General features: G+C 49.0%; 1 protein-coding gene across 2 annotated transcripts; it reads left to right on the forward strand.

Moving 5' to 3' along the window:
• The first annotated feature begins 25303 nt into the window (after nucleotides 1-25303).
• FAM78B (family with sequence similarity 78 member B) lies at nucleotides 25304-114133 on the forward strand. Of its 2 annotated transcripts, none has more exons than XM_072759570.1 (3): nucleotides 25304-25797; nucleotides 101163-102093; nucleotides 111008-114133. In XM_072759570.1, the coding sequence occupies exons 1-2, from the start codon at nucleotides 25535-25537 to the stop codon at nucleotides 101683-101685; spliced, it is 786 nt and encodes a 261-aa protein (XP_072615671.1). In that variant the 5' UTR covers nucleotides 25304-25534; the 3' UTR covers nucleotides 101686-102093; nucleotides 111008-114133. The 2 variants fall into 2 exon arrangements, with proteins under 2 accessions (XP_072615671.1, XP_025847064.1); XM_025991279.2 differs by having other exon boundaries at nucleotides 25416-25797; nucleotides 101163-102097.
• The last annotated feature ends 30046 nt before the right edge of the window (nucleotides 114134-144179 follow it).

Genomic DNA, 144179 nt, shown 5'->3' on the forward strand with positions numbered 1-144179 from the left:
TATCCAATACTAGATATTCCTGCATTAAAGCCATAAAGTAAAAATAAACAATGCTTATGAAGATGACAGAACAGAACTGGAGTTACTTCCATTCTGTGACCACTTGGAGCTTTTTATTCATATTGAAAAGTTTTTAAACAGTAAAATACAGGGGCTTAGAGTGATAATTTGAAAATCTGCTTATGGGCCCTCAACTCTATAGTCAACTAATATTCGAAAAGGAGGAAAGACTATCCACTGGAAAAAAAGACAGTCTCTTCAATAAATGGTGCTGGGAAAATTGGACAGCCACATGCAGAAGAATGAAACTAGACAATTCTCTTACACCATACTAAAGATAAACTCAAAATGGATGAAAGATCTAAATGTGAGACAAGAATCCATCAAAATCCTACAGGAGAACACAGGCAATACCCTCTTTGAACTTGGTCACAGCAACTTCTTGCAAGATACATCTATGAAGGCAAGGGAAACAAAAGCAAAAATGAATTATTGGGACTTCATCAGGATAAAAAGCTTCTGCACAGCAAAAGAAACAGTCAACAAAACTAAAAGACAACCTACAGAATGGGAGAAGATATTTGCAAATGACATATCAGATAAAGGGCTAGTATCCAAGATCTGTAAAGAACTTACTAAACTCAACAGCAAAGAAACAAACAATCCAATCATAAAATGGGCAAAAGACATGAACAGAAATTTCACCAGAGAAGACATACACATGGCCAACAAGCACATGAGAAAATGCTCCGCATCATTTGCCATCAGGAAATACAAATCAAAACAGCAATGAGATCCCACCTCACACCAGTGAGAATGGGGAAAATTAACAAGACAGGAAACCACAAATGTTGGAGAGGATGTGGAGAAAGGGGAACCCTCCTGCACTGTTGGTGGGAATGTGAACTGGTGCAGCCACTCTGGAAAACTGTGTGGAGGTTCCTCGAAGAGTTAAAAACAGATCTGCCCTAGGACCCAGCAATTGCACTGCTGGGGATTTACCCCAAAGATACAGATGCAGTGAAAAGCTGGGACACCTGCACCTCAATGTTTATAGCAGCAATGTCCACAATAGCCAAACTGTGGAAGGAGCCTCAGCGTCCATCAAAAGATGAATGGATAAAGAAGCTGTGGTCTATGTATACAATGGAATATTACTCAGCCATTAGAAACAACAAATACCCACCATTTGCTTCAACGTGGATGGACCTGGAGGGTATTATGCTGAGTGTAGTAAGTTAATCGGAGAAGGACAAACATGATATGGTCCCATTCATTTGGGGAATATAAAAAATAGTGAAAGGGAATAAAGGGGAAAGGAGAGAAAATGAGTGGGAAATATCAGAGAAGGTGACAGAACATGAGAGACTCCTAACTCTGGGAAACGTACAAGGGGTGGTGGAAGGGGAGGTGGGCGGGGGGTTGGGGTGACTGGGTGACGGGCACTGAGGGGGGCACTTGATGGGATGAGCACTGGGTGATATGCTATATGTTGGCAAATTGAACTCCAAAAAATTTTTTTAGAAAAAGAAAATCTGCTTATGAAATCTAGATGCCTCTAAAAATACATTCTTAAAACCAAAGTGTAAGGCAAGAGCTTGTGTGTTAGGACTCAATTGTGGCTATGCATACCATTAATATTGTTACTCAGTAGTAACAATATTTGTTCTTCCAATCCATGAGCATAGAATGTTTTCCCATTTCTTTGTGTCTTCCTCAATTTCTTTTGCAGTGTTCTATAGTTTTCAGAATACAGATCCTTTACTTCTTTGGTTAGGTTTATTCCTAGGTATCTTGTGGGTTTTGGTGTCATTGTAAATGGGATCGATTGAACTAGAGGGTATAACGCTACGTGAAATAAGTCATTCAGAGAAGGATAGATACTATATGATTTCACTCATATGTGGAACTTAAAAAACCAAAACAGATGAACACAGGGGAAGGGAAGGAAAGGAAAAACAAAATAAGATGAAAACAGAGGCAAGTCATAAGAGATGCTGTATTCTGGGAAACAAACTGAAGGTTGCTGAAGGGGAGGTGGGAAGGGATGGGGTAACTGGGTAACGGGCACTAAGGAGGGAACGTGATGTGACAAGCCCTTAGTGTTATAAGCAACTGATGAGTCACTAAATTCTACTCTTGAAACTAATAATACAGTATATGTTAGCTAAACAGAATTTAAATAAAGAATTTTTAAAAAAATCTCCATAGTAATGCCATCATTTTTTAAATAAATTAATTTTTATTGGTGTTCAATTTGCCAACATACAGAAAAACACCCAGTGCTCATCCCGTCAAGTGTCCCCCTCAGTGCCCGTCACCCATTCCCCCCCACCCCCCACCCTCCTCCCCTTCCACCACCCCTAGTTCGTTTCCCAGAGTTAGGAGTCTTTATGTTCTGTCTCCCTTCCTGATATTTCCCACACATTTCTTCTCCCTTCCCTTATATTCCCTTTCACTATTATTTATATTCCCCAAATGAATGAGAACATACACTGTTTGTCCTTCTCTGATTGACTTACTGCACTCAGCATAATACCCTCCAGTTCCATCCACGTCGAAGCAATGGTGGGTATTTGTTGTTTCTAATAGCTGAGTAATATTCCATTGTATACATAAACCACATCTTCTTTATCAGTAATGCCATCATTGTTTAGCACTTAGATAACAATTTTTATTTAGGAAGGGGTATTTTATTATTATTATTATTAGTGGCACATGATAATAATTTTCAAAAGATCAACTTCCAGTTCATTTTATCATTTTAAAAAAAGTCTCCACAGAAAATGCACTGAGCGCCTGGGTGGCTCAGTTGGTTGAGCATCAGACTCTTGGTTTGGGGTCAGGTCGTGACCCTGAAGTCCTGGGGTAGAGCCCCGCATTGCTCTCCATGCTCAGCATGGAGTCTGCTCAAGATTCAATCTCTCCCTCTCCCTCTGCCCTACCCCTCCTCTCTCTCTTTCTCTCTCTCTCTCTCTCTCTCTCTCTCTCTCTCTCTCTCTCAAGATGGGTAAATACAATCTTGAAAACAAAAGGAAAAAAAGAAAATGCACTGATTTATTACCTACACTGAGAGTGGATCATTCCCACTGCCTTGTCACTGGTATTCCAAAGAGAGCTTGATTCTGGAAAACAACAGCATAGGATGTAGCACTAACCTACCTCAGTTCCCCCAGTATGAATGACCATGGACCAGAATGAAGAGACAGAGATTAGAGCAAGCACCTGCTGCATAGATTGCACAACCTACGTGGGACTGTTTGTCCGAGAAATCAAAGAACTTGCTCAAGTACCTAGTAAATGAGTGGCTACATGAGACAGGCTTCTGGAACTCACCAATATCTGTCTTCTGTCTTTCCATGGCACACTGCAGGGTTATGTTCCCAGTCCCCTTGCATTCAGGTGGGGTCATGTGACTAGCACTAAATGGAATAAGGGCAGAAGTGTTTTACACCACTTCCAACCCTGGCCCTTAAAAAAGTCCTACCAGATGCTCCATGCTCTTTCTCTTTTCTTGTCTCCTGGCTGGATGTCAAGGATCCAGTGGAAAGCTCAGAGAAGGCCCTAGATGGAAGGAATCTGGGTCCCTGAGTCTACATGGTTATATTCCGGTATGATGAAACACAAGCTGGCGTGTCAGGGGATGAGATACCACACAGAGCAGAGACGAGCCATCCCCCCTGAGCCATCTTCAACTAGCTAGACCCAGCCAACTCTGCAGATTCCCATAGATGTATGAGACACCCGATATATAATTATATAAATGGGCTGTGACATGGGGGAGAAATGCATCTTTATCATGGGAAGCCACTGAGATTTTCATGTTATTACAGCTGTTACACAGCAAAGACACAGTGCCATAATTTGAATCAAGGCCAGTTGGACTCCAAGCCTGTGGTCCCAAAGGGCACAGAGCATGATTGATAACAGATCTTACCTCCTAGCCCAGACTGCCCAAATTACCCCTGGTTGCATGGAAAACTGTCCCTAAAATCCCACCGCACACGATTTCGTCACTAGTATTAGACTCCAGGAGAACCCTAAGGAAAATATCTGTGGAGCTTTTGCTACATAACAAAGCACTTCAAAACCAAGTGGCTTACCACAACAATGAAAAGAGGAAAGCAAAGAAAAACATTATTTTAGCTCACAGTTTGGAGAGTGTGCAATTTGGGCCTCCCACAGCTGAATGGTTCTTCCAGCCTGGGCCAGACTTTGTTAATATCGGCTGGGCACTCATGTATCTGTGCTCAGCTGCAGAGCTGCCTGGCAGCCAGCTAGCCCATCATGGCTTGGCTGAAATGGCTTGCCTCTGCTCCAGGTAATGTCTCTTCCTCCAGCAGGCTAACTTGAGCTCAATGGGTTGGTGGCAGCAGCAGAGGTCACAAGAGCAGCAAGAAGAAAAATCTCAGTGCACGGGTACTTTCAAGCTTAGTCAAATCAAATGGCTATGCCAATGGTGGTATGGGAGGAGCATTATCAATGCTTGGATACAGGACATGGGAGCGAACGTGGTCATCATCACAAACAATCTACCCCAATAGCCAAGGATCACTGTTTGAAGACCAGAGCACAAACCAGTTGTGTCACTGACTTTTGAGCTCTGACCTCCGAACCCCCAGCAATCCAATAGTAATAGAGTCTGTGGGGCAATGGCATCAGTTTATTTTTTTTATTTTTATTTTTTTTTGGAGTTTACTGAAAACCAAACTTGGGAGGAAATGACCGATTCATTGTTCCTGTGGCTTGTTTGGCAGAACTCTGAAGGCAGAGTCGTCTCCATCTGACAGAAGGATGGTTCCACTGGGTGTGAGAAATCTTCTTCCTGTAAAAAGTGAGTCATGATAAGAATAGAGTGCCAGACCTCCCTCGTACTCGTCAGTGTGGCAAGGAGAATGTGACCAAATCCCTGATGAGTGCACTCCCCTTCCTGAGAAGGAGGGATAAAGGAACCTGGCAGGAGAAAGAAAAAGTGCTGCTGGGGCAGCTGCCCCAATCTGCTCTCTGTTAACATTTCCCTTTGTCTTGATTTCTATGTTCAAAATCTTCTCCTTGTGGCTTACTGTTGTTTCTATAAAAATGCCTTTTACTTGGCAACATCCTAGCCAAGAAAAGGAAAATATCTAACAAGGAGAAACACAGCTTGTCTGTCATCTCAGGGACTTAGGGCCAGAACAATCCTTTGTTATTGAGTTATTATGGGTTGAATTGTGTCCCCTCAAAATTCATGTGATAAAGTTCTAACTCCCAGGATCTCAGCACGTGACCGATTTGCAAATAGGGTCATTGCAGATGCAATTAGTCAAGATGGGGTCATGCACACAAAAAGAGCAGACTTGTGATGATAAAGCAGAGATCATGGCGATGCAGCAGAAGCTAAGGAACCTCAAAGACTGCCAGCCAGCCACCAGAAGCTAGGAGAGAGGCATGGAACAGCCTTCCAAAGGAGCGAATGCTGCCAACACTTCAATCTCAGATTCTGGCCTCTAGAACTAAGACTACAGTTCTGTTGTTTAAGCCACTCAGTCTTTGCTATTTTTTGTTACAGTAGCCCTAGCAAAATAACACGAGTGAACAACTAACTACCCATGTCATGGGCCATTTCCACTCGTTTTCTTTTCCATTCTCTGCCCCCAGGACTGTTCCAGATGGGAACACTGAGGCTGAGCCAACATGGTCAAAAGCCAGGCTCAAGCCCAGGTGTCCTGACGGTGTCTATGCATTTTCATTTACACAATGTTACTGCGTGTTGGTTACTGGCAAATGTTGATGGCAAGGCAAAGGCTGGAGCAGCAATTCTAAAGGTAGCTGCGCCCCCACTGTGCCATAGAACAGTTGCTGAAAGAATTAGTTCTTAATTGATTCTTTATAGAATCAATGATATTTTAAGTGTTTCCAGGAGTTCCCTGTTTAAAGGAGCCCTGTGGGAGACCCTTTTTTATAGCAAAGGGTCCTTCTGGGCTGTGAATGGTAACCTTGCCTCCCTCTAAATTCCTTTGCTTTGCAAGCCTAATTGGTTCTCATCTGAGAGGTGTTTGAGTAAGCAGGCCTGCCTTCAGTTCTGCACCTCTGCCTTGGCTGGCAGGGGCTCAGTAAATGCTTGCACTTGCCATTGTGGTTGATAGCAATGAAGGACGCCCACCAGTAGCACTGCCTTTTAAATACACGTGGTGTCTGGAATGATTTCCTCCCATTTCAATCCGTTTTCAGCATCCTCAACTTAAAAATCATTGCTTGGGTAGAAAAGGGGAAAAACATCATTTTGCTAAATGCCAACATTTAGCTATTAATTACTCCCTAACTATTAGTGAGCTTTGTGTTAATTACTATTCCAAATTCCTAGGTGCTTGTAAATTAGCAGATGCTTCATTCCCTTTCCTCAGTCTGTCTTTAGGCCGCTAGGGCAGAAAGACTCCCCTCGGGAGATGCATATGCCCCACCGGAGAGGGGATGGCTGTGGCCAGGGGGGTTAGAATCTTTCTGATTTCCTGACAAGCTCTATTGGGAATGCAGGGTGCCAATGTTTTAGATAACTTTCAAGCTTCTTTCCTGCAATAGCTCTTATTAGTTTGTTAATTCGCAAGCATCAACTGAGTATCTGCTAAGGGCCAGGCACTGTCCTTGGCCCTGAAGATGCAGAGATGAACAGAGGAACTCAGCCCTATCGCTCACTCCTCACCATCAAATGGGAAGCTACATGTGTAAGCCAGTAACCACAGCAATGTGGTAAGTGCTCTCTCAGAAGGCTGGAGAAGGCACTTTAGGAGCACAGAAAAGAAGCACCACAGTGCTGGAAATGGCAAAAACCATTTCCCAAGGTTGGTGGCATTCTCGCTAAATCTTGAAGGATGAGTAGGAGTGTGCCAAACGCATAATGTGACAAAGGACATTTCAAGAAGAGAAGAGTAGTACATGTCAGAGGCAGCTACGAGCACCTGGTGTTTGGAGACGGGTGGGTGGCTAGACACAGGAGGTGATGAGGGGGGAACAGGGAGTGAGTTTAAACCAGTTTTCGGGGGGTAAGATCACAAGGGAGCTGGGACGTTAGTCTGCAAGTAATAAGGAGCCGCTGAAGGTTTTATCCTAGAAGGAAGGGTGACACCTTAAATTTGGTGGCACGGAAAGTGGTCTGAAGAGTGAAGGGGCTGGAGGCAAGGAACTGGACAGACAAATATAGTGGATGAAGATCCAAGCTGAGGGAGCAGCAGTACAGATGGAGAGAAGTGCAATGATTTAAGCAATAGTAACAAGGTCAAATTCTAAAAGTTTGTCACTGGGAGATAGAGACAGGAAGAGTCTGGGATGACGACATGTCTCTGGCTTGTGATTCCAGCTACTCTAACCCAAGGTGGGTGATGTAGGCAGAAGAGCATTCGTTCCCAGTACTGAGAAAGAGAGGAAGAAATTTAGAGAGAAAGAAAGAAAGAACAAAAGAAAGAATGAAGACATGTAAAAAGAAAGAAAAAGAAATAAGCCCAGAATGGAGTCCTTTGTCCCAATAATAGCAAACCAAGACTTAATTACAGTTTTAACCTACCCCAGGGATGTGACCTTTTAAAAGTTAGTCAGAAATTTCCTGGTCAGCACTAGTGAGGTAACCTGCATGAAAAAATAATGTAAAAAACGCTGCTGTTGTGTATCAACTATACTTCAATAAAAATATGCATTTTTTGAAAATTGTGTTTTTAGCCATAGCAAAAAAAGGGGGGGGAAGAAAGAAAAGAAAAGAAAGAAAAGAAAGAAAACAAAAAAAAAAAGAAAAGAAAAGAAAAGAAAATACTGCTGTTTCCTTCCCTGAAAAGAGATGTCATGGCCTGAAACAATCCTTTCTCTCTCCCTCTCTCTCATTTTTTTTCCAAATAATTTCCTCACCCCACCCTCCTTCCTGTAAACACCTTCCATTTCAGGCAACTCCTCAGAGTATCTCTCTACTTGCTGGGTGGGATGCTGCCCAGTTCATAAATTGCTTAATAAAGCCGATTAGATCTTCAAATGTACTCAGCTGAATTTTGTTTTTAACAGTATGTTTGGAGTGCACATGTTGCAAGGAAGCTTCCAGAAGCGAGATTTGTGCTCACTCCTTCCAGGGTGGTTTAGGACCTGCTCGCTCATTCTGAACCAGCTCCTGTGGGGAAATCACACCTGAGGACAGAACAAGAGAGTCCCGCTTTCATTCACATAAGCCAGAAGTGTTAGCCCTAGGTTTTTCAATCAGGTTTTCAGGTACACACAACAGAACCCCCTTCAGCTGCCATAAGCAGGAAAAGAATAGATTAAAGAATACTGGGTAACTCAGAAAATGTCTGGGAGGGTGAGAGGGCTAGGTCTAGGGGCCACGTGACCTGCCTAGGTCAGACTAGAGCCACACTGGGCTCTAGTCCAGTGAGGAGACACTGCTGGGGGACCTGACAGCACACAGTTCACACTCCCGACCCTGGAAGCCCCAAACTCTGCTGCCCCCAGCAGCCAAGTGCCCCTAGGTTTCCCTCAACAGAAAGCAGTTTCCAGCACCTGCTGCCAGAACTTGGATCTGTGAATAAATCCCAGCTACAAGGAAGGCTGGAAAGACTTTCCCTCTGGGGAGGGAAGGCTTGTGTTGCAGAAAATACCCCAAGCATAAAAGGGGTTTAGGGCATGTGATTAGGAAACAGACAAATATTAGCACTAGAGGGCTACCATGTGAAGAAGAAGCTGGAATTAAGTGATCTCTTCCTCCTGGGCTTTGTGAGTCAAGGATTTTGCAGACATTACCACTTTTTACTTTGTGCTATAGTTCTTTTCCTCAGATTGGAAACCCCCCTGTGGCAAGTGAGATGTCATTGTCAGTTTGGGGTGCCACATTGTTGATGCCACACACCCAGGAGGAGCTCATCAATGTGTCTGTCTCCAATGACAACTCTAGAACTCTCTGTGCTTACTTGTTCAGAGAGTACTTGTTCAGAAAGTACTCACCGTGTGTCCTGATCCATGTTAGTCACTGCAGCTGAGTCAGCAGATGTTCTAGGCACATGGGTACCCACACCTTGTAGTCCCTGGGCCTTCTATGCAAAGTGTGCAGGGATGACACCTGACGTTTGTCATCACTGTGGTCACCTATCATTCTTATAGGAACAATCACAGTTTGCCCTGGGAAAGAGGCCTTCCTTCATCATTCAGGGAGGAGAGAGCCTCCTTTGGCAGGGCCACCCTGGCTTCACCTTCTTGGCATTGGCTTCTACAGACACTGCCTCAAAAGAAAGAAACCAGAAGGAAGAAGTACTGGGTTCCAAGGACATGTAAGAAAAGCACCTTGTAGGTCACCTCGTCTTTGAAGTGAGGATTCTAGGCCTGGGGGAGAAGCTTAGCCGTCTGATAACTCTGTTTCAATCTGTCTTTCTGAGAGGAATGCTGAAGGATGCTCAACCATCCACGCCACCGGTTCTCCTGCGGCCCAGGGAGCTGCCCGGCTCTTATTCCTCACCCCAGCAGAGCTGCTCCACCCAGGAGATCTGAATTACTATAGGGAAAGAAAGTCATTTATCACAACTCTGCCACAGAGTTCATCATAATCCCAAAGGGCAAAAGTGAGGCCCTGGGCAGATGGCTTCACTTCTCAGTCTTGAGTTTTTGTGTTGAGGGGTTAGGAGGCCCCCTGGGGTTATGGCCTGTTTCCCTGGAAACACAGGCAGAAATAGTCTTCAAGGAAGCCAAGCAAATCCACTGTGACCAGGGGCCCAGGCCCGACACTCCTCGCAGACTTCAATAACTTCCAGTAGATTTGAGCAAGTGCGTTCACTGGAATCAAGGGTAAGATCAATGCCCCAGCTCCCAGTGATAGTGGGGACTTCTATATCTTGCTTGAGTTAAGCTTTCAGAAGGGTAGAGTGTGGATTTCTGATTCGAGGCAGTGTAGAACCAGTTATACAGATTTTAGGCATTTTGAGATTAGTCTCTTGCTCCTTACCATACGCCAGGTGTTCATGCTCTAGGTTTTCATGACCATGGCACTATTTCTTTGGATCTGAGCTTCTTAAAAGTCAAGTCTTTAAACAATCTCATTTTAAGTTATTTCTTGTCTACTTCAGCTTCCAAATAAGACAGAGTCAAAATGACTGAAGTTACTCTCCCTCCTTAAAACAGCTAAAAAACTGGACAAAGTGTATGGAACAAGAGGTTTCAGACATTGGACAACAGGCTGTAAGGGACAGGGTTCCCTGAGACAGGAGGAACAAATGAAGAAGCCCGGTGGTGTCCCAGATTGATGTCTGGAAAGAGTTTCCGGGATATAGAACAAAGAGAAAAGACCCAGGCAAAGAGTCTCCCTGAATTGCAAGATGCAGTTGGGAGATTAAGGAACCCAAGACAGCTAGAGTTCACAGAATCAAGTGTCAGTGGAAACAGACCTGCACAGAGAGAAAAATGCAGATATCTTCAGAGTGTTCCCTTAGAATCTTTGGCTGAATACCAATTAGTGCTTACACGTGAGGAATCTAGCTAAAGCAGGAGAAAGATCCACCAGAAGAGAGAAGGAGAAATCATTCTCAAAACTCACACAGAGCAGGGAATAGTTTGCAACAATTAAAGTGGAGAAACTTGAAATATGTGGGATATCGGAAAGCAAATTTGAAAGACGATTGCCAGACTATCTCTACACAAAAAACTATCTGGTATCACTCAACAAAGTTCAAAAGCAAGCCTCAAAAGGACCATGCTGTTTTTTCTTAACTGCATTCCCAGGACAGAGCACAAAGGCATGTAATGGAGTATCAATAATTCAGCACCCAAAAACATAAAATGTAAATTTATCAGGCATACAGATGAGAAAATATGTATAATCCCTCATGAGGAGAAAAATCAATCAATAGAAACAGACCCAGAAATGGTGTAGATGAAAGAATCATTAAGTAAAGGCAGTTAAACTATTATAAATATACTCTATAAACTCAAGAAGATAGCACAAATCATGAGCCTGATAAAGAGAGACATGAAAGACATTTTTAAAAGATCCAAATTGAACTTTTATGGGTGAAAAGAAGCACTTAAGATGGAAAAAATACAACTTAGATGAAATGGTACAAATTCCTTAAAAGGTATAACCTACCAAAGCTCTACTGCAAAGAAGTAGATAACATGAACTGTCTGAAAGCTATTAAAGGCATTGATTTTGTTACAAAAGATCTTTCAATGAAGAAAATTCCAGGCCCAGAACACTGCTCTGGCAAATTCCACCAAACATTTAAGGAAGAAGTAATACCAATTTGACACAAACTCTCCCCCCCAATTGAAGAAGAGCACGGTAGGCAGAATAATGGTTTCCACAGATGCCCGTGTCCTAATCCCTGGAACCAATGAATGTGCTACCTCACATGGCAAAAGGGATTTTGCAGATGTGACCAGACTATGGGTCTTGAGATGGGGAGATTACCCTGCATTATCCTGGTGGGCCTAGTATAATCACAAGAGTGCTTGCAAGTAAAAGAGAGAGGCAGGAGGATTAAAATAAGAGATTGGAAGATACTACACTGTTGGCTTTGAAGAAGGAAGACGACGCTGTGAGCCAAGGAATGTGGCAGCCTCTGGAAGCCAGAAAAGGCAGGGAAACCAACTCTCCCAGAGCCCCCAGCAGGAAGTCAGCCCTGCCAATACCCTGATGTTAGCCCAGTAAGATCCACTGTGGACTTCTGACCTCTAGAACTGTGAGATAATAAATTTTCATTGTTTCAAACCATTAAATCCATGTTCATTAGTTCAGCAGCAAGAGAAAAATAATACGGGGAACACTTCCAACGCATCCTGTGAAGCCTATATTATCTTGATCCCGAAACCAGATGATGACATTACAATAAGTCACAGAATATTGACACTTTAGGTCATTAGCAAATTTAAGCAAATCTACTCTAACCATATATAAAGAAGATAATTCCTCCTGACCCAATAGTTTTACCCAGGAAAGCTATTATGGCTCAATATTCCATTGCTTTTCCAACCTGCTCCAAATCCTTTTAATAGATCTGGCCTCTAGCAACCCATCCTATCTCATCCTCCACCTTTCCCCATTCCACTCTTCACTCTGGATTTATCTGCATCAGCCTTCTTGGCAATTCCTAAATATATAAAGTATCTCTGTATGCTCAGGCCTTTGCTCATGCTATTGCCCTGAAAACACTGTCCTCTCTAGTCTTCTCGCAGGGGACACTTATTCACCCTTCACATCCTAGAGCAGATCTCTTCTTGTGCTCCAAGGAACCTTCCTCTTTGAACCCCAGGCTCTTCCACCCCATCTTCACCATCTCCCCACAGCACTCCAGGGGGCCTGTCTTATAGAACCTCACCCTCTGTTGTAATTCTTTCTTTCCTCCCAGACTGTGAGTTCCATCAGGGCAAGAATGGTGTCCAATTCATCTTTGAATCCTCAATACTTAGCACAGTGCCTGCCACGTGTGAGGCCCTTCATAAATTACTGATCAATAGACACTTTAATAGAGAATAGTTGACAGTCACTTGAGACACAGCCTAGTGTTCTGTGGCACAGAGGGAACTAGTGCACAGGAAGAAATGAGCCTCAGAGATTGGAAGGGTTCCAAAAAGAAACACATTGTCTTTCCACTCAACATTACATCATCTAATGGACATGTGTTCAGAGCCCTACCACGTTGAAGCGTTTATACATATGATATTCTTCTTGAGGGCCATAAGGAAGATGTGATTAAGCCCATTTTTCCAGGAGGAAACTGAATCTGAGGAAGGATAAATTATTCACCCAAGATTATGGAGTGAGATAGCAGCAGGGCAGTGAGATCCAGTCCCAGGTGGCTCGCAGTACCCCATGCTGTCTGATCCTCTGAACATATGCCACACTTGCCCACTCTGACCTGAAGGAAGAGAAAATTAGTAGGGTCCTGGTGCTGGAGTGTAGGCATTCTACCTGCAGGTCTGAGCTGCTGTGCTCTGGATGATTTCCACTGTAGGTTAAGATGCTGGAGGTCTCCCCAGCCTGTCAGCAGCCCTGGTTACCCCATGACCTTTAGACCTTCTAGGTATTGCTCTTATCTCTAGCAAAGCACTTAGAACACTAACAAAAATGGAAAAGAGAGTACGTTTGAATTGAACATAAGTAGGACCAGCCAATAGCCCAGTGAGTTTCCCCATTTTACATCTTAGAAACCAGGGAATCACCCAGATACAGTCAGCCTGCTCCACAGCCATGGCATCTTCCACCTTGGGGTGTTGGGGGTCACCCACCATTCTAATATACCTGAGAGTGGTCCCTTTATTCTCACTTGACAAGTATTTTCTCACACTAACTTCCTTAGTTGGCCTTTTGGTTTTTACCATGTCTGCTTATATATCTTCAACTTTACATATTCTGCTCAGCTACGTCCTCATCCCCGTGAAACTCAGGTAATGTAGGTAAAACTTCTTTTGCTTTTGTCTCTACTCCTCACCTTGGGAATCTCCTTTCCATCCCCTCTTTTCAGGTCCCATCACTCTCTATGTAGAAAAGGAGCTGAATTCCTTCCCACTGTTCATTCGTTTTTTCGTATGTCTAATGTAGTATTCTAATCTCTTCCTCTTTGAGGAGAAAATGTCTTAGTATCCTTACACCTCTGCAGAATTATTCTGTTGTGCATTCATTTTATTTTTTAATTGTTTATTTATTTGAAAGAGAGAAAGAGCACAAGCACAAGCATGAGCAAGATGGAGAAGGAGAAGCAGAAGCAGACTCCTCCTGGAGCAGGAAGCCTGAGGCAGGGTTCAACCCCAGGACCCCAGGATTATGACCTGAGCCCAAAGGCAGATTCTCAACCAATTGAGTCATCTAGACACCCCTATTTTGCATTCATTTTAGTTACTACCATAGCATGCTCAGAAAGATGCTCTCCCTAGGGAATGGCTCTCGATCTTCAACAACCAAAGAATAAACAGCCCTTGTGTGATGCTTTCCAGATTGGAAATTGAGTCACAACATTTAGAGGCACAAGCAGAGAGGGCTTTAAGTCCCTACAGTAGTAGTAGTGGTGGTGGTAAGAGTATCTGATGAGGATAAAGCTTTTCATACTCTGACTGCTGGCACTCCTCAACTCTTAACAACAATGTAAGTAAGCAGGGCAGTCTCCAACAATATTAAAACAAGTGCTTACTCCAATGGTAAATGCTCACAAATATTTCTGCCCTGGTGTTGTGTTTATTTTTACCCTTTTGCATGTGACCTGGCATTCTCAGGTCTTCCTTCTTCTTGAGAAAGACTGGATTAGCTCAAATGTTTAACCCATGCCCTCAGAAAGTTCATTCACTCTTGCAAGATTTCAAAGCCTCCTCCGACTCTGACTTCATGTCACTCCTCAACTGCTGCTCTCCACAATAACTCATACAGTTGTCTGCCTTGTAATCCACCCATATATGGAGCTCAGCATTATTTTTTTAATTCACACACACACACACACACACACACACACACACAGTCTTCATAAATAAGGGAGGCTCCGTTAAAGGTTTGGGGACACAGAAAAATGGGTCTTTTACATGAAAAAAATTAATATCAATGAACCTTTTAAAATTGGATATTAGATTTCCCTGTTCTAATGGGTGGATCTCCCTAGCCATCTTGGTAGGCCCTCCACTCTTTCCTTCTCTGTCTTCTCTTCCTATCCCCCAAATTTACATTCATTTTTGTGCAGAAACCAACCAACATCTTTTTACCAGGTCTCAAGCTCCTTGTCGAATTCTCATCTTCTGCCCCAAGCAGTTTATGAAGGTATTTCCCAGAACAAAAACAGGAGGAAATCTGGAGTCAGTCCTGAAGATTGGCTTTTTGGAATTACCAATACAAGCAAGGAAACTGAAGTTCAAAGGCTTTATGTAACCTGCCCAAGGTCAGTGAGTTGATATCACTTCCAATCTTCCATTAACTGAAACACACAAAGCCTCAGAGACATAACTTTCCAATAAAGCTCCCTGTGCCAGGCTGTGAGCTTATTTTAAGATACAATCAATTGTACTTCGAACATTTTAGGGAAACAGTATGGTCCTCTTCACCCAGCTCCATGGAGGGGGTGCTGTGAAATGAAATTATGATGTGTGGCCTGCTCGATGCTTGTCTCATGTTGCTACAGGATTGTGGGTGTTGCCAACTGCCTCAGGAAGTGTAAACACTAATGTTATTTTGCTTCCACTGTGTGTGGTTCTTACTGAGCGATAGATAGAATTAGTTTCTATTCCAGTAAACACAATACCCAATTTAAAGAGATTCTCAGGCTTTCTCCTTCCTTTTTGTACTGTTTTCTTCCTATACTGCTCATTCCCTTTATTATAATGTGATTTGGACTTGCTTTCCATTCATAAATCAATAGTTTCCAGCAGTAATAAATACAAGTACTCATTCCACTGGTAAATGCTCACAGAAATGTGTGCCCTCGTGTGTATTTATTTAGCCTGGACTGAGGCCCAGGTTGAATTTTCTGAGTAAACACAACCACACACTAGAGTTCCTTACACAATCACTCCCTGGGGATCCTCACGGCAGCTCCTCACCACCTCCTGCTGTATCTCTAGACACATGTCTGCACCTCACATTGGATAGGGCAATCCAGGAGGGGTGGGACTTGGAGCTTAACATGAAAATCCCAAAGGAGGAGTGCCTATATGGCTCAGTAGTTGAGCATCTGCCTTTGGCTCAGGGCATGATCCTGGGGTCCTGGGATTGAGTCCCACATCAGGTTCTCTACAGGGAGCCTGCTTCTCCCTCTGCCTATGTCTCTGCCTCTCTCTGTGTGTCTCTCATGAATGAATGAATAAAGTCTTGAAGAAAAAAAAAAAGAAAGAAAAATCCCACATTGCTGAGAGAAACATGTCTGGTCCTCCAGGTACAGCACAGTGTCAGGAAGGCCTGACCTCAGGACGAGAGCAGCTCCTGAAGTGACACATGCATCCTGGGAGGAGGCAAAGCTGTAACAAAGCAGAGAGCAGGATGAAAGTCTGTGAGCAAGTACCAGGTTCAGTCACCAAGGCAGAGTTCAGGGATCTCTCTCCTACCCCTGGGGCTGAGGGACTACTGGTGACATAGGGCAGCAACTCTAGAAGGACTGAGACACTGGGCAGGTTACCAAAACGAGGCTCCCAACTCATCCCACGAAGATTTGTGAATAGCCACATACGTGTCTGACACCTGGGAAAACTGCGATAAAAAAATTAAACATGGTTCCCACATTCATGGAGTTTATAATCTTGCAAGGAGGAGAGATCATAATAAAATAATCACAGAAGTGGTTAAGTAACTCCTATTGTGAGAAGGGCTGTGAGGAAGCGGTAGAGGGGCTGTCCAAATGCACAACAGTGAGTCCTCGCTGGACCTGGGTGGTCACAAGTACTGCTGTGGGGGTTGGACATTTAGGTTGAGTCCCAAGGACTCATGCATTTGCTACGTGAATGGCACCCAAGTGAGAGAAAAGGTAAATGCTGAGCCTTCATGCATTCGATATTTATTAGGTGCCTACTGTATTCTGGGAACCACAATAAGCATTTGGGATACATTAATGAACAAAAAGGTAAAGATCCTTGTCCTCATGGAGCTGGCACTTTTATGGGATGTGGGGTAGAAACTATGTGGGCCTCAATGTGGCTCCATGTGATGGGGAGAACTGCAGATCATGCTACAGGGTAGGAAGGGGCCAAATTACAAAGCCTTCTTGATCCCCAGGGAGGAGCCTCACATCCCGGTATTTTGTGTCTCCCGCGTACAATACCTGACTGATGGCTGTTGCTCAGCCCACGAATGAATGAATGAAACAATAAACAAATGGACGAATGGCTTCGGACAGGCCAGGGAACAAGGACAAGGGTGTTTTGGAAAGAGAATTCTTAGTATAATGTCAAAGAAGGAAAAAAAAAATGTCAAAGAAGGGATTGAGTGAGACAGGAAACCAGCTAGAAGTTGCAATTGTCTAGTTCAATGATGGCCATGCAGGTTTGCTTATTTACTTATTTATACACTTGTATATGTGAGCACCATGGCACTGATTGAAAGGTCTATTAATACACCACACACAAAAATAGAAATTTTGGGGCACCTGGGTGGCTCAGTCGGTAGAGTGTCTGACTTTTGATTTTTGACTTTTGATTTCTTTTGATTTCAGATGAGGTCATGAGATCAAGCCCCACATCCGCCTCTGTGCTCAAAGCAGAGTCTGCTTGTTCCTTTCCCTTGCTCCTCCTCCTGTGCTCTCTCTCTCTCGCTCTCTCTCTCTCTCAAATACATAAATAAATAAATAAACACATACATACATAAACTCTTCTTAAAAATAGAAATTTTAGGGATCCCTGGGTGGCGCAGTGGTTTGGCGCTTGCCTTTGGCCCAGGGCACGATCCTGGAGACCCGGGATCGAATCCCACATCAGGCTCCCGGTGCATGGAGCCTGTTTCTCCCTCTGCCTATGTCTCTGCCTCTCTCTCTGTCTCTCTGCGACTATCATAAATAAATAAAAATTTTTAAAAAATAGAAATTTTAACAGGAAAAGCAGAAAACAGAAATTCCATTATTTTCTTCCTCTGCTCCAGTGGAGATCATTTTGGAGACCTGTGCACTAGACACTGTGGGTGGACGGTGGAGGTGGTGGAGATGAAGAACATTAGCGCCCAGGAGGAACCAGCGGTGGTTCTGCCCTCCACACGGTAGTGCGAGAGCGGGGCAGCCAGCCCTGGGGAAGAGTACCTGCCCATACACACTGACCTTGAGGTGCTGCCCCAGCACCCTACATCAAAACCCCACACTCGGACCCATGTGGAGGAATGAAACACGCCTCATCCAACATTAGTCTGTGCCTGGCAGATAACCCAATGGTGAGGTAAGAAGGGAGGAAAGGGGAAGGTGTCTAGAAGAAATGTGACTGAAGCCAGAACAAATCCAGAGAAGGTGACGCCTTTTGCTAAGGGTGTTCACTGGCCTGGGTCTACCTGCCCGTGGGTATCCTCATGCGTGCAACCAATGTACGGCCTATCCCCTCCAGTCTTGAAACCAAAACAGAAAATGGAGAGGCTAAAAAGCCAGGAGCCCAACCACACTGATGATCTGTCCCCTCCTGAAGTTCTTACAGGCAGGGATTATGTTTAATCCATCTGCGCAGGTTGACCCTGGCATCCTCTAGAATGGTGCCAATGCTCACTGCCATTTACTGAACACCTACCATGCACTGAGCATTGCATGAGATTTACATTTAATTAATGTTCACAGCAGCCCCACGAAGTAGACATTGTGTTCTCTCTAATCCCATTTGATAGACACAGAAAATGAAGCTAAGGGACACTGAAATTTTGCAGCTAGTTCTGGTCTAAACAGAGATTAGAACCCAGGCAAGTCTGACTCCAGCTGCGTTAGTGCTTCGCTGTACCTCCCTCAGCCTCATATAGGCCATGGGAGCTGCAGGCCCTGGTCCCAGCTTCCCTCTCTGGCTTCCTCAAACCCTATGCCCATATCCCGAAGTACTATGTCCCACTGCCTCCTAAACACCATCCTTTCCATCATGCTTCATGAACTTGGATGCCAATGCTGAGGGTCCTCAGATCCCATTTTGAGTAACAAGGACTTAGAAACTCACTACAGATGCAGAGTCTCAAGCCCACCCAGACCTACTGAATCAAATCTGCATTTGATCAAGATCCTCAGGGGGTGCCTATGTATAATTTGAGAAGCACTGGTCTCAACCTGAAATGCCCTTTCTCTTACTCCTCACCAGGCTACCTTTTACTCAACATCACTTGAGCATTTACCACATACCAGGCACTGTGCTTACAACCAAGGAGACAAAGTCGAATTAAATAGGAGACACAAACTCAAGATGATGATAATGTAGTCATGGGAGAGGCATGTAAGTAAATAGTATTTTTAAAAGTGTGAGTGCTATGAACAAAGTAGGAACAGGATGGAGGATCTCATATGCCTCACTGTCTCCAAGCAGCATCATAATACCAGGCACCAAGAAAAGGCTTAAAGATATTTCTGGAAGAAAGTAAAGGAGGGAAGGTAATGCAGAGAAAGGGAGGGAGGGAGAAATGAGAGAAGGAAGGAATCGCACTAAGCTATAGTTTCTAAAACAACAACTCAAACAAGACGCTTCCATCGGTGACTTCCCCACTGGAACACTTGGATACCCTGATGTCAAGGTTGCCATAGCCCCCAACCCACCAGACTATCCCCTTTTCCTCTTCTCATGTTACCCACTTGGAAAACGGTGTTTTCATTCTAAGTAGTCTAATAATCTTAGATTTCTCCTTGACTCTTCCTTCTCCTTTGCTCTTTTGATAAAGCCATTCTAAAATCCTGTTATTCTGTTCACTCATGTGTGAGTTACTCAGTATCCAGTGTGTGCTCTGCGTAGGAGTTCAGGGGTGAAAAAGATCATTTCTGGCTGAAGTGCTCACAGTTTCTATGAGTCAGAGGGTCACAGTGTGTGGGCAGGCAGAGATCTGAATCTCGGCCCAGCCACTTACTAGTTTGACCCGGGGGCAGTCCCTTACTCTCTTTGCACCACCATCCATAGAGGAGGATCGCACCAACTCAGACTCATGTAAGGACTCAGTGAGACATACATGGTTGCCGCCATCATTATCATCGTCGTGGAGCAGGGTGGGCTTTGAACACGCAGTCAAGGACTGAGCTTAAAGAAAGATAGGGATTTGGAAAGGATGAAGCCCTGATGAGAGAATGGCAAGTCATCTGCTCAGGCTGAGGCCTAGGGTATTTTGGAAGCAGAGACTAAGAAGTCTCAAAATGCTGCTTGGGGTGACATCATGGAGCCCTTCAACACCAACCCATGAGACCCCTGGTGAATCTGCAACAAGAAGACACTGGAAGTTTCTACAATAGGGAGAATCATGATTAAAATTTGCTTTCCCCTTGATGTGTTGGATGCTAGTAGCAAAGCTGGAGAGGGAAGAGCCTTCAGCCAGAAGTGGGGTAGTCAGAAGGAGACACTGGCTTGCAGGGAGAGAGGTGCCAATTCACTGAGATAAAGAAGATGGCAGTACTTCTGAATGGAAACTACTAGATGGATGAATGCGCTCTCCTTGAATTGAGGAAATGTTTGGGCTGGAGGGACCAATGTGGAAGACGTCCACGGAAAATAATAGTTAAAACCAAACCAAATGCCCTGAGTGAGTTCATGTAGGGAGGAGAAACCTTTGGGGAGACAGGGATGCAAGAGGTGTCTGAGAGGCTAGGAGGAGAGTTGTGGTATCAAAAAAAAAAAGAGAAGGGAAGTAAACCCTAAGATAAGGACCGAGAAAAAGACTTTGAATATGGCAGACACAGGCTTCAGTGACCTCCAACATGATGGCTGAGGAACTAGGGCATCCTTCTTCACAGTCTTTGTAGCCTAAGGTAATGTGAGACTGTTGGGAAAGGCTTGATAGATATTGGCTACGTGAAGCAGCTGTCGCATCTCGGGCTGAGTGCCTTCTGCAAAGAGTCCATGGCTACGGTCCACCTCGTGTCAAGCTTAGCCTGCTCTGGAAGAGAAATTGGTTACTCTGACTTGAAATGGTGGAAACTGGAGCTCACACCCAAAAAGCAGAGTTGTTTCTTTAACTCTGAACTCTTGGACCTGGAGGATTCATTTACCCTCTTGCCTGTCTTCAGGACATCTAAGCTAGGTGGAAATTAATCCCCATTTTTTACAGCTCCAGAGGCGACAACTTGTGGTTGTCTGTTCTACAGTTTCTGAAAAACTCTGGCCAAGGTCAACTCGAAAATAGGCCCTGGTAACCCAGAGTTTCTAAAAAGCACGCTTGACAAATTGAGTAATGAGTCAACCAGTAGGAAAAATAAAGTCAGAGATCGCCCCACTTCTGGAAATTCTGAGCATGGGGTCATCGGAGGCTGAGGGAGTGGACTGTAGAGGAGGTGCAGAGGCCAGCGTCCTGGAGAGTGTGCTCTGGGGCTCTAACTTGGGGGAACTGAGGGTCTCTGTCATGTACAAGACCATCAAAAGCATGACATACAAAGAAGCATTTGTGCTGTGCCCCGAGAGTAAACTCGAATGAGCTTATTCACAAGGAATGATTGTCATCAACGTCTTGTCAGTGAAGTCTTTCTTGGTGCCTAGAATGGATAACCCATGAACTGGTGTATAGTGCTCAGAGACAAAGGGTATCGCTTTCCACCGAGAAGGTGGATGGTGAGGAAAGTGGAAAGACAAAGAAGTACCACGCAGGAAGAATTAGGACAGAAATATATGCTCACTGGGAGGGAAGGTGACAGAGCTCAGAGTTAAGTTATGGGAGATAATATTTTATCGTATTAAAAAATAATTTTAATCATTCTAACATTTGTTGAGCAGCTCCTAGGTGGCAGGCCCTAGGCTGGGCAAGGACATGATGGCACAATCTCTGGAGGTGTGACCAGCTTCACTGAAGGAGATCCGCCTGAGCATTCGACTGTGAAATGGCGCAAAAGGGGCTAAGAGAGGCAGGTAGATGATGCTCATGGGGCAGGGACTCTCACTATACCAGGAAAGAAAGAGGAACTTGGGAGAAAGAAAGAGGAATTCTTCCTTGGGAGAGGAATTTGGGAAAGAAAGAGGAACAGCGCAGAGACCTCGCAGCACTTCGAGGACTTGCATTCATGCTCCGTGGAGTAGTCCATTGGCCTTTGCAGACTGAATACTCGTGGATGAACACAGTCTCCACTGAGTGGTCTGAAAGGTCCCCATCATGAGGTAATTGTTGAGACACAATTTGAATGGCCTGCCAGGGTGGTGGAGTGCACTTGCAGCCACTTAGCTAGTGAATGGACCACACCCAACGCTTCGCATTCATGTCCCCGAACGGCTTAGCTCTTCTCTTCTCCTTGACATCTGTGTAGTCATTCTCCTACTGTGGCTAACATTTCTTTTTTCTTTGCAGAGCCAGGGAAATGTGGAGTTAATAAGGTCCAGATGTAATGAAGTAAGAGTTTATTTTAATGGCAAAATTTATTTAAGTCGCTTTAGAAATCACCTTGGTCCCATATTTATAGAACCATTAAGAGTCTAAGAGGATCCCTTACATTTTTCACACTTTACTGCTTTTTATAGTGGAAATGATATGTCATGGTGACATTCATGATTTTGGAGACTCATGAAGGTCATGGATGAACCCTTTGAGAATGTCAAGGGTCCAGGTCTATGAAAAATGAGTTATATTTTATTAGCACTTGACTGGCTATAACAAGGCCTTGTTTTAAGTTTGGAAAGAAGGTATATTCTCCTCTATATGCTTTCCTATAACTTGGAGAAGGCTGCTGTTGCTCTGCCCTGTTTATGGAGGCTCAGCATGTGCTACCAGAAGATGAAGGATGCTACCTGTCCACAACACTACAGCCTGACGAGTCATTCAAGCCAACAAATATTAACTTAATTCCCCCAATTGAGTGCTTTTCTCTTAGTCTATTTCCTGGGGCCTCAAACCACTGAAACTCAAACTCTGGCCCCCTCCCCAAAATATCCTCCATGCACCTCAAACTTAGCATACCAACACACCACCTCAATCTGCTTCCAATTCAGTCTCGTTTTGACTATTAGAATCAAATGTATTTATTGCTGAAGCCAGGAAATTCAGAGTTGGCCAGACTCTTTCCCCAACATCTAATCAGTTACCAAGTAAATAGATTTTTACCTCTTAAATGACTCTCAAATGCAGCCAGGCCTCTCCAGCCCCATGGTGCCACCCCAGCTTGAGGCGCATTGTGATCTGTCATCACAATATCCTGACCCCCTGCCTCTAAACTGTCCTTGCTCTATCCTCCAAAACGATACCAGGTAATTTTTCTCAAAATGCAAATCTCACACTCTCCGGCTTCCCCTGAAGATCAAGACAGGTTCTGTCAATAACTGGTTCCTGGCCAGTGATTCAGATGCCCATGGTCTGTACAGAACACTGAGAAACACCTTGACCGTGAGCTGTTTATCAACCTGAACACGCCACGGTCTTTCATACCTCTACGCATTTTGCATTTGCCAGACTCTTGTCTTACACTGCCCGAACACTCTCCTCTCCCTGGAGAGCCTCTTTCAGTACCTTCAGCATCCAATTCAAACGTCAGTACTCCGAGAGAGCCACGTACATGTGCGTCTCTCAGTGGCTGCCTATCTGGCCTCCCCCAGTCCTGGATACACACCGCTATCGAAGTATGTGTCACAGTTTACACTAACAACTTGTGAACAGGTTTGTCTTCAGTGATCCGTGACTCCTGCTCATCTCTGAATCCTAGTACGTCGTAGCACAATGCTTGGCTCCTGCCAGGAAGTCCGTGAGTGAGTGTTTCCTGAATGAAAGGACCAGTGATGGAGATCTGTAGCTCTGTGGTAAAATGACAGAAGCATATCATCAAAGGGCAAAAACTGCCTTTTGGTTAACTATAAAGTGAATCAAGGTGCCAGAGAAGTTAAAACAAGGATGAAGAATGCTTTTATCTCAACCGATTTTTAAATTGCTCATCACATCTGTCCTAGCTGAAGACTAGCTGTAGTCAGCCTCCTGCAGCCTGTTAGTTGGAGTGTTTCACACTTGGGCACCGGATCCTGCAAATGTTCAACGATCACAGAAGAAATACTTAAAGAAAACCTATCGACTTTTAAATGTAAAAAGATGCCCCGTAAAGGGCCTTTGTTAAAAAGCCTTCCTGTTTGGTACATTAGACGGCAATATCAGACACATGACTTGGGTCATACTGTACACAACATCCAGTATCTATGGTGGCAGTTTCTGCAGGAGTGACAGTGAGGCTGTTCTTTCTTTACTCCTTCATTCATTCACAGACAACAGGCTGGTCAGCCCGGACACCCTGTGCTCTGGAGAAGCAAAGACCAGACTGGGCCCCGGAGATCCCAGGCTTCCTACGAGGAAGGTGGCTTACTACAAACCGGTGTCCCGGGCTTGTATCATTAAGCGGTTACTGTTTTGTTGTTTTGTTTTGTTTTTGTTTTTGTTGTATTTTGCAGTATTGTCATTCTAGTAATCTAGTCTTTTTTTTTTTTTTAATTTGTTATTGGAGTTCGGTTAAGCGGTTACTTTTTTATCTTTTTATAAATTTATTTTTTATTGGTGTTCAATTTGCCAACATATAGAATAACACCCAGTGCTCGTCCCGTCAAGTGCCCACCTCAGTCCAGCCTAGTTCCACTGAATATTCTCCAGTTCCCCTGATACCTAGCAGGTCACAGGTTACCTTGGGTAACATCAGGGGGGCCCTAGCATTCTGATGCCGCTAGCCGGTCATGCACAATCAGCCCTCAGGACGCAGCCCCCTGTTCCTGCACAACCCGCCTGCAGGACGCAGCTCCCTGTTGGGGGGGGGGTGGGGGGTAAGCCCACCTTGGCTCTGACTCCCCGGTGTGTGGGGTTCTGCTGAAAGAGCATTTCCTAAGAAGGAGAGCATCTGGATGAAGGTAGGCGAGGAGTAAAAGCTGAGCTGGGGGGCTACGACCAAAACTCCTGGCATTTTGGTGACGTGGGGTGCGGTGGGGTGGGGGTGTTCTCTGGGCACCCTCCCTACGTAGGGGGTAGGCTGCTTGCAGGAGAAGCTCCCAGAGCAAAGCCGGCGCATTCCGAGCCACCGCTGGAGGCTTCCTCACGAGAGGGTAGCAGGGGAGCCTAACTCTACCCCACGAGCCACGTGACTACTCCCCGACCTGCCCGAGCCGCGGCCGCCCTCGCCGACCCCGCGCAGCCCCGCCCCGCGCCGCGCCTCCCCACGTGCAGGGCCGCGCCCCGGCGCCCGCGGCCCTTTAAACACCCCCACCCTTGCACAGCCCCCCCCGCCACCCGGACGGCAGCCGGAGAGGGACAAAACTCCTGGCGTTCGGCCAGCGCCCTCCGCGGACCGCGTCCCGGGCCGCCCGGCCCGCGGGGCCCTCCTCCCGCGGCCGCGGCCCCCTGGCGCCCCCACCGGCCCGCGGCGGCCGGGCCCGGGAGTGCGGGGCGGGGCCGGCGGCCGCGCGGGTCTCCGCCGCCGCCTCCGCCTGCCGCTCGGGCCGCCCGCTCGCCCGCCGCTGGGTGCGCTGCACGCGGGGGGCAGCCGCGGTGCAGAGGTTCATGCAGCGGCGGCGGCGGCGGCGGCTGCTGCTGCTGCTGCTGCTGCCGCCGCGGAGGCAGACCGACCGGGCGCTGCCGCCGCCGCCGCCGCCGCCGCCCTCCCCCGGCTCCATGCCGCCGCCGCCTCCTCCCCGGCGAGGGGCGGGGGGCTCCGGCCCCGGGTGGGCACCGCTCCGCGCAGCGCCGCTGCCCGCTCTGCCCTCGGCGGGGGCGCCCGCCGCCTCCTAGGAGCGCACGCTCGGCGCGCCCTGCCCGAGAGAGGGGGCGGGCGTGGGCGGGCGGCGGGCGGCGGGGACCCCGCGCGGCGGCCGGAGGAGGGGGCTTCCCCGGAGGATGCCCGGCGGCGGCGGCGGCGGCGGCGGCGGCGGCGGCGGCGCCCGGCTCCCAGGCGCGAGCTGAGCCGGCCCGGGAGCCGCGTGACGGGCGCCCCCGGCCGCCCGCGCGGGCCCCCGCGCTGCCCCACGCCGCGCCGCGCCGGCGCCGGGCGGCAGGATGGGCTGTATCCAAAGCATCACCTGCAAGGCGCGGATCCGGCGCGAGAACATCGTGGTGTACGATGTGTGCGCCACCATCGACCAGTGCCCCACGCGCATCGAGGAGACCTCGCCCATCGTCCTGCGCTACAAGACCCCCTACTTCAAAGCCTCGGCCCGCGTGGTCATGCCCCCCATCCCCCGCCACGAGACCTGGGTGGTGGGCTGGATCCAGGCGTGCAACCAGATGGAGTTCTTCAACACCTACAGCGACCTGGGCATGTAAGCGACCGGCGGCGCGGAGCCGGAGCGGGGTCCCGGCCCTGGCCCCGCGTCTCCTCCCCACCGCGACCCTCCTCCTCCCCGGCTCCTTCTTAGCGCTCGCCCCATCCTCTTTCTAAACCTTCCTCCCGCCTCCTCTTCCACTTCCCTCCTCCCTGCGCTTTTGTTTCAGTGACAGGGCGGGTGTAGGGAGGCTCCTCGCGAAGGCATCTTCTCGTGGTTTGCTCCCGACTCCCCGTGAACGCGAGGAGGACGGTGCGCGGCGGCGAGAGCGCGGCGGGGAGGGCTCGAGGCTCGAGACACGGGCGTGGGGGCGGCTGGCGAGCGCCCTGCGAGGTTTCGGGGCGCCGTCTGGGCTTGATGGGGCTCCCGGGGGCGAGTGCGGGGTGACTGCGGGGAGAGGAGCGCAGCGGAGTGCCGGGGGCGCACGGGCTGGTGCCGTGCGTCCTTTGGAAAAGCCCGGGAGGGCTCGCGGGAGACGGTCCCGGGCATCCGGGCGGGACTTGCTGGTTCTGTCCCGGTCCCCAGGCCGGGAAGCCTGCAGGCGCTTCCTTTCGGAGCCGCGCACCGGGCGGAGCCGCCTCCCTGGCCCGGCGCCCTCTGGCCGAGCTGCGCGGCGGTGGGGAGCGCGAAGGCACCTTGTGCGCGCGCGGCCTGGGGGCTGGCGCCGCGCGGGGTTTTCCTTGTGCTCCGGCAAAGTACGGGTCTCCTGGCTGTCCGGGGTCCTCTCTCGCTCCAGAACTTTACCAGTTGCGGCGCTGGGAGGGATTCCCCGGCGCGCGCCCCCGGCGAATCCAGGCGGCGAGCTGGGAGCTCTCCAACTTCTTTCAGCAGCGCCGCTCGGTGCGCGCGGGGCTGGGCGGCTGCGGGCAGACCCGGCATCTCATCTCGGCGACCCGGAGCCCGCAGCCTGTCCCTTCCAGGACTTTTTAGTTACTCACTTTTTTTTTTTTTTTAACTCCCTGCCACCCTCCTTGCAGAAGTCGACTCTGAGCAGTCGGCGACTACAGTGGCTAAAAGGTTTGGGGTGGGGGGCTGCGTTCTCCCTGGGTTAGTGTTGATCTAGAGCACCCTAATTAGCCCACAGCCTATAGAGGAAACCCATTTCTGGAAATCCGGCCTCATTTCATTTATTAACGGAAGACTCTAGAGCTCCCAAGGTTCATCCGTTGATTATATGGGGCAAGGGAGTTTCTCTTTCGAAAGGCCAAAGTATCTTTTTAATGGCAGTTTTGCACGCTTTTTATTGCACTCTGTGAGCATGTAAGTTAACACTAGTCATAGGTGCTAAAAGAAATCTTGACAGGTTGTTTTGTCCGTGTCCCCCTCCCCACCCCCACTTCCTCCTCAAGGAGTTCGAACTTTCCTCTTCAAGCGTAAAAAAAGCTCAGTGCAGGAGAAAGCTCTTTCCCAGTGAAGATGTGTGAGAGCCTAGTTTCTTCCTATGTGACTGTTTGCTGTGTTATCTTTCTGGAAGACAGCTGATTGTAAGAAATGGGGGACATGTTATTTTGGGTGAATCATGCCGTTTAAAAAACAGACACACCCTCCAAAGGATGATTACATCTGCACACATGGGTCTCTCAAAGCTGTCTTTTACAAACCCCATTATTTCCCATGAAGTCGGAGAAAGCCCCAGACCAGGCAAAAGCCTTCCCTTTTGTCTCCCTGCCCTGGCCCTGGTGGCCGCGTGCGCCTCGCCTGGGTGGGCCAGGGTGGGGACCCTGCAGAGGATGCTGGGAGGGACCTAGCAGAAACAGCCAGGCCTCAATGTTGCTTCGTGTCCCTTGTGAATCAGTAAGTCAAAAACAAATACGTAGATCATTTCTTTCCGTAAAAGAAAATTTATTCTACCTCAGTTAAAAGCCAAGCTGAGAATCAAACAGACACAGTAGTTGAACTTCCTTAAATCTGTGGGTGAGTGTGTCCACAGCGGAACCAACTTTAATGGGCATGAACTGGTGTTGGATCTGAGGGGCACTTGCTCTCTGACTGAATTCTTGCCTTTGGGGCTTGGAAAAGAGGTTTGCTTTTAAACTGCCACTATCCGTATTTTAAGATTCTTGGTGTTCATACTGATTCAGGGAAACAAAATAGTGCCCAAGAAATCATGAAGCTTTTATTGTAGATTTGTGTCCAGAGTCTACCTGTCTTCATGGTTGCAACAATTTCTGTGTTTAAGGATACCTTGGAACCCAAATTTGATTGAACCAGTTTCCACAAAAATGTTTATGCCCCGAAAACTTAGCCAGAGCAGACTTTTTAATGGGATGTGATAGTGCATAAAAGTCATCACAGTCTGTTAGTTATCCACTTTAGCCAGTATCGTGAGTTGGGGGGGGGGGGGCCACTACAAGTTGAATTTTCATCCTGCTGCAATGCTCTTGTTACATGAAGCATGATATGATCACAGAGTATAGGTTAGTAAGCTGCCTTTTTAACATTTTAAAAGGGACTGCCAGGGGAAACCCACAATTTAAAATGGCAATAAACTTCTAGTGACAAGCTTAAAAGAAAACATGAGCTTTTGTGGTTTAAAGTTTCAACATTTCCAAGAAGGAGTAGGTTTCTGAAGGAACATTTGAAATAGTTGGTGACCATGATGGCCAGAGCTTAATTTGAACTTGAACTCAAGTGACCTGGAACATCTTCATATGATTGCATAGAACCCAGGCTGGCGAATACTTACGTCATCTACTTATTTCTCCTTTGGCCCTGGTGAACCCTGCTGATGCAGCCGTGATGCAAGTCTTCATCTTTCAGGAATGAAGGGCCTCTGGTTTCTTTCAGTCATCCCATCAATAAACAAATATTTATCAAGCGCCTCTCTCTGATACGGGCGCCAGCAAAGAAAGCAAAGGACCCAGCATGCAGCTTCAGTGTTCCTCAGTGTAGGGAGGAAGGACACGTGCAGAACAAGCCATTGCTCCCAAGTGGTGTAGGAGAGATCGCTGGAGAGACTGAAGGGGGGGAGAGGGGCGAGGAGGAGGAACAGGGGCAGGAAGGCGGGGTTTTCTAGAGGCAGAAGGCCTGGAGCTGGATGTGAGGATTGGATAAGGTTCAGCAAGACAGCGAGGGGGACTAGTTCTAGAGGGGAAAGAACAGCAAATATAAGGAGGCAGGAAAATATAAGGTGTTATAAGAGAGCGTACGTAGGTAGGCCTCGTGGAGCTTTCAAGTAGGAGAGCAGTGGGAGATGAGGTCCGAAAGCGGGCCAGGGTCTGTTGGGAAAGGACTAGGACAAAGAGAAGGGAAGGCTGAGGTCAGGTCTCCTGAACCAGACAGTGTTGAGAGGCTCTTGATACTTTATTCATACCTCTGGGGCATGCGGGGGCGTTTCAACAGAGACACCTCTGTGATGGGACACTTCAGAGTGCTACAGCATGCCACCCGAGAGGTTTCCTGTGTGAGGTTTGAACAAAGAATGGGGTTCATGTGTCAAGATGAATGAGGTGAAGCTGGGGTCAGGGGTAGAATGGCAATGGCTAAAGCTCCTCTCCACGCCAGCCCACGTACATCATCTTCTGGAACTATAAGGAGATTGTGGTCAACCCAGGGCTGGGACAACCTTGGCCTGAGTGAAACTTGAGGAGGTCAGAGCTCACTCCTGCCTGTCTCTACTCCTCCTTCAGAGCGAATGGTAATGAGCATTTGACTCTACTTACCCACTTTTGTTGTCTGTTCAGTCCAGTCCATGCTGGTTTCTATCCATTCCAGAATTGTTCTGGCTCAGGTTGTGATTTCCATGTTACCAATCCAGCAGATGCTTTTGAGAGACACTCACTCTTTCAGCAGTCTTCCACAGAACCGACAGCTTCTTCCATCTTGAATCACTCCCATCTTTTAGCCTCGTGCTATTCTTCTAGCTGTTTCTCTGCCTTACCTCGGAGTACAGTTCATCAGGACATTACTCATCTGATCCTCTCCCTGGGTAATTTTATCCATCCCAGTGGCAGTAGAGGCTCTGTGTGATGTGCGGTCACCTGCGGTAGAGGGATGTGTGCATCTGTGCATGGTTTCCACTTGGCTGTGGCAAAGACATCTCAAGCTTACCCTATCCAAACCGGAACTCTTGATTGCCATGACAGCTCCCTCCCCAAATCTGCATCTCCGCTGCCGCCATTCTTCCCCCATCTTGGTAAAAAGAACACCTCCAGCCCCCCGCCGCCCCCCAGCAGCTCAGGCTGAAACATCTGTGTGTCATGCTAGGTGTTTTCCCATGAGTCCAGTTTATCCTCAGACCCTGCTGGTCCCATCTCCGAAACAGCTCTGTAAGCCGTCCACCAGTCTGCATCCACTCGTACCCTCCCAGGACAGGTCACCATCAACTGCCACCTGCTCCAACAGAGGATCTCCAGCCAAACCTCCCACCTTCATTTTTGCCCTCCCTCAGGCTCTTCCCCACACGGCGGCCAAGTGATATTTTTATTTTTATTTTATTTTATTTTTTTTTTAATTTTTATTTATTTATGATAGTCACACAGAGAGAGAGAGAGGCAGAGACACAGGCAGAGGGAGAAGCAGGCTCCATGCACCGGGAGCCCGACGTGGGATTCGATCCCGGGTCTCCAGGATCGCGCCCTGGGCCAAAGGCAGGCGCCAAACCGCTGCGCCACCCAGGGATCCCTAAGTGATATTTTTAAAACATAAATGTCATCACTTTCTTGGTTGAATTCTTTTACTGAGTCTTCATTGTGATCAAGAGGCAATGGAAAAGTCCTCTTCCCAATCTCTGAATTTCTATCCTTAATCCATGTTAGTGGGTTTCTATTTCATAAAAACAAACAAACAGCTTCATCCCAATTCAGAACTTTTCCTTGTGCCCCTTAATCTGAAATGCTCTTCTTGCCCAGCCTTTTCTAGCACATTCCTGCTTCTTATTCAGGTCTAAACCATTAGCTTCTCAGAGGCCACCTGAATTTCACAGTTTAAATTAGGGTCCTTTTGTTCTCTTGAGCGAGACACTATTCTTTTACTTGTTACAGTTCATAAGAACATAATGGCACGTTTATTTAACACCTGACCCTTCTACTAGACTATAAGTCCCATGAAAGCAGATATTATATCTATTTTATTCTCTATGAATAATGCTTAGCTCCCAACAGATATTATCCTAGCAGATACTCCATAAACATTCCGAAAGAAATTAATGAGCCATTTTTTCAGACCTCAAATCAGAGGTCATCTGCAACAAATCATGTCTCACTTCAAAATCAGCTTTTTTTCTTTTTTTAAGATTTAGTTTTTTTATTAGAGAGAGAGAGTACACAGGGAGGGAAGGAAAGAGAGATTCCGGAGCAGACTTGGCGCTGAGCATGGAGCCCAGTTTGGGGCTCAATTTCGACCTCATGACCCTGAGATCATGACCCAAAACCAAGAGTCAGACAGATACTTAACCAACTGCATCACCCAGGTGCCCCTCAAAGTCAACTTTTCATTATTACACCCTGGGCTAACCAGACCAAGCCCTTGAACTCTAGACAAACCTGCTGTTGCTCAGCATATATGCAGTTTAACGCTGCTGTGCTTTTGTGTTGTTCCGTTCTGTGTTGTCCCAGCAGCTCCACTCCTCCTCAGCACCGGGCTTCCGTCTTGTCACTTGCTCTGCCCCCATGCGGTGACTGCATCAGGAGCAGTGTCCAAGCAAACACCGAAGCCTCACTTTCCCGTCACCTGTGACCAGGTGGCACTCAGGGCCTGCCCGAGGAGAGGTAACATAGAGACCGTGTCATAGCGTTGTTCACCTGCATCAGTGACTGCTGGCCTGAATCTCAGGACCGTGGGTGCTTTAGTACCTCACCCCTTAGGGTCATTTCCCCCAAGGCTAGCACTTCCCTTCGTGTTCATCACTGCATGCTGCCTGCATGCTCACTAGAGCTTTGAGTGTGGCCCTCATCAGTCATAGAGATGCCTCCTTTGGGCATCTGATGAACCCCCAAGCCACTTGCATCAATGCCCACCCCCCATTCCCATTACATCCCTGACATGGGGGGCTCATGATCTGGAAAGAGCTAGAGCTGCTCTTCACCAGAAGTGTCCGGGACTCCCAATCTAAAGCATCAGATGGGAAACGGGATCCACTTCCCTCATGAGAGTCCTGAGTGCCCTTGAAGGGGAGCTGGCCTAACCTTTTGCCTCTAATCTTCTCCATCTCAGAGAAGTGGAGCAGGGAGGATTAGCAGGTCTTATCAGTAAGCATTAAGCTCACTGGAGATAAAGCACAACTCTGGTGCTGGAGGGGGTGGGAACCAGAGGGGCATCAGGGAAAGGGTTAGGAGGGGGGTTAAAAATGAAATATGGCTGGTGTAACCTGGATGCACAGGGTGGACAGGGACAGCAGGGTGTCAGTTACCTTCCACTGTGCAGCTGAGGCGAATGTCTTTGGGGCCAGGTCTGCAGATGCTTCATGTTCCAGGCTAAGGGAGAAGGACTGGCTATTGGGTAGGGACCTGAAGACTCTGGTGTGGGGCACAAGATCCCAAATATCCCTTACCCTCTGATTTCTATAGCACTTGGATATTGGCTGACCCTCCTCTGGCCCTGTTGGTGTGCCCATCTTCCTGAGGAGGAGACTGAGGCTCGGGGAGGTCAGAGGACTGGAGGGCACTTGCATAGCAAGTGGCGGCATAGGGACTGTCTTCTGACCCTGTACCTCGCCTGTCTATAGGTTTCCGCAGCTTGGGCCAGCTGCAGAGGGGATCGGCTAGCACCCTATTCATATCAGCACTAGGAAACCTAGTGGTTACAGCTGCCAGGGCCTGGGGCCTCACTGCTTCTTCAGTGAGGAGAGGCTTGGGGTTGGGATCACCTGGGTAGGTGATTCCATAGCTCCCTTCTGGTCCAGCCACTTGAGCCACAGATAACAGAGACGCTGCCGTTTCTGATGTGTTAACACTAAATAGGCCCCAGGAAGTGCCCACTATTTATAAATGACTCTCATGAGAAGAGAAATACCATGAAGTCAGTAGCAAGAGAGCATCCTGGTGAACACTCGCAGCTGGGCAAGGCCCACGTGGTGCTGGGGTCCCTGGGAGGGGTTGGGGTGCACACACCAGCCGCAGAGAAACCCCCACAGAGTATTGGGCAAGCTGCCTGCTATGCTCACCGGTCCTCTCCCATCAGTGACATACCGTGGGGTTGTTGCGATGGGTTTTAGAACAAGGGGGGTGGTGTGTCGAAGTGGCAGGAGAATTGCTGGCATCCAGGAAGGATGATAAGGAGATAAAGTCTGGGAGATGTACTACTGAAGGGCCGCGAGGGGAGGGGGAATGGTGACATGAAGGGTCTGTGTGCTGTGAGCTTTCCCATGGTGGCCCCCCAGGAAATCTCAGCAGCGAGAGGGGGACTCCCATGGCAGCGGGTTCAGTAGCTGGTCCGGGGCCTCAGGTGGCAAGCAGCCCGACCAGGAGTCCAGGCCTCCGGGTACCATGGACGCACTGCTCCTTCTAACCCACTGCCCCAACTCCTAGGAAGGAGGTGCTTCAAACTGACTCCGCAAAATATTGTTGTCCCTCTGTGGTTTGCTAGTCTTTTCCAAAATGGCCCAAGCTATAGTGATTTCTCTGATTTGCAAATTTCCTCATTCCTTTGGAAATGGAGACAGTCATTCTGAGGTTAGGGATGTGGATCTTTCAGAGCTCCGGCTGACGGTGGCGGAGGATGTGAGCAGTGAGAGCCGAGTTTTTGGAGGGGGGAGCAGAGAAGGCTGGCCCCCAGCTCTCGGGGACCCCAAGCCGGCCAGTCTGGGCTGCAAGTTTAGCCTTTTGCTGCCTCCTCCAGGAGCTGCCTTGAGAATCCCATGTCAGCCCTGATGGGCAGCAGGACAGTCACCAGCAGACAGTCACCCAGGCCCCTCAGTTCCTGCACTTCAGAGTCTGTTTGTCCTTCAGACTCTCCAGACAATCGCTGTTTGGACAGATGACCAAGAAGAGAAGGAAGACCCAGTTCTGGTGGCAGGAGGACTTTTGGCTCACTGGACGGACATCCCTCTGGCTCCTGGGAATTCTAGGACTATTATTCCTTTCCCAAGGCCCCCTCGGGCCACTGTGTTAGCCCTGCGGACCCTTCTCCTTCACTGGGTTCTGGGATGCTAGCCAGATGGAACCAGCTGCTCACTGTGCCAGCTGAGGATACCACCGCTGGCTCCCCAGCGCAGGGGCTCAGTTCGGAAGAACCCAGGTCTTCCTGGGTTCGAGCACCAGTCACATGACCTTTGGCAGGTATCTTAACAGTTCAGTGTCTGCTTTGCACACATGTCATTGGGCGATGAGATCTATTCTATCCTGTCTCCATCACTGGGGGGTAGAGACTGTGATGGAGTTCTCCAAATTGAAATGTGCTGTCCACACGTTACTGTTATCACTATGGGGCGTGACTCTTGTCACTAGAGGATGACTCTCGATGAGCCTCAAGAAACAGAGAGGTCTTGGCTGTGGCCCTGTGGCTTCTGGGCAGAAAAGCATTCCGACTCTAAAGATGGACAGGTCCCAGAGGGATCTGCTGCTGCTCTCCGGCCCCACTCGGACCCGGAGGGGAGGTGAAGAAAGTCTGGCTTTTGCACATAGGGATCCAGGGCTACTTTGCACACATACTCGAGGGGGTGAGGGGAGTGGCTACCCCTCGTCCCACCCAGAAGCTGCCCTCCCAGGCCTCCTCTGAGCTGTGGGCTCTGTGGGCGGCATCCAGGACCTCAAGTGCTTCCAGTTCCGGGACAGGACACCTGCGACTCGGCCACGTACTTATGGAGACCCCACCCTGTCCCAGAGCCCTTCTGAGGTGACAGGGTCAATCGGGTGAGTTGCCTAGGACTTGGGGGCGATGCTAGAGCGTGTAAGCCATGCTGTCCTGGCTTAGAAAGGAGCTGTAGCCGTAGACTCTGCAGCCCGGGGAAGACAGACCAACACCTGAAATGATTTGCATCCAAATTATTATTAATATGTCTGCTGTCATGAATATGCTTTATTCTCTCCGTGGAAAGTGATTTTGTCTCTTTATAAGGAGACCTCACATAATTAGCCTGACGACAGTCATGAAACATCATTAGGGCAACGGTTATTCTCATTTTAGGTAGCTAAGCGGAGGCCCGAAGAGGCTAAGGAGTGTGGTCCAGGTGACCAGGTGACCCCGGCAGGCGTGGGGTGGGTCAGGCCCGGTGCCCGGGCCCCGCGGCTCCTGCTCTCCGGCCTCCCCGTGCCAAATGCACTGTCAGCCAACCCTAGACAGGAGCTGCGGACGAGAGCCGTGCCCGTTGAGCACCTCTGGGGCAGCCAGCATTTGCAGCCTCTAAAGAGAGAGCAGATAGGAACCTCTCAATGTATTCAATAGAAGCAATGAGAAATGTGCAGGCTGTCAGATTAAAGTGGAATAAATAAGTCCGTGGTGTCTGATGCCACCTCAGTGGGGGGTTCTGTGACAGGCCCGCCTCAGACAGCCTCTGGCCGGTGCCCTCTCCTGGGGCCTGACCTTTCCAAGCTGGCTCTGAGCCTGTGTCAGGCTGCGGCGCTCAGAGGCTGTCAGAGGTCTGGCTAATGGGAAGCAATAAACCCGCATCCTCGGTCAGCGGGCCCTGCAGCATCTTGGGGGGCAGGCGGGCTGGGGAGGTCGGGGCTTCTGGGCAACAGGCCTCAGCAAGGTGGGAATGGCCAAACCAGGCCCATGAGATGTTGCTTTGCTCTAGACGTGGGGGAAGGGGACCAGGGTCAGGCGTTTGGGGTTTGTGGGGACCGAGAGGCTGGAAGGGGACGCAGACAGGCTGGCTCTGGGAAAGCAGGATGCTGCCCTCCTTTCCTCCCTAAGAGCCACCGGCCGAGCCTCCAATCCCAATGGCATCCTCCACACCTGAGGCTGGGGGACTCCATTCAAGACCAGATTTTTTTTTTTAAGGCCCGCAAATAATTGAGACTCTGTTTCCAACTTTCATGAATCACCTTCACATTTTTAAAGAAATTTGTGTCAGAAAACTGTTTATGTGGCCTTTGGAGCCTGGGAGCCTGTCTGGTGCTGGGCCCCACGTGCGCTTTAGGGAAGGAACAGGTATTTGCCTGCCGTCTGTCTCCCCATGAGGCCGCCGTCTGTCAGGCACGCATCTCGTGCTAACTGCACCATGTGCACATCTGTGAAGTAGGACCATTACTTTCCCCACGTTTGAGAAGAAGAAACTGAGGCCCCGGAGAGGTGGAGTAACTTCCCTGTCATTACCTAGCTAATCAGTGATAGTCAGGATTAGAAACCAGATTTCCAGAGACTCTGACATGATGCTACCTCATGAAGGGGTGAGCGAATGAATGCACCAATGAATGGATAGGGGGGTGTTCGGGATATTGCCTGAGTGCTTGTTTTTGTCCTCACTGAGCAAACCTGGAGAACAAAGGGTTTAATCAGATTGGAAATAGCCAGCCTCCTCGCCTCCCAGCTGGTTTGCTCAGCTGGTCAGGACATGACGTTAATGAGACCAGGGTCTTGGGGTCAGACCCAAGGGACCCTCCTAGCACCTGAGTTAGCATTTATTACCCTTGGAGCTACCTGGCAAGTGACCACTACCAGCTACCAGTCACAGCAGAGTCTAAAGAGAAACACCTAGAAAAGTGCAGCTGAATCATCCATTAGTCTCAGGGTGTTAGTACAACATGGGCCCCCCTCCTTGCTGCTCATCTTACAGATGGCAACACCGAAGCCCCGAGAAGGGCCGAGACACAGCCAGTGAGTGGTACAACCAGGCCACAGACCCAAGTCCTTCTGACTCTGGGCACCTCTAGCCTGGGAAGGAGGCATTGGATCACCACCTCCCATCTTTTCATCCCTGCCTCCACCGCCCTATTCCCCCTTCGCAGAGGGTCCCCATTTCTGGGCAGGGATGGCCACCTGCCCAAGAGAGGAAGCAGCAGAGAGTACAAGTAGAGCCCGGCCCTCGGCGGCCTGGGGAGGAGCTCACATCAGCCCAGGGGACGTCTACACAGTTGCCAGGAGCAGAGAGACCAGCCTCCTCCCGGTGTCCATAGACAGTGATGAGCAAGCAAGAAAGGAGAGGGTCTCCCCAGAGATGCCCATCACAGATGGCAGGAAACAGGAGGGCTTGGCAGCCTGAGGGAGGAGGGATGTGCAGGGAACCTGAGACTCTGCCTGGATGCCAGCAACTCAGAATCCCTTCCCCCCACCTCCCAGCCCCCTCGCACCCAGGGACTGATGCCGTACACGGGCTCCCTGGCCCGCTGCCCACACACAGGCAAGGTAGCTACATGGCCCCTGGTGGCTCCAGAAGAAACAAGATCCAAGTGGTGTCAAAGGTGACAGATTGTGAGGGGCCGGGGGCCCTCCCCTGACAGCAGGGCTCAGCTGGGAGGCCCCTATGGAGCAGAACAGATGGGGGAAGTCTGAGAGGGAGATCCTAGCAGCCTGGAGACTGTTTCTGTTGTGGCTTTTGGTTGGGTTTCTCTCCATTTTTTTTCCCCTTTATTATTTTATTGTCGTTGTTGTTAACTTGAGGCATCATGACCTACATGTGCTGTCTGCTTACTCTGAAGAAGGGAAGGATGGGGGAACAGAAGCAAGCCGGGCAAGGCCAATACAGTTTGCCCTTGGTGGGATTTGAGGGGGTCCGCAGGAAGGACTGCAGAGGGGGCCGCGTGTGCCTCCGAGCAGCCTGTCACCTGGGCCGGTCTGGTGGCTCCAAAGCTCTTTCTCCGCACCACTGCAGGCTGCCCGTCGTGAGGACTCTGGAAGTTCAGAGCAATGTCAAGTGGTCTGCCCCCCCTTATATGGTCCTGTTCCAGCCTGGTCCTCCCTCTCAGCACTTGCACTGGGGCCCAGCTCTGGCCCAACCTGAGGGAGAGACGCCTTCAGATCTCCTGACCTAGTTGGGCCCCTCACCATCATCCTGTTGGCCTGTGTGGCCTTGTCAAGTCTACCACGTGTTGTGCCATCTCTGTGTCCATGTCCGCATTTTCCTGCCTGGTTTCTGGTCCTCTGCTTATCTCGGGCCACCCACCCTGTCAAGCTGCTGGAATTTACCCAGATGCCTGCCCCTACCCCCACTGTTTTCCTGGGCCCTCCATGTCAGTCTCCCTCTCTCTCTCTGAGGTAGGGCAGGAAAATGCAGAGGGAGTCCTGGCCAAAAGAGCCATGCTGTCTTTTGCCCTGGGAGCCCTGAGCCACCCTCCTCTTCCTCGTACCCTTGGAGCCTGCACTGGGCTGCCTTCCTCTCATGGAGGGTGGGGTGGGGATTTCAAAAGCCACGGAAAGATCTTTATAAAGAAAATTGTTTGTGACTTACAGAGGCAACTAAAGTAGAATTTTGGAAGTCTGACAAGGCAGCTGAAACTCAGGCAAGATCGGAGGACTGGGGACATCGCATGGTGGGTGGGACAGGGAGGGGACAGATTGATTGTCAAGCCTCCAGGGCCAGGCCACTCACAGAAGTCTGTAGCAGAAGGATGGGGAATGAGAAAAGTTTAAGAAGATGGTTCACTGCCCTGTCCTCTTGGCAGCCATCAGGAAGGCCTGGGTGTCAAGAGCAGACCCTAAGATGTGGGAAGGAGGACAACTGATGGGCATGGACAGGGCACAGGGAAGCCACAGCCAATCAGGTTCCTGCCCAGTGAGGCCAGACAACCTCTCAGAGGTCATCTTTCCAGAGCCTGGGGCCCACAGAGAATCTCACCATCTGGTGCACCCATGGGGCTTCCCAAGACTTTCAGAGATGGAACTGTTGCATAATGAGATAAAGGGTCAGACCTGAGGGTTGTCTAGAAGGGGCCATTGTGCAGATTTGGAGCTAAGGGCCCCTTTCTCCTGCAGATGCCACCGGGTCCTCGGCCTAGAATGGAAGGGGTAATGCAGCATCGGTCCACCTGGTCAGGTTTTCATGGAAACCGTATCTGTCAACCTTGAATCTGCGGATCTGTGCAGATTTTTCCATTAAGCAGCCAGTTCTCTGTAGCCAGATGGTTGAGGGATGGCGGGCCCAGGACTTGAAGCTGAGACACTTGGGCACAGCACCCTCTGGGGATGGGTTGTGAACACCTGGATCTTCAGCTGGTTTCCTCTCTACTGACATAGCGCCACAGTTTCTGTGGTTTGTGGCAGTGACTCAGGATGGAGAAGTCATAGGTCAGGTACCCCCACAACCAGACAAGCAACCACCATGGGGCCCAGAAGAGGAAGTATGCTTCTGGATCAGGAGACAGGTGTGTTTAGGTCTTCACTCCGAGAGAGAAACCCATCCTTACTTGGAGGCTGAGAGGGGTTTTTCTAAGAGGTGCTCTCAGCATCTGGTGCTTCTTGAAACGTCTGGGCATCAGAGTTAGAGTCTAGAATTTCACCTTAGTATTTACAACTTGCCACAGAAAAGTAAAAGCATTTTGGAATGCTTTCATGCTATTCCAAAAGAGCAAAGACATTGAAAAAAATATTCTGTTAGAAACATCTCCGCTTAAATGGAAGCAGAGCGACCAGAGAGAAGGAAGTGGGTAGGTGGCGAGGCGGTCTTCACTGGGACAGGTCAAGGGCTAAGTATATCCAGAGTTCAAGAGCACAGACCTGTTTACAGGGTAGAATCAAACTCTTGAGCTGTTACAACTCTACCTGCAATCATTTCCATTGTGGAGGATTCAGCTTCTGTCATGCCCTCCCTGTTTGTCAACATTTTGATACACGCATGACTCGGGATGGAACTGAGATGGATCACCCTGACACTTGGCTCCTTGGCAAAAACCAACTTCCATACAAGCTCAGAATCTTAGTTCTGGGGTCACTCCATCCAGCTTCTGAATAGTCACTATTTATTTCCCTAAGATCAAACTTGTTAGTTGTGTTGTGCAAATGTTCCGTGTTCTTGCCAAGTTGTATCTGCTCGATCTATTAGTTACTGAGAAGATGTGTTGAAATTTCTCTCCGTGCTGGTGCGTTCACGACTCTCTTCCTGCAGGGCGCTCAAGTTTGCTTTAGATATTTCAAGGCTGAGCCAGCTCACTTCTTTGGTTTTGCTTCATCTTCATTTTGGACCTCTGGGGAATCTGTTTTGCAAGCTCAACCATGGATGCCATGAGAGATTTGTAATGGAGGGTTTTTCAAGATATTTATTTAATTACATTATGACTTCCGTCCTAGGTTCTTTTGTTCCATAACTACAGGCAAAAGTAAGGAAAGAAAAAAAATAAGCTTTCAGAGGCTACTATTTCTGGTCTGAAGGAATATCTTTCAAAGCAAGATATTTTACCCTTTGGTAAAAAGAGCTGAGGCTTCTTAGCACCTCACCATTGGGGAGTGGAGAGAGGAACCAAGGCACAGCAAGGATCTTGGGTTGAGGGAATCTGGCAAGACCCCTGCCATGCACTGGACACAGGCTTACTGCTGTCTCAGTGACTTGGTGTCTCTGTGGCATCATAGAGATTCTGTGATTCTGTTCCATGACTACGGCCTTAGTCCATCGATACACACTTCAGGGCCCCAAGGTCTGCTTTGACAAGCCAGAATGTTCTGCTGGAGAGGAAGCTGCATTCTTAAGAAGCCTCGAGGCCCTGCCTGAGCACAGCCATCCTCAGCATCCCTCGGTAGCATCAGGAACTCAGAAGGAGTTACAGCAGGTTTCTCCGCTCTTCTCTTTCCCTGGGTCTGACCCCTGAGGCTCATTTTGTACTGGCATTTGGCTTCTGGCAGGTGGTGAGCTTGTTTGCCTCCTTCTCTTCCAGATGGCTCTGAGAAGGACCAACAGGAGGAGGGAGGGGGCGGGGAAGCAAAGCTATCTGCTGTTTGGAAGGTGGAACCAGGGACCCTTGAGAGGGCACACAACGCCTGGCATTGCCTGCATGCCCCATGGGCTGTCTCTCTCAGATGTGGGGATGGGGGTGAGGATCCCCTGCATCGAGCTACTCTGGGGTGTAGGGATCTCAAGGCAGTTGGGGTCACATAAAACTACAATCCAGTAACAAAAGGTGAGGCTGGAACTGTAGCATTTACCAAACTGCTTTCCACAGTTACTTCTGCTGAGGCTCAGGCTTAGTCTTTGAGCTCGTGCTATCATTGTCTGTGGAACAAGGGAGAAAACCAAGGCTCCGGAAACAAATGATTTGGCAAGTTTACACTGTTAGGAAGTGGCCACACTTGCCACCTAATTCCAAAACGATTGCTCCCTTAAGCAATTGCTAAAAAAGAAATGGCTATTGAACTTTAGAAGCCAGAAAGACCTTGGAGCTCCCCAATCTGACTACCCTATTTCTCAGGTTAAAACAACTGCACAGATGTGCAACGAGGTAAAGGGAATTGTCTAACAGTCACACAAATAGCTAAGAGGCAGACCAGCTGAGATCCTTCAAGGATTGAGTTTATTGTAACACATGTCTGTTTTTATCACAATTCAGTGAGTTTAATTTTTTATGCAAGCGTTATCATTCCCCCGAGAAACACACTGTGCAATGCAGTGATGGTCGGCAGGAATCACCTAGCCTGGACAGGTGCTATTTTGGGAACATAGGGTCTGAGCCTCCTCTCTCAGCTGGGCCTCCTGGCTCCGAGGGGCAGAATGAGTTGTTTCCTCCATTGTGTGCATGTGGTAGCCATCGGAGAGCTGAGCCGTACCTCGCCCATGTGACTGTTATGCAGTCATCCATTCCTTCATTGATTTGCTACCTGATAGGCATAGGATGAACGTGACATCCCAGAGGCTTCACACAAATGTATTTTGTTACAACTCGCTTCAATTCCTGTCATCTCTGTTAGACACATAAAGAGACGGAGGCTCTTCAAATATCATGTGATTTGCCCAAACCAGTGCTAGAACCACAATTGAACCCCAGGTTCAAAGGACTCCAAAGCCATGCTTCTGACCACTAGTATCAGTACAGCATTACTAGGACTATTGCTTCACCTAAGAGAGGAAATTAACCTTAAGATTCCAAGAAGAGGAGGCTGGGAACAGCAAATAATTTGAACACCTGATCACAAAACTATTTATTGCAAACATTCTTACCAAACTGCAAGTACGTGGTAGTCCAGGATTTTTCTGTAAGCCAACAAAACACTCTTTTAAAAAATATATATCAAGGAGTTGTGCTTTTTATGTTACTAGCTCTTTAGACCCCTCACACCCTACTTTGCATTCAGCTGGGGTTTCCACATGGTGGAGTTGGGTGAAGCTAGAGATTTGTTGTCATTGTTGTGGATGAAGCATTAAATTTCTAGGCAGAGGGCGCCACAGTGGAGAGGGCATGGGGTTCAGAGCCACCTGTCTCCTGAAACTCACTGCCCTTAACTCCTCTTTGACTGGAGGCCACAAAACATGAAAGAGCACGGACTCTGAGCCTCCACATGGAGGCTCTGTATGTAGCTCCATATGTAGCTCTTACTAGATATGTACGGCAATTCAGGCAGTTCAGGTGCCTCTCTAAACCTCTTCTCCCCCCATCCATAATGGGGGCACCTACTTCATAAAGTTGTTAGGAAGAGTACATGAGTTAACATTTATAACATGCTTATAACAATGCCTGATGCATTACAGGCATGCCATGTTTTTGTTTAATGTTTTTAAAAATGGATGAAGGGCGCCTGGCTGGCTCAGTTTGTTAAGTGTCTAACTCTTGACTTCAGGTCAGGTCATGATCTTAGGGTCATGGGATGGAGCAGGCTTTGTGCTCAGCAGGGAGTCTGCTTGAGATTCTCATTCTCTCTCCCTCTGCCCTTCCCTCCTCCCTTCCATTCATGTTCTCTCTCTCTCTCTCTAAAAATAAACAGATCTTTAAAAAACATAAATACAAATGGGTGAACAAATAGCTAAATGGACAAAATATTCGTTGAATACATGGTAGACGCCAGGAGCTATGCTAGGAAATCTTTCATACTGTACAGAAAATCTTGTGGTTGTGTATAAACCCTTCATACAGCTAAATCAGCCAGCTGATGTTTTATGCACCTGGGTGCTTGGCACTCAGCGGGGTCCTCTGTGGGCTTTGTAGTCAGGGAGGCCTGCCCAGAGGAGGTGGAACTCAAAAGACTGGTAGAGACCACTGAAGGACCACCATAAGTTGTTGTTCTGCAGGCAAAATTATACCAGGTCCCTAAAGTGTCCTTACGGGTTCAAACTTGCTCATCCTCGGGACTCTTGTTCCCAGAGAAGGTCTACATGAGTGGGGAACAGCCACAGGAGGACTTCCCATCTAGGCATTGTTATCCTTGCATCATGCCTGCTTTGTTTGAACCCCCAGAACCACAGCGTTCCAGTAAAAGAAGCCAGTTGTTACCCTCAATAGAGGCCCTAGGACTGGCCGTCTTTACCTCATGCAGAGCCTGCCTTCCCTGTGCTGGTTGTCAGCAAATTTCCCTTCCTCCTGTCCATTGCTGCACTTACTAGGCTGCACTTTGCTCTTTCCTGACCACGTCTCCCAGAATGGCTTTCTCTCTGCTCATCAACCCCTGGATCTGGTGTCTCCTAAACCCCAGACCCAGAGCTCAAAGCCCTTGGATTAGATTATGAGCTCAGAAATTTTAGGAACCCTGATGGCTTTATGTGCATGCTTGACAGGGTATGAGACCTACAGCGACTGAGTAGAGGGGTCATTATCACAATGTCATCAGCTGAGCTCGAGCGCTGAATACTGACGAAGGCAAGGGACCCAAAGCTTCAAAGAGGAAGCTCAGGATAACTGCAGGCCCTGTGAGCCAAAATGAAATGCATGCTAATGCTCAGGAGGCAGTTTACCTGTGCTGAGATAGGCGGAGATGTCCCCTGAGTCTCATTCCCCGCGATTTGTCCACTTTACCATCCTACGGGCCGTCTGGGTTCTGAATTTGAACATCAACTTAATGTGCCACCCTGACCCAATAATCAATAACTTTAATTCACAGGTACAAAAAGTGATTCAGACAGGATCCTAAATAAACATAATGCTCTGTGGTCCCAGATGTCATAAAACCCTGAGCGGAGATGCTAGAAATTGGCCCTTGAGGTCAAAAGCCTTTTCAACAAAGTATCCGTGGCAGTAACTCTGAAACATCAGTCCATTGTACTAAAGGCCCAGAGCATTCCCATGAATTGCCCTCAGGGAAGATTCTAGACCTTGCAGGCCATGTTAATAATAACCATCCTTCATGTTGGTAACAGAAACTCACAAAGTGCTTTTGCTCATAACATTCCCTCTGCCCCTCAACATAGCTGTAAGACAAAGATAGGGAGGTAGGCTCTCTCCTTTTTTTATTTTATTTTATTTTATTTTTTATTTTTGCAAATGAAGAAACCAAGACCTAGGAGAGTTATGTGACATGTCCAAGGTCAGAAGGCAAGAGATACGTCTAACCAAGCTTCTTCAAACCCATGCTGCACACTTTGTCCACTTTACCATCCTTCTAGCCCTCGGGTTCTGCATTTGAGCATCAGCTTGATGGGCAGCCACCCAAGAAGAGCCAGTCACCTTTCATTTGGAAAACTTGCATGGATGGGCTCCATTTGGTGCCAAAAATGTGTCTCACTTGAGCTTGTCTTTTGACAATATACAGATCCAAAACGAGCATTTTGCTGACTTTTGCCAAGATAATGCTTTGTGGCCTCTCTTAAAGTCACAAAGCAGCTGAAAGGGGATTTGAGAAAACATCTAAGTCATCCTTCCCTCTCCCCCAGGAAACTCAGAAGCAGGTGGGTGTCCTGTACCACACAGGCCCTTCCACACCCCTCCCTTGCCTGTTGAAAAACCTCCTTTCCCTTTGGAAGCCTGAGCAAAGTGCTGATGCCATGGTGGCAACCTGCTGAATGCCCTGGAAGGCAAGACACCAGACGCACTCTGGGACAACTCTTTGTTGTTCAGACAGGTTAGTGAGACAGGTAGAAACATCCAATATGTGAAGCCTCACCTTGGTTCCATGGTTAGAACACAACTGTGATTTGGAAAAGCGAATGTGCTGGAAACAGTCTTGGTGGAAAAGATGAGAGTCTGAAGCAGGAATGGCAATTCCTGCAGTCCTTGGGCCGCCTGAGTCTGTGGATATCAGACAGGGGTCACCTTCTTCATTCCAGGGCCCTCTAGGGGGCACATCCTTTATGTGGACTTAAATGGATTCAACCACTGGGGGTCCCCTAGCACCTGTTTTGGTTTTTTTTTTTTTTTTTTGGCATACTGTGAGAATCAAGGAACTAAAGCGTGCCTTGGACCTTTGAAATGATAGTCAAGCCTAGCAGACGGTGTTGAGCCCCCCCCCGCCCCCCCCGCCTCCCCCCCGCCTCCCCCCCCCCCCGCCCATCCCATGTCTGGCTTTTTCAAAGAAACTCAAAACTTCTCCTTTACATAGGCAGGGGTTGAAATAGAGGATTGCTTTTTTTTTTTTTTTTTTTTTGGGTAGGAAGATGAAGTCCCAGAGCAGCCTCTGAGTGAGGTCAGGGAGGGGAAAAGAGAGAGGGGTTTTTTTTCTTTTTCTTTTTTTTTTTTTTAAACATTTTTTTTAATCTTTATTTATTTATGATAGTCACAGAGAGAGAGAGAGAGGCAGAGACACAGGCAGAGGGAGAAGCAGGCTCCATGCACCTGGAGCCCGATGTGGGATTCGATCCCGGGTCTCCAGGATCGCGCCCTGGGCCAAAGGCAGGCGCCAAACCGCTGCGCCACCCAGGGATCCCGAGGGGTTTTTTTTCCACAAAGAAATGGCAGGTCCCTCCTTCGCCTGCGGGCTCTCCATTTTGATGTCCTCTTTCTCCCTTGAAGCTGGAAATTCTGCCCCGAGGAAAGTTAGTTTACACCTTGTTACTGAAGAAAATAGCTGAAGTTTGAGAGATAAACAGCCGCCCACAGCCTGTCTGTCAAGAGCCAGCACAGCTTCTGATGAATGGGAGACCTCTCTCTGCTCCCCCCTCCGCCGCCCCTTGAGGCTCTGAAGCTCGGTGCTGAGGACAGCCAGCTCCTCCTCCCCATCCCTGCCTCCCACCTCTGGGAATTGAGCTAATCCTTTAGGAAATATTTAGTGTTCATAGGCCTCTCTTGCATAGAAGCAGTTTAAGGGTTCTTGTGATCCTGGATTTAAACCCGTCTCTTTCATTTCCTACAAATTTATTGCCATCTGTTGATTTCATTCCTGTGACACCCACATCAAGATCATTCATAAAGAGGAGCAGAACCACTCCCAGACCCTTCCCTTACTCAGCACTTTCACCCCAGCTGAGTGAGCGTGCCTGGGTCTGTGAAAACATACTCTCCCTCCCTGCTCCCTCTCCCCCTCCCGTTCTCCTCCGTCATCCTCTACACACACACACACACACACACACACACACACACACACACACACACGTTTGACAGACTGTCAAGCAGTTTTGAGTTCTGGTGTCCATTTCCTGAATAATGAGAAGCAGATACTCAACAGTCCCTTTATCCCGTGGGAGCCCTGGATGCTGGACCTGCTGATTTGGTTTCAGGATCTCTGCGCTGCCTTTTGTCAGCTATTTTGCCTCCTGTCACTCATTCCTTCGGGAAGTCCCCTTCCTCCTTTATTCTGGTCCAAGGTAAGGTAGCAGGTTGTGTCTCTTCTGTCCTGCAGCCCCTGAGGGCTCCCGCCCACCCTACCCACAGGAGGCTTGGAGGGTTTGGGGAGGGATCGGAGCCCAGCGCTCAGCACAGGCCTGGACTTGGTTCAGGGCTCCACCCGAATTATCGCTGGTGGTGTTTGAGCATCTGCCAATCCTGTCCCTTAACCTAATCTTTCTCACACCTGCCCACCTTCTTCTCTCCACCTGTTCGTCTCCCCAGAGAGCTTGTCTGGCATCCTCCCCCCACCCCAAGTCTGGATGAGGTCTCCCTCCCCACCCCCTGCCCCCAGCCTCTACCACCCATTGATAGCCAGCACGCATGTGTTTCCAGATATTTCATATATCTCAACTCATGTAATTCTCGATCCAACGATCCTGGGAGCTATTATTATGGCCACCTCTAGATGAGGAACTTGAGACAGAGAAATTGAAGTATTTGCTCAAGATCACATAGCTCTTTAGAGTTGGGATTTGAACCCCCATCTGGCTTCAGAGTCTGCATTTTCATAACCATTCTGTGTCTTTCATACAGGCTCTGTGGCCTCCTGTACTGTTGATTGAACCATAGCCCTTTCTGGATTGAGCTCCTTGACCTGAGAAGCTGTGTGCTACTCACACTTGAATCCTAGAACTGGCCCTGTGGCCCAGCTCCAGGCAGGACCACATCTCCTTGCAGTTAACCCTTCAGCCGGTCCATCCTTCTAGGCCTATGGGACTCTGATTTAAGACTAATCCACTTGATTCAGCCAGTTGCCCACCCATCACTCTACAATAGGCCGAGAATGCCTTCTATGAGTTAGAACCATGGGGTCAGAGACTTAGAAGACAAAACCTCCACCCTTGGCGCGCTTGTGTCTTGGTTGAGGAAGTAAACAAGATTATACACAGACCTAGAGTATGATGATTCCTTAAATCACAAACAAAGCCAGTTTCTTTGATTGATGGTCAGTCCTGACACAGGGTCTCCCCATTGTCCCAGCTGGACTCCAGACCTCTTGAAGAGAGGGACCAAGTGCCTCTCCATGGGCTCAAGGCTTCTTGCCACCCTGTATCTTGGCTTCAGTTACATACTCTTCCCAGACCTGTATGGTAGAGGTCACTCAAAGGAATCAGTCATCTGGGAGATCCCAGGTTGGAAGTGGATTTCTGGGGGCAGAGCCCCAAAATGCCATAGAACTGAGTTCAGGACACTAGAACCTCCTTTAAGCATAGTCTGACACCACCTCCCTGACAATTACTTTCCATTGTGCAATGTGTCCTACTGAGCTACCTTTGTAGAGATCTCTAGGCCATGGTCCCCTTCCATGCCAGCATGCCTCGGGTCAGAGCAGGACTGGCTGCCACAGTGCCACTGACCCTCACCACCAGTCTGACCAGAGGAGAACTGTTCCCAGAGCAAGGAAGCTGGGATGCAGAGAGCACCACAGCTTTGTAGGACCAGCCCAGCACTGGAAGCCTGCCTGTTCCCCACAGTCTCCACACAATCCAGCCCAGAGCAGTCTCCCTCCTCCAGAGTCCAGGACACTTGCAGACCATGTTTGGCATGTCCAGCTTTGCATCCGTCAGTGCTTGCAAAAAATGTGAGCTGTCATGGGCTGTGCATCCAGTTGCTGCCAGGTATCTGTGGTTATCCTTTGCCAAGCCCTATGTAGATATGTACCTGTCCTCACCTCCAAGTGGCAACACACTTCCCTCTTCTGTAAAATGGGGCTAAACATGCTCACCTTGTAGAGTTTTTGTGAAGATCCTGCAGCTACTTATCTAACAAACAGTTGTTGAGGACCTATGGGCCCAGCTCCCAACACAGAGTAAACAGTCACAACAGCTTTCAGAAAATATGTCTTTGGGAATTTCTAAATGATGTGAAAAATGTACAGGTAGAAACACTCCACTGTCTTCCTTCAGTTGTTTAAGGCTCCAAGGATGTTCAGAGAGAGGAATGTCTTGCTTAGTCACCAGAGTAAAGCCCACAGAGCTTTGCATGTCCGCAAACCTCTGGTGTGCTCATGATAGGGCATCAACCACTTATCTCACTAGGATGTAATTGCACGTTGACTTATCCATTTGTCCCACTGCAGACTCTGAGGGCAGAAACCATCTCCATGCATCTTCTGTGTTCTGTTGGAACTACCACAGGTGAGCCCTTTGGGAGTTCTCCACCTGTTTACTGGCCCGGCCCTCCCTGTCAGGGGAGCACGGCCCACACGTGAAGACGGCATCCACTTTAGGAGTGCTTCATGCCCCTCTAATGCAGCTGCTTTTGGTTACAAGGTGGCGAGACAGCCTGGGCTTTGGTGTCCAAAGACCAGATCATAGCCTGTAGAATGACAGCATGGGCTAGCTGGGGAAATTCCAGGTGTCCTCCTTGCTTTGTGATTCTGGAGCACATTCAGAGAACATCCCGAGGTGGCAAAGGATCAGGATATTCTTCAGGTAACGTTCAAGGGACTGTAAGAGCTTAGGGAGGGAGAAGATATGGCAGGTGTCTTAAATTATTTGAGACACCATCATATAGCAGGCAAAAATGTTTAAGCTCTTTTGAAAGACCCCAAAGGCTAGAAACAAAACCAATTATTAATTCAACACGTATTTATTAAGTACTTGCCACATGCCGAGCACTATTCTAGGCATTGGAGATGCAGTAATGAATAAAATAGACAAAATTCCTCATCCTCATGGAGTTTACGTTCTAGCAAGTGGAGACAATTGAAACATAAACATGATGGGTGGGAGCTTCTTGGAACCCCAAAATGGGCTGCCTGGGAGCTAGGCAGGTCTCTGTGTTCAAGGATACTTTTAGGACTTATGTGGTTGACTAGACAAGATGAACATCCTAGTTCCTTTCAGCCCTACAATCCTATGAGTCTGAGGCTAGTTAAGATGGATGATCTCCCTTTTTTCAGACACCTCTAGGCCGAATCGTGACTTCCCACTCTCCAGCAACTCCCATCCTATGAGGAGAGATGAGGCGGATGCAGTGACTATTTTTATGTGCAACACCAAAAACCACTACTGGAATACGCACGTGGAGGAGGGGAGGTGGTTGCCTTTCCTTGAAGTTGACATGTTGTTGAGCCCGAAGAGAACCACAGAAGATGGGCAACGTGGTTGAACCAATTAGGGTGTCAGGAGGAGGGAAAGACAGGATTGAGAGCAGTGGAAGCTTACTCCTTAGATGGAGACTTTGATGAGGAGGGAGCAGAAGAAGGAGACAAAAGGGAGCCCGCAAGTGGAGACCCAGGACCTCCAGCCCCACTATCCCCAGGCCCTACTGTCATCATCCTCTTTTCTGAACTGCAGCGTCCCGGGTTCCAGGAACACCGCTCAGTGTGGTGACTAGGTCTGGGACAGCCACTCTGGAGGGCAGGATAGAGGGGTGAGAGGGATATGAGAGGATGCAGCTTCTGGACATCCCCAGAAGCAGCTGCCCCTGGGGAGTCGGAGGGGGGGGTGGTGCTGCCTCCATTGTCAGCCTTGGTTCTCTTCCATTCTCCTCCTTCCTGAGCTTCTGCATGTGGGGCTGTGGAGAGAAAGCCATCAGGTGTGGAGCAGATGCAACTGAAGCAGAACCTAGGGCTTCAGACTCCTCACTTCCCATACTGCTACTCTGCATTTTTAGGGCCGCTTCTGCCTTTCAGTGTTTTCACATCTATTGATAGCAACAGGGTGCAGCAGCAAGAACACGGGCCTGGGAGCTCAGAGTGCTGGGATTCTGGCCTTTTGTTTGAAAAATTACTCTGGCCAGTAATTCTGTGAGATGGAGAAAACAGGGATGATCTCCTCTAATCTGCAAGTGAAGAAACGGAGGCAGGGGAGAACCCATGCATCCACGTTTATGGGAACATAACTGGTATTAGGACCTGGACAGCATGACATAGTGAAGACGATACTGGACTTGTAGTTTAGAGGCCTGGATTCAAATCTTGGCTCTGCTACGATCCAGCTGTATAACGTAGAATAGATTAATTTTCTGATAAAATTTATTTCATCGGCTACAAAAGAAATAGGAACACTGGAAAAAGAAAATACATCCAATGGATGACATCGTGGCGACGTCGTAGTGACGTCCTGGTCCCATCAGCTCTTTCCGTGTCTGGGGCTGACATGGCTAATCGCTCACAGCACACTGCCCCACCGAGCAGCCCCAAGGTCCTCCTGGCTCCTGTTGTAAGGCCACTGCTGAAAATCGGAGTTGGCATATAAAAGGAACTCGCATGCCATCCCTCCACTAGATCTCCAGGTTCCTTTCTGGCCATCCTGGGCATCAGAGTCTGTTCTTCCCACCTGCACCCCCTGCTCTTTTCACCAGGTCAGACCCTCTCTTTTCTGGAGATTAAGGAGAGTAACAGAACGAGAAGATGTAGGTGCACGTCCTCTTGCTCTTGCTCTTTGTCTCCTCGTGTTTCACTACAGTGTCAGGGCCCTTACCGGCCCCTACTGTGTGGTAGTTATGGGGAGCGATGGGGAGAAAGTCAGCAAACATTTTCTAAGCCGGAGAATGCGATGCAAGTGTGACCCCATAGCAGACACTCCGGGGCTGCGCCCTGAGCCAGGCGCTGTCCTAAGGCGCAGGGGCGGGCACTGTTCCGTTTGCTCAGGCCAGCACCCTGAGCTCACCACTAGATATCTCCATTCTCTTCCCACACGGAGGCTGAGAAGGGAGCCAGGCCCGTTGATCTGGAACAGACACACCGCCCCGGTTTCGGGCAGGGGAGCCCCGGGGCCAGGGACAGAAGGCGAGACTCATGCTCCATGAGCTCACTGGTTTTTTCTTTCGGCAGATCTTCCCGTGGCTCCTTTCCCCCCTTATCCACTCTTTGAAGTCTCTTATTTTGGCTTATTGCTTATCAGCAAAGTCAGGCAGCTGTAAAGAGAGAAAGGTGAGGGTCACGGTTTGTTGTGACCCCGGCAGGAGGGTTGGCAGCAAGGGCAGCAACGGAGTGGAAGGACGAGGCGTGAGGATAGGGCTGTCCTGGTACCTGCACCACCCATCGGCTCTCTGGGGGGGTGAGCACACCCTGGGAGGTCTACCTCCCCAGCCCCACACCCCTGCCCCTGCAGCCTCCAGCTTTCCATTCCCCGGGCTCTGGGAAGATGAATGTGTCATCTGGAAAACACTCGGCACTTCTCGGAAAAAAACATGCTGTGAGTTCCGACATTGGTAGAAGACTGAACTCTTATCAAATCCCTGCCTTGCTCTGTGCATCAGGATTCTTACAGCCTCGCTCTGTTACATCCTCTGGGTCCTCCGCTAGTTCCCAGCTGGTCCCCTGGACAAGCACATCGCTAGCAAAGTTTGGTGAAGACACTGCACTTAGCCCACCTAAAAATCCGGGTGAATGGCAAGTCTCCCTCAAAGGGGCTGTTTGAAAAGATTTACTGCTGAGGCTTTGCCATGTTTCTTCATTTTTCCCCCTCTCCACCCAGTGTGTGCAGGAACCCCTAGGGATTTCTGTGGTCTTGGGAGACTAGATCTCTCCCTAATAGCAAAACCAACTTTTAGAAAAAGGGTTTGGTCTGTACTGACTCTGAAATACCTTGGATGATTAACCTTTGCGCTGTCTTTGCTGAGCACACTCAGAATGTGACTCTTCAGGGGAAAGAGAAACTCATTTAGGCACCGACCACCTCTCCCCTCCCCAATTGACAGGTGCCTTGGTGTTAAGTGCTGTGCCTGGGCCTGTGCTGGAGAACCCTGGGCCCATGATGGAAATTGTTCTCTTTGGGATTCCCCCTGGCTCGGGTGCCTCTCTACCTCTCTCCTCAGCTGGCCACAGAAGGAGATTCAGACAGTGCCATCCATCTGCCCTTTCTTTGAATCTTCAAGGAGAATGTCTTTACCCAGCATGTCTTGTACCATTGAACTGAATAGAAAAGCAATGAAAGCTTATCCCTTATTGATAGTGAAACAGACATGAGGTGATGCATGCTTTCATTATAAGTGGTGATCCAGAAGGATTCAGGTAATGCAACCTGAAGCTCCATCGGGATGGTGTTTCCTTTGCCATCCCATCTCCCAGCCTCAGCTCTTGGAGTCATTCCCAATACACCCTTTGTTCAGAAATGAAAATTTTGGACTTTGAGAACAAAAGAATGTGTTTTTGAAGATTTCATTGCTGTTACACTGTAGTTGGAGATTATATATCCCTGCCCCTTGGCTGACTTTTTTTCATTTTTCCTCTGGGGCAGCCATAAATCGTGTCCACGTAGGTGACTAAAGAAAATTCCTTAAAAAAAAAAAAAAGAAAAAAGAAAAAAAAATTCCTACCAAAGTAGGTTCTACGTGGAAGTCATTTGGAGAAGGTAAGGCCCGGTAGGTGGCCTGAACTCTTTTAGGGCACTTGTAGGAACCTCAAAATTGACCTAATTAATGTTTTTGCATAGTAATATACCTGTTTTCATTGTAGACTTAATTAGCTTCTTTAAAAATAATTCTTCAGGTGAAAGATGTTAATGACTTCTCATCCTGCCCTGCTGAGCAGAGCCAGAGAACTTGATAGTTTTAGGCCAAGTAAAAGGAAGTAGTACTTTACGCTGTAGGTAGTAAATGTGCAAGAATCGTTACTCCAAGAAACAGTATGGGCTGAAATTATAAATAGATTCCAGGAATGAACTTTCAGAGAGTCATGGATGACAGATATAAATGGGGTTATTAAATGGAAGTTAGGGGACATTTCCTAAGTGCTTAAAGTTAACATTCTAGATGCATCTCCCACATTTTCCCATGATCCTCTGTGATACCACTGTCAAGGGTTCCCTGTAAGGTGGGGTGAATGCTGGTCTGATCTACTGAGGTGTTTTAAATTCTCATGCTCCACTCTTGTTAAGCCAGTTTAACCAGTTTAATCTATTAATTATTATTATTATTATTATTAATTATTTTATTTTATTTTCATATTCTGGTCCCTTTCAATTGGCCACTTCTTCAGAATGCTTTGACATGATTTGGAAAATATAGGGCGTCCTACAGGCCAGCCATGAGATGGGAAACCCCTGAGCTCCGGTCCTGCCTCTGCCAACTCATTGCCTGACCCTTGGGTGTCACTGTACCTCTCCTGCCTGGTTTATCATATCACGAAGAGAGGGAGTTGGATGCAAGCTCCCCTGAGGTCCCACTGGTGGAAAGATTTATAAATAAATTCGATACGCAAACTCATTCAGAAAGTGCCTGGAATGAAAGAATAGGAGGGGGTGGGGGGACTGCTTTGCCTTATTTTTCAAGAGGGATCAAGTAGAGGACTTACCCCTTCTGGGGGGAAAGGAGCACCATAGGGACAGCACCAGGAAAGACCTGTCAGCATCAGGGAAACCCTGGTATATTCCTCTTCTTTGAACCTGGTAGAGGAAGTAGGCGACATGCAGGGGTGAGCCTGGTGTGTGGGGGTCGTTGGGCAAGTCCAAGTTTGGATGTGGCTCTGTCACCAGCTGAGTCCATCTCTCACTGATAAGACAGAGATGATAATGTAGAGCTTGTGGGATTGTGGCGAGGTGGCAGTGAGCGGCATGAAGTCTCGTCCAGTTCCTGGTATAAAGGGAGTGCTCAGTACATCATAATGCTCACAGAAGGTGGCAGGGGTTCCGAACAGGATGATTAGGGTGGCAAGCTCCTCCACGCCAGTGGCCAGCCGAGAAATAGCAGCCTGCAGCTGTACAGAACCCACTCCAATTAGACAGGCCTGGGGTTTGCATCAGAAACCATTTCTAACCAATAAAAGTCAGATTTGGTGTTCCACATCATATCCACGGGGTTCTATATTCTTTAAGATTTCTCAGCTTGGCGCATCTATGTTGCTTTAAAGTTGTATACATTCTCCTAAGTCCATAGAGATAGCAGAAGCACACCTGTGGGGTTTGGGGACAGATCCCACAGGAGGTAGCGGGTCTTCCAGTCTGGGTCATGTGGCTGTCACCTGCCAGCAGAATTTGCAAATTGCAGGTTTTTTGTTTTACTAAAGATCTTGTGCACACCTCTAGCGTGCATCTTTGGGAAGGTATAACTCTAAACCTAGAATTCTGAAATAACAAGCATTCTCTCCCTAGAATTTGCATAACCTACCCTTGCGGAAGACTGATGGGGGCCCTTGATAGTAGGAGTTTCAGGTACTGCATGCAGCTACTGGATCAGGGCAGTCAGCTCTGCGAAGCTCTGCCCTTGTTCCCCATGCAGGAGGCCAAGAGAAGAACACAAGTGCAGACTCCAGCAGGTATCCTATCCTCAAAGAGAAGAAGAGGGCCACTTGGCCATTCCCAGAGTCAGCAATGCCTCCCGCCCTGCCAAGATCCTGCCAGGTTCACAAACACACAATCCGTACCTCCACTCATCGTTGGCAGTGCAAGTTCTCCAACAAATTTCCAGCACTGCTGGTGACCTGAGATCAGCCCCAGAGATTGTTTCCATATCCCAGAAGGTATAAGTAGCACTGTGGACATCCCTACAAACTTCTCTTACTGCTTTCACCATGGTTCACGCAGGAAAGCCGGCAGATACCACAACGCATACCACAACGCATTATTTGATCACACTAATGAGCTGGCATGGTAACTCGAGCCACTGTTTATCTAGTAATATTTCCGGGCAGTTAGCAACCAAGTGAACCACCTGGTTCGCACGGTTGATGCAATATATATATATATATATATATGAAATATATTTTATATATTTATATAAATGTATATAATATATATAAATATATTAGAGTGGTTCCTTTATGGAAGGCAACTAGAAGCAAGAACTTGGTCGACTTCATCCTAACATGAGAGTCCTTGTCTAATTAAGTAGAACAATTTGGCAGGAGGGAACAACCGTGAGGTTGAGAATCCTACACTGGAGCGGTGGGGGGATCTCCTGCTGCTGTACCTTATGGTGGTACCCGGGAAAAGAGGTGACATATGGGAAAGCCCTTTGTCACGAGGGCTGACGTTCACCAGCCACTTACCGTGCGCAGACCCTGTGGCAGGCACGCTACAGTCATCTCGCTTCATCCTCAACTACTACCTCGCCAAGGGAAGTAGGAGTAGGAGTATGCCCCCGTGACAGGTGAGGGAACGGCCACGTGAAATTTCAGTGACTTGGCCAAGGTCACACTGTTCAGTTGCAGTGCCAGATTTTGGATGTCGGTCAACAGCCGGTGTTGCAGTCCTCACCCTGTTGAGTGTCGGGGGTAGAGCAGAGGTCCTGAATTATGCCCTCTAAGTAGCCAAGTGAGAACAGAAAACCCAAACACCTTCCAGTTATACACGTGAACTGCTTCACCCCCACATAACACAACGGTCATGATACCACTGAACATCCCATGTTCGTTTTATGAGAAGTTTTATTTAATAGCAACAGCTACTACGTGCCCGGGCTTCACAGCCTGTTGCTCTCACTGTAGCGACATCTGCTAACAAATTTTAGAACCTGGAGAAAACTGTCCATAGGTGAGTGATTATGGCCTTCCTGACTTTCAGCTTCGGATTGAAGGAGTCTTTCTCAACCGACGTCGACGGCTCTGATCGGAGCACAATCGATGCCTGTCTGTCACTGTCGCTGGGAGGCTGAGGTCTTCTGCATCCAGCTGAATGTCTCCTGTGATGTGGGGCTGAGTTTTTCCAAGTCCTGCCTCCCATCCTAGGCAGCCGTGCTGCTGAGGCTCAAGCCCTGTAATCAGCACACAGCCACCACCTTTGCATTTTCCTTCATCAGACATAGAGGATCTTGGAGGTATCCGGTTAGGAATTTCTTGAACATGCTTTAGCGATCACACAGCTTACCCCAGATCCCAGTGACATGGAACTTCATGTGATTTTATACTGTTGTCCTCACATTGTGCCCAAATCTGCCCAATGTTGTCTTCTCCAGGAATTCAGCTGTGCCCACTGGAGCCCCCAAGATAATCTTGCCAGGCGGCCCTGCAGGCACTTTCTGAAGTGTTTGTGCCCCCAGATGCCCACTGCCCATCAGTCTTCTTCAACCCCTTTCCATCCCATTGCTTCCCCACAGATGGCAGGTTCTGGGACATGGGCCCAAATACTCAGAAAAAGTGGCATCTGTGTCTGTTGGGCCCCTCCTCCTCTGTGCCAGCATGCTGCCCTTCTGCTCTCTTGAGTCAAGGAATCCAGTAACCACAGCATCATGTGGGGTTTCCCAGCATGGCATTCCCACCACTGGATGCCAACTCACCATGGGCTGCTTCTCAGGCTTCATCACCGCGCTTAGAGTGGGGAAAGCCAATCTGGATGCTCTTGGGTCTCAGCAAAGCCACTGCGTCCTCGAGGGCTTAGCTCTCCAGGGACAGGAAAGGGAGGTAGCTTCCTTTCCCTGACTCGCTTCCCAGCATGGCCCCATGGAGTCACTTCAGTGCCAGAGCAGTCTGGCCCTAACCTACTAGGATGAGGGTTCGCTGCCCGCTGGACCTCTCGTTTGGCTTTCCACTGTCTTGTGTAATTTAGAGGGATTCTAAAAAAGCATCCTAGCTCCGGAGAGGGGTTGATGGGCCAAATTATTTGACCTTAGCCCACATCCCTGCGATCACTTTAACATCTACCAGGCTTAATAGCAGCAGTCTCAGTTGGGTCCAGTGCTTTTGAGTTTGTGCCGTGGTGTCTGTCTATGCAGATAAGTCAGGAGAAGGGACACAGCTGGGAATCAAGGAGCCTGGGGGTAGATCTATTTCTGCCACTTAAATAGCTGTGTTATCTTAGGAGAGTCGCCTGCCATGTTTGTGCCTCAGTTTCTTTAGCCCCATCATGGGGTTAAGAGTGCCTATTTTACAGTAGTTCAGGATTTCTAAACAGGAGCCTTATGGACACTTTGGCTTGAATGATTCTTTGTTGTAGGGGCTGTGAATTGTAGGGTGGTTAGCCCCCTCCTGGGCCTCTACCCACTAGATGCTAGTAGCACCTCCCCATTGTGACAACCTGAAGTGTCTACAGACATTGCCATGTGTCGCCTGGGGGGCAACATCGCCCCCCAGCTGGGAGCCACTGCATTAGCTCCTAGGATTACCGGGATACACAGAATAACCACCGGTGTAAATGCAGAACATCCTGGTGCCACCATCAGCATCCGTTAGCATTTTGGTCTTCTCTGCTCTGACCATAATTATGCAGAAGCAGAAAGAAGAAACCGCATATTCTAAGCCAGGCCCCTATGTGATCCAGCAGGAAATGTGGTATGTCTGTCTGTGCTTTACCTTCAGGCAGTTCAAGTGTCTTTCTTTTCATGTGTGTAATATCTACTGTGTGTGAAGTGAAGAGCCGAAGAGATGAGGAGCAGTGCCTGTTTTCATGGGTGATAAATTCTAGTGGGAGGAATTTTTCAGCAGAGAAGTGACTGGAATGCAGAGCTCCCTTACCTGAGACCAGGAAGAGGTGCTCAGATGGCAGAGAGGAAACACTTCATGGGAGAGCTGATGTTGGGGATAGGCCCTGGGGGTTGAGTAGGATTTCAGCAGGCAGGCATGGGACAGCAGACACGGGACAGCGCAGCCGGCAGGTGTTCTGAGCACAGGGAGCAGTGTGATGCTCCTCAGGGCAGAGAAGCACAGAGGATGAGAGGACGAGGCAGCCAGAGATGAGACCTGGTGCCAGCTTCTGAAGGCTCTGCACATCAGCTATGCCAGCTGCCCTTAATGTTGAGAGTGGGGAGCCATGGGAGGTGTCTGAGCAGTGGAGTGGTGCAGTCAGAGCCGTGTTTCAGGCATTTGGTGGCAGTGTCTGGAGTGGACCGGAGTGAGGGGAAGCCGAGAACCAGATGCCTGGTGGCCTGAATGAGAGTGATGGCCGTGGGAGCAGGGAGCAAAGGGCAAACGAAGGAAGAGGGACAGGGAAGCAGCAGGACTGGTGACTGGTGAGGGAGGGTGGGGAGGAGGCAGAGGGACAAAAATGTAGACTCTGGATCCCTGACAAAGATGAGGCCGTTAATAGAACAGGAGGGACAGAGGAAGGACCAGGAATCAGGAACCGTGGGCCCTGGCGAGGCGCCGGGGAAGAGCATTAATCATGTGAGTTTGCCAGAGGCTTCCACTCCTGTGCCTGGGCCGGGCTCACACACTTCCTGTGGGAAAAGGCACGCGCTTATTTGCTCAGGGCTTTGTTTTCTTCAGTGGGGATGGGCTTCTCAAATCTATTTATAATTTTTTTAGGGACTATTTACGTGACCCTCAAAAAATAACATTCGGTGAGAGAAAAAGAGAAGAAGCTCAGTCTGGGGCCTTCGTCCCTGTGCAAAGCACCTTTTTATAAGCAGAAAGAATCAGAGTTTGGAATTAACTAAGTTAACAGCAGGAACAGAATCACATGCGGAGCATGTGCCATATGCTGTTTTTTCCGAATATTCTAACAATACACCAGGACACCCTGAGTCTATATACACTGGCGTGTGCCCACAGCAGGGGCTCTGAGCCCGAATTGGTACCGCTGGGCTTCCTGCCACTGCTCACACCACCAGGCAGGAAAAAGGAGCCGGGACTCTTGGAGCACGAGCAGGGTATCCCCACCAAAGGCTTCTGCCCTCCAGGGCCATCTCAGCCACATTTGCATCGTGTCCTCTCCGCAGGTGACCCGACTGGTGTATTTTTCCTCCCTTGGATTTCGCTTTACCCCTCCCTAGGCTTTTTATCATTTTGTTCCAGCTCTCTGTAATTATCACGTTGATCCTTAAATGTGTCCAAGGAGGGACAATCAAAGCGATGGCTCCCAGGACAAACAGCCATCCTCCTTGCGTCATCCTGTAACGACATGGGATTCTGGGTTCCTGCTCTGTTCTGGGGCCCAAGCCTTGGTCTCCCCTTTGGTCCTGCTGAGGGCCCCCCACTGCCTTTTTCCCCTCACTTGGGTCCCAGTAAGCTTAGAGACTCTGGCCTCCACTTTGTCCCTTTGGGTACCAGGATGGAATAGAAGCTGCTGTGGTCTTGGGGGTGGGAGAGAGAGAGACCTCCATGGACATTTCCACAGCCGCCTTATACCCCCTTCCCTGGATCAGTGCCCAAGAAAGTCTGCTCCCCGCTCCAGCTTAGCTGTACTGATCAGATGCCACCAGGGTTCTAACCTCCCTTCCACTAGCCCTGGACAATGTCAGCAATTGGCAATAAAGTGGCACTACAAACACCTGTGCAAAAAAAAAAAAAAAAATCCATCCATCCACCATCCATCCTACATACGTTTTTAGTCATTAATATTTATCTGCTAACCAGCCATAGGGATGCTGCGTGCTTCTCTGGGGCCACCACAGGGGAGAAGGCGGTCTTGGCTGACAGCCCTGGCCCAGGTTTGCTCCCAGTGGGAAAACAGGAGGAGAGGCCCAAGGACCAGGTCCCCCAGGCTCTGGCTCGTGGATGTGGGCAGTGGGATCCAGCTGGAAACCACCTCTGCTCTGTTCTCCAGCTGATACCTGAAAACAGTGGCTTCCGTGTGTGTAGCTTTTCACAATTGAATGAACTTTTTCATCAGTATGAGCCCAGGCTGTTGCCGTGATGGAAACTACCGTGGGTATTAAGCCCATATTTCAGGGAAGACTGGGGTGCACAGAGGTACATGACTTGCCTGATACACTTTTGGTGGCAGCAAATCCCATTGCACTATTAGTAACAACAGTAACAACCATTTATCGAGCACCTATTGCGTGTCCAATGCTTTGAGCAGAACTCTGCATGCATCCAGCAGGGCTCCAGCTGATGGAAGAGGAATAGTAGAGACTCAAGACTGGGGGCCTCCGGGGCACCAGACCCCGGCCCTCGGGGAGGACTGTGGGCTTGCCGTGTGTGGGGACAGGTGGGGGGGCGATGCTCCACATTTCCAGCAAAATCCCAAGCTCCGCCCTTGATTGGTGGCGATTGGGTGGAACCTGCTGATACAGATCCTGTCCCCATCCGGGGCAGGATGGAGCTCAGACATGGTCATCAGTGACTGCAGCTCCAAGAAGCAGGGGGAGGAGACAGGCCAGGACAGGGGTGCTGTCGGTACGGTCACAGCCCTTGTGTACACATCATTTCATTTAATCCACGCTCCCTCCGAGGAGGGGTGGGTGTTTGCATTTTGCAGATGAGGATACCTGTCCTATTTTGATATCCCGTTGCCCAGCAGGGGAGGAGTTGAGGCCTCTGTTATTCTCCCCGTGGCACCAGAACTGGAGGAGGAGATCTCTGGGATTCCTTCCAGCTCAGACTTTTCTGAGTCTTGGGTCCCCTCAGGCCTAACTTGGTTGCCATAGGAGGACATCAGGAGGCTTTGGTGTGGGGCGCCTGGGGGGCTCAGTCAGTTATCTGACTCTTGGTTTCAGCTCAGGTCATGATCTTGTGGGTTGTGAGTTCGAGCCCCACATCAGGCTCCACACTCAGCAGGGAGTCTGCTGGAGATTCTCTCCCTCTGCACCTCCCCTCCATGTGCTTGTGTGTGCTCTCTCTCTTAAATAAATCAATCTTTTAAAAAATAAAAGTAGAAACCAGCAGCAGCAGCTTTGGTTGCCATGTGGAGGGAGAGGGGGGATCTCTAGCATCAGGATGGACACCTGGGCTCTGATGTAGAGTCCTCCCTGCCCCTGGGGTCAATCTCAGCTCTGAAACTTGCTACTTTTAGGTCACGTCACATTTGGCATCATCTTGCTCTGCCTCAGTTTCCTCTTCTATGAAGTGGCTTGTAACTGTGACCTGCAAGAGCCTGTGCGATGTGGCCCCTCACTACCTCTGCTGCTTAACTTCCCAGTGCTCACACCTCCCCTGCCTCCCCAGCCTCCTTGCTGCGCCCTGAGCACCCCCTGGCACACTCCCACCTTGAGGCCTTCCCACTGGCCTTTCCCTTTGCCCAGAATCTTCTTCTCCCATTCTCCATGTGGCCAACCCCCTTACTTCCAATAAATGTTTGTTCAAATTGCATCTTCTCAATAAACCCTAGCTAGATCATCCCCCCCGGCACTCCCGGCCATTCACCTGCTCTACTGTTCTACCCGTATTTCCCCTAACCTACAATGTGGTTTACCTTGTAGTTTACTTGTATTATGTCTACTGCTTGCTCTCTCTATTCAAGTCAAAGATCTTTGTTTTGTTCTCTACTCGGTCCCAAGGACCCAATACAGAGTCTGGCATAAGTGGGTGCTTGTTGTACCGTTGAAAGGATTGACACAGATTTACAAGGATTAAATTAGATGGTACTTGTTAATAGCTTAGCTCAAAGCCTGACCCATGGCAAGGACTCAAAAGGCTGTGCTCATTGTATCTGACTTTCATGTTAATTAATTTGCTGCCATGTTGTAGTTTGAATTCAGGCCCTACCAGAGGGAAACACTGGCCACATGTAGTGACCCGTCCATTGTGGTGGCAGCCCCTCCTTGGCCACATGCCTTGCTAGTAGAAACAAGTGGACCCTTTTACTGAGCCCCGAGGCCCACTGAGGTGGGTTATTAGGGTCAGCTTCATCACAACTGGAGAAATCAAGTCAGGGCACGTTTGATCACTTATTTAGGGGCAGCAATGAGTTACCACTGGGCCAGCACCTGACGGAAAGCAAAACTAAAACAAGGAATGCCCTGGCTCCAGGTGAAAAATCACTGCACACCCCAACGCTGGCCTTATCATGTTATGTTAAGGAAAAAACACAACTGTGAGAGCTCAGTTGTAGAAGCCTTCATTCATGCCGTGACATAAGCCTCCATTAACCACAGAGAAAACCAAATTCACTTAAAGAATATAGACACAAGGTGCAGAGAAAGTGTGGCCGAGCCAGCCAGAGGCGTTTGGCAGAAATAGGCGGTGGGCAGCGGGGCTCTGGCCAGCTAGTGTGGTTTGCCGGGACACGGGTAGTTTGGCCTCTGACTCCATTCCTTCCATGGGTCTGCAAAATCCAGTTCCATGGAGTCTTTTCTCCTTCCCTCCTCGTCCTCTGGCCACTCAACGGAGAAAGTTCTATCCAGTTCTATCAGATCCATCAGACGGTATTTTGTTAGTGCGGACTCTGTCATCGCCAGGAGTGAGGCCTGGAGGGCATCCCCGCCCTGGAGGGCAGACTGCGGCCCGTGAAGCCTTTTCTGGACACAGTAGCTAGGAGCACAGGCTCAGAGTCATGGGCCCCGGGTTTGAACGCCGCTCTGCTGAGTGCTAGCTTTGCGATCTAGCTTCTGCGCCTCGGTATCTTTGCTTCATAAAAGGAGGATGAGCAGTATGCCTGCCTCGCAGGGTTGCCATGAGGAGCAAATGGATTCAAGTGTGTCACTGCCTACAACAGTGCCTGGCACGTGGCAAATGAACATTATATAGGTGTGTCTTTGCTACTATCGTTATTGTTGTCCAGGGACATTCTGTGGTAAGCCGTAAAGGTGCGCAGGTGTGCCAGGAGCTCAGGAGGGACATCTGATCTACCCCAAGGCTCTAGGAAGGATTCCTGGAAGAGGTGACAAGGCACTGAATCTACGAGGATGAGTAGGGGGGATCCCCGGGTGGCTCCGCGGGTTGAGCATCTGCCTTCGGCCCAAGGCATGAACCTTGGGTCCCAGGATCGAGTCCCACATCGAGCTCCCTGCATGGAGCCGCCTTCTCCTTCTGCCTGTGTCTCTGCCTCTCTCTCTTTCTGTCTCTCATGAATAAATAAATAAAATCTTAAAAACAAAAATACAAGGATGAATAGGCATTATCCACGCAAAGAAGGCATAGACCTGCCAGGAAGGGGGTGTTGAAAACCCTGAGCAGGACACAGGCGAGTGCGAGGGAGTGCAGGAGGCTGGTGTCGCCAGAGCGTACGGTTCCAGGAGGGACCCTGAGTAGCGAGGCGCTACGCTGACCGTGAGCTCAGATCCTGGGGGGCTTTGGTTTTTACCCTTCTGACTTGTTTTTCGCCCGGATCCCACTCTTCTCCCCGCTTTGGTAGGCCCAGGAGTGGGGCTCAAACACCACTGCGGCCAGAGTGCAAGAGGGATGGATGGACGGGTGACCGGAGCTGGCCAGTCCTCCTGCGCCCCCGGCCTTTCACCGGAACTGGAACTGGAACCAGCTGGGAGGGGGGCGCTTGACCCCCTGGTGCGTGGCTGGAGGCATGTGCTTCCGGGGGAGTGGAGGCCACGCCCCATGGAGGAGTGTGTTTCCGGGGGTAGTAGAGGCCCTGCCCCATGGAGGCATGTGCTTCCCGGGGCGGGGGGGCGGAGGAGTAGAGGCCCTGCCCCGTGGACGTGTGTGTTTCCTGGGGGGTGGACGCCCTGCCACATGAAGGCGTGTTCTTGGGGGGGGGGGGGTGGAGGCCCCGCCCCGTGGAGGTGTGTGCTTCCCGGGGAGTGGAGGCCCCACTCCGTGGAGGTGTGTTCTTGGGGGGCTGAAGGCCCTGCCCCCATGGAAGCATGTGCTTCCGGGGGAGTGGAGGCCCCGCCCCGTGGAGGAGTGTGCTTCCGGGGGAGTGGAGGCCCCGCCCTGTGGAGGTGTCACCTACCCTGGTTCCCGTAGTTCTTCCTTCTGGGCTGTGAAATTCCCCGTCTCCTGCCAATAAACCCTTAAAAAAAAAAAAAAAAGAAAGAAAGAAAAAGAAAAGAAAGAGAAAGAAAGAAACCCAAGCTCTCTCTGGTCGGTCTGTGACATTTGCAGAGGAAGCAGGCCTGACTGCTGGGCCGCCCTCGGGGCCGGGATTTCCTCGTCTGAGCCGCAGGTTGCTGCTGAAGGCGTTCAGTTGGGGTCGGCCGTAAGTTGGGGGCCCCGGGCAGCGGGAGGGGTCCAGGAGGACGCGTGGGGTCCGCCCCGGCGGCAGCAGCAGCGCGGGGGGGCCTGGCCGGCTCCTCGGGAGAGCACGCGGCTCCTCCCCTCGGGGTCCGAGCTCGAGCCCACGTCGGTGGGTGCAGACAGGCCTCCAAGTAGCAAGAGACAAGGCAGCGGATTCTAGAAACGCTGCGGCGCCAGGAGCCCCCGCCACACCGACTCGGGCTGCGGAGCGTCGGGGCCGCGCTCCTGGACCCGCGGGGCGGGAGGGGCTGAGCTGGCGGGGAGTGCGCTGGCGCAGAGGGAGCCCAAGCTGGGCCCCGCCCCCGCCCCGCCCCGCCCCCCTGCAGCCGCCCTGGTGCCGGCTGTACTGCTCTGCTGTCCCCGCCCGCCACGGGGAACTTCTTTTATTTATTTATATATATATATATATTTTTAAGATTGTTTATTTATTCATGAGAGACACAGAGAGAGAGGCAGAGACAGGCAGAGGGAGAAGCAGGCTCCTCGCGGGGAGCCCCATGCAGGACTCGTCCCGGGACCCCGGGGTCACGCCCTAGGCCGAAGGCAGACGCTCACCCGCTGGGCCACCCAGGGCCCCGGGACTTCCTTGAGATGCTTCTGTCTGGTTTCCCACCTTCCTTTAGAGCGGCTCCTGATCAAAAGCAGACTGTGCCTTGTGCTGCTTTTGTGCCTTCCTCCTGGGGCTCTCAGCTGGACCTCGGTTCCCCACCCCGCGGCATCCCTGCAGAAGAGGGCCTCCCGAAGCTGGGACCAACCTGAACCCTAGACCCTGCACCCTGGACCCTGCACCTAAGACCCTGGACTCTACACCAAGACCCTGCACCCTGGACCCTGCACCTGAGACCCTGGACCCTGCACCCGAGACCCTACACACGGGACCCTGCACCTGAGACCCTGAACCCTGCACCCGAGACCCTACACACGGGACCCTGGACCCTGCACCCGAGATCCTACACCCGGGACCCTGCATCCAGGACCCTGCACTTCGCAGGAGCACAAAGGCTCCCAGGAGGGCCTCAAGGGGGGGAAATGGCATGTCGTCCAAGCACGTTCTATGTCCCAGAGACTTTACAAATGTGACTTCACTGAATTCTCACGGTGATCCTGGGAGATACTTTTCCATCGCTACATTACAGGCTAGAATGCCAGGGTTCAGAAGGTATAGTGGCACACAGCCACTAAGGGAGAGTGGGAGCATTTGAATCCATATCTGTGATGCTTCTCATCTCCAGACTGATTTTTTTTTTAACCATTTGCGAGTGGGTCCCAGCTGTCTCTGTCCTGATGTCCGTTATACCTAATATACCAGCCTGTTGACACACAGTTGGATGACACGCTTTACAAACATACGTAAATATCACACTCATGGGGTTTTTCTTCCCCTTCATGATCTGATTCAGGTAGAGGTGGGTCGGGCTTCTAAGATGAGGTGCAGTAGCTTCCTTTTCTTTGGCTTGGATCTTCCCCCAGTTCAAGGGCGGCTACCATTGCCAGCTGCTGGAACCCTCGATCATCCACCTTCTATGTCTCATGCTTCAGGTGGACCTGGACAGCGCAGCCTCCTCCTGGTTATCAGCTGTGGCATCAGCCCACAAGTGCCCTCCGACTGGGCCTATCCTCTCCTGTAGGGATGATTCCATTCCTTATTCCTGGTGGAGGCACACACCCCATCCACTAACTCACTACCCGTGTTTCACAACGATGCCTCAGCAAATCTCCCTCCCAGGTCTGGGAATTAATCTATGATTAAGCAAAGCAGAGAGATGAGTTGTCACAAACATTCTGGCCTCGAGTATACAGCAGGCACTCTATCGTGCCTCATTGGGGGCTGTCTCGTGGCTCTGTGTCTCTCTGCAGGGGCTGCTGCTTGAGCCTCACATGTCCCGCAGGTGAGCTCTTCCATGTGAGGAGGCGGCGAGGGGTAGTCGATAGGGCAGCCAGACAACCTGGCTCCATCCATCACTTGTCACCTTGGGCATGCAGTGGCTTCCCCGCTGTGTGTTACAGGGTCCCCATCTGTGGAATGGTGATAAGAATAGTACCTATGTCCTGGAGTTGTGAGAATTAAATAAATTAGCCCATGTACAATGCTTGGGATGCCTGTTAGTATGTGGCACCCCTTGGGGGTCAGCGAAGGGCGTTACCACTCTTGCACCCTTGTCCTGGGCTCCATGCCTTAGAGGGCCCACACCACAGGGCATGGAGTTCTTAATGGCCAAGGAGACATACGTGCCCATACTCCTCCTTCTAAGCCATGCTTCAGGGATCCAAGACCCCAGAATTCCCCACTGAAACTGCTTCAAAACTGCTTCCAGTACCCATGGGGAGCTTTCCCCCCAGGTCAGCCTCCTGTGGGTGGCCTCCACTGCCTTGGGGATCAAAGGCCCCAGGTGGACTTCGATGTCCCACCACGTGGGTGTGGCCCCTCCCCGACCATGAGGTCCACATCCATGTGTGCTCCATCCCTTGCCACCATGGCTCAACCTGGAAATCTGTGGACTCTGGAAATTCTGAATTGGAATCTGCTCTTCCAGATAGGAGGATGTATAATATCCCAGGCAGGAGAACAGCACGTTTTTTACCGAGCCGTTTGTAGGCGTGATTTATAACTCTTCAATATTTACTGATATGGCCTGTGGGCTTTTTCTGTTCTTGCCCCAGACCCTGAAGATTTTCACGGTGGGCCTGGTGGTGATACTTGTAGTGAGGAGTGAGATCAAGAGCAGGTACTCTGAGCCGAAGCTCTGGGGTGTGTCTGCCTTACTTGGTCACTTCCATCCTCACTTCCTCCCTCCGCCAAGTGTGGGCGAATAGATGGAAGATAGAGAGGTGTTGGAGACTTAGTTGCAAAGGACAAGAGAAATGGCATTTGCATACGTGGCCGGGGGTTCCAAGAGTCAGGCTGACCCCTCTGCCCCAGGGTGCAGCCACTCATCCGGGTTACCTGTCAGCTCACTGTGGAGGTCTTCAGCTCACTGGCCACCTTTTCTCTCAGAAATAGCTCTCAGGTCCTGTCCTCACCCGCCTAACTCACTCCAGGTGCCGCTGGAATCTTGCACTTTTGCTGTCTTTGGCAGCCCTTGCAATGGCCCTTGGGGACATCCCTCCTCTGTTCAGGAGCCCCTGAGGCCCAAGTGAGCACAGTTGTCTGTACATCTGGGACTCTCACCAGCCAAGATCAATCCCAATAATTCACACTAACATACACAATTGTATTTCCACACAAATCGGGTTTGTTCTTCCCTCATTTCCACCCTCTGCCCTCTCCTCTCCAAATGACCTTCAGCTTTCCAACACCCTGGGCAGCACATCCAGTGAGTCTGTGTCTCCACCCATGTTCCTGCAGCCGCTGGGCACCCACTGGCGGGATGCACAGCTGGCCAGCAACCGCAGTGAAAGACAGTCCCCAGGCTTTGGAGGCAGCATGGTGTAATGGCAAGCACACAGACACACACAAGTTCAAAGCCCAGCTGCCTCACTTACTTCCTGCGTGTCTTTGGACCAGTTGCTTAGCTTCTTGGAGTTGGCGATGCTGCGTGTATAAAACATGGATAATCTGATCTTCTAGTTGTGTGAGGATTTAAATAGGCCATACAGATAGAACCTGGTCCAGGTTCTCAAAGAATGTGAAGGCAAGGACTGTCTCCAGCTTCGATGGCCAGCACCCCACCCAGTGCCTGACACCATACATATCGATTGTCTTCTTTAAGCTGTGAGGAGTTGACTCCACTGAGAAGGGCGGGCTGAGTTCAGAGGGACAAGGAATAGGGGACCCAATGGCTGAACTCCACACAAAGCTGGCTCTGGTGACCGGTCTTCTCTCCCATCCTTAGCTTTCCTCTCTTGGCTGGGAAATGTCACTCTTGAAATTCAGACTCATGTCTGAGCTGCTCAGGAGCTCTGTGGGCCCAGGGAACCTAGTACCTGTGAGACCTATGGCCTTGGCAAGGCTTTGGGGTAGGGAGGGTGGGGGTGTCCCTCATGTTGATAGCACACACATCCTTTACTCTCTTGACCACTTATATTGGGAATGCCAATGGTCTTTAACTTCTCCTGCGACTATTCATTGGTCTCTGTCCAAGAGGGATGTGTGCTAGAAGTGGAAATGCAGAGAATGTAAAGGCTTGTAAATGGTCAGGAGGAGGGAAACAGCCCTCTGAGGGGACACAGTTGGGAGGAGGGAGAAAAGGAGGGTCAGCTTCCACTTGATACTCTTCCGGGATAAACGTTATATCATTCGAGGGGTGAGCTGATCTCATAGCTCTGAGAAATCTCCCACACAGAGAACAGAGGCCCATCGTGGGCCTCAGATTGGCGGTTTGTTCTCTTAAATATGATTGCGGGTAGATAGGGGGCTTTGCCCCTCTGCACCATCTTGTTTGGAATCTCTTATTTCCAAAGAAGCTAAACATCAGGTACTCATGTGCTCTGCTGCTTGTAGCAGATGCCACGGAAGGAGCTGAAGGCGACTGGGTGTGTTAAAATCATTTTAACCCATCAAGGCCACTTGGAGTAATTTCCCTGGAAACCTGTGAAAAGGGTTTTCAAGTCGAACTCCCGACAGTTGTAAATGTGTCCTTTTGTTGGCTAACAGAAGGTGAATGCTAATGCTGAGAGGGGATTGGGGAACCAGATGAGTTCTAGTCCTAGAAGCTCTTAGAAGCTCTTTCTGCTCTCCAAGGCCTCAGCCTTCCTGGGAAGGCGGTTGGGAGCCAGCCCTATGGGATGGGAACTCAGGGAGGGAGCCCCATCCTGCGGCCAGGTGACCCGGGGCCCATCAGTTCACCTCTGGCCTTGGGCCTTGTGTCTGTAAAATGAGCACAAGGTATGACATGAAGAGGAACTTCTAAAGAGAGCCGCCGGCAGCAGGATGCTGTGAGCCAAAGCTGAGAAGAAACACGGGCCTGGGCCTCTGCTATATGTTCTTATCCCCTCTCAGCCACCGATTCGCTCAACCTAAAGGAAGTCTCCAGATTATGTCAACCTCAGTTTTCTTACCTATGAATTGGGTGATTAGAATTAGACGGATGGCAAACTTTTTCTCTCAAGAGCCCGATCATAAATATATTGGGCTTCCTGGGCCATATGGTCACCACCGTAACTACTCAGCTCTGCCGTTGTGGCATGAAAATGGCCAAAGGTTACATGTAAATGAATGCGTGTGGCTATTCCAGTAAAACTTTATAAAAATAGGCCACAGGCCCTAGGTCCTGGATTAGAGAACCAATAAGTTTCTTTTTTTTTTTTTTTAATTCACGGTATTTTTTAAATTAACAGCTTTACTGAGCTATAACTGATATGTAAAAAACGGCACATATTTACTATATCATTTGATGAGTTTGGACATCTGCACAGACTCATGAAACACACCATCGCCACAGTCGAGGTAGTAAACATATCCAATAAGCTTCCTCTAACTTAATAAAGTTATATGTTTTATCTAATGAAGGCATAAAACCCATTAGAATATGAAATTGTTGGTTCTTTTATTCGCGATGTAATGAACTGAAATTGTATATTAGATGACTATCTTGGGAGATACTTGATGAAAATTTCATAGAATGTCAGACTCTTAGCGCTCCAGGGGATTTCCAGGGTCGCAGAGTGCCCCTGCCCCACCTGCTAGGAGCCCCTCTCCCCCTCCCTGAGCCCTGCTTATCCCTAGCCTGCAAAGGGCTGGTCATCTTGGGTAGCAGCCCCCTCTCCCCAAGCCTCTCCAGCGGTGAAGGCGGACTCTGCGTCCTTGTAGCTTTACCCATTGGTCCTACTGCTGTGCGCTCCTTTGTTCTGCCTTCTGAATTTTCTTTCCCCCTCCTGCCCACAGAGCCTCAGAGGACCTGTTGGGCTCTGCATCCCCCAGTGCATTCCTGGCCTGGCACCGCTGGGCCCCACACCCCTTGCCAGCTCCCTGGGTCTGCTCAGCCCAGCCAGCCAGCCTTCCTGTGAGACCCCACATAGTTCAACTCCCATGCCCTTCCCAGACAATCCAGAAAGCTCTGCCCATGTCCCTCCCCTGGGCCCCCATTCATTGAAGAAGAAGGTTTACAATATATGAGAACCCCTTGGGTATTTTATTTATTTTTTTTCCCCCTTGGGTATTTTAAATCTCATTCCCCAGACCAACCAGACCCCCAGTGCCTTCGACCTACTTCTATATCTACAATTGAGCCATTACTGCCATGAATAAAACAGCCAACTGCCTTCTCGACAGAAATCTATGCTCATGAAGGCACATATCTGGAGAAAAATCAGTGCCATTAAGACTGGGATGAAACAAGCCCTCGGAACTGCGCTTCTCAGGTGGGAGCAAATGGATACGTATGTTATTAGCACACTGGAGAAGCAGCCACTTGCGCTGACCAGGGGTGCCAAGACCGCAAGGGCTCATCCTCTAAAGGCCCGAAGGCCAACTTGCGATTCAGGGGTCTGTTACTCTGCTGTGGTATCGGGGGCACCAGGAGCAAGCCACGTACTTCACAAAATGCCAAGTTAGGCAAGAATCCAACCCAGGACCACGTGTCTTTCCCTCAACTGGGGAGGGAAGCAGAAGGAGAGCATGGAAACACAGAAGTCATGATAAAATGCGGGGACCTTGTAGATCCTGAGCCAGGAGAGATGGCCGGGTGCTACCGTTAGAAACTGAAGGTCATGGCACCTTGGGGTGGATGATTGTCACGCCCACCTTTTTTTCCAGATAGTCTTGAAGGCCCAAGGGGGTGGTGCTCGGGGTGATAGAACAGAAGCAGTACTTGAACCCAGCCAGCGTCTACCCCCCCATGAGGCAGGGGTGGGTGTCACATCTGAGGAGGGGAGCTTACAGGAGGGCAGTTCTGCAGAAAACACACACCAGAGAAGAAATACGTAAAGCTCGGGGCTCAGTGAACAGACACCCGTCTTTCTAGAGGGACCTGGAGATGAAGAGCTCTTTGACTCTGGAACAGGGCACGTGCAACGCACTTTGTTCTAACTCCATTTGGGGTTGATTTGGTGTTCAACCTGGACCGTGCCAGTCTTCTGATGGAAATTTACTCCTGAATGTCCCTTCTACATAGAGAGCGCAGGCTCTTTTCTTTCCCCGGTTGAGCACCTCTTGCTGCAGAGACATGCAGCTCTGGTCAGAGCCACGCATGGCCTATGTGGGGACAGCGTTCCCCGCCATGGATGCAGATGGATCCGACCAGTGCAGGGCGGCCTGTCTCGGCTGGAGCCCAGGGAGCAGGGGCAGGGTGCTCTGGTTCTGATGGAAGAGGACAGAGAGCCCAGAAGAGAACAGGAGTCTGCACACGTGTTTGAGCAGCTGGGCTCCAGGAGGATGGAGAGCGGCAGGAGCTTGCGCCCTCACGCAGAATCACAACGTGCAGGGGGACAGGAAGCAGCGTGGTGGGATGGTAGCAGCATCTTACATCCATCTGGGGCTTCACAGTTTTCAAAACACTTTCACACCCAGGGCCTTGTTTTCTCTTTAGAGAATGGGTATTGTGATTCCTGGGTTTTTGTTTTTTTGTTTTTTGGGGTTTTTTTTGCACAAGGAAGGGGAGGCTCAGAGAGATCAGGGGACCTTACCGAGGTGGCAAGTGGGCGGAATACAGCTGACCTCAGGCTTGTTTCACAGCCACCCCCACTGGCTCTGATGTCCTCTCCCCTGGGAGGCCTTCCGCGTGCCCCCCGCCCCCCAGCACTGACCACAGGGTCCCGGACTCCTCTCTCTCTGTTTGCCATCACTCGCTAGATCCTAAGCTGTGTGAAATCTTAGTATCCCCAGGGCCTAGGACACGCCTGGCACATAGAAAATGCCCAGGAGATACCCAGAGTTCATTGAACATGGCTCCCAGGGCCCACCAGCTCTGTCCCACTGCTGCGTCTACACCCTCTTCGGCCTCACGCCCACCCACCTGCCGCCAGCCGACCTCAAATGCATAAAGTGCTTTCCTACTCCAGTGCCTTTGCCCTTGCTGGCTCCTCGGCTTCCACACATCCATGCATTTCTTTCCCTCCCTTCTTCCAGGTATTTGCTTCAGATGACAATGGGACAACAGTCTCAAAGAGACCTGCCCTGCACTTGTCTTACCCTCATTACCTGGGTCCTGTTTGTTTGTTGTTTATTCCCCCAACTGTCCAAGCTTCCTGAGGGCAGGAGCTTTGTTTGGTTCTGTGCGGGGACCCCAGGGCTTAGAACAGTCTCTGCCACTCAGCAGACATTGTGGAATGAATGAACAAGCCATGTGTTTCATGTTAAGGCACCAAAAGCTGCTTTCGGCCACGTCTTGAGAGGACAGTAGTACGCATGCCCCTCCTAAATCTCTCACGCCTCATCCTTCCTCCCAAAATTTAAAAACTACCATCTCTAGGCTATCGGATGAGGAAGGCTGAGAGGAACCATTGATACAAAACCAGACTATCTCCCTGGGAGTCAGGAGCCCCTGGTATAGACGTGGGTCAGACACCATCCTAACTGTGAAGATGTTGGCCGACTCAGAATTGGGGAGGAAACAGCAAAGAGCCTACACTATAGTGTAGGAATCCACATTGTTATAGTCTCCTGGGCAGGCCCCATGTCGCCTCTTCTGTGTCCTCGGAGGTGACTGGCACAGAGCTGGGGAAAGGATGAGTAAAGGTCGCCTTCCCACCCCCACTCTGTTCTAATGCAGGATGGACTAGAGATTTTTTTTTCCCAAGTCCTGCTGGAAATCTCCTGGCTGGAAACCTTCCCAGATACCCAATTTTCTTGCTTGAAGTGCATTTCTTTTCTCCTTGAAAATTAGCGGAGGAGAATTTGTCTCTGTTACAAACCCCATCCTGGTGCAAAGTGCAGAAGGTTTACCCTTTATGAACAAACTTTCTGAATGCTCAGTGTGTGCAAAGCAAGTGCAGGGCCTGGGGCTCCTGGAGGGCGGAGGGGATGAGAAGGCCCCGGGGAAGGGGCAGTTCAGACAGAGAAGTTTCCGTGGACTGTGCACTCAGAGGACATATAAACTGACTCCTCTGTGTCAAGACATAGGAAGAACCGTCCACAGGCCTCATAGCGCTCTCTACGGGACACAGAGGGACCGGGGCTGCATCTCATTCCTTATTACCACCGCTTTCTCCCCTCACTGAGCAAAATAACAGGGGGCTTGGGCCCTTCCTCCCGTGAGACCCAAGGGCGTGCAGAATTGGCTCTCCCTCTGTAGGTGCAATGACTCAGACCTCAGGAATGTCTTCATACACACACAGGGCAGGAGATGGGGTCAGAACATGGAGAACTTTGCAAGCCTGCTAAGTAGCCCGTCCCTCCTTCTGTCAGGGATGGGGAGCCACTGATAGGTTTTGAGAAGAGGAGTGGTGTGGTTGGATTCTCATTTTTGAAAGCGGGTCATGAGGACGTTGGTTGGCTTGGACTCATCCCCGAGGTCCCGAGCCCCCCGAACACCACTTCCCCACCTTCCCCAGCTGGGCCAGGTGCATCTCCATGTGCTCACGCTACAGCTGGACTTTTCCCTGCATGAAGCGCTCATCCCGCGTGCTAGGCTTGCCTGGCCTCCTGTCCTCTTCCTCCCTAGAATGCCAGGCCCTGGGCCATGCTCAGCGTCATTCCCCAGCATCCAGCACAGAGCCTAGAACACTGCTGGTGCTCACGAAGTGTATATGTATACGTATGTGTTTTTAACAGATGTCAAAGTGACGATTGAGGTGTTTCACGGGAGAGGAACTCGGGGTCTGGGTGGGCTGGAGCGCTGACAGCAGGAATGTGAACAGGAGGGAGAGGCTGGATGGTGGGCAGACCCCGTAGCCGATGCAGCAGGACCCAGCCTCCTGTTCCTCTCTTGCTTTATACCTATGGTGAAGTGGGAGGTTTTAGCCCCACTCACCGGGTATCGTAGGGATGAAATGAGAGTGTAAAGTGGCAGCTTGCCACCAGTGTGATTATAGGCTGCTAGGCTGCCTCAGTTTCCCCAGGACCCAGTGAGATCAGGCCTCAGACGACTAGTTGCTGAGCAGAAGGGGGTACAAGGAGGTAAAATTTCCCTTTTCTACCATCTGCACCTCCTCCTGCCAGAGTAGCCACTGTCCTGGGGAGACCGCCCCAACAAAGTTGGCGTTCTCTCCTCTCTCGGGTCCCTGGATCCTCTGGGCTCAACGGCCAGACTTTTCTAAAAAGTGGCAGATCTGTACTAAAATTAATTCTGAAAAGTTGTGACTGACTGACAGGTGGCCCCCAACCCTAGCTGTGCCATTGACTCTGAGCTAGAAAACCTTTCCTCCCTGGACTTGACTTTCCCCACCACGGAAAGGGCATTAGACTGTGTTTTGTAGAGGCTGGCTTCAAGAATTTGGTCCGGTCATGCCGATGTGAGCACCTCCCGAATTCTAACGTGCAGCAAAAGTGTCCTTTTACTGGCACACGTGGTAAACCACCCCCCCCAACAGGTGTCAGTGTCGAGTGTGCACAGAGGAGGCCTGTGGCCAGTGTTGAAGGGATAAATGGGGTCCATGATGCTGTTACCGTCCCACATCTTATTCTGTAAAAAAGTAGCATGCCAGCAGGTACCCGTGGGGTAGTGGATGCCGTGGTGTCCCCAGTGCCACTGGGCTGCCTGCTTTTGGCCACTCTTCGGCCTTCGTGGTTTCGCCCCGGTTTGGATCCTGACAGTGCACCTGCTGGAGGAGCGTGTTCCTTCGGTTTCCCCTCGCATGTGGCGCTGACGAGGGCCGGGGCCTCCTGCACACAGGCCCATCTCCTTGTCCCCCTCCAGCAGCCCTCTGGATGGAGCACAGCTGAGGGAGCTTGCAGGGGGGCGGGGGCACCTAGAACAACAGCAAAGGGCCCGAGCCTCCAGTCCTCCCGCCTGCTGGTAGGATTTTCTGATGCCACATCAACACCCTACTCGTGTCGGTGTCATCTAGTTTGATCCAATTCCTCTTTTGAAATGCAGGAGGGTAGGGGTGCCTGTGTGGCTCAGTCGGTAACGTCTGACTCTTGACTTCGGCTCAGGTCATGATCTCAGGGTCTTGGGATCAAGCCCTGCATCTGGCTCTATGCTCAGCAGGGAGTCCGCTTGAGATTCCCTCTCTCTCCCTCTCCCTCTGCCCCTGCCCCCTCACACTCTCTCACACACACTCTGTCTCTCAAATAAATAAATAAATCTTTAAAAACAATGCAGAAGGGCAAATCTTAATGGTCCTTCACACCCCAATGAAAATAAATTTAGTTACATAATTGCCAGCGTGTTACAAGTTTTGTGTTTTATAAGCTTTGACATGTCTTTTGTCATCACACATTCAATTTCATCTTCATAACTGTACGATGTGGCTTCTAGCCCTGTTTCACAGCTGAGGAGGCCGAGGCTGGAACCGTGGAGTCATCTGGACACAGCGACATACAGGCTCCCTTAGCTGCCCCACAGGGTCTCCTCGAAAGGCTGTGGGGGCAGGACCCTGGGGGCCTGGGAACTCAGGACCCACTGCAGAGGCATCCTGGCTGCAGACAGTGAAACAGGCAGAGGATGACGGTGACACCCAGCCGGCTCACTGTGGCCCCCGTGCCCACACTGTCCTCCCACCTGAGGCCAGAACAGAGCATGCAGGTCTGGGGCCACTGACCATCTGAGGCCTGAAAAGACTTCAGACCGGGCACAGCTGAGCCTGGTTCAGAGCCTGGTTCACTACAGTTCATTTCTGTAGTGTTTTTTATTTCATTAGAAAATGTTTTTCTAATTTTTTACTGCTTTTTAATCTCTCATCTCTGTAACTTAGACAGTTGAACAATGCAACTTTAGATGGATTTCCCAGGGGTGCCTGGGTGGCTCAGTAGGTTAAGCGTCTGACACTTGATTTCAGCTCCAAGTCATGATCTCAGGGTTCTGGGATGGCGCCTGCAGTGGGCTCCATGCTCAGTGGAGAGTCTGCTTGGGATGCTCTCTCTCCCTCTGCCCCTACCCCCACTTGCATGCAAACATGTTCTCGCTCTCTTTCTAAAATAAATAAATCTTGGGACACCTGAGTGGTTCAGTGGTTGAGCATCTGCCTTTGGCTCAGGGCATGGTCCTGGAGACCCAGGATCGAGTCCTGCATCAGGCTCCCTGCATGGAGCCTGCTTCTCCCTCTGCCTATGTCTTTGCCTCTCTCTCTCTCTCTCTCTCTCTCTCTCTCTAATGAATAAATAAATAAAATCTTTGAGAAATAAATAAAAAATAAATCTTAAGATGATAGATAGATAGATGATAGATTTTTCCAAGAATACAGACTTCGGAGTCTAGTGACTTGGGTTCATGTCCCAGCTCTGGCACCTGTTAGTGATATGGCCGCAGGTTAATGACCTAGCGCCCCTAGGCTTCAGCTTCCACATTGTGAGGTGAGAATAACCCTCGTGTACTTCACAGGATCGTTGCTAAGAGAAGGGGGGTGCCTGTCCAGAGTGCCGAACGTGGGGCCTGGCGTGTGCGGAGCACTCATGGAACCGTGGGCTGTCCAGGGCCCTGCTGCACCCCTGTCCTGCCTGTTTTGAGGGCAGGAGCTGGGAAACGCCTGCCTCTTGGGTGACGGAGCAGCCAGCGTGTTCTATCCGCCCCTTGAGGAGGGGGCGTCTGCAATAGGCAGAGCATACTCGGGGGGTTAGGATGCGCTCTGCTCTTCATCTGCAAGCTCCAGGACTCAGGGTCCCCCTCGCAGTCCTTCCTCAGCTCCTCAGAGGAGGCGATGCCATGAGGGCCTGGAGCAGGGTCTTGGCCGCGGGTGGAGGGTTCTAAGGGAAAAGTGACCTTTCTGGCTCCATGGCTCCTCTCCTCGGCTAATTCAGACTCTGGACCCAAAAAACCAGGATTCATGCTTTTATAGAAATTGGGTGAAGTGAGCTGAGGATGAGAAGCCAAGCAACAGGCTGGGCTTCACAGAACCCTCTTTGGGCTCCCATGTGTGTTTTCCCTTGACCTGCCTCTGCTTTGTGTCTGTCTGGGGACCAGAGTTGTGAATACAATTATAATAGAAATGTGATCAGTGACTAAGAAAACTAATCCCTCGTAAATACGTTCTGAAGATGGGAATGACTCAGCTGAAAGGGAATTGCAGAGGCAGTGGAGAGAGACACCCCAAGAAGTGAGACAGAAGCAGCAGTGCCAGGGAGGCCTGACCGTCTCCAGACACAAAACTGCAGAGTTCGAGCCGGGAAAGGCCAGGCCACTGAGTCCCGTCTCCTGATGGTATTCAAGTCCATGAGAACCTGGATGATCATGCAACTTACTGAACTCAATTTATATCCTCTTAGGCAAAATCACTATGACCTGGATAGAAATGTAGCCAGAGAGCAATAAAGAACAGTAAGACACAGGTAATGAACTAGCCTCTGGGAAGCCAGGAGCCCTGCTCTATGGCTGGTTATATTTTCAATATTCCAGGAAATTAGATAATATTGAACATTGACCGAGTGCTTATTAGGTACCAGGAGCTGGGCTGCAAACCTTAATGTCCTGCATGCATTGGGTCCCTGCAAAAGCTCTGTGCAGAAGGTGTCCCAGACCAGTAACCACTTGATAATTTTTCTGACGCGTAAAGACATTTTCTTGGACCTTGTGAGTTTGACTTTTCTCCCACTTCAGGTGGCCAAAAAGCAGTGATAATCCCAGTTGCCTGTAATGAAAGCAAGAGACTTACTACATTTCCAGAACAGACTACAGGTATAGCAGGGACAGTGTACATGAACCTCACATTGTGTCCTTGGTGGCTCCCAGCTCTTCTGGCCTCTGTAACAGGAAGCCCTGGACACATCTGACATTTCTGGCTTTCTCTCTGTGTGCTTGAGATCATTCATATCAAGTGTCTTGACTTGATGGCCAACCTCTGAACGCAGAGGCCCATTTATTGGGGTGCAGAGAGCAAATGTGAACCCATTATAACCCTATCCTTCCCATCCCTGCCCATCAGTCTTGGATAGAGGCCTACTTCTAACAAACTTAATAAATGTGGGATCTGGGACACCTGGGTGGCTCAGTGGTTGAGCATCTGCCTTTGGTTCAGGGCATGATCCCGGGGTCCTGGGATCGAGTCCCACATCAGGCTCCTTGCGGGGAGCCTGCTTCTCTCTCTGCCTGTGTCTCTGCCTCTCTCTCTGTGTCTCTCATGAATAAATAAATAACATCTTTTTAAAAAGTTTAAAAATTAAAAATAAAAAATAAATGTGGGATCTCCTTGATGCAGAGAACAGCAGGTGCACTGGGCAGGGCCCTCCTGGGACAGATCCCAGCCACCTGGACCTTGCAGTTGCTTGATCCAGGGGACATAGGAAAGAGAAGGCTAAGGTCCAGGCCGGCATTTCTGAGATGGTCTGGAGAACCCTGTCGACAGTGGCCTGTAACTGGTCTTCACACAGCGGCCTTTTACTTTCCGCCCTCTAGGTTTGGTCATCGAAGAGTTGATACCAGTCACTTTGTTTCTTTCCACTGCTGGGTCCTTCTTATTTGCTCAGCAGGGACCCTTCAGGTTTCTTTGTCTTTCCTAAAATTTATGGGACACAGGGCCTCTCCAAGCATAACTGTAGGATAGCACAGTCTCCCCTTACAACTAATTCCCAGTATTATGTGCAGAGGCCCTTGGACCCTGCACCTGTCCTAGGACGGTGTCATCCCAGGGGCAATTTGGGCTCCTGCCTCGCAGTATCCCGGAGCCCTGCTACGTGAGGTGTCAGAAGCTATGTCTCTCACACTTGGGGGCTGCAGTTCTGCTCTCCCAAACTCCCCTCTTGGGTGTTCTGTGTGACTGGGTTCCACGTGTCATGGAATCTGAAGTGACTGATGCCCACCTCACTACCAGCCGACGTGCCTGTGACATGTGCTCCCTATGTCAGTGACTGGCCAAGCAAGAAAGGAGTGAGGGCGTTAATGATCAGCTAGGCTTGGGCAGTGGCTCAGGGGAGGAAAAAAAAGCCTCTGATTGCTCCTCACTTGCTCCGGCCTTGGCCACAGGAAGAAAAGATAATGAACGGTGTCCAGAACAGCCGAAGGAAGACAGCAGTTACAGTCTCTCACCGCCCGACTCTTCAAAGACGCCCAGCTGTGCCCAAGGAGGATGTGAAGTCAGGATTTCATGACACCCAGGGCCTGGGCCAGTGATAAATCCCTGCTCGTTTTCTTTTGAAGACAGCGCTTCATCTTCTCTGGATCCTAGAACTCCAGCCTGGTTTCCCCGGTAACGAGGCTGACGTCCTGTGGCAAAGGTCAGCATGCGGTGGGGGTGCGGGCGGACCTACTCCAGTGGTGTTCGGGGACCAAGGCCCCCGGGCGGGGACAGGAGCAGGAGAACATGAAAGCAGCCTTCTTGGGCTGCTTCGGGCCGGTGAGAAATAGTCTACTCCTTAGTCCGCATCTGCGATGAGGAAACAGGCTTAAAAGGTGGCCAAGTGACTCTCCCCGGTCCCGTGGCTCGGACTCTGTAAAATCAGGAATTAGATCTCTTGTGGGACAGGTTTTCCTTACTTCCAGAAACCGCTGCCACTGGCCGACCATGGGGAAGTGGTGCCCTTAAAGCTGTTTCTCTGGGAGAGCAGGTGGGGGTGTCTGGGGGAGCGGGCCCAGCTCTCCATCCCCACCGGAGCCACCAGCCCGGTGCCCACGACGGTCGCCTGTCCCCAGCAGTGGCTTCCGAGTCACCGCAGAGACTCGAGGGCCCAAAGGGGGACTGGAAGGTCCAAACTTGAGCCCTTCCTACCCGCCAGATCGACTCAGGATGAAAACTTGCTGAGAGCAGCAGAGGCTCCCAGGACGGCTGGCAATTTGAGTTTCTTGGAGATAGACAATATGTTGGTACCAGATGTCATTTTAAGCTAAAAACCTATGGTTATGTTACTTAGATGATCTTCTTTATTTACTCTAACCCATAATCCAGAAGCCATTCTCGATTGAACGTGGGCCGCTGAGCATTCCTGCGAGAACCACAGCTCCGTATTTTTAGGTGTTACCATTCCCAGCTGGGGAATTACATTTCTGTCTGCAGCTTGCTGCATTTAGGGTCTGATCATCTCTGTGTTTATTCTAACTGTCACTGGTCCTCAGGAGTTAGCATCTCACTCCTCTCTGCTGGGGGAGTGTTGCCCCCCCTAAATGGGTCCGAATATGCTCCCCTACTCCAGCCCCAGAGACTGTCCCCTCAGGGGGGTCTGTGCACCATATCTACCACTTGGGCAGTTCCCTGCTCATTTCCTCCTTTTGGGTAGGGGTGGGGAGGGGCATGACTGGGGAGCCTGAAGGGCCCTAGGGCGGCTCAGGAGCTCTGGGCCAGGGGCAGGGAAACCCCTGACAGTGCGTGGAGGTCCAGGCTGTGTAGCTCCGCTGGAAAACGGTGGTGGTTGCCTTCCTATCAGTGCAGTCCCTAACCTCCCCTACCCTGGTGGCTCTGACAGCCCTGCAGCAGCAGCAGGAAGCTAGGAGGTGCGCCCATGCCCCCAGCCGCGCCCACACCACAGGCTGCACCAGTGCTTGTGATGCCTGGACGTGCCTCTACCCAGGTCCTTCCGGCCTGGCTTCACCACCTCTTGTGGGACTGGGTCAGTAGGAGGGCCTGTCATCGAGTCGTTCATTCTCAAAGGAAAGGAAGCTACCCCCCAGGGAAGCCGCCTGCACATGGGGCCTGGGCAAGCCCTCTGGGGAAGGGGAAATGTGCCAGCCAGCTAGCTCCTGCGGGGCCACGCCAGGGCACGTGCAGAGGGCTGGAGCTCACCATGCCTGATGAAGATGGGCAGGAGGCTCTGAAGGGTCAGAGCACCTGCCAGTTTGGCCACCTCTGATGTGTCACCTTGGACAAGTGGTATTAGTGCTCGTGTCCTTCTATATTAAATGGATCTAATAATATCCACTGTGCAGAAGGGTAGCCATGGGGATTAAGTGCATCAAAAGCTCTACACTCTGTGCCATGGAATAGTATGGAAACCACAGCAAGTAATCCTGCTGTCCTTCTGGCTGTCACTACAACAGAAGTCTCGTCTGGGCCCCCTCCTGCACACGTCAGCCTCTGCAGCTCTAGGGTTCCCTCCAGAATACGTAGCCATTCTGATTCACGGCAGCATCCGTACGGGGCCAACATGTTCACCTGCAGAAGTAGTAGGGCGCATCCTGTCCCCACAACTGCGGGACACGCCAGCACGGTCCGCCTTCTAAGGAGGGTACAGACTGGAGCAGAAGGGAGTCTGTCCCAACAGCACGAGAGAGCGCGGGGCCGGATGCACCTGAGCCCCGGGGCTGCATGGCCACCTTGCCGCTTTTGGAGTGCAGGTGCCCACATGGCACATGCTTTGCCCGGGAAGAAGACCCGCCGCAGCCTGGGGGCGGCCTCCTTCAAGGAGCGCAGGTCGCATCTTCCCTCCAGAGCAGGGTGGGGGTCTTCTGCTTCTGGGTCCCCCAGCTCCTGGCTGCAGCTTCCCCCTCCATCGGGGCCCACGTGACTTGGATCCCCTGCACTCCTGTTCCTGCTCTTCGGGGGCCACCGTCTTTTGGCTGTGACCGCAGGCCCTTGCCTCGGCACTGTCCAACCCACCCCCCCTCCCGCCCCGGAAAGCTGCTTCTCTGGGGCTGCATTCAGAGCTTCCTGTGTGAGGTTAGCCCTGATCCCAACCTCTGCTTCCTCCCAACCTCTGGCTCTGAAGTGTGGCCTCAACACACACACACATACACACACACACACACACACACACACACGTTCACATTCCCTGAACACCTCTCCCCTCACCTCCCAGGCCCCCCTTTCCTGTGGCCCTCCTTGCTCCCCCTTTCCCTACCTCTGTTCCCTGTGCACCTCCATCCCCCATACTCCTTCCTGTTCCCTGTGGTCCCCCCACCCCCCAAGCCCCCCACCTCTGTTCCCTGTGCACCCCCCCACCCCATGCTCCCTGCCCTCCCCAGGGAGTTGCCACTGTTCCCAGGACCAGCAGTCTTCCCTCCCAGCAGCCCTGTCCCTGTATCATCCCAGCCAATCAAGAGGCATCAATTCTTCCCTAAAAATCAATGCCTGTTTTACCTCCACTGCCTCATCTACTCTGCTAATTTTGTTCCTTTCTTTAAAAAAATAATAAAGAACACTTTCCCTGTGACCCCCCTTGCCTGCCAATTCCCGGCCCCTGAGAAGTCTCTGCTGAACAAGATTGCCTTTTTTTCTCAAGGAATTGCTCTGACACACTTTCCTCTCGTGTTTGTCCTCTGTTAATTCAGTGCAGGCTTGATGTCTTAGAGCCTTTACACGTGAGAAGGGACAGAAAGACCATTAATGTAAAAGAAAGCCCTTTGCTTTAAAGTGGGGGTCATACAGGGCCTGGCATGTCATGATATTTTGATTCTCCGTCTGCTTTTGGCTCAGGAAAGAAGGGAACGATCAGACCCCTTTTTTCTTGGTAAAAGTAATGGGAAGGGCAGGTACTTGGGATACCTGCATAAAAATTAGGATTTATGACCATCTGCATGTTTGTGCTGCCGTTCACAACCGCCAGGTGCAACTGGACTTGAGGCACCACCTAGCTGTGTGTTCCTACCACCCCTTCACGCCCAATACCTCTTCTGGGTCTTTCCCTACAAACTGACGTGCCCCACTTTAAGAAACTGGATATCTATTTTTAAAGAAACTTGTAAAATAGGAAAAACAAATGGGTACTCATTTATCTGTTACATCAACCGTTTTCTGTTCCAAAAGTGCTTCTTTGCAAGGCTCCTTTAATGAATAGCTGCCCCCGTATGTTTATTTCCTGGCATATTCTTAGCTCCAGCGGAAGTTTGCAAGTGGACTTGAAGGAGCATAGGTTTGGGGCTCGGAGAGGTCCAGCTTTAATCTTAGCATGGCTGCTTAGGGGCAAGGTGGAAGATCTCTAAGATCCAACGTGCTCATCTGCAAAGTGGGCATCGTTGGAGGATTCAAGTTACTTATTTCTTCATTTGTCAAAAATGTGGATAAGAGTGACATTCCTCAGGGCCTCTTCACTCTCACCTTATCCTGCAAAAATAATCAGATAGACGGCATCAAATTGAAGGCAGTATGTTTGGGGAGTTGGGTGTGTAGTCAAAGCTGTGCTGCCTACACAGAACACCCTTTGGGGAGCCCTTCCCTGGAGGCTCCAAGGGCCAGGACTGGGTTTCCAGGTGGGCAAGGCTGGCTCGCAGCTGAGGAACACTTAGGTCTGTGTCCTGGATGACAGGCTGAAGGAAGCCTGAAGCTCAAAGACCAACAGGCAGCCAATAGGCAGAGAACCAGGAGTGAGTCCACAATGGAGGGTCTACAGGACGGGAGGGTGGGAGAGGGGAGAGGGCCGGGGAGAGCACTGACCACCCGGAGGGGTCCCTTTACAGGGGTTCCTGCTGGGGATGGTTGAGAACCGCAGGCAGGTTTGGGAGCACAGGCTGCACCCAGGGCGACCTGCCCAGGATCCCCTACTGGGAGGAGGTGCAGGGCCATGTGCCCCCAATCACGGGGACGTTTTTCTCACTGCTCTTTATTCTCCACACCAGTGCTCGCCTCCCCTGGCACAGATAATTAGCACTGATGGCAGCTTATTACCTAATTATTTCTGGCTCATGTTTACTAAGCGTATTACAGGCAGTTTGGACAGATAGTCTCCCCGAGAGCCAGGGTTCTGGAAAATTCATCAGAAACATAGAATCTTGGTACGTAAGCCTCCCGCCCTTTCTGTGTTTCAGAAAAATGGTAGCTCACCCACGTTAACCCCAGTTTCTGGGTTCTCCAGCTATCCTGCCTCAGTGAGAACTGAGGTAGGCAACGTGCAGAATGCAGATGGAGGTTCGGGACCGGTCTCATCTCATCCACTTATTTGCTGTGGGACCTTAAAAAAAATCATTTAACCTCTCTGAGTTTTGGTTTCCTTGGCTGTAAAATGGAGAACATACCATATCAACTTCATTGGATTAGAGTGAGGATTAAGTGAGCTCATTGAGGAGTATTTGGTGAAGTGCTAAGCCAGTACTTGGCTACGATGATCTTCCCATCGGGTCAGTCGCCAAACATTTGTGGAGCATCCCCGTGGCAGCAGGAGGTGGGGGTCCACTGAGAATTATGCTCGAGAGCCCACGTCCTTGCATCAACCTGACCATACCGCTGTAGACGGGTGGGCAAGGCCACCCCTCCCCTCCCACTCCGTCTTCCCTCACACTTTTTTTTTTTTTTTGGTAAAAGAATTTAGAGACAGCGAGAGAGCACAAGCTGGTGGAGGGGCAGAGGGAGAGGGAGAGAGAGAATCTCAGGCAGACTTGAGGGCACAGCCCAATGCAGGGCTCGATCCCAGCACCCTGAGCTCATCACCTGAGCCAAAATCAAGACTCTGATGTTTAGCCGACTGAGCCACCCATCTTCCTTCACTCTTGGCCCAATTTTATGCTCAAGTCATTCAGAGGCTACTTTCTGTGCCCTCTGTGCCCAGGCCACACCTTGAGGCCACCACTCATGCTGCTCCCTCCTCTGCCACTCATTCTTCATCTAGGATTCCATGCGGATGTGTTCAAATCCCGCATTACCCCAGTCTTGTTCGTTCACCTCCCGAACCTCAGGTCCATTTAAAACAGGACAGTGCTACTTCCAACCTCACTGGGTGGTTGTGAGGATGAACAAGTGAATGCGTGCGAAGTGCTGGAACAGACGCCTGCACAGAGCAAGCCCTCAATCAGCGCTGGCTGTCATTGCAGTCGCCACCTGCTCCTCTCCCCAGCTGGCCTTCACGCTTCTCCTACCTCCCCTAGGATGACATATCTTTGTCCCCAAATATCCCACAGTGTATCTAAGTGATCTGCCTCGAAACCTGACCTCCTCAAGTAATGTCGACGTGGCCTTGGGGTCAGCATCCCTGCCTTAAGTCTGGGTGACCCCTGCACCGAGGACCGTGCCAGGCACATGGCGGTGCTGCAGAAATCAGGGCACTGATTTAAAATGAGCCATATCTTTGAGGTGGTTTTTCTTTATTATTGATTTTGATTGGGGTGACATGCCCTTCGGTGGGGCTAGGTGTAGCCGTAGAAGGATGGACTTAACCTGTGATGCTGGGAAGCTGTTGTCCTGTTGTCATCATTCACGTGGCCTCCTTCTTTGGCTCATGGCATGTACTTCCCCTGGGACTGACTTTTTCAGGCCAATCTTCCTGTTGAATAAGGGGTCAGTTTCCGTGGCTGGGCATTGCTGTGCCTGTCCAGGGGCTGGGCTGACTCACGTATCGGTGAATGGGCAGATGGTTGTGTGACCCTGGCTTGGAAAGTGGAGCGAGCGTTATCTACAGGGTTGTGAGCTCAGGAGCTCTGAGAAGTGGCGCATTCGGGATAGGATTTTCTGTTGCTCAGTTTTCGTGTTGACATCCTTCAACCCACATGAGTGCACAAGGTCAGAGAGTGGGCACTGGGAATGGCAGGGCCTGGGAGGGGCAGGAGGAGCCTTGTATAACTGACCTTGGTACGAACCTTTGTATTTAGAAAGAGCTACTTCTGCAAGTGGCTATTACCAGCTTCCTGTTTGGCCCTCCTTCCCTGCCTCTGCTGTTTGGCTTTACACTTGCCCCCAGGAGGACGGAGAGCCTCACTGTGGCTCAGGAGCGGTATGAGCTGGGTCTCGCTGAGTCCACGCAGCACTGTTGACCACAGGGCTCCAGCCCATAAAGAAAAGCTGCTGTTCAATCAGCTCCATGCCTCCCAGCACGCTCCCTCCTGCAGAGTCCCAGGCATACCTGTGAAATTCCAAGTATCCCTCAGACACCTGGAGGGCAAGGCCACCCCTGCCACAGGGACGTGGGCAACATGAGCCCCTCCATGGAGCCCTGGCCTACTTCCTGGCCCACTTCCCAGCCCCCTGGGCACTCTGGATGCTTCCTCTGCCCGTCCATCTGGGTGGCTCGGTGCTATGGGAAACGGTGACAGAGCCCTCCAGAAGTCAGGTGAGGTGGGATAGTCAAGAAGCACGTCCCAGAGGACTGTGGGGTGGAAATGGCTTGGCCACAGCTAGGTGTCACTCGATGAAGCCCCGAAATTGTAATGGGCATAAAACCTAGCATTCTGCATACTTCCTGTGTCACCCACACAATGGCTCAGGCATTACTGTCTGCATTTCACTGTTCAGGCAGCGCAGGCCGAGGGGAGCCAGGGCGTATCTCATGGGGGTTGTACAGCTGAGTTGACAGACCGGGATGCAGGCCCGGATCTTCTGACGTCAAGTCCAATGCTTGGTGTGCGCCACCAGCAGGGTCTGCAGAGGGGAGATTCCCCTGGAAAGAGAATGAGGCCAAAGTGGAGCACGGCGTGTGGGTGTGACGCCGTGGCTCCTTCTGGTTCACACAGCTCTGTCGGCCTCCCAAAGACAGGAAGGGTCATGAAGCTCCGGATTCCAACTTAACATCTAAAGCGTGTGAGGTTCCAGAGGTTTCTGTTGTGAGTCACCTCCCCTGCTGGCTCTCAGGCTGACGCCAGAATCTTCAGAGCAGAGGTGATCCATCCAGGGGCAAGAGCCAGTCCCCTGAGTGTTTGATGGGGGTGACCAGCAGCTCGAGCAGCACTGGCTCAAATCATCTGCAGCCTGGACCCCACATTGCAGGGAGGCTGACTTCAGAGCCACCCTCCCCAGAGCGCAGGACACAACGACAGCAGACACACGCGCTCCCTAAATCTGCTGTGTTTCTGTGCATGAGTATCAAACGCTCTGAAAAGGAAATTAGGAAAACAGTCCATTTTACAATAGCATCAAAAAGACTAAAATACTAAGGAACAGGTGTCCTCTGGCATCCCCAGCACGCCAGAAAGTTCTCTGGCCCGAGCACACTACTCACCTTCCTCTTTGCATCGAGGTCATTCATGTACGGCTTACCTGGCCGGAGCCAGGCCACAGCCAGCGCTGGGTCCCCTCCTTGCCCCCTTATTGCCTTGGACACAGAAGGGCTTCACAAATTATGTGTTAAAGGATTTAATCGATTAACAAGGAGAGTGGATGGAAGGGTGTCGAGAGCAGATAAATAATGTGACTTTTTTAAATTGAAAGCAGGGTCAAGAGGGAGGCACCCAGTTTAGAGGGAAAGAGTGTGGGGGTCTCTCTGGGTTTAAACCCCAGCCCTGCCACTTCCCAATGGGGACAATACAGACAAGTTACCTAACTTCTCAGCCTGGGTCACCCACTTCGAAAGTCAGGGCTACCGACGCCTCCTTGACGAGGAGGTTAAGAGGACCACGTGAGTTGCTGACTCAGAAAGTACCGAGCATGGCAGGCATAGTAGGAGTGTGAGAAATGGTCGTCTCCTTGCATCTCTGGAGAGCTCAGTGCCTCAATTCAGGCCACAGAGGCGACTGGGGTGTGAATCCTGGCTCCATGGTCTCCCGGCCGCCTGATTCCCCGGCGTGACCCCATCTCTCTGTGGCTCAGTTTCCTCCTTTGCACAACAGTGTGGCTAATCGCGGCCATCCGGCAGCGTTGTGACAGGCCAAGCGAGAACAGGTGTGTGAAGCACGTACCTGGCTGCTGGCTGAGGGGCACCCCGCCTGGCCGCGCGCACCTGAGCAGGCGTTTGGGCGTCTCTCCGCCCCTGCAGGTGGGTAACACCTCCGTGAGTTCCTCGGCGCTCACAAAATGTGTCCACGTCCACTGCCCGGCAGACGGGCCCCCCTTCTGTGTGCTAAGCAGGGGCCTGCCTAATAAAGCATTTTCATGGCCCTGCCACCGGGACACACACTGAGCTGTCGCAGCCTCGTGCCGTCTGCCCCCCACGTGGCTGGTCCCCACATCTGCTGCCCTGCTCGGCGTGCAGTGAAATGTGGCGCGTGAGGAACATGCAGCGGAAAGTTAATGAAAACAATAAACTGGTTTTAAGAGTCTGTGGTGCTAGGGCACGCTGCTTCCATCCTCAGCCTCGTCCCTTCCCCGGCGTCTGCCTCCCTCCCCTGAGTAGTTCCAGGGGCCTGGCCAGTGCCGCACCCTTCCCCCCCACCTCTGCTTGGGGGTTACCCCGGGAGAACTGGGACCTCTGTGAAGCAGCAGCAGCAGCTGGGAGAAAGGGCACAGGTTCCTCGTCGGCCCTGTGCCAGCGAGAGAGGACAGCTCCTAGCAGCACCTTGCAGAGTCTTGTCCCCCTGCCACCACGTCCCACCCCCCACCCCGCTCCCAGGGACCTGCCTCAGCTGTGGTGTCATCTGTACAGAGAACCAGTGCCTTGGGATGGTGGGGGGAGGGAAGCAGGTTAGGGCACTCAGCTCAGTACCAGCTGCCAACAACAGCCTTTGGTTCTGAGCTGCAAATGGGCACAGGTGCTGGAGAGTCGGGGTCGGATGAGGTCGGCTGCCTGCTTGGCTTTGTGACTTTGCCCAATGATTTGAGCTGAGCCACAGTCCCCTAGTTGAAGAAAAAAAAAGTCGAGGGGAGTAACCTGGGCCTGCTCTGAGGTTGCCGAATCAAGTATTTAGTAGAGAGCTTGGCGCACAGGAAGCCCCCGGTAAATAGCCGCCACTCTCGCAGGGAATAGCAGTATGAGTAATACTTTTGAGAGTCCCCTCTGTCTGCCTTGATTCCTAACTTGTCACCATCGCTGTTGTGCTCAGTCTGGCTCCTTTGGTCTTGCTTGGGTTCCAATATCTTTGACTTAATTTTCTAGTTTCCAGCCTCTATGCCCCATAAGAGTGCTGAGGCCAAGGAGGTTGCACCCCAGACCCTGCATTGACACCCCCACTCCTGGTACCCATACCCTTGGGTCACTCCTGAGTCCCACCCTTGGCTTGGTGGCCCAGACCAGCATCTGTCAGCCTCCCTCTTGGTCAGTTGGCCTTTCTAGCTACCTCTCCAGGTCTAACCCCTAAAGCAGCCTGAGCCCTGTGGACTGGTCTGTTGGGCTAGCAGATGGGGTGGGCGGACTGGGAAGTGGCTCTTTCAGCTCTTTCCCAGGCTGGAGTCAGTGAGGCTCAGACAGCTCTGGAGTTGGTGGTGCCCCTGAACTCCTGCTCAGACACGTATGCCTGGGAGCCCTGCTCTGGTTCATCCGTTCATTCATTCTTTTTTTTTTTTTTTTTAAGATTTTATTTATTCATGAGAGACACAGAGAGAGAGGCAGAGACACAGGCAGGAGGGAGAAGCAGGCTCCCTGCAGGAAGCCCAACACAGGACCCAATCCAGGGACCCCGGGATCACACCCTGAACCAAAGGCAGATGCCCAACCTGAACCACCCAGGTGTCCCCATGCATTCATTTAGTTGTAAATATCTAGTGACTTCCTATTCATCTTGGGGAAGATTTAGCAAGTGCATCATGACCTTGAGGAACTGTCCTCCATGATGGTTCCCAAACCAGATGGGAAGGAATCACAACTACTGTCTAGGCCAACACATATGAAGAGTTCGGGGTTCTGGCGCCAGCCTCCATCAGCATTAGGTCCAGATGTCAGAGTGGATGGCGGAGAGGTTGTCTCCTCCTCGGAGCTGCCTGGGCCCCCCGCCAGCCAGCCTCAGTGTTCCTCGTCTCTGTCGGACACGTGCCATCATTAGATTCAGCCTCCAGAAAACCAGTTGTGTCTTTATAAACAACAATAAAAGCTGCAGATGTTCTGTGCTAAAAGTGAGTGAGACTGCAGAGCATGCCAGGCCAAGCTGTCGGTTCCTGAGACTGCGGAAATGGGAGGACCCCAAGGTGTCCTCCCCCAGGGACCCACCAGAAGATTCTGAACTAGGACTCTTACTTGAATAACACAAAAATAAATAAGCAAGCCACACCTCCTCCCAATCAGTGACGGAACAGGAGGAGCAAATGCGAAGCAAGGGTTTGGGTGCTCACAGGGTCAGAGGCCTGTCATTGTCACGGGAGCCGGATTCTAGATCATAGGAGCTCCCAGCAAGCATGGCCTGGGGCTGGGACCAGGTGGGGTGGAGGTAGAAACCATGTCTCTTTCTGCCCCAAATACACAGTTTGGAGGAGGGCAACCGGCAGATCAGAACCACTTGTCAGGAGCCGCAGCGGCTCCCCCACTGCAGGTGGTGTCAGAGACCCAATCAGGAGGCTGGTGGAACCCTAGAGGGGAGAGTGAATGGAGATCCAGGCCCAGCTTAGATCCAGGGCAGCCACCTGGAGTCCCCAGTGTCTTTGGAGCCCCGGGAAAACCAACTGTGTGGGGTCCTGTGTTCTGGGAGGAGCAGCTCATCCCTCAGGAATACCCACTGCACTTCTCTCTTCTGAAATTAGACTTCTTCCCTTTGAGCCCCTGAAAATCCCACTAGCCATCATCATGAGTGCCTCAATGTGACAGCACCATCCATGAGCTCCACCCCAAGGCCCTGGAAGAGGCTGGAGTGGGTGGGGGTGCTACACACTCCAGCCATGGCAGTCAACTGAATCCCCTGCTTTCATCCCTAGAAGCCAGACAAATGATGGACAAGAGGAGAGGGAAAGTGGACATAGGTTTTCTTCCTCTCATTTTGGGATTTTGCTACTACAGATGGATTATTTGTTAAAATTAAGAAAGACATTGGATGGATACACCAAACTGTTAAGAGTAGTTACCTGTGATCACAAGATTATGGGTATTTCCTTTTATCTTTATTTTGTTCTCATTTTAAAAAAAATTAATTCTGGGGTACCTGGCTGGCTTAGTTGGAGAAGCATGCAATTCTTGATCTCGGGTTGTAAGTTCAAACCCCGCCTGGTATAGAGACTACTTTTAAAAATAATAATAGTTTGTGTTTATTCTGTAATAGGAAGTGATGAGTTCTTTAACAGGGTTGCAAATCATGAGTGTGACATATTTTGGACGGGAGCTGAGCAGGCTGAGGGGTGGGCTGCCATTGACCTGAGGAGGCAGGGCAGGGTTGGGGCTCACACTGACCTGTAGGCAACTCTGGACATTGCACCTGCAAACCAGCCAGATGGTCTTAGAGCCACAGCATGAACTCAAGGCTACATCCCTGGGGCAGCCTTCGAGAGTAGGAGGCAAAACCGTCATTCCAAGGACAGGAGGAGGTGAGGAACCTCTGAGTGCAAGGAAGCTGTGAGCACTGGAGGCTGGGCACAGACCCCCGCCATGCCTAGCACAGTGCCTGTGCCTGCACAGCAGACACCCTGCTGGCTCGGGACACAGCCTGCACCTGCATACCTGCCACACAGACATAGGTGAGGACATTCGCCATTTCAGGCTGCCCCGGCCTGCAGCCGTCTGTGAGGAAGGGAGCTTTGCTCCGAGAAGCTCAGAATTGTAGTTGGAGGAGACCCATCCTCACACATGACCCAGAAGCCTGGCCACTGATCTGAGACTTCAGGCTTTATCAAATATGGACGAGCCAGCAGAGGCCTCCGAGAACCCAGCTGGGCTAGGGGTCCGCCAGAGAAACTGACCTCCAAATAGTGAAGGATAAATAGGTAATAAGAAGGTGTCCCCAATGCTAGCGAAAGCCAGTCTGAGCAGAACATGAGTGTGGCAGCAAGAGAAGCGTTTCACTCAAACATGGAGCCTCTCCCAACACGGAGGCCTCTTTAAAAACACTGGAAATTGCCTTTTCTGCTGTGGGAAAAAATACCTCCCTGCGTGCCAAGAAAAAAGGATGTGGTCAGAAAGGAAGGGGCGGAGGAGGAGGTGGGAGGCTTCTTGGAGTCTGACATAAACAGTGCAGAATGAGGAAAAACCTAATTTTAAAACTTACTCTGTAATCATGGTGCAAACCATCTGAGAATTGGGACCCATGCCAGGGCCAGGGCTGGGACTGGTGTCTGAACAGGCTGAGACGCTGCCTAGAGGCCGTGGGCGTCTGGACTCACCAGGTGACATGAGGCATTGACTTTGAACTCCTCTTCCCCCACCTCCCACCACAGCCCTCTCCCCAGCCCTGAGCCCCGCCCCCACCTGCTCCTTGGAAGAGGCTTCTCTTCCTTCTCTCCTCTCCCTTAACCCACCCGCCGTGGGCTGTTACTTCAGCTTCTCGTGTGGAGGGGCTTCAGGGAAGCAAAGGTGCTGGGCACTGCCTCTGCCAAGTCAGAAGTGACCCTGAGCCACAGACTCTCTGGGACGTGGCACATTGCTCTCCCCAGCCCTAGATGGAGAAAAGCCTGAATCCTCAGAAAGACATGACATTCTCTTTAATTTTCCACATTCTCAAGTGGTAAGGCCATAGGTCTGAGCCATGAAGAGAGAAGACAGGAGCACCTTCCCACCATCAAAGTGCAGTAAAGTTCACCCAGCAGCCAGTTTCCTGTAAGAGCAGGCTCAGCGAGGTGGGGAGACCACAGACTCCCAGAGCAGTGCATGTGCTATGATCAGGGCTGCTGTCCAGCCTTGGAGCGGGAGCGGGGTCTCCGAGGTCCCCTGTCCTGCTTGCTGCATTAACCCTTTGGTCAGTGGATTTCAGAGATATCCAGGCCCCCAGGCAGGAACCTGGGTACCTAGGGAGGAGGCATTTGGGGAGGTTGAAGGGTGTCTGTTTAGCAGTTATTTAAAAAGGCATTTCAATATTTTAACAACTGGTGTGGTGATAGCGAGCGTCTATCAGCTAATATCACCCATGACTATTATCATCATATTTTTCAGAGCCTTTGGGCCACTGATTTAGTACCAGGGACTCATTGTGAGGAAAGCATGTGATTTTGAATCAGATCCTGGATTCACAACTCAGCTCTGCCCATCGCTAGCTGGGTGACCTTGAGCAAGTTCACTATTGTGTAGTGGAAAGTAGAATGATGCCCACTTCATGAGATTGATGTAAGAAGTAGGTGCAAAGCTATTTCTGAGAGTACTTTGTAAATGTTAAGACTGAACAGATGTGAGTAAAAAGCATACAAACCAAAAGAAAATGCTGGTTTGGAGCTGTCCGGGGTTCTGAAGCTCTGGGTCGCCAGCTCCCCCCCCCCCCCCCCCCCCCCGGCCATCCCCAAGCGTTTGTTAGGTCCAAGGCAAGGACACAAATATAGGCCCATATGCCTTATTTCTAAATATTAATTTTAATTCTAAGTAAACTAATGGAAAGCAAAGGGCGTAAGTCAGACTAGCAATGCTAAATCACATGAGGTCTGTCCTCCTACCTTGACAGATACACCTTTAGAACCACCTAGAAAGCGAGGTTCAAATTTCAAATTCTTGGACTCCTCAAAGTTCTGTGCTGGAGTGTAGCAGCAAAGGAATAGCCAACCCCCAGCTGGCCCCACTCCTCTTCCCACCCTGGCTTGTTACCCTTTGGAGGGATACGGACCATCACACATATGCATGTGGATGCTTAACACACATGTCCAAACTCCATGCGCACCCCCAACAAACAGCCAAGCTCTGGCTCACACAGGTGGAGTGGACTGCTCTTAGGAAGACAGACCAGGGGAAAGGCCTGCATCAACCCTGGAGGCATGTTTGGGGCCATTTGAGCTGGGAATACTGAAATCCCAGATACCTAGACTGGTCCAGAAGGAGGGGCATGGGCTCCAGGTGGGCATGTCTTCTTAACCCCACAGGCCCCTTGCTCAACGTGGACTGGCATTGCCAGAAGATACCAGAGTGGGTCCCTTAAAGCAAAGCTTAGGGCCAAGCAGGGGCTCCTCTCACCTGGGCTGAGAGGCAGTGTCATCTTGGATCCCAGGGCTTCCCTGGGAGCTTGAAACAGGCTTGAAATCACCCATCAATCAGGAGACATCCATGTCAGCAGTGCCTCTGAACACTTGCCTCTCTCTGCCCTCAGAAGTGCTGCTGTTGTGCCCCCCTCCCCCCAGTGACCACAAGGCTTCAGAGAGAGCAAAACAAGGCTCCTTCAGAGAGGCTGCTCTGCCCCTCATGGGCACTGGGAGAACTCGCTGGGTCTGGGTAGAATCTGGACCTCAACCCAGGGACCACTTACTTGAATGAAATGCTTCCCATGAGCTTGTTTGAATAAAATTTGCCTTTTTCTTCTAAAGATTGGGATGCAGAAAGCATGAAGGTTGCAATAATCGATGTGTTCATTATTAGCTCCATTGGTGAGGCCATTAGCTGTGAGCTTTGGGTCAATGACTGATGGTCTAAAATGAAAACGCTGTGTTTAACACTGTGAGGAGAGGGTTGTAGAAGGAGGGGAATGAAAGGAGGACCTCATGTGGACCTAGCGTGTTAAAGTTTACAAAGTATCTGCCCACATACCATCATTCCATTTGATCCTTGTAACACCTCTGAGAAGGAAGAGGCCTGGAGTTACTTTCCTTCCCATTTTACACATGAGCCTGAGGCTGACCGGAGCAGCCTGTCTGAGGCCAGCCAGCTGTTACCTTGAGACTGACACCAAACCCCTGAGAGCAGTGTTCATGCATGCTCCACTCACCATGGCCAAGACTTCCAAGAGAAAAAAAAATGAGATCAAGAATTTATTTAAGGTTAAGATTAAGGAGCTTTCCCACATGTTTGGTGAAGGAGAGAAAGCAGGCTTTGAGGTCAGAGAGACCTGACCCCAGATCCTGGTGCTGCCCTTCCTATCGATAAGCCCTGGTATGGTTCACTCTGAGCTTTTTTTCCTTGTGTGTGACCAGCGTAATCATCATCCCTGCCTCACATGGTTGCTGTCAGGTACTTGCCAATGGAAAGGTCAATGGTTGTTAGTTTCCTTCTTTCCCAACCCTGCCCCCATCTCTCTTCCTTACTGATACCTAAAGTCAGATCTCAATTCCTTGTGCCATACACCATGCTCCATACTTTGCACTCACTACCTTACTTAATGCTCACATCAAGTAAATCCTATTACTGTGCCTGTTTTGTAGACAGGGGAACTGGTACAGAGAGGGCAAATGACTTGCCTAACTGACACAGCCAGTAGGTGGTAGCACTCGGTTTACAAGCCAAGGCAGCCTGGCTCCAGAAATCCCTTTCTCGGCTACTCTGCCCAACCAGTTCTCCACCTCACTCTCCTCTCCCCTTTGTTGCCCAACTTGTTGAAGGAATTACCTGAACTTCCAGTTTTTTCTTGTGCCTGTCCATTCCCTCTATCACCCCCCTACAGGATGGTCTCTACCAGCAGATCTTCCCTGCTGTCTTGATAACTAACAAATCTCTTCAGTTCATGTAGCTTTTGACAACAATGACTTCCTGAAATTCTCTTGACTTTGGAAGTGAGTTGTCCCCATTTGCTGGCTCTTCTGCTTCTTAGATTCCTCTTTGTCTCCTGTCATCTGAATGGGCCTCCTAAGGTGTCTCTTTCATCCCCAGTGATCTCACCAGCACCATCAGGTCAGCTGATCCTCTCCATGCAGATAGTTGCCAAATTGACACCTTTAACCCTGACTTTCTCCTAAGCTCTAAGACCCAACTATGCAATTCCACAAAAGCAACGCCTCCCCGTTGAAACTCAGTCTTTTCCTGTCTTTCACTTAAGATCATTTCAGTGCTTACCTATTCAACAGATAATTCAACAGATATTTTATGTGCCGGGCATGGTTCCAGGCACTGGAGATATGTCAGTGAATAAAACAGGAAATTCCTTCTGCGGGGTTACATCTGGGGAGTAGGGTGACAGGAGAGAGACCATAAGCAAAGTAAGTAATACAGTGTATTAGACAGTGGAGAAAAATAGAGTCAGAGGATGGGGAGTGCTGGGGCAGAAAGTTGTGATTTTAAATATGATTGACAGGAAAGGTTGCACTGAGAACATGATACTTGAGCCAGGAATAATGCAGGCAGGCAAGGGAGAGCAAGCCCTGAAGAGACTGAGAGAAGAATGCTTCAAATAAAATGAAGAGAAAGTGCAAACTCCCGTGAGGGGGGAGTTTGCCTGGCATGCTCAGTGGGCAGCACAGAAGCCAGAATGGGCAAAGTGAGAAAAGTTGATAGCCAAGAGGAAATGGAGAGCCAGATCATGTAGGGTCACATAGGTCCTTCTAAGAACGTGGGCTTTTCCTGAGTGGCTTAGGAGCTGTGGAATCATTTTGGGCAGAGGAATGACATAATTTCACATTTGTTTAACAAGATCACTGTGATTGCCATGTTGAAAATAGACCAGAGTAGTAGAGCGGAGGTTTTAGCAAGGAGACTAGTTAGGAGGCTAGGGCAGCAATCCAGGAGGGACAGCTGTAGCGTGGATCAGGGTAGTGGCAATGGAGGTGATGGATGGGCAGGAGTTGAACTGTGGATAGATTTTTGATGGCATCAACAGGATTTGTCAAGAGGACGTGGAATGTGAGTATGGCCAAGAGTGATTTCAAAGTTGTTGGCAGGTAGACAGCGGGGTATGTGAATCTGGAGCTCAGGAGAGCAATCTGGACTGGAGATATAAATTTGGAGATCATCAGAATGTAGATGGTACTTACAGTCATGAGGCTGGGTTCACCAAGGGAGCATAAGTAGATAGAAAGAAGAGGACCAAAGACTGAGACCTGGTGCCCTCCAAAGGTAAAAGGTTGGGACCTGAAGCAGAATCAGCCAAGGAAGGTGAGGATGAGATCATGAGACACAGGGGCAGCAGGAGTTATGTGTGTGCTATACATCCACGCCCATGCCACCATGGGCAAAGATGCAAAGATAAACATGACTCCATCTTCACACCCTCATGGAGGAGTCAGGATTTTGCACTCTTAAATACCACTGTGGGCGGGTCCAGGGATGGCTGTGGAATGACGGAGGCAGTGAGACCACACCTTCTTACTTCTGAGAATTATTACACACACACACACACACACACACACACACACACACCAGTCAACTGTGCGTGGCTCTTCTGCGTGACTGTTTTACTTTATCCTATGTGATAGGCAGTCACTTACCATAGAGTATCTACTTTTGCAGTATCTCTAATATATGGCCCCTCTCCTCTGTTCCTTCCAGCCTATATGGAAGCCTCACTACAGATCACTCAGAATGTCGCAAAAGCTCCTGAACATCCTGGATCCCTCCTGCTAGTCCTCTGATTTTCCTTCTTACATCACTCTTCTTCCTGGCACATGGTCTCCTGCTCAAAAGTCCCACCACCCCTGGGATGAAGCCCAGAGCCTAAGCCCATTACTTAAGGCTACTTCACAGACTGACACTGCTCTGCCCACTCAGCCTTGTCTCTACTCTTCCCAGGTGGCCCCTGTTTCCTGGACACTCCATGTTCATGCTTACAGCTAACACGTTTGCCCATAGTAGAACCTCTCACCAGGGTGTGCATTTCTTTGCTCCCTACGGCTCACAGGCCATTTCCTCAGCAAAGCTCTGCCCCTATAGTCTGCGTGGATGTCCATGTCTCCAATGTCCCATATCACTCCAAGTCTGTGTTGTCCATTTTTGTATGTAGGTATATGATGGCATAAACAATCACTAAATACATTTATATTCACCAGTTCATTCATTTTTATCTGTGTGTAGCTTGTCTGTATCCCCCTCAAGGATAAATAACTTTCAGTGTTAAGCATGGTGCTATTCTAATAATAAAATACATGAATAGTAGATGTCAGGGTTTTTTTAAGGTGAAGGAATATATAAAGGGTAAAACTGTGATAAAGCACCTTGTTGTATACAAGCTCCAGGTAAATAGGCATGAAAGTGATTCAAAGAAAATATTCATTCCTTCAACAAAAATGTATCAAGATTTACTATATGCCAACAATGTGCTAGATGCTAATGATTAAAAAAATAAGCCACAATCCCAAGCCTCAAGGAAATCATAATCTAACAATGAAAACAGACACATAAGCAAATAATTATAATATAAACTGGTACCTGTAAAAAGCTGGATATATCCATGGGAGCATGGAAGAGAAGGCTTCCTGGAGGAGATGATGCAAGTAATGATTCTCAAAGGACAAGTAGAGCCAGTAAGACTTTAGCAGTGGAAAGAATGTTTCAGGTAGTGGGCATGGCATGAGCAAAAAAGGAAGAGGTGAATACAGCATGGTGTGTGGAGTGGGGAGACCAGACCATGGAGGGCCTTATTTTAAGAAAATTGAATCTTATCATGTGGGTGATGCCAGGGATGCCGATATAGAGGAGCCCTTGAAGGGTGTTAGGTGTAGAAAGGACAGAATCATGGTCTGCATGTTTGAACACTAGAGCAGCTAAAAGAAAAATTTGAAAGGGCTCAAGGTTGGATACAGAGAAGGCAGTGATGGACCATTATCAGTAGACCAGGTGGGAGATGGCAAGGACTTGAATTTAAATGAGGGCAGTAGGCAGCCCAGGTCACTCCGCAGGTTAGTGCTGCCTTCAGCCCAGGGCCTGATCCTGGAGACTCGAGATCAAGTCCCACATTGAGCCCAATGTGCTCCCTTCATGGAGCCTGCTTCTCCCTCTGCCTGTGTCTCTGCCTCTCTCTCTCTCCCTCTCTCTCTCTCTCTCTCTGTCTCTCTGTCTCTCTCTCTCTCTGTGTCTCTCATGAATAAAGAAATAAAATCTTAAAAAAAAAAAAGTAGTCCTCTTAAATGGTCACAGAGTGACTCCAGAGTACTATGACTCTTGGAACTTATCAGGGACTTCTTTGACAACCATTACCAAAGCCAGTTTATCAGCTACATAAACCAGTCATGCATTGTATAGGCATAACTCTTTGGGGGGAGACCAAAAAAACACCACTACCTCGAATGCACATTAGTACCCATTTTTCATAAATCAAAAATGCATTTTTGAAAAAGAAACCTATTCACTAGACTTAAGTCATAATCAATTTTTGTTACTTCCAAAACCAAACCTTCTCTTAATGATGGAGTCCTTTGGTCCCTGGGGCTGTGGGAGAGAATATGCTTCAGACCCAAAGGATTCCCAATAGAGCAGTGTCAGAAGTCACAGCAGTGCGGATGGATGGAGTACGTAGGCTCCCAAGATCACCACGCCCATTAGCTACACTCAGCTAGGGGCCTTTGTTTTCGATGTGATGATTAAGATGCTTGTTTAATTTCTCTATTCCACAGAATCCTCCAAGAAAAGGGTATCTTCCTTCTCTCCCAAGACAGGCACAAGAGTGCCACTTACTGTATTATCTCTGTTTGCAGAAAATCTGGGACCAAGCTAAGCTTTGTAAATTTCTCACATGACTGACCTCTAGAACCCTAGGCTTAAGTCTACTCACATAGCTCTAGGCAGGAAGGTGGGGACAAAAATATGAACTGTGAAAACTCTATAGACAAAGTATCTTCATCAACCAGCAAGATAAGCCAGTCCTGAAAAGGACAGTGTTATAACAGAATCAAAAACAGAATCAACCAGAATGAGAAAATTCTCCAATGCAATATGCCATAGTTGGCAGTGTCTAAGAGAGGAGAACAGGTACAATTTTACACTGCTGAGAATACTTGCCCTCCGGTCCCACAAAGGAACCCAAAGCAGGCCCGGTCACTGTAACTTAAATGGAGAACAGAGTTGAGGCAACACAGAAAGTAAATGCCTAGTGACTTACTAATTGTCTTCACACTTTGGCTGGGGGCAACAAGCTGACTCCAGTCTGGCCATTTCCTCAACCCAATCAGCTGATTGGGTCTCACCCGACCTCTGACCCATATGTCATTATCTCCTGTTCAAACAACGTTTACACCCTTTTGTACAGGAAGACACGGCTGTGGCATTATTGGGGAGCTACTCATCAGTGTGGCTACAATGAGCATGTGCAACAAAAAGGGCTCTCTCTGACTTTCTGCTTGAGTTCATTTTCCTCTTCTTCATTTCTGCCAATCATGATACATTGCAGTTACTCCCAGCAGTTACCAAGGGCATGGAGACAGGAGAAAAGGTTCTTGCAGCTGTGGGCTCACCTCCTCCCCAGGCAGCCCTGCCTTCCTTTCTCTTCAGATTGGGGCTGACTAGCACAGGGAGTGCTGTGGGGATGAGCCAGGGGCAGCAGTTAGTATCTCCATGTCCTGGTGTGATGATCAAGGATGCTGAGACATTTCAGCATCAACTTGACAATGCAGCTCTCTCTTAAGCTATTCTTATAAAGCCCTGTAGGACCTTCTGTCACTTCCTAAGAGGACAAACTTTATATCAAACAAGGCTACCACGTCGTAGCTGATGAATGGAGCATCTCATTTTTTTAAATTATTAAATTCTTCTGCAGTGTCACTGAGAGTCATTCCCAGTCCTAGCAGTGGATATTTGGAGAATAAATAGGCAGGCTCAGCTGACTAAACTTCTGCTTCTATCTGGGTTCAGTCCAGCTCCCCGTGGCTGCTCTGGGAGCTGCAAGCACACTGGACAGCCTGAGTCCCCTTCACTCGGGTTTTCTCCAGAACCATGAAAGGGCATTTCAGGAGTGGTAAGGTGTAGTGGTCAAAAACATAGACTTTGGAGTCAGATAACTCCCAGCTCCAGCTCTCACAATCTGTAGAACCCCTGATGTGGACCTTAACATCTTTATACCTCCATCCTCTCATGTGTAAAATGGAAATAGAAATTCATTCATCTTGTGGAATACTTTTTATATTAACTGAGATAACATAATTAAAGTACTTAGCACAGCCGTTAGAATAAAGCAAGTGCTCAATAAGTTATCAGCAATGATGATGGTGCTGGTGCTAGTGGTGGTGGTGATGGTGATAAATGATGAGCACGAGTGGATAGACATGGGTTAATACATGCGCTAATGTCAGGGGCAGCCAGGAGGAGTTGCAAAATATCCAGAATGGCAAGTTTGCTAACCTAAGCAATTGGACTTCCGGGCTGGACCTGAAGTCAGTGGGAGAACAGCACATTATAGTGTGTATGCCAGCCTACTGCACAACATCCGCATTGAGGTGGTTTCCAAGGTGACCTAAGTTATCTCCTTGTATCATCAGTTTCAACATCTATTTTCCAAGTGCTAGATGGCCCTAAGACTAGAATTTAAGCAATCTTCTTTGTTGAGTAGAAATCCTACTACTCTGATTTCCTGGGAAACTGTTGTAACCCTTGACTTTGTCTCCTTTTGCCCTCCTCTCCACCTGATATTTCCTTCCAAGTACTTAAAATTGTCACCATCTCTTCCCAACAAACAACCCTTACACATACTCATAATTCGCATGAAAGTGGTTCTTGCAGTGGAATGCCTCTAAAGAGCTGATTACAGTTAACACCATCCCAACTAGTTGATGCCTCTGTGGGGCTCACAAATGCCTCTTTGAGCTTCCTGTTTCTAGTTGGACGAGCTCCGATTTTATTTAACTTGTTTCAGTATTGCTTGTTAATCTTTGTATTGTTTAGATTTGCCCCTCTGTAATCTCGGAGCAGCACAGCATAGAACCTTCTGACCTGAATTCCCCTCTGAGCTTCCCATTTTGCCCAATTTGACTGTGTTAGTAAGTGGTGGACACCTCTCCAGCTTTTGAAAAATTCATTTAGCCTCTTCTTTTCTTGTGCATCTCTTCTGCTTTGCCAGGTCAAGCTGGGAACTACCTGACTTGAGGGAAGGGAGAGTAAAAGCCATCAGTGACTCAGATGGGGTGAGCTACCCTTGGTACGGGAACACCACAGAAACTGTGACTCTGGTTGGTCCCACCAACAAGATCTCCAGGTTCTCCGTCAGCATGAATGACAACTTCTACCCAAGTGTGACGTGGGCAGTGCCAGTGAGTGACAGCAATGTGCCACTGCTCACAAGGATCAAGAGGGACCAAAGTTTCACTACCTGGCTGGTGGCCATGAATACCACCACGAAGGAGAAGATCATTCTACAGACCATCAAGTGGAGGATGAGGGTGGACATTGAGGTGGACCCTCTTCAGCTCTTGGGGCAACGGGCCCGGCTGGTGGGCAGGACTCAGCAGGAGCAGCCCCGGATCCTGAGCCGGATGGAACCCATCCCCCCCAATGCACTAGTGAAACCCAATGCCAACGATGCCCAGGTCCTCATGTGGAGGCCCAAGCGAGGACCACCTCTGGTTGTGATCCCTCCTAAGTAGAAGCAGACTGGCCTGACTGTGTGTGGAGCACATGACGCTATGACACGCAGTGAGGTTGCCAGGGGTGGCAGGAGCCAAACTGAGTTTCTGAGCCAAAGCAGACCTCTTGGTTTGCCAGCCTTTGCAGCCACTTATGAAGAGTAGGGCTGCTTCTTGGGTGGTAGAACCATAATCCTTAGGAAAAGTCCCTTCTTTTTAGGAATAAAGAAATCACTGATATGACAGACTTGCTGTGATTACCATGCAAGTAGCCATATTTTGGAGCTGACCAGGATGATTCTTTTATCTGAACTATTGACCATTTCTTTCCTGTGAGATGCAGGGGATGGAAACAAAATTAAACAGTGCCTGTGGCAAATGCTGCTTCCCAACCAATTAGAAGTGGGAGTGAAAACATCCACACCAGGTGTTTGTAAGACAGACAGTCCCATTGTCTGATGGGAGGGTGCTCGGGGAAGGGGGTGGAATGAAAGGTAGTGAAGAGAATGGGGAGAGGAAGGAATATGTTGTTATTACAAATTAATACCTATGAACTTATTAGTAGACAATCAGACTTTCAACATACTCAGTGGAATGAAAGGTACACTTGGAGAACTAGAGCCTCCTGGGAACTGTCCAAGGTTCTGATGTGAACAGACAGGTGGTGCCTCGATGGTTCCATCTACCCACCTCTTCCCAAAATCTGATTGTTCCAAGTATCCTTTTTTTTTTTTTTTTTAATGTTCCGAGTATCCTTAATTACAGTATTTGGATAGACAGTTCCTGTATTCTGCAAAAGCTATGGTATTTGGGGCCTTCACCATGTTTTTAGTGAAACCTTATTTGTGATTTTGTTTACAGCTGCTTATCCTGTTCCCATTACCAGCCCTAAGTTTACAAAAAAAAGATAATTGTTTATAAACCATGGAATCCACATAGGATTTCAAGAACATTTTAACAAATAAGAATACTATTTTCATTCTTTTGGGGTCTTTTCAGCTTCTGAATGATGTGAAGGTACAGAATGCACATATGTATATTCATGCACACATGCAAGCATACACACCAGGCTGCTGATAGCGTGACCAACACATTTGCCAGCAGTACCTATGTATGTACTTGTGGCCCAGTACTTCCTATATGTTTATTTTAGCCCAGGTTTCACAGAAGCTCAACTTTAACTGCATGAGCATTTGTGAGGAAGTGCTTCATAATGCTTAACTTCAGAGCTCTTTAATGAAAATCTGAGCTGCTCACATTGTGCAAGACTATATGGCTGAGATCCAACCAGCAAGGATGAGAGACCATATTTCCTTTAGTCAGGCCAATATCATAAGTTTTAAAGAGTTTCCAGTCTTTATAGTAAGGATTTTTTCCAGCTCTTCTAGCTTACATCACCCCATAAAGAGCCTTTCCTTTTATTCTCAATCATGCAAATTGTGATACACACACACACACACACACACACACACGTATGGTTTCTTCATTCAAAATCCCCCAAGCAAAATAATTATAAAACTGTCACAATGTCATTGTGGGTTTTATGGATGGATACTGGCATCCTAATTTCAGAGGCCAAAGAGTAGAAGTTCAGAGGAATTATCACAGCCCTATGGTTGGCTCCAGTGATGTCTTCTGCCAGAGTCTAAGAATGGAGAACGAAAAGCAGAAGAACCTTTTTTTATTACATTTATCAAAAATGCAATTAAATCTATTTTCTCTCAGGTTCTTGTCCCAGGGGATGGTGCTTATTTGCAAGAGAGGGTTCACAGATCCACTTGAAATCATGTAGTGTTAACCTCACACCCCAACCACCAACTCCTCTCTTATAGATTAGTTATTGATGGCAAGCTGAGCTATTTATAGCAGCACATTAATGACACATCAGTGACTCACAGAAGACCTGGAGACATTCCATTTTAAAATAATTCAGCTGTTACATTTGGATTCCACTGTCCTTCCCATGCTTCCTCATTTTTTATGGGAGCTCCAAAGAGCTCCATTGCTGAAATAAAGGTGCCTATTTTCCACTCTGATGTCCAAAACAACAAACCCTCCCTCGGATTGATTTAGATGCCACCCTTATGGGATGCTGGGACACCGATCCTGGAATCTCACCCATGGGGCCCTATCCTGAGAAAACCTGATATTTAAAAATCCAAAATTGTAACAAACAACTGATTAATGAGAAATGATCATTGTAATTACATAATCCGACACAAGATTTCTGCTTTTAAATTCCCCTTGCCCATCCATTAAAACAAGATATGACTTCCACAATCACATTTATATATAGCATAACTTTTTCAAGGGCGTATCTGTAGAAAGCAAGGGATAGCATACACAGCTAGACTTGTCCCTGCTGAAAAGAAATGACCTGGCCAGTTTTCTGGAAAATTATGTAATAACAAAATGAGAAAAATAGCGAGGAAAGTGCTTTTAAAAGTTAACAGCCCTTGGGCAAATGTACATTATGATTATTGTCGGTGATACTGTTGAGAGCTGTGCAGTTGGGTCTCTTGGTTCTGGAATGATCCTGGAAGAATGCTCCATTGCCCCGCAGCTGATTATTTTAAAGTTAAAGTGGTTTTACAATGAAACAATCCCTTTTATTTCTGTGATCCTTAGATCGTTACCTTTCAGCTTCGTCAGGATATTGCCAAATGAAAGGCTGAATGAATGAATTCACCTTGAAATCTCTGTTGGGGTCACCCCACCCTCCCAACAGGCTTTTCTTCCCCTGAGAGTCCCTGGGTCTGATGCCAGATGCCATCAGTTTAGAGAGGTTCATTCGGTGCCTTGATCAGGTTTTAGTTGGTGGTCTTAGGTCTGTACTTGAATTCTGAACACACACATATGAAATGGTCTCTGGTGGCACAAGAGCTTTTAATTCCCTGTGGAAAAGAGCATTTTGTCAGGTAATAAATCTTAAATGGCGTCACCTTTGAGATCTTTTCTTCTGCAATCTCAAGGAAATTGAGGTCCACTTAAATTAGCTCATCTATTCAGGGTCACAGACCTAATTAGCAACAGAGCCAAGAGAAGAACCTGGGTCTCCCAAATCTCCTAGCACAGCCTGGGCACACTTACCGGAGACCCACGGTCCTCTCCTGTCTCCATCCCTGAACCGTTTACCCTCCCAGCACTAGAGACGATTGAATTCATCCTTTAAAAAATAGGGTAAGATCTTTGTTACCATTATGTCAACAAATGAATATTCCAGACTCCCTTTTTTCCATGACAGCTGCTTTGAGATTGAACTCTTAATCCAGGCCCTTTGCAGCATGGGTTTTATATTCCCAGGTCAGTGCCTTGGTCCACAGCCCATTGGAAGGCTGGAGGCTAGTCCTCTCTCCATCCCGTGGGCCTTTTTACAACCCCTTATCTCCTGGTGCTAAGAATAATATCTCATAGGTCAAAATCATGTTCTAAGCAGCAATTCTGAGCAGTAAAATAAAGGAACTGTGATTTATAGAGTATTTTACGAAAGCCTTCCACTTGCATCTTCTCATCCCCAGTCTTGTGGCGAGTGTAACATTGTTGTTGACATTACTATCTCCATTTTATAGACAATGAACTGAGATCCAGAAGGGTTAAGTGACTTATCCATGGGTACACAAATAGGAGAAGTTAGGAACTAGGATTCAAACTGGGATATTTGGCTCCAGATCCCACGCGAGGACACCGTACTGCTCAGCCTCCCTGGGTGTTCCCTGCCTGGAGGACACAAAAGAGAACGAAGCAAGGGAGAAAGCAAGTCACTTGCACCTACACGGTCCTGTTGTCCCTACCAACTATTAAGTGGATATATTAAAAATAAGAGGATGAACACTGTTTTCTTATGCAGAGAACTTGGTAATCCCCAGGGAGACTGGCCTCCCAAAAAATGCCTGTTAGGGGCTGCAGTGTGGGGGCACTGCTGTCACTTGGTCGATTCTAGCACAGCATGGTAATTAGTAGAGTAGGAAATGTGCTCTCCTGGTCTCAGAACCCCTTAAACACCCCGTAAGCACAAAAGGAGGAGGAAACTGTGCATCCCGCAGCTAAGGGTCCCAGCTGAGCAAGGCCCAGCCACCCGCCACCCCTCAACGCAGCAGGAGCAGCCCGTGGGGCGGAAGCAGTGCAAACAATGGTTTCTGAGCTCTGGTTGGCACATTGAGCCATTCTTGTTAGAACTGAGGGCACAATTAAACATTACCAGAGCCAGCTCCCAACTGAGTTGCAAAGAAAGATGTAAACACACACACTCGCAAGGACCCACTACACTCACACACTCCTCAAGCTGAAAAGAAAATTAATCAAAAAACCCAATGAACGCCTGAACTCTATAATTAAGCCTAAATGATCCTCAGATAGAAAGGGAGCTGAGTGAGCAAGCTCAGTGCACACAGATATTTTTACCCCAGAGTCTTACTGCCATTAATTTCTTTTGAGATCTGGAGTACATCTGGTTCCAGTTTCCCTGGTAGGACATCTGCCTATGGAGGGCCTGCAGGAGCATTGCCAGCTCAGTGGCCGGAGGACAGCCAAGGTTGTTTGGCCATCCTCAAACACTTTTATGGGAATGCGTCTGGGGCGATGAGTGCCATTGCCCTTGGTGAGCAGCCCTGCTCCCTCCCACGGTGGATCCAACCCTTACTTCAGTCCTGCTAACAATCCCTTCCAGGTGCACCATGCTTAACAGCTTACAAAGGGTTTTTACTGTCCTTTACACAAAGTAAAAAAAAAAACAGCTCTGTTGAAGACAGGAAATCTTAGTTTTAGCGTTATCTTTTTATCCTTATTAACAACACTCACTCCCATTTGATTTGATTGACTCCCATGCTTCACTTTGCACAGCACCAACACAAACATTCTGTCAGTTTGTTCTCAACTACCCTGTAAGAGCTGCCTTATGTCCCCATTTTACAGATGAGGGATTTGAGGAGAAAGGTCAAGTGACCTGTCCAAGGTCACCTTGATGTTAGTAGTGCGTGGAAGACTTGAGCTTCAGTCTTCTGGCTGCATATATTTACTCCATTCTCATGGAATATTCTTTCCCTTGTTAAATGCAAGCATTTTTCTGTTTGTCTAGTTACTGCCGTTCCTTGGGCAGGGTTGACTAACTAGGAGATGGAGTCTTTGCAGGGGTGCAAAGATTGATCCTTTTTGATTGATCTCTGAACTCAGTTTGACAAGATGGAATCAGCTCACCTGAAGGGTCTGGGTTCAACTATTGCAGGCTCTATGGCTTCAGGGGATTTCCCTCCTATTCCTCATCGGAAGGGAGGCCCATTTGGGCGCTCTGATGTTGGAGGTCAGAGCCCAGGACCTCAGCGTGACTTGCGATCCAGCTGCTGAACTAGACCTTAAGCAAATCATTTAATTCACCTGGGCTTCTGTTGCCTTTTCCATTAACTGAGCCACTAATACCCAGTCAACATCACAGTCAGGAAGACATAGTAGGATGACATCTGGAAACACTCCCAAAATTTCTAACCTGCTGCCTGTTGTAAGGTATTGTCACATCAGCAGAATCACACGGCCCAGAGCTAGCTGCACGATCTCAAGTTTCATCTACTGGGAAGCCCAAAAGAGAGCTCCGGGCAGGATTTGTAGCTACAACTCCAAGAAGCCTTTTGGCAAGGAAAGGATGCTGAACATCAGATCTGGGCCAGACTTGAAATCCCAGCACACTTTGCCTGGTTTAAGTCGCCTGGAGAAGCCAGCCAGGGGCAGTGGCATTTTTCCTGTTGTGAGCTCAGGCAAGAGACAAAGGCAGAAAATGAGAATAATAATTTTACACGCACACACACACACACACCTCTTTTGTGGGTTACACTGATTCAGAGGCAGAAAGTAATTATGTATATAGTGTGTGTGTTGGAGCTGGGGGGAATCAACACACACTGGCCACTGGCCTGTCTACACGGTCTCCAATGCCCCAGATCTTGGCTAGGACTCCACAGTTTGGAGGTCGCATTACAGATTTGGCCCTGACGGTACACATAAAAAAAGGTTATAGTTCTCCAAATGTTCCACCCCCCCGGGCTGTCCCACCACATGGCAGGCATGTTTGTAATGGCCCTTCTCTCTCTGCCCACCCTGCCCGCTGTGGCCGCACGTGGACCAGCCACACAGCTTGCCTCAGGTCTGCTTCCCAAGGCCCCTGGCCCCACATGCCACTGCGCCTCTCTCCCAGCTGGGCCCAGCAGCACAGGCCCCCTGAAGAGAGAGGTCATCTTGCACCACCATCCCCCGCCGCCCCGGGGAGTGGTCCAGAAGAGAAGCCACCCACTCTTCTCACCAGGATAAAAATGAAGCCAGGCCTCTGGGCAGCAGGTCACATGACCACACACAGGAGCCTGTCCTGGCAGCCAGGCTCCCAGGAGTCCTTAGCTACCCAGAAAATGTGGCTCAACCCTTACAGCCGCAGAGTGCTGCGTCAGAAGTGTCCAGGAGAATGGAGAATAGACATTAGCATTACAGGCAGGAGGCTGGACTACTTTGCCTCAGGCCAGGGCCGGGGTGAGGGTGAACCAGCCAAGGTGCCCAGGGTACCGAATCTCAGAAGGCCCTTGATGCGGGTTTGTACAAAGGCTGACTCCATACCTGCTGAGAGCGAACGCCCTGCGGTGTCTGCCCGGGACACCTGCTTCCCTCACCCTGCTCCCAGCCCTGCTCTGCGCCACTGTCTACGCAGCGCTGCTTTCTTCACAGCAAGGGTGGGTGGAGGTGGGTCCCAGAAGGTCCCTTGGGACGCCCATTCTTCCAGCATCTCCTGTGAGCCGGACTAAACGGAGGCCCTGCCCAGAGGGAGACGAGGCTCACAGGAAGCTCTGGGCACCACTCCGTGTTCCCCTGTTCCCCTTCAGTGCCACACATCACAAGGAGCCCCAGTTTAGCAAGCGTTCCCTCAGTCGGCCTGTGAAGGGAAGTTGCCTTTCTGGCCCGAGGACTCGGTGAGGACGGGTGAGGTGACAGGCAACATTGTGTCATGTTGTTTGATCTCTTCCAAGCAAAGGCACTTGGGAGGACCCACAGCCTCATCCGTACAGACGCGGGCACTGGAGACTGGAGAAACAGCTGCTTATCTCTCCATCTGCTCTTGTCCCGTCACCCCCACCCTTCAAGCCAATTAGAATATTCCACACAGACATGATCCAATGAAATGTTAATTGGAAAAATAACAGGAAAGATAATACATGCACTTCAGGCTGAGAACTATTTCATTAAACTGGGCTTTGAAAGCAAGACAGCCAATTAAATTATTTCCCACTTCACTCCCTCACGTACCAGAAACTATAGAAAGCTATTACTTCTAATTAATTAGGAAAGAAAGAAGGGCCCTGCATATGCATATCAGATGAACAGGGACTGAGGAGCTACACCACCTAGTTGTTCGTGGGCAGTGCACACACGCACACACACACACACACACACACACACACGCCTCAGGGACTGAGGTTCATCTGCTGTCTCACCTGAAGAATTTCATGGGTCTTCTGAAAACAGCAAAAAAAACACACCTGCTCCTCAGAGTCACTCACAAAATCAAACAAAGGGAAATGCCTTCTCTGGGCACATTCATCAGAAAGGAAGTAGGGCCTTTGTTGCTAGAGAATAAGCAGCTCTAAACTCAGCTGGATTCCAGACTTTTTGCAGGACAGATCTTGTCTTTTCCTCTTCAGGAAAGCAGTAGGCACGTCCCAAGCCAGCTCCCTCTTTCAAATGCTCAGGGTGGTGGCAGGGATCAGGAGACGGGAGCCCCCCCACCCCCAGCCTGCTTTAGAATTGGCATTATTATGCAGGTCTCTTGTGCAAGAGGTCTCTTCACTTCTCCATCTGTGAAATGGGAGGCAGGCCTGTTCTCAGTGCCATAATCACCCCCTCAACGTTTCTAAGCTTGTGACAACGCACCGACAGAGCTGCCTTGGGGAAACAGAGAGACAGAACTCAAGCACGCAGTTCAAAGATTTCCTGTGCAAAAATTATGCTAACCCAAAGGCACCCCTAACTGTATAGTAAGTTTAATACCATTAACAGAATGTGATTATTATAATAATGAATATAATGGTCCTATAAAGCAATCGTCATGATGATGTGACTTTTGCACACAGGCTTCTCTCCAGTATGGTCCATGAGCAACAGACAGATCTGGGCTTGTCCCAAGGCTTCTGCAGACATGTGCCCACACCGTGCCCCATCCTCCCCCCATCAACCACCTTGTCTGTCATTCTGTGCCATGCAAGGTAACAAGGGCTCCCAGAGCCTGGCATCTTCAGTGCCTCTGACGACTCACTGCATGACAGGGAACAGACATTCGTTGACCCTGGAGCATGGCAGCTAATCCAGAGTATAGGGTGGATGGAGGAACCGTTTCTGGAATGGCTTTTAGGCTATTAAGTCCCCATTTGTATGTATAATGAGGTTGTTTGCACACTGCAAACAACTGGAACAAGCTTATTTGACAATCTATGTAAGAATTTGAGATTTGTTTTCTTCCTGAAATTGAAACCACGCATAAAAATCTGAAAATGCAACGGTGTTCGTTTGTTAGCATAGAAACTTGTTCTGCCATTATGGCAGTGCACTCCCATGAGCAAAGCCAGTATCTTGAAAACCCAAAGGCACAAAATGAAAAAAAAAATGATCAGGGAAGAAGGAGGAGGATGCCTGGTGCTTGGGCTTTACCTCGGAGCACTCCTTCCGTCCTTCCATGCATTCAAAAATATTCTTTTCATTTGAAAGATTCAGTTTGCCCTCTTCTTTAGGACCATAACTATTACATAAAGCCATATATACAGATATCTATCCCCAGCACCCCCACAATGAAATAGTGGCAGCAAGTTTTTAAAAAGAAAAACTGACTGACAACTTCCCGTTGAGTAGTATAGACCCACACTCAAGGAATCCTAGTGCAGTTGGAGTGTGCGCCCTTGCACAGGAAAGTGGGGTAAGCCACAGGGTTCTGATCAATCAGCGACTGTTGCACATCTTGTGTCTTCAGCTGCTGAGACACAAGGCCGTGGGGTGGGGAGTGGGCATCTGGAATTCCCACCTGTTTCTTAAGATCCCTTTAAGCCTTGCTGGTGGGTTACACCTATTGATGATCGGGGATCCCTTAATATTGTTAGTTTTTGATAAGTTTTTTTAAAGACCTGCATACATGCTATAGACCATCATTGCAGAGAAATGCATTTGTAAACAAGTCCCAGTAACTCTGCATAAAATGTCAGGGTCGTTGTCCCCTTGAAGCCTATTTATGAAGCCCAGATTATAAACATCTGCTTCTAAGGAATGACATGTGTTGGCCACTGTCTTAACGCCCATTTTGTTTACATGTTTCCATGTCCACATACAGGTCACCTAGTAGGACAAGGCACGTCCAGCAAGCAGAACCACATGGCAGAGACTAAAGAGGAGGAAACGAGCCATGGCTGGTGGCTCTAGAAGCTGAAGACCTGGACAGCTGATTTCCCATTAAAACGAGTGCCATTATACCTGTCTCCTTACATCCTCCCATCCTGTGATGTGCATCCCCTCCTGCCCCACCATGTGTCACGCAGCACCCCCCATGGACTGGCTGGGCTGGCTGTTTGGCTCTCGGTGGGCTGCGCTGAAGTGGGAGCTATGCCTGCTGTAGCTTTTTGTGTGGAAAGATTGGGCCCATCCATCCAGATCTCAAGTCCATCCCCAACCCTCTAAGTGAAGCCGCCCAGGGAGAAGGAGCTGGTCAGCCTGGACTTGAGACACCTAAAATTGACCAGCCTTGGTTCCCAAACTCTGCCTTCCCTTCCCTACACTTCTGGGTGGGAAACAGAGGGAATGCGTATCTCCCCTTTACCTCCTTTCTCCACGTGGGTGGCCAGTGTTGATACTTTCTCGCGATTTCTCTGATCCTTGGAGCCAGGGCCAAAGCAGTCCCCCTTCTCCAGCATGACCACACTAGGTGTCTTCAGGTGACCAAAGGCAAAGTGTATGTCAGCAGGATCAGTGGGGTGAGGGGAAAGCCACCCTAAGAGGGCAAAAATGGTGTGTAATGTTTTATTTTGGTTTATTGATTGGCTTGCTCACCAGTTGATTCATTTATGAAACATGTATTTATTATACAGCAGAAAACCCACTCCCACCTTTGAGGCACCCAGCCCCAGAATTTGTCTTCTTGGCCCCAAAGAGCACAGTGAGTTACTCCTCTCTGAAGCCACAGAAAATAGAGGGTGGAAATTCTCTCTGTGCCCAAATACTTCCACCCCAACCAGATTTTCAGCCAGAAATGGGGTTAGAAACCACCAGCTACAGTGAGGGGATAAAGCCACACAAATCAGCAGAGGTTCAACTGTCCAAATGGAAGCTTCCAGCATCCGGCCCTCCCTTCCCCCTCCCAGCAGCACCCCCTCCACCTCCCCTCCTGCTCCATGTGCTCGTGGGGCAGGGGCAGGGAGGGGGGCGCGGGGGGGCAGTCAGCTATAGCCTGGCCACCGCAGAACCAGACTTCTCCTTCTGCTCTGGTGCCGCCTTCTGAAGGCTACATGCACATTAGACACCCGAGGAGCTTAAAAACCATCCAGACCCAGTACCTGTCCCCCTTAGCTCATTACAGCAGAATCTGGGGATAGAACCTGGGCACTGGTGTTTTGAAAAGTACCCTGGATGATCCTAATGTGAGACTAGGGTTGAGAAGCACTTCTAGTGGTTTTTCCCTTCGTCCTGCCCACCCATCCACCCACCCACATCCTTTATCCTCTCTACTTCCTGAGCTTTCTGCAAGAATGGGAGAAGCCACTGGGGAATGAGAACTCTCTTCCATTTCTCCAGCTCCTCCTCCTCACTGAACCTTACCCATCAGGTCAACCAACCTGAGCAGATCCCTGGAGAGTTGGCAGGTCCCACCATTTGCACCCTGAGGCTGATGTCTGCACCCCGCCCAGAGGCTCTCAAATGGTGTCCAGCTTTTCTAGGAACAGAAACCTACTCCCTGCCAGATGCTCTCTGCACCTGCCCTAGACTCCCCAACTCCAAAGGTTTAAAGGGCACTTGGTGACATTTATGTCTCCAAATCCCAATCCTGATGGGAAGGCCCAGGCTGAGTCTTGATAACCCAAGCCTTGGCTATTTCTGCAGAGCCACCTGAATTGAATGGGGGTCGACTGGGAACAGAAGGAGTCTCATTGCCCCAAGCCAGTTCTTTTCCCAACAATTGCACAGCATCCAAATCCCAAATGGCTGAGAAGAGACATCTCCCCCTTTACACTTACGAGACCTCCAGGGCTGAGTGTGAGCAAACACGTGTGTGAATGTGTGTATGTGTGTGGTGTCCATATGCTGCATACAAACCACCGAGATCCGTAGAGATGTACCATGTTTATAATGGGGCCCGGTGAATTCCATATTAGATATACACACAAGAAGGTTATAATATACACAAACTGTCAAACACACAAGAGGTTTTTTTAGTATTTGACTTCCCTCATCTGAGTAATTTCCTGGGGCAAGTACTAGTTCACACACACCCTCTGCTGCCAGCCTGTCCCCTCCCACATCCCATGCCACCAAGCCTTCTTTCCCCATTAGTTAGAATGTCTCTGCCCCATGTCCCATCTCTCAGGGTCCTACTCTCTGATAGGTGACAGACGGTTCAGTCAGTGGGTGCTAAAGAGTTGAGTGTTACCCCTCCCAGGTGACATTTATGTTTTAATTGGGGCTACAGATAATGCCTTAATCTGAAGGAGTGGCTCTAATGGTGGGTATCTCAGGCACAGCCTTGGGCCAGTAAGGGAGATTATTTTTTATCAGGGGAGCTTCTTAGGGCCTCCCCAAACCATACCTATCTCTAAGATCAAGCCTTCCTAAGTACATGAGCACAAGCAAGCACACTTACCTACATATGCTTTCCAGGATTTTGAGACACCTCCCTTATATTGGCCCAAACTTTACAAATGAAAAAAAAAAGAGAGAGAGAGAAGAAGATGAAAAAGAAAAAGAAGGAACAGCTAAATTAATTTAAACCTCACTGGGAAATGTAGCCTATTTTTCACTGGCCGCCAGCCATCTGGCCCACCCCACCCTGGTCCATTTACCTTCTGCTCCTTCTCTTTTCTGCTACCACCCCATCAGTTAATTTACTCAAAAGCATCCTCTCTGTACCCACCCCCACCTCTGACAAATGTATTTCCTTCCTTCACTGTTTCCCATTTGGAATTGTGCTGTTTTTCGGTGTTGTCTGGACAAAGAGCAGGTTAAAAGCATGAGCATGTGTGTATCGCTTGGAAGAAAGAGAAACCAGGTATTCTGCTGCAGTTTGGAAAAAAAAAAAAAGCCACTGGAGGAAGAGACGAAAGCTGGCTCTGCAGAGTGCCTTAAAAATGACTTTAATTAGGAAATTCTGAGTCGTCAGTCTTTGGATGTTACATAAACTCAAACAGATGTTGCATTTCACTTCTCTGGGATTAAAAAAAGTTAAATACAGTATGTATTCAACAACAACAAAGTATCTTTTCTCTTTAATTCCGTCATTAAAGATGCAGTGGCTGGTTTCCTAAAAAGCCTGGGGGAGGCTCCAGAGCAAGCATCTCGGGGACGTACGGAGGGCACATGCAAGGATCCTGCCCACTAAGGACAAGGCCAACTTAGCGCTGCAAAACTGGGGAAAGGAGAACATTCTAGAAACACAGAGGGCAAACCTTACCCTTCACCCACTCCCCATCACTCCTCCTCTCCAGAGCACCCTTTGGCCAGTTTCTGCTTTGCTTCCGCTAAATGATATCCCTGTAGCTCAACACTTGCCACTTAGGATTCTACTAAAACAAGATCATGTGAAGAGTCTGCATACTCGAAGGTAGTTAAGGCTTCTGGGGTATTGCCTGCTCTCCTTCAAGGTGCATTTTTTTTTTCAAAAAGGATTTTCTTTTTTAAGGTTTTATCCATTCATTCATGACAGACACAGAGAGAGGGGCAGACACACAGGCAGAGGGAGAAGCAGGCTCCCTGCGAGGATCATGCCCTGGGCAGAAGGCAGATGTTCAACCACTGAGCCACCCAGGCGTCCCACATATTTTAATGGTCAGTTCTTAGCAATGGTGGGCAGCATAGTTGGGATGGAGATCTTGATGTGCACGTGGATTCTGAACACTCTGCGGGTGGGAAGTGAGGGACACAGCTGTCCAGCCCTGCCCCGCCCCCAGCCCCTCTGCCTCTCCTGCCTCCTCCTTGCCCCGCTTTCCAGCCTGAAGGAGCACCTGGCTGGCAAGCGCAGGGTGTCAGCCGGCCACAGCTGTTCTCTCTCCTGGACCTTTTATTCAGAGCCATCACGGCTATTTGCCACAAGCTCTCCTGCCACTCTTCTGAGAGGTCAGCAGTTTTAAGAAGGCTGGAGTTAAAAATGCATACTCATTCTCTCTTTCTTTCTCGGACACGGACACACACACACACACACACACAGACCGTTCAAAAGAGGAAAATCAAGGAGACTCAGATACTTAGAGTGGTTTCCACTACTGGAAAAAAAAATATTTGTCTATCATGCAACTCATGGGGCAAGGGGGGTTCATTTGTCAACAGACGGATTTATAACAAGGACACCCCCCCCTTACCAAGTGAGCTAAACAGCACATTCGTAATTCTATGGACAGCAGCCTTACAGGCACATTTCAGAAAAGGGATTCCTCTAGCTTATCCATTAAAAAGCATCATCTGAGTCACACACCTTTGTGGCAATTGTCACTTTTTTCCTAATTAATTTAAGAAATAAACAACGTGCTGGTGATGGCTGAACATGTGTGTGTACATGTAAAAAGCTCAAGTGGATGAATGAGGGTTGGGAACATAGTGACAGTTAAAGCAAACTTGAAAATAAGTGGCATTTCTTTCTCACTAAAAGGAACCATAAAATTCTATGTTAAACTCTGTGATGGTTTGGAAAAGGAAACAATGATGTATGTGATTTAAAATATATATATATATATATATATATATATATATATATATATATATACACACACACACTCTTAAAGAAGAAATGTGGGGGAACAAATACAGAATATTCAAATTGAAACTACATATTTATTGTTACCTACATGAAAAAATGGAACAACCTGCCTTATCAACTAATGGGTACAAATATGGTCACATTTCTTTTATTTTTCAAATTAATTACATGAACTTTCCTAAGAAGTCCCTGTTAGCAGAGAGTATGATAGTCCCTTTTGAGGTCCCACAGCCCACCCACCCCCAATTCGTCAGGAACCCTGTGTCCTGAACCCATCCCAAAGAGAGCTGAAACACCAGACAGAAAGAACAGGGTCATATTAATCCATTCTTGCAGAGAATGCCAATTCCCTGCTGCCAGGATGCCCAGGACACAAGCTGTTACCTTGGTACAGCCTTGGACACCATACTTTGCTCAGTCACTGTTCTCAATGAACAGCGATGCCAAGGGTGCTGGGACTGGAGGCCTTTCTAAAATCCATCCCATGTTGTGCTGAAACCACCTTCAACAAATTTCTAAACCTCTATGTTACACTCAGTTTAACAACCTACAACCCTGTCCTCTCCAGGTCAGTGACCTTATCATGCTTCCTGCTCTAAGCCCAGGTGTGGGTCCCCCGGAGTGCCCCACAGGCATCCTTGGGGAGAGGAATTTGCTCTCATTCCCTGTCTTACAGAAAGGCCCTGGTTCCTCTGCTGTGCCCCCTCCCTGAAGCCCCCATGTGCATAAGTAAGGAGACCACTGGAGAGATCTGCAGAGCAGGAGATGTATTATTTCATGTACCAGACACTATTCTAGATGCCAAGCATTTCTCAGGACCACACAAACACCCATCCCTCCTGGAACTGCCATTGTAGTGGAGGGAGAATAGACAACGGACATAATGAATAAGGAAATGATATGTTATGTGGCAAGAGGGTCAACAGGAGGGGGAAAGAGTTCAGGAAGATCAGCTTCCAGGTGCTTTTCTGTCTGGACCATATATGAAGAAGCAGCTGTCGATTGCATTTACTAATAACAATAGTAATTATGGCCTCTCCCATTTAACCTCTGCATCAGGAGGCGTCCTGGGCCATGGAAGGCTTGAGATCTACACTTCACACATTCCAAGGCAGTCTCAGGTTGATTGTCTCCTATCTTAAGCAATGCATGAAGCCTTCATTTACTGCTGCTGAGAAAGGTGAAGTGACCCCCAAGAGCCACATGGCTGCTAAGTGTCACGGTGAGGACTCTAAGGACGCCCTCGTGACTCCATTGTATAATTTTCCTGATGCACTTGTAAAGAGCACAAGACATGAAGCCAGAAGATCCAAAACTGAGACCCAGCATTGCCTCTTACGAGGTGTATGAAACCTCAAAAAGTTCCCTGCAAACAGAAGATGTGACTGGATGTGAAATTACATTATAAATCAGGAGGCATGGTACCAATGACGCTTTTGGGCAACTCTGCAGGCTGCCTCAACACTCCACTTAGCTACTATCTGTGTGATTCATTAAGTAAATAAATATAATTAAAAGGAGTTATTTTTATAGCATTCTGCACACAACTCCCAAAGCAATCCTTATTCAAGTTGGAAAAATTAAAACAGTATATATTTTCTGTCTGTAAACTAATTATCTGATTCCAATTGGATTCAAAGCAAGCCCACTTGAAGGTATTCTAGAAAGCACACAGATGACCACACTACATGAGTTAAAGAAGCCCTGGGACGTGGTCTGTGTCAGGGGCTTCTGAGCACTGTGTGTGGAGAAAAGGACATTCATGTGACGGATCCCAGGGCTGTGGGTGTGGCCATGAACAACCAGTTGGATTTATTGTCCCGTTCAGGCCTCTGGTCTCCCTCTGTTGCACCGGCCGTTGGAGAATGCCCACCACGGAGCAGAGAGAAAGTGTCACACCGGCCTGAAAGGTAGCTGGTACTGAGTCCATCAGTCTAAGGAAAGAAGACTGAATTCAGCTTCTGGAAAAGCTTAGAAGATAAAAACTAAGGGCAGGAAGCTGCCATGCACTGGGTGGGTCCTCCAACATGTGTAGGTTGAAGGGTTAATCCCCAAAGTTGATGGTATTTGGAGACTGGGAGGTAATGAGGTTTGGGGGTATTTTAGTCTTGGGGAGGTGATCAGGTTTGGATGAGGTCATGGGGAAGGAGCCTCCTTGACAGCAAGATGCCCTTATAAAGGGATGAAAAGACCCCAGCTCACTCCTTTGCATGTACTCTCTTGCACGGGCTCTCTCTCTGTCTCTGTCTCTGTCTCTCTCTCTCTCTTTCTCCTCCATGGGAAGAAACCAGGAAGGACTCCCTCACTAGAACCTCACCATGCCGCCACACTGACCTTGAACTCCCAGCCTCCAGACTGAGAAATAGACCCTTGTTGGTTAAGCAATCCAATGTATGGTGTTCTTACAGCCGTCCAAATGGGGAAGACAAGAGGCACATTCTCTTCTGAAATGGTTCGTGGAGTCGCCAGATGTTGCCTGCCCTTCCCTTCCCACCGTTAGGGTGAGAGACTTTAGAACAACAAGGGAAGACGGTAAGTAGCCTCTTCACCTGTCCTCCCAACTTGGAGGAGGCACAGAAGTGTCCTTTCCCTGCTTCTGCGGCTCCTCACCATCAAGATGCCAAGGGAAGCTGGACAAAACCACCCAAAACACAAAGACACTTGATAAGCCCAGGGTCACGATGAAGGACACGAGCAAGTCTCATTTCTGTTGGGAAGGGTAGTGAACGAACCACGACAGAAGGTGGAACCAATCCCAGAATAAGCAGGAAGCATGTGGGAGATGCTAGAATCATGATGCCCATAGCCCGACAAAGACACAAAATAGTTTAAATAGAATCTATCCGCATAGTTCTGGAACTTGTCTGTGTCTCCACCCAGCAGCATCTTCTGAGGCGGAGCAATTGTTCACTCTAGAGAGATTATCTACATTGAGGATGATGGGAACCAATTATGTTCCTATCACTGAGGAAAGACAGAGAGAAATGGGCTCCAACCGGAGCTGCAGGGACCTTTTGCTAAGATTCTGAGAGAGTGAAAAATGGTCTTTGGTGGGGAACCAGTTTTTCCCTTCCTTTTTTTTTTTTTTTAATTTTATTTATTTATGATAGGCACACAGTGAGAGAGAGAGAAACAGAGACATAGGCAGAGGGAGAAGCAGGCTCCATGCACCGGGAGCCCGACGTGGGATTCGATCCCGGGTCTCCAGGATCGCGCCCCGGGCCAAAGGCAGGCGCCAAACCGCTGCGCCACCCAGGGATCCCAGTTCTTCCCTTCCTAACACCCCTCTCCTACCCCATATAGAGAGGACCATACGGCAGCAGTGAACACAGCAGGCTGGCAAGTTTGTCCCCAGGCATTTCTGAGTTGACTTGAGCTATTTCTTCTGAATTCCAACGTATTAAACTGGTATCTATAAAGACAAATGCCCCAAATCCCACACCCACGATCAGTGCCCCTTAGTAGGAAATAGAGCTTGGGAATGGGGAGGCTCTGGGGTGCTGAGTCGCTCAGTAACCACACAGCTTGGGGTCCCAGGGGCAGGGAGGCTAACACCAAAGCTGTGGGAGAAACAGCAACAAAGCTGACCAGGGACCCCAAGTCCTTACTGCCTCCTTCCCCTCTAGGGACAGCTCTCCCTGCTGGATCCTCTCTGAAAGAAGACAGAGGCTGGAGTCAAGGGATCAGGGGCTTGGAAACCAAGGAGAGGAGTTTCCCAGCGATTTCACCTGTGGTCTGCAACCACCATGCAACACCCCCCAGCGGAGGTGCAAGAGGAACCTCCCTTCGGTCCAATTACTTGGTCCGCAGAAATACCCATTTCTTCGCTACTTATTCAACAAACATGTCGGGCACACCTACTCTGTGCCAGGCACCGTTTAGGGTGTGGGAGACCCAGTAGTGAACCAGGCAGACAAAACTCTGTCTTCCGGAGCTTACATGCTATTGGTGGCTGGGGAGTGATAGATGATAAAATCTGCAGGCAAAACAGAGGCTACGTTCGTGATAAACGCTCTGGAGGAGACTATGGCAGGAAAGGAAAATAAAGATTGATGGGTTTAAAAGAGGATGGTCAGGGAAGGTCCACGGAGAAGGTAGCATTTAAATATAGGCTTGAAAAAAAAATAAACATAGGCTTGAAAGAAATGGGTGTCAGGGGGAAACCTAGAGAAGTTGCTTATTAGGAAGAGGAAACCAGCAGTGAAAAGGCCCTGAGGCTGGAGCCGGGTGTGGACATGATTGAGGAACTACAGAAGCCCAGTGGGGTTAGAGTGGAATGAGCCTTGTCTTTCACATCCAGCTTGCCAGGAGCTCATCTGAGCGCCCTAGGGAGTCTGAACTGGCCCTGCCCACTGGTCTTCATCAGAGGTGAGCATGTCCTATCTGGGTAACCAATTTCCCCGTGGAAATTCTTCAGTAGTTCACAGGTCTTTGACGGAGGTGAGTTCGTACTGGGAAAAAGAAGGAAGGAAATAAGGAGAAGCAGGTATAGGACACATGGGGTCGTGGAAAGACCATGGACTTCTAACCAGGGCTGTGAACAGGTCATGCTATTTCCTTGGCAGCTCTACACCAACTGCCCCTGTGCGAATGCCCATCCTCCCCTGCCCCTTCTGCTGCACCTGCTCAGTCATCCTAGCTACTGGCACGCACCCCTACACTCACGTTGGGTGCTCTGCGGTTGGCGTACTGTGAGTTTCTTGAGGTCAGGAGCAATACCAAAATTCCAGGACCTCAGAAGAGATGGTCCCTGGGTGGATGAATATGAGATTCTAGGATCCTTGCTTTCCTTAGAACCAAGGGCTCTGAGGGCAGTTACTGCAGCCTCATGGAGGGAGCATCTACACTGGAGCAAAAACAGTTCCTGTGCAGAGAAACTCTCCTATTGCATCTGTGAGCTGGCATACGGGCCTGCATGAGGGGAACCAGTCAGTCCCACTCCCCATTGGTGGGGGCCTGGAGATCCCTGGGGTGGGGGCTGAGTCTCCCCAGAGCTGGAGTCACCTGAACACAGCCCAGCTCTCAGTCCTCATGAGGCCCCAGAGGGAGTCACATGGCTTGGCCCTTCCCTGGTGGGGACAAGATCGGGCATGTGGGGACCGCAGGGGGTCCCATGACTGGTGCCAAGTGCCTAACCCAAGCAGGACTCTACATCAATGCCATTTTTAGGGGCCCAGAGGGAAAGAGGTAATTGTCACTGACTTTGCTTGCCTATCTTTGCCAAAGTGAGACTTTAGCCATGGCATTTGCTGCTTCAAGAGCTCAGGGTTTACTCATGAATCACCATGAGTTTACCCCCATCACCACAGGCTGCTTCGCTGGAGCCCTTGATTACCAGTGCAGGTCACGATGCAGAGAGAAGGGGTGGTGGCCAGGGTGCAGGTGCAGCCACAGCTCCCCGCCAGCCCACTCCCACAAGGCGCTTGCCGTTCACACCTCACCCTCCGGGTCCGGCCTCACGGCCACCGTGCACAAACACACCAGCGGCCGGTCACGGTGCCAGCAAGGCAGATGTATTTGTCTGGGGCACCGGGGTTTGAGGAAACAAATCCTTTGTAGAACAAATGTGGAGAACACTGATTCGTGTGTTAAGACATTTCAAATCATGTTTTCTGCAAAACCGGCTCCCAGACAAGCGAAGCTGCATAGAAAATCTTGGAGGTCGAGATGAGTTAAGCCTAAAAGGGAAGTAAGGGGAATCCAAAACACAGCCGTCTCAACAGAGAGCGAAACTTGATCATCTCTAGGGCGCCTATGTGGCTCGGTCGGTTAAGTATCTGCCTTCGGCTCAGGTCATGATCCTAGGGTCCTGGAATCAAGTCCCGCGTTGGGCTCCCCTGCTTCTCCCTCTTCCTCTGCCCCTCCTCCTGCTCATGCTTGCTCGTTTAGTCTCTCAAATAATAAATAAAATCTTAAAAAAACAAAACCAAAAAGGAACCAAAAAACCCCATGATCATCTCATGGGAGAAGGAACCAAGAAGAAGCAGAGAAGGAACCAAGAAGAAGCGAAGAAGGGAATCTATTTTTGCATGATATCCTTTAACCATATTTGATTTGTGTGCATATCTCTTCAAAAAGTTTTTTCCTCATCATATTTAATATATATAGACCTTCCCACATTTTGCACTGATAGTCACCTGTTGCTATGTATTTCCTTTTCAAGAAGCATTGAAAAATATACTTATCAGACTTATCAAGTGCTGAGCACTGAGACACCCCTCATTCCACTTTCACAACAACCCTGCCAAGTCATGGCATGACGCTTTACATGATGAAGTTGGGGCTCACCGGCACTGAGGACATGGTACCCCAGAGCACGTGGTAAGTGGGAACTTGATGCTGCGCTCCCAGCCACCTGACAGCAGGGGTGGGCTAGGCCACTGCTTGCCTGCTATACACATCCCGAAGAATGGCCAAGAAGGCTCTGGAGCATAGGTGCTCCGTTGAATGCTGGCTGAGAGGCATGATGAGGAAATGGACGATCTCCTCCTGCCTCTGACCTGGAAATAGTTCTGGTTGTCTCCCAGACTGTGTGGACAAGACAGCAACCAGCAATTCTCACCTCCAATAAGCTCCTTGGTGCTCAAGTCTCTCTCTCTCTCTCTCTCTCTCTCTCTCTCTCTCTCTCTTCTGCAAAAAAACTTTATCATTTCCATTTGGAGAGGGCTCCAAGGCAGTTAAACAGCTGTCTAGTGGCTGCAAGGAGAGGCTTAGGCACAAGCCCTGGTACCAGGAGGGTGCCAGAGGGGCCATTCATAGCTTGGTTTTGGCTCAGGTCATGGTCTCAGGGTGATGAGATCGAGCCCTGGGTCCGGCTCTATGCTCAACACAAAGTCTGCTTGAGATTCTCTCTCCTTCTCCTTCTGCCCCTCCCACTCATGGTCTCTCTCTCACTCAAATAAATAAATCATTAAAAAAAGAAGAAGAAGGGCCTTTGGGAGGTAATTAGGTCACAAGGATCACAAGGGTGGAGCCTCATGAGTGGAATGTGTCCTCTTATGAAAGAGGCCCCACAGAGCTCCTTGGACCCTTCCACTCTGGGGGACATGGCAAGATGGCTGTTCCTGATGGCAGGAATCAGCCCTTATCAGACTCCAAATCTACCAGCACCCTGATCTTGGACTTTCCAGCCTCCTATGAGAAAAGAATACTGTCGTTTATAAGCCACCCAGCCTATGGTAATTTGTTAGAGCCACCAAGCAGACTGAGACGCCCCCCTAAAAAAATGCCTATTCCCTACCTGCAATGGGCAAAGCCATGACTTCCTTTTGCATGAGGCTTTGATCCTATTACAATACACTGGCCCCTGGAAGGGCAGCCTGGGGTAGTGGTGAAGGAGCCCCCTCCCCACCTTCCCTAGGGCTGCTGTATGCTGTACACTACACAGCTCTAAGGGTGCCATTTATATTAGAATCCTCAGGGATTTTTTTATGTTTTTGTGACAGTTTTCTGGCAGATAGCAGGCAAATTTCTAGGACTAGTGTCACCACCACCACCAGCAGGACAGATCCCACTTTATCCAGACCACCTCACTGCCTTAACTCACTGGAGGGGGAGCAGGTGTCGTGAACCTTGTCTGCTCTGGTCTCTTCTTTTCACCAGGGCTTGTGCTCCCTCATGGCTGTTGTGAGAACACACATGCGCACACAGGGTGGGGGGAGGGCAGAGGGAGACAGAGAATCTCAAGCAGGCTCCATGCCCAGTGGAGCCCAATGCAGGGCTCGATCCCATGACCCTAAGATCATGACCTGAGCTGAAATCAGAAGTCAGATGCTTAACTGACTGAGCCACCCAGGCGTCCCTCTTTCTGCATCTTGATGGGACCAGTGTCCTACTCTTCACAGGAGACTAGCCCGGGGACTCCAGCCCAGTCACAGGATGGGGAGAAGGGGTCGGGGAGAGCAGTCAGATCCAAGGGAGCTCACAGTGTCTCCTCATCGACCACCATAGTCTCCGGCTGTCAAGGCGCTCCCACTCCCCAGCCTGAATGCCTTCAGCTGCTTCTGCAATGTTCCCAGTGTCCCTTGGCTCTTCTCATCACCACCAGACTTGGATCCATGGTTGGATGACTGCAGCTGTCCACTCAGACAGGGCTGAGGCTCTGAAGGGCTCTGCCCTCACCTGTTACAACTCTCTCTACTCTTCCAGTGGGCTATCTCAGCAAACTTGGGACATGGCCCAAGACCTAAATCAAAGACATTGGTAGGGTCCCCACATTCCCACCCCAAAACTGTCCCACCTCCAATCAGTCCATCCCAGGACAGATCCAAAGCACCTCTACTCTCTGTTGTCCCAGGGTGAATTCCCAGACCATCCAGGTCATCCTTGGGAAAGCTGGGGTCTCCTCTTCATCAGAACATCCAGTGTCTGGAACTTCACTACCAGCATCCTCTTCACCCATGAAGTGCTTTTCTCCTAATAAGGTTGGTTTGTTTAGTTTTACTTTTAAAAGGCCCTCCTCAACCCTACCCTACTTTTTCCTATGCCTGTGTAGATAGCAACATAACCCAGGCAGTCCTTTGGACTTGCCTGGAGATAGGGTCCTTGGCAGGTGTCCAGACTCCCCAGGTAGGATATAAAGCCAAGCCCCACCTCCAGCTCCTTCACTGGAGCTTCCCCCTTTGTTTCTCTCTCTCTCTCTCTCACACACACACACACACACACACACACACCCCACCCTACCCCTCCAGGAAAAACAGAGCGTCTGTTTAGATGGGGCACATGCCTCCAGGGCACCTCTTCCTTCAGGCTTTGGGGGATTATTATTTACAATTCCTTAATGTCTGCTTTCCATGCCTGGCTTCCTAGGAAGCAATAAAATGGGAGACACTTACACCTGCTCCAAATGCTCACCTTGCCATAAACAATGGCTCCCAGTGATTTAGGTCTCACCCTCTCAGTGAGCCCGGGCAGGGGTTCCCACAAGTCCTGTAATTATGCTTCTTGTTCCAAAGGGATCTGAGGCAGCCCTTTCCAACTGTCTAAAACAGTGGTATATTTATGTGTAAGCAAGCCAGCAAGCAAGAAAGGGCAAACCCACCAACCTGGGAGGGTCGAGGGCCCAAGTGTATGAATTAATCCCAGAGCCTGGCAGCACTCAGGGCAGGCAAGCCATCAATAAAACATCAAAGGCCGATGCCATTAGAGGAGGGAAAGCAGGATATTTTATTCATGACTGTATTTTGAAGGGGCTTGCTCATGACTCACAAATTATTCATGAGCTTCTTTCTATTTTTAAATGCAAATTACAAGGGTGTTTAAAGGGGCAGAAGAGCTATGCCCTCCCCCAGTACCACTCTAGGCTATTTTGGGGAAAGACTATTCCACTTCAGGCACAGAGCCACTTTCCTTTCTGGGTCCTGTCCCACAGGGCGGTCACAGTCATCACGGTTTCCCCCTGAGGGCCTCTCCCCATCAACTGCTCCCCAAGGCCCACCTTCTGCCACTCACTGTATCAACAGCTCCCTGCCGACCAGAACCAGAGGCCAGTTGCTGTGGCGGGGACCTCAGCATCATCTCCTGCCATGTGGATGAACTGAAATATGATCTGGAGATGGATCCTAAATCTCCCAGGGTACACACTCCTGGGCTTCCCTGACTTTCAGAATCACAGCTTCTGCTATTGGGTCTAGGGACCTTCATTCTAAGTTCCCCCAAGTGATTTTTACACAGAGTACAGTTTAAGGAGCGCTAAGCTAGGCCAGAGGTTTTCAGACTTCAGCATGACAACTTGTTAAAACACAGGTGGCTGAGCCCCACCCTCAGAGTTTCTGATCCAGTTACACTCAAGGGAGGTCTGAGAATCTATATTTCAACCAGTCCCCAGGTGATGCTAATGGAGTCTGAAAACTCCACTTTGAGAAAAGTGATCTCCTGAAGATTATCTAAAACATGCATCTGGGTAAGAGTCTCACCCAGAAGGTCTCTCAGCAGCCAGGTCTATAGGCCACGTAGACTACCAGGAAGCCAGGAAGACTTGTCAGAACGTGGCCACAGCTGTGACATAATATAAATATCATGACAGTTTTAAGAAAAATGTGCAAAGTCCTTTTCTTCAATCCACATTTATTGCAGAGGCATCTGCTTGATAGAGCACCCTGCCTGCATTTCTTGATCCAACAAACACCAATTAAGCACTTACTATGTATGCACTGGGGATGAAAAACACAGAGTTCCTGACCTCAAAGAAGCAAGAGTACATAGGTTCAAAAACAAACAGTTCTGGGCAATGGTGGCATTTATGGGAACTCCAAGAGAGACACATAACATAGCCTGGGCTGGGGGGAAGGGGTCCCAAGGGACAGACAGCACTGGAGCTGAGTCTAGATGGACATAAGGAGTCAGCCCTGGGAGGAGTGAGAAGGAGGGAAGATCAGCTTAAGCAAAGGAACAAAGGTGAGAAAGTATCGGGGCGTGGCAGGTCCAGGAGCATGGCAGGTGTGCTTCTCGGGTCTTCAGTCTATGGTGGTAGCATCTTTGACACTTAGAGTGATTTATCCAGACCCTGGAGAGGGTACGATGGGAAGCAAGGAGGTGGCAGGAGTTGGAAGTGGAGAAGTTCCTCAGCATCTGTGAGATGGGCCAGAAAGAAGACGGTGAAGCTGTAAGCCTATGACACTTCAAGAACATGACCTTGAGCATCAGTCTTCAGAGGATCACTGCTCAGGTTGGGAGGGAGTGAGGACTGGGGCTAGCAAGGCTTCTGTAGAGACTTTGCGGCTGGCCTCAAAGAAGCTGGGGTCCCTGATTGGCCCTTAGGAGAAAGTCCTACAGATTCACCCACACAATGGGCTTCTTCCACTTTCTGCCTCCCAACATCCAAATTAAAGCCATCTTCTAAGTCCAGCTTAACCATGTCCTTACCCCAGAAGACCTCCCTGTCCCCTCATTTAAAAGTGTTTTTCCCTCCTGTCATATGAACTCCTGCAGCATTTGATCTGTGCCTCCCTCATAGCACATAAGACTCTCTTATGTGCTTGTCATTTCCTTGACTAGACCAAGATTCTTGAAAGCAAAGGCCATGTCTTATTCATTCATCAGATACATAGCACCTGGCATAATGTCTACCATGTAGTAGGGTCTCAAAAGATGTTGAATAGATGAAGGAATGAATTGAATGAGTAATTGAATGAAATTATTTCCCATGGTGGCCTCATTCCCAGAAAGCAGGCTAGCCACCATGTGGTTGGAATGAATATCCAGGAAAAGCGTACTCTTGATTACTGGGTGTTGCTCATTGACAGCCAGCCTCCGGAAGGAATGGGGCCCTTACTGAACCTCCCACATGCCAAAGCCCTGAATGAAAAGTTCAAAGCTGTCCAGCCAGAGCTCCCGGTCCTTAACCAACAGGCTAGGGCTGCAGAGCCCTGGATCCATCAGAAGCCGAGAGATCACTTTGTGCATGCTCTGCAGATAATTAGCCGTGTGCACTGGGGACTGCAGGCACTTTGGGAAAATAATTACAACAGGTCAAGGGCTCAGCCAAAGCATAATCAAAATGAAATCATATAGACTGCTGAGGTCAGGAAAAGATGCTCTAGTCTTTGAAATCCCATCAGAGTAATTACAAAAGGAAGGTGGGAGTGAGGAGGAGAAAGGATGAGAGAAGAGGAGCAGAAGTAGGATTCCTGCCCCTGATTAGATTGGGGGGATTCTGGGTAGGTGTGGACCAGCCATCCAGAGAGCATTCCAGTTCTGCCTTCTTCCACAGCTGGGGGGCGGGGCGGGGGGGCATGCAGGGTTCTCCCCTGGTGCTTCCTTCTTCCTTCACACACACAAATGCCCACTCACTCTAGTCTCTCTCCTCCTTGAGGCCAGTCAGAAGGGATGACTTCAAGGGAGATTAGAACCGCAGTGCACTGCTGTGGATGCTGGGAATGGGGAAACACTCCAATAATTCGCTTGCTAAATCAGGCAGTTACTTCTTAAGCCATGACTACGTGCCCAGGCTCAGAAGGGCTAGCTAAACATTAGTTAAGACTCCTCTCAGCCATCAACGGCTTATGCTTGGGTTGGGGGAGAAAACAAAGGCTCACACAACAATCAGAGAAACATATGGCAAGCTGCAAGGAACCAATAAGCCATGGGTGCGTTGGGGCACCCATGCCTGGGCAAGCGATGAGGAGATATATTGTGCACAGAGGATTTACAATCAGTAGATGGACGAAAAGAAGGTCTGCTTGTTGCTATCATCATTGCTGTAACTCTAAACAATAGCTGTCAAAAATTATTCCTCCCCAGAGGTAAAAATGGCTCCTACCCATATGTCACTGCTGTGAAGATGAAGATCCCTGAGCAAGAGGGAGTTAGCACAGGTTAGAGTTGGTTGGGAAGATTTCACAGAGGAGACAGGTCCAAAAGTGAACCCTGATGTGTGGGAAGAACTTGAAGAGTGAGGGGTAAGTGTAGGGAATCCAGACAAGATTCCACTTGTGTGTCTGCCACACTGAGAAGCTTCCCCACCTTCCCTGACAAAGACTTCCTATTGGTAACCTGTCAATCAGCAGAGGAGCCCCCTGATTGAGGCTTGGTGCCCTGGACCTTGCCCTCTAACAGAGGAAGGAAGAGCAAGCAGGTATGTGTCTGTGGTATGTGCCAGCAGTGTGTCTGTGGTATGTGCAAGGTATAGGCAAGACAAGTAGGGTGTACTAGAGAGCTTGTATTGGGGTCCCAGGGCACTGAAATGAAAAGAGAAAGCATTTTTAAGAAATAGAAAATGGGGTCAGCAGCAGAGTTAACTTCCTGACATCCGCCAGAAAAAGCAACAGAAATTGAGCTATCAGGAGAATCTGGTCCTCCAAGCTTTGGGGTGAGGCTGCTGTTCTGAGGAGAACTCTACTACTTGAGGTTCAGAAGCAGTGTCACTTCTCAGCAGGGGGACCTGGGAGGAAGCTCCAAGTAATTGAAAGGCTGTCACGAAGGAGGGAGATGAGTCTAACTGTACAGCTCCAGAGGCAGAATTAGACTCAGTGGGTAGAAATTATACAGAGGCAGATTTCAACCCCACATTAGCCTGATGTTTTCTTGCCATTAGAGATGTCCCACAGTAGGGTACACTGCTTGAGAGGTGGTGAGCACCCAGTCACTGCATGTGATCCAAAAGTGGCTGAGGGGCTGAGAGGCACCTGGGTTGCTCAATCAGTTAAGAGTGTGACTCTTGATTTTGGCTCAGGTCATGATCTCAGGGGCCATAAAATTGAGCTTCGTGTCCGGCTCTACACTGGGCATGGAGCCTGCTTAAGATTCTCTCTCTCCCTCTGCCTCTGTCCCAGGTTGCTCTGGCTCAACAACCTCTTACTAAAGGATTATAAGGTGCTCTGGGGAATATTTTAGCAATGAGCATGGATCTTAGGGGCACCTCTTTAAGTCTGAAATTCTGTAATTATGAGTCTCCTCCTTGACCAAACTCTTGGATTTCAATCATGCAACGCAATATCCAGACTCACCCATCAAAGCCACTGTGGAAATATCAGTAACAATCCCCAGGGACACACCTTCCTGGTAGCCTACCAGAGTCCAGCCAGCCATCCCAAGAGAGGAAGCATCTCCACACCTCTTCAAAGTCAACTTCTCTACTTGTGCTCTGGACTTTGTGTGCACTGGAGCACCTTGGTCCTGAAATCATTCTCTCCCTTTCCTGCAAAACCAATTTTGCCCTCCCTACTTAGGGGAGCACACACACGTGCCAAAATACCAGGACATGATACATGGTATGGATCTTGTTCAGATCCTGATTTGAAGAAATCTATTCCACAAAAATATTTGTGGGACAATTGGGGAAAAGGTGAACTCCAACTAGATGTTTGATAGTAGTAAGGAACAATCTTTACATTTTTAGGTGTGATAGTGATCTTATGATTGTGTGTATGTGTGTGTGTGTGTGTGTGAAGTGCTTTCCTTTAAAATAATCCAGGGGACTGGAGGCATAGATAGAGTTATGAATGAAACAAGATTGGATATGTATTGATAATTGTGGTTTTTTTAAGATTTATTCATTTATTCATGAGAGACACAGAGAAAGAGGCAGAGACACAGGCAGAGGGAGAAGCAAGCTCCGCATAGGGAGCCTGATGTGGGACTTGATCCTGGATCCTGGGAACACGCCCTAAGCCCAAGGCAGATGCTCAACCACTGAACCACTCAGGCATCCCTGTACTGATAATTGTTGACCTTGAGGACTGAGTACACAGGGTTCATTATACTATTTTCTTTGTGTTTGTATATGTCTGAGATATTATTTAACAACTAACGGGCAAAGCTTTCAGCAGGCATCACACCACACCTTGGTAGCACCCCCACCCCTCCCGCCTCAGGGTTCCAGATGCCCAGTTGGGAGGAGAGGTGGGGGAGCTCTACAGATAGGAGGACTCACCCCCTCATAGGCCAGTCCTATAAGCAGAGAAACCGAGATGGGGAGTCCTGAGGTGGCAAGATCCCGAGGACCACCAGCAGGGGGAACAGTCAGGCCTTGTGGAGAGAGGTTCACCAGGGGGCCCCAATTAATGTATCCCCTCTCAACCCACCAGGGTGTCTCAGAAAAACTCCCATTTAGAGCTTTACCTCCTGGAAAAAAAAACCTCCTCATGCCTTATCTCATTTCCAATAGCCTCACCATCCCTTTGAGGCTGTTCTCAACCTCCTTTATTTTCTTGAAGAAGAAACAGAGGCTCAGAGTGGAAAAGTGTCTTGCCAGAACCAACACTTGAACCTGTCTTCTCTCTACAAAAGTCATATCTTTCCCTGTCTACTCATTGCGAAATCCTCAGAGATAGAAATACTTTTTAGTCCTTGAATCTCAATCACAAGAAGTATCCTAGATGGAGCATGGGAGGAGCTCAGTGTTTGCTGAATGAAGGACTAGGTCTGAGCTGTGCACCGTGTTCACTGTAGAGGCTTTTTCTCTTAACACGAGTGTTCGTCACAGCCTGTGTTACAGGGATGAGGAGCAGGCCTGGTATCTCCCCTAGTGGGTTGTGAGTTCCCCAGGGGCCAGGAGGAGAGAACTTCCACATTTCTGTGGTTCCTTGTCCCTAGACATGAGCCAAGAGGCAGTCTGGATAAAATGGCTCAGGAAGAGAGACAGAGATTCCTTGGGCACCGTGGTGGTAAGTGTCTCCATAAGAAGACACTCTGTCCATTTGTTGTGTTCTCTCTCAATGAAAGATTACTGTTTATTGCCATAGAACAAATAGAACCATATTTATTATTCACATGCTGATTTCTTAAACTGTTGACATATATGGCTTTTCTGACTTTTGTAAATTACATTTCCTCTCCATCATTGAAAAGCCAAATTGATGGGCAGCCCAAGTGGCTCAGTGGTTTAGCGCCGCTGGATGTGATCCTAGAGACCTGGGATTGAGTCCCACGTCAGGGTCCCTGCATGGAGCCTGCTTCTCCCTCTGCTTGTGTCTCTGCCTCTCTCTTTCTCTGTGTCTCTCATGAATGAATAAATAAATAATATTTAAAAGAAAAGCCAAATTGAGATGTTGGCAACCACCCACCTGTCTCCCCACAGGCTATACCCACTTCAGGGTCAGACACTGGGCAGGCGAGGACCCTTCTCTAGAATAACACTAGAATCTTCAGAGCCTGTCAATGGGTTGGCACAGGCTAAATGAATATCTGAATTCACTGAGAAATCCAAGTGCCATGGTCTTGGCACATGGCAAGAGCTGGCACTCCTGGGCACACTCTGAACAGAATCGATGGGTTAGTAGGAAGTGGGGAGGGAGGGCTGGGGAGATGCAAAGTTTAATTTCCTTCCCTGGCACCCTGCCAGCTGGATATAACAGCAGCTGCTAATATATTTTAAACAGCCAGCTTCATGCAACACCAGTGGTGGCAAAGCTGGGTTTTGTCAAACCCTGGGAAGCAAAATTAGTGAACTGTGAGGTAGAAGCCTAGAGCATCATAGTCAGGGTGGGCATGCTCACAGGCTGTGACCTCAGCAGCTCCAGCTGTTAACAGCTCTTCGCCAGCCCTGGCCCGAGGTCCCCCCACCTGGAGTGAAGTGTCAGAGTGTCTGCCAGGAGCAGCATGTCACCGAAGCTTCCATGCATTTCATGTCATCCTTGAAAACTCCTAGGGATTTCAGAAGCAGAAGGACATCAGGAGGGCTCAGACCCAAACAGGCACTGAGCAATCAGGATTTTTAATAAACACTGACAGGCCTGTGCACCTCCGACCCATGCCTGGCACGCCTGCCGTGTCTGTCCTGGAAGAGGGGTGGGCCAGCCAGGCCTTGGGTGGTTTGCCTGAGACAGCAACCGACGCCCACATCCTCCTGAGGCACTCCTCCTCCACCGGGATCTCGGGGAAATGGGTCCCCACACTCCCTAATGCCACTGAGAAGGAACCTGTGGTGACGTGGAGTCAGGTGAATGGAGAGCCCCTCACCTGAGCTTCTAGCTCAGCCACCAAGGAAACTGCTTGGCTCCTCGGGAGGGATGGGTCATGATTCACAGAGACACAAAGATTTCTGTTGACAACGACAGGAAGATGCTGTCCTCCTCCCTCCCCTCGGAGTGAGGAGCAAGAGAGTTACAGGAGAGACCACCCAGAGGACAAATGCCAGGGCCATGGCTGTTGGCCTCCACAGCCCAACCCCAACCCAGGTGATGCTCATCCCCAGCCTTAACCAACCAGCATCCACCTCAAAGCACATGAAGCTCTGTGGACTTTAGTTCTGGATCTCTGTGCTCCCGCAGAGAACGTCCAGCTGCAACATAGTAGAAAGTTTTCCTGCATACTGCCTGGGTCCAGGGCTGCCACCCATCCTGAGGGACTCCTAACGTGCCCCGGAACCACAGCAGACAGATGCCCAAACACACCCCAAACATTCACCCCTTTCTGAAGTCCCTCGTATGCATACAGGTTCCATCTCCATCTCCTTGCTCTAAAGCAAGCTTCAGGGAACCACTTTTGGAATCAGATATGTGGCTCAACTCCAGAGGCCTCAACCTTGACTCTGGGCTCCCAGGGACCCATCCCTAGAACGCAAAGCATGCTGGGTCTACATTTTCTTAGGGAAAGGGTTCATTGCTTTCAGCAGATTCTTGAAAGGGAATGTGTCCTCAGAAAGGTTAAAAATCACTGATCTGTAGGCAAACGTCTTAGTTTACAAGCAGGCCCAGCGGTCTGGCAGTCCTGCCCAAGTACAGATTGATGCCTTGTCCTCAGATATGGACGATAAATAAATTAGAAGCAGTTTTCACTGCCTTTGTAATTCATTAAAACTGCTAAACCTGATCTTCTCACCAGAAGCTCTTGGGGGTTTATTTCATCAGCCAGTTTATTACAGAGGCTGGTGACTTCACATCTGCATTGCAAATAGCTCTTCTCTGTTGACATTTCATTTGGTCTTGAAAGGCCCAAATTTGGGGTGGGTTAATGGCTCCCATTCTGAAAGGACCAGATATTCTTGTCCTGAAAATCTAATAGAGGGGTGCCTGGGTGGCTCAGTCGGTTCAGCATCCAATTCTTGGTCTCAGTTCAAGTCATGATCTTAGAACCCTGAGATCAACCTCCCACATTGGGCTCAGCCCTCAGCACAGAGTCTGCTTGTCCCTCTGCTCCTCCTCCTCCTCTCTCTCTCTCATAAATAAATAAAATCCTTTAAAAATATATAATAGGGGGATCCCTGGGTGGCGCAGCGGTTTAGCGCCTGCCTTTGGCCCAGGGTGTGATCCTGGAGACCCGGGATCGAATCCCACGTCGGGCTCCCGGTGCATGGAGCCTGCTTCTCCCTCTGCCTATGTCTCTGCCTCTCTCTCTCACTGTGTGCCTATCATAGATAAATAAAAATAAATAAAGTTGTTTAAAAATATATAATAGATGCTCAATAACTATAGTTTGAATGAATAAATAAAATGAATTAAAAGATAAGTTTGCCACTGCACAGTAGCCACATACATGCAGGTGTTCTAAGCATTTATAAAGTTTAAAAGCTTTGCTTTTAACGAAAAGATTATTTATTTGAGAGAGAACTAGCAGGAGGGAGGAGCAGAGGGAGAGGGAGAAAGAGCCTCCCCATTGAGCAGGGAACCCGATGCTGGGCTCAACCCCAGGACCCTGGGATCACGGCCTGAGCCAAAAGCAGACACCTAAGTGACTGAGCTACCCAGGTGCCCCTAAAAGCTTTAATTTTTTAAAGTAAATACTCATTTCACTATTTATTCACCCACCCAACAAATGTTTTTTTCAACACCTTATTTAACTCCATGATAATAGGAAACCCAGGACTATTTCATATTCACCTCGTACATATGAAATGCTCAATAAATATTTGTTGGGTGAAATCAGGAATTCTGGGTTTTGTTTTTTTTTTTCAAAGAAATGCCAACATATTCAAGCTAAGAATCTGATTTATGTACCTGCTTCTGAAAATAAGAGTGAACTATTAGCAAAGAGGAAGCTTTGGAAGCCCTTGGGGTACTTGGAACGTATAGATACTTGAAAACTGTAGCAACCCTTCATATGTTAATCCAACTCAGACTTGTTAAGCACCCTGCGCTCCACAGGCACCAAAGATACAGAAGTGAGTCTGATCTCTGTCTCATGACAGGTACTTTCAACAAAGTTTAATCCATGGAGGGAGGAGAAGAGGGAGGCTGGCCCAGTCCAGATCTGCGAACAGTTTCCCAGGGGAGTGATGTGTCACTAGGATTAAAGGATGAAAGGAACCAAGGGCCAGGCAACGGGGTACAACTGGAGGTGTCACAGGACACACCTGGGGACACTCAATCTCCAGCTGGAGAGTCTCCATCCACAGCTCTTCAGACAGCTGACACCCGGGAGGCCAACATCGTCTACAACCATGTGTCTATTGAAGGCCTATGAGTAGTTTGAAAGGAAGAGATAAAACACCTTGATCTGATTCACCTCTACCTGCCTCTCCCTTTCTTTTTCAACAATAAGCTCCATAGCAAATGCTGAGAAGGGGCTAGACAGGGGAAGTTTTCTTTGAGGAGGGAAAAACATGCATGAGGCCTGTAGTACAAGATGGTGGGATCCACCAGAGGGAATTAAAGCAGCTCAGTAAGAGGCAGGGGAGACGTGGCTGGAGAGGCAGGCAGAGGCAGAGCCTGCATAATCTTCCATTCATGTAAGGAATTTTCCCCAAATCCTAAAATCAAGGGAGTCACGGTTAAGCAGGGACATGATGTCACTGACATTTGTATCTTTATGATATCTCTCTGACCTCAGAGATCACATCAGGAAGCCCTCATCCAGCTGAGCACTGATGGTGACCCGGGCTGGGGGTGGTGAGTGGAAAGATGCTGATGATTTCAGGGAATATTTAGGAGAGAGAACACAAAGAGTTTAAGGATTCTCAGAGCATTTATTGAGTTCTTGCTGGATGCCAGGCAGGAATGATCTTATTTACTTCCCACTTCCCCCAACAATCCTCTTGGATTGTTTCTATTATTATCTCCAGTTTTCAGGAAGAAACTGAGACATGAAGGTGAACAAATTGCCTCGGACCACCCAGCTTGTAAATGGCAGGGCTGAGATTCATCCCAGGGCCAGATCTTGATCATGGCACCATAGCATTTGGGCGTCTGGCTTGGGCAAGAGGGAGAATGGTGGTGCCACTTACTGAGGTAGAAGACAGGAGGACCCATGAGTTTGGGTGGGAAGGAAGTTACAAGATCAGTTTGCCCCCTGCTTGTGGAACATCCAAATGAAGATGAGCAGTAGGTGTTCTAGGAGCTCAGGAAATAGGTTCGGTAGGGGGCAGGGCAAATAGATTTGAGAGTTATCAGCAAAAAAGCAGCAATCACACTTCACAGGCTTCCTCTGTGAGAATGATGCTGAGTTGGGGAGCAGATTCAATGTGTTCGAAGTGCAGAGGAAGGGGGAAGATGTCAGTCATAATGAGCCCCGCTGGTCGGGCCCAGTAGCCACTCAAAGGGCACAATGTCAGGGCCCAGGGTTCTGAAACCTCAGCCTTCCCAGGCAGCCTTTTGATACCTGCTTCATGCCTCTGCCACAGGAGCTGCTTTTTAAATACTGATTAACTCCTCCTTAAAAAAGTCACGTTTCCACGCTGCCTGCCAAAACGGTAACAGACAGATAATGTACTGTGTCATTAACACATCCCTGTCTATTTAAAAACCTCCAGAGAAGCAAGCAGATGAGCCTTGGAGTTAGCTCAGCGGTGGGGATTATTGCTTGGCTAATTATAAACAGCATTCTCGGAACTCCAGAAGACACTAAGGGGGGCACAGCCCCTGTCTGCCCTGAGAAGCCTGCGGTAATTATGGAATCATATCAACTCAACACGCAGGACCCAGGAAAGTAAGAGGGGACATGACACTTTGGCACGATGGTGGACCTATAAACAACCTCATCCATGAGCCTGTGTGCCAGCCAGCCACCAGTGATCCTCACCTCCTAGCCTTTATGCCCCTGTGTGGCCCCCTCCCTCGGGGAATCAGGGCTGGCCCCACATGGCCAATAGTACACAAGTGGATGGTTTTCAAAGCTAGATGGTAAATAACAGTGCGGAATCCACTTAGGTCTCTCGGATTGCTCATTCAGATACCATGCTGTAAGGACACTTGAGGAGCCCTGTGGAGATGCCCATGTGGTCTGGAATTGGGACGTGTGAGACACCTTCATGCTAAATAGCCCAGCCTCGATCAAGCCTTTGGATGATGCAGCCCCAGCTGACACCTGATTGGGAACTTACGAGCCCTCAGAGCCACCCAGTGAAGTGGCTGCCAAGTTCCTGCCCGACGATATCTGTTATTGGTAATAAATGATTATTGGTGTCCCACACCACAGAGATTTGGTGTTGTTTGTTACATTAATACAGCAGATAAAAGATTGGGTAGGGAAATGAAAGATAGTAACTGAACTCCTACTATTATATCTCAAACTACCATGCCTCAGGGACTCACATATATTATCTCATTTAATCCCCACAATATCCCTATGACGGAGCTATGAGCTCCATTTTACAGAACAGAAAACCAAGGCACCAAGTATATAAAATCTGCCTAGTCCCATAGCTAGGGAATGCAGAGCTAGGGTTTGAACCATGACCTGCCTGCTTCAAAAAGTTCCAGCCTTCTATCAAAATGTTCTTCCTCCCTGAAAATAAGCAGACTCAGACCCTAGTTCTAGCTCTGCTACTAAAGAGCTCAGTGATTTGGGAAAATTGTTCACTCTCTCTAGGTTCATTTTCTTTGCTGTAAAATAGGAAATTAGAGTCTTTAGCCCCCAAGGTCCCAGTTAGCCCTAATATTCTTTGACCCTGGGGCCCTATCTCACTGTGTCTACCTTCCTTCTAGGACAGGTTATTCTCAAAGACTTCCCTTTGGCTTTAGTTGCTCCTCATCTCCTTATAAGGAACCAGCTTCAATTGTAGCAAGAGGGTCTTAAGTTAGCCTTACAGTTAGAAATCCTTGGAAGTTCTGGGAAACTTAAAGTTACCGAGAGAACATAAGAAACTTTCTTCCCTGGAGGCTTTTCAAAAAAAAAAAAAAAACATTAATACCTATCTGTCTAGGAGCTCTTAGGCTAGCTGAACAAATTAGAAAGAAATGAAGCTGAGTCTGAAAGAAACCAGGTGATGAGCTTTGGGTAATTTCTGTCTTGCACACAGTAAGTATCTCAAGGAGAATTTGTGGAAGGAATAAATGAATAATGGGCCTTTTCTTTTGTGTCAAGTGGAAATGAGCTGTGTGACAGTGGTCAGGTTATTTAACCATGCTGAGCCTCAATTTTCTTATCTGTAAATAGTAATTAGCCCAAAAGGATTATAATAATTATAAAACACAATAATGCTTATCAAGCCTTTAGCAGAAGTCTGGAAGAGAGGATGTGCCCAAGAAAAGAAGAATCTCTACACTGATTCAACAGAAGGGACACTTCATCAGTATCTCGATGGTTGGAATGCAGGTTCCTTCTGTTACTATGAACCCTTCAAAAGCATTGGCATCTGTGGAAGGGGAACTTCGGAAGCAGAAGACCATATGGTAGAGTCAACAATCCCTCCCACCCCCCTCCAACTGTTTAATATTTGCCTTGGCAGCCCCTCCCCATCGGGGCTCTCCAGCTCCAACCCTCACTTTTGCCATGTCCACCCCCAGAATCTGCCTGTGGCCCCACCACTCAGTGTATTGCAATACCACCACTCCCACCCCACAGTTGGAAAATCTCTTCTTCCAGCCCTGTAAGGAAACTGACTTCTGACTTCTGGCCACTTTAGGACCTTCCTGCACAGAAGGACTTCCGGCCCCATCAACTGCATACTGTAGCAGCTACCTATGTACCTCTCCCAGGGGAACCTCAAGAGGATACTGCTCAGCCCCCTCCCTCCTGCCTGTCTCCAGATCAAACCCCCTACACCACCTACACTGAAGGTTGATTGCTGTGGCTACATCCATACAAAGAATTTTCCAAGACTATTAGATCCAGTATGAGTCTCTAGAAGGCAGACCCATAATGGCACTAATTCCATTCTGTCTGAGGATGTCATAACGGCTTTCTTATCGCTCACCCAGCACAGGAAAGTGAATGTGGGGGAAGGAAAGACCCTGGCATTACTGTTATCAAGTGCATGTCATCCAAAAAGAGATCTGTCAGGCTTCAGCAGGGGCTGTTGATGGGCTAATTCAGTTAAAACCTCTCATTTCATTAGGGGGAGGAGACCATAATTATATCTTGAAGCCCATAAGTAAAGGGTCATAATAGTTAAATAAGTGAGGAGGACTCCAGAACATTAAATAATAAAATCAGGTTAGGACCAGAGAGAAAATATGATCATTGGGTCAGATAAGACCCTTGGTTTTCATTAGCCCTCAGTAACATTGCTGGTGGAGACAGTTTGTTTTCCATTCATTTCACTGGGGTTCTAAAGAGTATGGTATTTCCTTCAATACCACCCCCCATCAAAGAATACCATGAAACTCACCCAAGTTTATAAAACCAATGGCAACAAAGACTCGCTTTTGTCAGAAATCTCTTAGAGATGAGGAAACCAACTGAGAGCTGACATGACCAGGTATGGGTTCGACTCAAACCTTTCAAATCTGTATTGCCCTTTACAATTTACCAAGTTTTGTCTTGTGTTCTGACTTAATTCATCCTGACAGCAGCACGTAGTCCCATGTTCAAGGTGTAGAAAATAAACTTGGAGATGCTTAGTTCAACATTCACTGAGAATCTACTCCCTGTGAGGCAATATATCAGGTGTGGGTAGGGAGGGTCACACAGACGACTGCCCTGTGGTCATACATCTAGCAAGCGGCAGGGCTAGGACTGGAGCCTTGCTCTTCCACCTTTTGATCTGGGTCTGACTTTGACCTTGAAGCTAGGCCAACTGAATCAGCCCCTTTGACTGGGGGAAAGACATACGGTGTTTGTCCCATAGCTAGGTACACATTTGTCTTCCCGTAACTCAGATCCTCTATTTTGAAAGATCCATCTTAAACCATTTAAATGGAATTAATTTGAAAATAAGAGATTCTTTCTTTCTCTTTTTTCTTTTTCTTTTTCTTTTCTCTTTTTTTGCTCGTAAGAAGGATTAGAAGCCTGGAAAGATGAATGGAAATGTTCTGGAAGTAAATGAAAAAATCCCATCATGTGAGCATCAGAATTTTGCAGTGTTCTGCATAACAAAGCTATCTGCCTTCTTTTTTAAATAGCTTTGGATGCCTGGAATTTTCTGGTCTAGGGACCAATATTTCTCTAAAAAGAATAATTCAATACAACAAGAGCTATGTCTTGGCACCGGTCCTTTTGTTATATGTCTATGAAATTATGTCATAGGATATAGGGTTTGTCTGACTTAACAACACCACAAATTCCTCAGGACAGCAGCTGTGCCTAGCACAGTGCCTGACAAACATGTGGAGCCCAATCAATGTTCATTCAACTCCGGTGATCTCTATAAGACATCTGTGTATATTAGGACTTCAATTCTAGAACACAGTCAGGAAATTACATTTTCTACATGTAAGAGAGTTTTTCAAGTAACTTGGAAATACTCTTAACTATAGAGAACACACTGATGGTTACCAGAGGGGAGGGGTTGGGGTAGGGGCTGGGTTAAACAGGTGATAAGGATTAAGGAGGGTGCATATGGGGTAGCCCTGTTGGCGCAGCGGTTTAGCACCGCCTGCAGCCCAGGGCGTGATCCTGGAGACCTTGGATCAGGTCCCACATCAGGCTCTCTGTATGATGCCTGCTTCTCCCTCTGCCTGTGTCTCTGCCTCTGTCTCTATGAATAAATAAATAAAATCTTTAAAAAAAAAAAAAGGAGGGTGCATATGAAGAGCACTAGGTATTATATGGAAGTGATGAATTACTAAATTCTATACCTGAAACTAATTATTACCCTGTATGTTAACTAGCTGGAATTTAAATAAAAACTTGGGAAGCCAGGGGAGGAAATACTCCTTTATACATGGAAACTTTGTACATGAAATTTTCCTTAATGTCCTCAGGTAGAATTACCATCCCTTCCTCTCTGCTCCTACTCATTTTATTTTTACCCTATTATTACATTCGATTATAGTGATGGGTTTACACTGGGGACACCTCAAACACAGCTCTAACTTATATGCTGACAAGGATACCCTTCTGTGTAAAGGTCTCTTCCACTAAACTGTGAGTGCCCTGTGTCTGCTCCCTTATCATGAGGTCCAGGATAGGGTACATAAGGGCAAGGAGTATGAAAGGAGGGAAGGAATAAATGAAGCAAGAACTAACTGAGTTGCTAAGAGAATAAAGAATCTATAAAAACAGGAGGAGATTTAAATATACCTCTCTCAGAAATGGATAGAACAAGCAGGCAAAAACCAGTAAGGATATAGAAACTTTGAACAACATGTTTAACAAACCGAACCTAATTGACATATTTAGAACACTGCACCCAGCAACTGCAAATTACACATTCTTTTCAGGCACACTCAGAACACTTACAAAAATTAACCATATGCTGAGCCATAAAGCAAGTCTCAACACATTTCAAAGGATAGAAATCAAACTGAGTATCTTTAACTATAATGCAATTAAGCCAGACATCAATAACAGAAAGATTACAGGAAGTCTCCATATGTTTAGAAAGAAAGAACTAAACCATCTAAATAACCAATGAAGAAATCACAATAAAAATTAGAATATAATTTAAATAACAGTAAAAAAAAATACTGCATATCAAAACATCTGGGATTCAACTAAACCACTGATGTATTAGAAAAGATACCATACCAGGGGTGCCTGGGTGGCTCTGTCGGTCAAGTGTCGGGCTCTCAGTTTCAGCTCAGGTCATGATTGCATGGTCGTGAGATCAAGCCCCATGTCAGGCTCCACAATAAGTGGGGCATCTGCCGGAAGATTCTCTCTCTCTGCTCCTCTCCCCACTCATGACCCCTCTCTCAAATTAATAAATCAATCTTAAAAAAAAGATACCATACCATACAATCATTGCAACTTTTCCTCTCAAAAGGCCTCTCTGGGTCATCTCCCGAGCCAGCCCCCAAGCCTGTTGAATGGACCCTGCCACACTCCAGAGCTGGACTCACCATTCAACTCAGAAAATGCCTGATATGCTCAGGATTGACAATAATGACATTTCTTCTGACTTCATTTATCTTCCAAAAAGTCCACATTAACAGGGTTTCTTGTAAGTAGAACACAGTGTATTAGGTACGGGAGAGTCAGAGGAGTAGCCCTACCTTCAGACGTGGTACCCTCTCAAGCAACTTCCAGAGAAAACATGCATGGGAGAGACTATTTCCCAGTCCTTAAGAGTCAAAAAATAATTCTACCTTCATGTTTGACCATTAGTTTGTCAAGATATAGGACTTTAGGTTTAAAATTCTTTTTCCCTCAGAACCTTGAGGACATATCTCCATGGACCACCAACATCTAAGGTCTCTGATGAGAAGGAGATGCCAGGATGTTTCTTTTTTCCTTGTGAACCTTCTGTTTTTGTTTGCTTCTTTCTTCTTCAGAAGCTTTTAGGAGCTCCTTCAGTTTTGAATTTCACAATGACAAGTCCAGATTTGAGTCACTTTGCACTGATTGTGGTGGGAGTGTGGTGGGCTCTGTTAATACGGATACATTATTCTTTGACTCCAGGAATTTGCTCCTATTATGTCTTTGACAATTTTCTCTCCTTGATTGTATCTGCTTTCTTTTTTTGGGACTCCTATTAGATGTTGAACTTCCCATATTGATCAGCCACGCAGTTCATGTAATTTAACAATAATTCCTGTTTTTTTGTTTTTATGTGTTTGTTTCTTTGCCCGACTTGAGGGAATATGTGCCTTGACACTAAGCATTCAGTGTAGGGAGTAAGGGAGAGGCTGACTTTCTGTATGTAGCTGCAATTAATTCCTGCCCTTGCGGACCCCCACAGCACAACCTCCTCTGTTATGTCTGATGACCTCATTCCAGGGCCTGTGGGCATCTAACTTTTCCCCTCCCTCATAGCCCCTCTTTTCCTCTCTGATACCCCTCTTCTACCTATTTTCCATCTTCCAGAAAGTGTTGAATTCTCTATTTAGAGAGATGGTAACTTTTTTGTGATTTGATATTATTTTAAGAGGTCTCGTGGGAGAGGAGATAAAGCTTTGTATTCAGTCTCCTATCTTTACTTGGAATCTAAGCTTCTGTTTCCTTACCTGTTTGCCTATTATAGGGCAGTAAACAAAGAGCTAAAATGTTTTTTCTTCTGTCTCTAACTTGAGTCCTAAGACACATGGCTAAATATCATTCCTTTAACGTCTGCTGAAGTGAATAGGATTGCCCAGTGCATATTACGTATGCTCAGGGCACCTTAAGATAATTGCCAAGTCCTTAAGGAAACCTATAAAGATATGCCTATAATAACCTGAGTTTCCAAATTAAAGTCAGGATGAAATTTCTGACAGATTCCAGTGCACCAATGAGGACCACATAAGTGAATTTTTAAATCTGGATGATCCTGAAAAATCCAGCACTTTGGCTTAACCTGTTACTCCTCTGACTCTCCCGTACCTAATACACTGTGTTCTACTTACAAGAAACCCTGTTAATGTGGACTTTTTGGAAGATAAATGAAGTCAGAAGAAATGTCATTATTGTCAATCCTGAGCATATCAGGCATTTTCTGAGTTGAAAGCAAGAATTTCTTCTCTCAAAGTGAATAATTGCTGAGTATTGTCCCAAAGGTTACTGCTTTTATTTTACTTGAGTTGATAAAACCTCAAGATTTTGATCAATGAATTGGGAGGTTTTTCCAACTTATCAATGATTTAGAATCTGGCTGATAGCTGATGAAAGAGTTTAATTCACAGAGGATTGATTTTCTCGGTATTTACAAGGAAGCAGCCATTCAACTCCCAGAAAGAATTATAGCTCATTTTTCTCCCTTTGTCTGAGCTGGCCAGTAACCTGGAAGAACCAGGGAGCAGCCCAGATTGAAAGGTCAGGCTGGCACTGTGTACTCAACTCTGTGTGAAGAGAAAAGGTAAATCTTTCAAAGTCCTGAGATAATAAAAGCCCAGTGAAAATACAAGTAAAGTCGTGTGGGTCAGAATCTGAATCTCCTGGCTGCCAGTGTCTCTCCAGTAGAGATGTTTCATGGTACAGAGGAAAAGGCAAGACTTTGGAGATGCACAGACTCATCCAGCTGTGCTACTAACTCTTGATCATGGGGAAGTTTCTTGACCCTCTGAGCTTCACCTTCCCCTATTGATAAGGCTACTGGAGGAAATTAAATAAGTGAGCTAATGTTAATGAACCTATCCAGTGTCCCCTACATAGTAGTTGCTCAATAAATGCTAATTTTACCCTTCCCTCTACGTCCATGGAGCCTCACTGTGAAGCCACTCCCGTTGATAAACTACATTCTATCACCCCTCTGTTCAAGGTGATCAAAACTGGCAACTCTTTGGTCAGATTTGATACTGCATCTCCATTTCAGGGCACCCTTCTCATGACTCTTGCTCACATTCTTCTCCATTTTCTCTTGCGTTCTTTCCCTTTCCCCTTCCCCGCCAAGTCCCACGTCATGTGATAAGAAAGGAGATGCAATGCAGGCATTATGTGGCATCAAGAGAGGGGAGTACAAAGGAAAGGGAGAAAAGATAAAGAATACATGGCCATCTGTCTCTCAACAATTTCTTTCCCTCACTCAAGGCACTATTATCTCTGCTTCTAGTCCATCCTCCATGATAGGCTGATGGTTTCCAATTCTGTCTTCATTCCAGACATCTCTTCTCTAGATAGCGGCCTATCCAACCACCCCTCAACATCTCCATTTGTGTCCATACGCTCTTCATGCTTAGTACTTTTAAAATGAACCCATCATTCCCCTTCTTGCCTTTCTCTATAAATAAATCTTTTTAAAAAAGAAAAAAGAAACTGCCGATGTATGTTTTGTAAACCACAAAGCAGTATAAAAATTGAGCTCTCATAATAAATGGTGTGATTTAGGGAAGCTATAACTTAAAACCTGACTTCTACCAGCATGTAACTAATGCCTATAGCTGCCACCATGAACACTGCTCCCTTGGACTGACACAGTATATGATTCCAGGGGGCCACT

The sequence above is a fragment of the Vulpes vulpes genome, chromosome 5, assembly GCF_048418805.1.
Source record: "Vulpes vulpes isolate BD-2025 chromosome 5, VulVul3, whole genome shotgun sequence".
Lineage (NCBI taxonomy): Eukaryota > Metazoa > Chordata > Mammalia > Carnivora > Canidae > Vulpes > Vulpes vulpes.

Excerpts from the sequence above, each read along its gene's own strand:
- FAM78B (XM_072759570.1), top strand. The coding sequence starts at position 25,535 with ATGGGCTGTATCCAAAGCATCACCTGCAAGGCGCGGATCCGGCGCGAG. Across the intron at positions 25,798-101,162 it reads ACCTACAGCGACCTGGGCAT|GTCAAGCTGGGAACTACCTG; the intron begins GTAAGCGACCGG and ends CTGCTTTGCCAG.